Genomic DNA, 144,179 nt, shown 5'->3' with positions numbered 1-144,179 from the left:
ACATCCCCAGTGACACCAATACAGTGATCAGTTCTAATAGAAAGAACTGACACTTTACTAATGGCACTCGGCAGGAAGGGGTTAACATGTGGGGCGATCAAGCGGTTAGCTGTTTTACTGTAAGCACACTGCTTTGCAGGGCTCTGCTATGCAAAGCCATACATAGCAGTATGCAGGAGCTGACAAGGGAGAGAAATGTATTGTTCACTTACAGTTCTCTTCCTCCATCGGTAACGCTCCTCAATCACAGGGTGCCGGCAAGTAATCACCGGCCGGGACCTGGTGATTGACAGCCAAGGCCGCAAATACCTGCATGGGTAGGGCACGCGTGCATCTCACGCGCGTGCCCTACCTGGAAATGCAAAATCAAATAAATATATATATATATATATATATATATATATATATGATTTTGCGCACCCCTGCCGCCCTGTAGCAGTATATCTGCTATAGGGAGGTGGGAAAGTGGTTCGCAAAAAATAAAAATCCCAGTGGTGATTAAATATCACCAAGAGAAAGCTCTACCTGTCTAGAAAAAATTGTAAAAATTTTATTTGGGTACAGTGTTGCATGACTACGCAATTGTCATTCAAAGTGCGACAGCACTGAAAGCTGAAAATTGGCCTGGGCAGGAAGGGGGTAAAATTGTCCAGTTGGCAAGTGGTTAAGTAAATCAACCCCAATGATTCTGTGTGTTTTCATGTTTAAGTTTTGATGCATTACTGTTGAGAGAACTGATCCAAAAAGATAGAGAGTACTCAAAACTGGCTAATATACTTTTACATTCCTTAAAATTCTGCCTGCCTGGACCACTACTTATTTAACTTATGCATTTATTTATTTATTTCCTTTAGTGAATTGACACTGTTTTATGAGGTATGTATTTACCAAGCGTTTTTGCTTTTTGAGGTAAATACCACATAAGGGGATAGTGAACTAAACATTTTCAGCAGCACGTGATATTTGGGAAAAAGGTGCCAGAGCACCTAAATACCACGTGCGATCTGCTTTAGTGAATGGAGCCCGGTATGTAAAAAAAAAAAAAAAAAAAAGAAAAAATATGCTTAAAAAAACTGAATTAAAAAAAATTTACTTTTTTTTTTTTTTAAAAGTCACCAGTTAGTATCCCTGATCACCTCCATGCCAGTCATTTGATAAGACTATTCTACATTGGTGACAGCTTGTTAAAAGAAAATTGTGTAAAAAAAAAACAAAAAAAAAACATTTTATTTAATTTCTTCATTTTACAAAAAAAGTGACAAAAAAATGTAAGAAAAAATTGCCAAGCCTTTTACCCTGGACTGTCTTCTTTTCAAAAAGGGGTCATTAGGGGGGTATTTGTACTGCCCTTGCATTTTAGGGCCTCAAGAAATGAGAAATGCCATCAGTACATCAGGACTGATCAATTTTCAAATATATACAGTTAGGTCCATATACAGTTGTGCTCAAAAGTTTGCATACGCTGGCAGAAATTGTGAAATTTTGGCATTGATATTGGAAATATGATTGATCAATAAAAGATAATTTTTTGGCATGAAGGATGATGATCATATGAAGCCATTTATTATCAAATAGTTGTTTGGCTCCTTTTGAAATCATAATAATCACCCAAATGGCCATGATCAAAAGTTTACATACCCTGGAATGTTTGGCCTTGGTGACACACACAAGTCACAAGGTGACACACACTGGTTAAAATGCCAATTAGAGGTTAATGTCCCACATCTGTGGCTTTTTAAATTGCAATTAGTGTCAATGTATAAATAGTAAATGAGTTTGTTAGTTCTTACGTGGAAGCACTGACTAGGCTAGACACTGAGCCATGGGGATCAGAAAAAAAATGTCAAAAGTCCTGTGTAACAAGGTAATGGAACTTTATAAAGATGGAAACGGACATAAAAAGATGTCCAAAGCCTTGAATATGCCAATCAGTACTGTTAAATCACCTATTAAGAAGTGGAAAGTTCAGGGATCTCTTCATACCAAGCCAAGGTAAGGTAGACCAAGAAAGATTGCAGCCACAACTGACAGAAGAATTGGCATGCCCATGCCATCACACTGCTTCCACCATGATTTACAGATATCATTGTGTGCTTTGGATCATGAGTTGTTCCAAGCCTTCGCCACACTTTTTTCTTCCTGTCATTCTGGTACAGATTAATCTTACTTTCATTCATCCAAAGAATGCTTTTCAGATGTTTTTTGGCAAAGTCTAATCTGGCTTTTCTATTCTTCAGGCTTATGAATGGTTTACACCTTGTGGTGAACTCTCTGTATTTGCTCTTGTAAAGTCTTCTCTTGATTGTAGACTTTGACAATGATACTCCCACTTTCAGGAGAGTGTCCTTCACTTGTCTGGATGTTGTGAATGGGGTTTTCTTTATCATAGAGTGGATCCTGCAATCCATCACTGTTGTCTTCCGTGGATGTCCATGCCTTTTTATGTTGCTAAGCTCACCAGTGCGTTCTTCTTTTCTCAGAATGTACCAAACTGTTGATTTGGCCATTCCTAATGTTGCTGCTATCTGATAGATTTGTTTCATTTTTGAAGCCTTACAGTGGCCTGTTTCACTTGCATGGACAGCTCCTTTGAACGCATGATGTAGGGTTCACAGCAATAGATTCCAAATGCAAATACCACACTTAGAATCAACTCCAGACCTTTTATCTGCTTAATTGATGAAGAAATAATGAAGTAGCACACACCTTGCCAAGAAACAGCTTTTGATTCAATTGTCCAATTACTTTTGGTCCTTTGAGAAAGGGGGGATGGCTACTCTAAGAGCAGTAATTCCTAAACCCTTCCTCCAATTTTGATGTACATTCCCTCACATTAAACCTGAGAGTGTGCACTTTCAGCCCATATCCATTATATAACTATAGCTTGAATATGTTTTGGTCAATACCTGAAAAAACTGAAATTGTGCCTGTGTCCAAATATATATGGACCTAACTGAATATATACCATAGTTTGTAGACTCTATAACTTTCAAATGGACTAAGTATTATACACTGATTTGGGTTATTTTTACCAAAGAAATGTAGGAGACTACATTTTTTCCATTTATAAAGAAAGAATATTTGTTTACAAAATGTTATGTCATGGCTGATTCTAAGAATCTCTGAATAGTCTTAAATATATTTGTCACCACAGTATCCCTCATTAACATATAATGCAGGAGGACAGAGAGTGTTCAAATCTAGTACACAGTTGTTAATAAATAATTGTGAACACAATACAGATAGAGTTAAAGGAATTGTAAAGCCTACTTTAAGATAAAGTAAAAAAAGAGGTTTATACGCACCTGCTTGTGCACTGGTATTGCATAAGGCAGTCCTGAACTTCCTCTTCTGGGGCCCCCCACTGGTGCTCTCCACTCCTCTTCTGTGCCTGCCCCATAGCAAGCTGCTTGCTATGGAGGCAGACGTATAGGCTCACTCTCGAGCCACACTGTGTGTGCCCATAAACACACATAGCAAAGCTCGGCCCTGCCCCCCCTCCTCATTGGACTTGCCTGACAGCAGCAGGAGCCACTGTGAGACTGTGTGAACTGTGAGACCACAGAGAAAGTGCAATGCTGCAGATAAGCACAACTCTGGCTCCATACAAGACTTACAAGATACAAGGTTTACAAGAAGGTAAATATTTGAGAAGGGGGGGAGGGACCAGCTACTAAAAGGTTTTTTTTTCCCTTGAAGGAGAGTACAGCTCGCTTTGCTGTACTCCTCCTGTGGATCACAGGACTGCAGCTCAGTTTGCACTCCTGTGATCCATTTTCAGCCAACATCACAGAGCCCCTAAGAGCCTGAGCCAGTCACTCCCACCCCCTCCACAGCCAGTGCTCTAGTGAGCGCTGGGGAAGGGGGGGGGCAAAGCAGACAGCAGTGACTGATCGCTCAGTTCTCAGCTGCAGCGGATCGTAGGTGGAGTTTTCTTTCTGCCCTAGGAGGATGCAGAACCCATGACCTCTGTCTGGACAGTGCTGATTGGCCCTGTGCTGATCAGCCTTGTGCTGATCACATGCACTCTCCCAAGAAAAAAAAAAAACTTCTCTACCAAACTGAGCATGTGCATAGTGTCTCCACACGATATGTCTTATCAGGAGATAAGAGGGGGGCACTGGAAGAAGGGTAGGACTAAAGAAGTCAGGATCAAACAGTAATTTTACATAATGCAGAGGATTAACCCCTTAGGTTCCACAGTGAGTATAACAAACATGTTTTACTGCATATACAGACTGATTTTACTGTTGTGGGTTTAGTAACACTTTAAATCTCTTTTCCTCCCGCCGTAAAGAGTGCCCCTTGTCCTCGGTGATGACCTGAAAGTACAGTTCAATATATTACATAGACCAAAAATATGGATGTGTTTGCAATATTTACAGATGCAGATGTCCAATTTCAAATGAACTGCTGACACTGCTGAAACTGAAGTTTTGTTTAATAAAAAATTGGCTGCACAGGGTTGTAAACTACCATGCAATGCTGCCAGTAAACATGTTGAAGGTAGTGATTTCTCAGAAAATGTCAACAGAACTGTTTATCACTGTGACTATCCATAACCTCATTCTTGGAAGCTGGGAAGAGGTGGTTAATGGTGTGAGTACTGACAAGTCCTTGCCTCACCCCCCAATATCTGGCTAACAGCGTGTTGCCTTGTCTGTGAACAGCTCAGATACAGTCAGGTCCATAAATATTGGGACATCGACACAATTCTAACATTTTTGGCTCTATACACCACCACAGTGGATTTGAAATGAAATGAACAAGATGTGCTTTAACTGCAGACTGTCAGCTTTAATTTGAGGGTATTTACATCCAAATCAGGTGAATGGTGTAGGAATTACAACAGTTTGCATATGTGCCTCCCACTTGTTAAGGGACCAAAAGTAATGGGACAATTGGCTTCTCAGCTTTTCCATGGCCAGGTGTGTGTTATTCCCTCATTATCCCAATTACAATGAGCAGATAAAAGGTCCAGAGTTCATTTCAAATGTGCTATTTGCATTTGGAATCTGTTGCTGTCAACTCTCAAGATGAGATCCAAAGAGCTGTCACTATCAGTGAAGCAAGCCATCATTAGGCTGAAAAAAACAAAACAAACCCATCAGAGAGATAGCAAAAACATTAGGCATGACCAAAACAACTGTTTGGAACATTCTTAAAAAGAAGGAACGCACCGGTGAGCTCAGCAACACCAAAAGACCAGGAAGACCACTGTGGTGGATGACCGAAGAATTCTTTCCCTGGTGAAGAAAACACCCTTCACAACAGTTGGCCAGATCAAGAACACTCTCCAGGAGGTAGGTGTATGTGTGTCAAAGTCACCAATCAAGAGAAGACTTCACCAGAGTGAATACAGAGGGTTCACCACAAGATGGAAACCATTGGTGAGCCTCAAAAACAGGAAGGCCAGATTAGAGTTTGCCAAACGACATGTAAAAAAGCCTTCACAGTTCTGGAACAACATCCTATGGACAGAGGAGACCGAGATCAACTTGTACCAGAGTGATGGGAAGAGAAGAGTATGGAGAAGGAAAGGAACTGCTCATGATCCTAAGCATACCACCTCATCAGTGAAGCATGGTGGTGGTAGTGTCATGGCGTGGGCATGTATGGCTGCCAATGGAACTGCTTCTCTTGTATTTATTGATGATGTGACTGCTGACAAAAGCAGCAGGATGAATTCTGAAGTGTTTCGGGAATATTATCGGCTCATATTCAGCCAAATGCTTCACAACTCATTGGACGCTTCACAGTGCAGATGGACAATGACCCAAAGCAGACTGCAAAAGCAACCAAAGAGTTTTTTAAGGGAAAGAAGTGGAATGTTATGCAATGGCCAAGTCAATCACCTGACCTGAATCCGATTGAGCATTTCACTTGCTGAAGACAAAACTGAAGGGAAAATGCCCCAAGAACAAGCAGGAACTGAAGACAGTTGCAGTAGAGGCCTGGCAGAGCATCATCAGGAATGAAACCCAGCGTCTGATGATGTCTATGCATTCCAGACTTCAGGCTGTAGTTGACTGCAAAGGATTTGCAGCCAAGTATTAAAATGTGAAAGTTTGATTTATGATTATTATTCTGTCCCATTACTTTTGGTCCCTTAACAAGTGGGAGGCACATATGCAAACTGTTGTAATTCCTACACCGTTCACCTGATTTGGATGTAAATACCCTCAAATTAAAGCTGACAGTCTGCAGTTAAAGCACATCTCGTTCGTTTCATTTCAAATCTATTGTGGTGGTGTATAGAGCCAAAAATGTTAGAATTGTGTCGATGTCCCAATATTTATGGACCTGACTGTATATTCTGGGAGAGCGGACTCTGGTAAGGATTCATTTCTTCAGCGCAGTCAACAATTTTGTGAGCTGTATTTATACGGTGATGTCACAATAGCAGATGCAGTGACCGCTCTGTTTTTTCAGTTCCTGCACCTGTGTGCTTGGTTTTTTTGGACATAATCCCAGCTGTTCTATATCAGAAGCAGAGGGAACTGTTTGCTCATCATGCCAGCTCCAAGGTTTATATTGTGAAATCACATTTTTTCCCACAAAAGAATTTGAATTGTTCTGCAATAGCGAGCTATGCACCAATCAGCCATAACTTTAAGCTCACTGACAGGTAAGGTGAATAACATTAATTATCTTGTTAAAATGGCATCTGAAAGTTCGTGGGATAAATTTGGCAGCAAGTAAACATGTTGTCCATGATTGAAAGAAGAAAAGATGGGCATCACCATTTGTTGTGTATGGGGCTGCGTAGCCACAGACTGGCCAGGGTGCCATGCACCTACAATGGGCACATGACATCAGAAATGGACCACAGGGCAATGGTGGAAGGTGACCTGGTCTGGTGAATTAGGTTTTCTTTTATATCTTTTACATGGGGGTGGCTAGCTATGTGTACATCGCTTACCTGGGGAAAAGATGGCACTAAGAGGCAGTATAGGAAGCAAAAAAGGCAGAGAAGGCAGTGTGATGCTTTGGACAATGTTTTGCAGGGAAACCTTTGATCCTGCCATCAATGTGGATGTCACTTGATTTGTACCACCTACCTAAACATTGTTGCTGACCAAGTACACCCCTTCATGGAAATTATATTCCCTGATGGCAGTGTCCTCTTTCAGCAGGATAATGCACCCTGCCACACTGCAAAAATGGTTCAAGAATAGTTTGGGGAACATAAGTTCAAAGTGTTGACATGGCCTCTAAATTCTCCAGATCTCAGTCCAATCAAGCATCTGTGGGATGTGCTGGAAAAACAAATCCTGTCCATGAAAGCCCCACCTTGCAACTTACAGAACTTAAAGTATCTACTACTGACGGCTTGGTGCCAGATACCACAGCATACCTTTAGAGGTGTAGTGACATCCATACCTTGACCAGTCAGAGCTGTTTTGGCAGCACAATGGAGACCTACTCAATATTAGGTGGGTAGTCAAAGTTATGGCTGATTGGTGTACATTACAATTAATGGATGTGGGTTTGTCATGACCAGGGGCTGTGCAGTTGTACCTTCGAACAGTAAATTGTCACCAGCTCATTCTGTACAGTACACAGGGGAGGATACATAATCAGGAACCATTACTCCTTATGGAGAAAACTGGCACCTGGTCACAAAATATGAAGGAAAAAAAGATACGAGGCATAAGGGTTCAGCTTTAGCTCTATTCTTGAAACTGAAGAAAAACCCACCAATATGTTTATCGACCTGAACAAGGCTTGCACTCATAATAATGGAGGTTGCATTCCTATTGAGTGCAAATTGCTACAATAATGATGGTGCCGCTTCTCCTGGCACAATAGGAAAGAAGATCAGCTTTCTTGAACAACTGGACAAATTGCCAAATCAAAAAATAGAAATTAAAATGTGTGGTGAGCTGTAAACACAAATGCTTACTATGAACCATGACGGATAGTATAAATATTTGGGTACATGATCTATGCAGAAATTCAAAATTAAACTATCATTAGAGCTAGTAAAATGGCTTTAAATCAAAATTTTAACCTGTTGTCTTAGTGTCAGTTCACACTAGGAATCGCACAGGAAAGCGTTCCTGTGCAAGTCAGTGTGATGCGATTTCAGCCCATTCATTTGAAAGAGCTGAAACCACATTGCGTCACACCAAAAGTAGTGCATGCACTATTTTTAAATATGCACTACAACCAGATTGCATGGTACTGCGGTACCATGTGATCTGGCACAGGCAAAACATACTGCACAATTCGCACACCCAGTGTATTTAGAAGGCATTCCATTGTGAACAAGCACTTATACCTGTTTTTGTTACTATTAAAAAATATATGCGTGTGTGCATGTATGCATATACTGTATACCAGCAAAAGAAAGATTTGCCCAGAGATGGGTTTTAATGGCCCCAACAAGTCTCTTTATAGACAGAAGCAAACACCTTTTCATCTCTACCTCAGCATTAAGTTACCTGGATTTTAATTAGGCAATAGTGGCTTTCTCCACAATGCTAGACCTGGAATGGACTGGTTAATGCAATTATAAGTGAACCCAACCACTCTTTCCCTGGCCAGTCTTCAAAGCATAGGAATCGGGTGGGTGCTCGTGAGCAGCAGAATGGATGGCCGCATTTTAGGCCTGCTCCTCGGTCGCCGAACACATCGCCCAATTTTCCAGCCCTCAGGGGGGTTACTTGTCCTCCCTCCAGCCCCTCCCATTGACCGGCTCTAATTTGACCGCATACACGTGCATTGGGCCCTAAACAACCGTATGGGCCCCCAAGGGACATTATCATCAAGTTCACTTACTATCTCACTAAGGAATCTATCCTCTTGGTGGCCAGAAACAACCTAGACCTCAGATTCTAGGGGCATCGCTACCAGCTCTTCGCAGACCTTTCCCAGACCACTCTTCAGAAGCACCGCCAGTTGAAGCCCTTCACTTCGGTCCTGGTGAACCACAGAATTAAATGTGCTTGGGGCTTTCCGTTCCGCCTCACCATCAACTACCAGGGCCGCAGTCACTCTGTTGCCACGCAGGAGGAGGCCCACTCTCTCCTGGAATCTTTACACCTTCTTTCACCAGGAGGCTCTACTCAGAGCCCAACTCATTCATCTGGATCCCCGGTGAGGCCGCTTCCTCTGGGCCACCTCTGGGAGTGGTCATCCAACAGGAAGAGAGCACTCCCTCAGACCCCTCTACGATCAAGTTCGTCCTGCTCTTCTCCGGGCTGAAGATGTATCTTGGACCTCCCACGTTGTGTTTCACCATTGGACTCACCTGACGAGACCATGAGTTTGTCCCTTAGGGCATTCCCAGTTTGTTCGTGTTCCAGTTTGGGCCTGATCCAGCCTGTTCCCTTGGGTTTCATCCTTGAGTGAGGGGGTCTCATCCTGGACTTGAGGATTATGACTTTGCTGCTGCGGCCTACCACGGGTCCAGGTGACGTTGATCGGGTTCCGTTGGTGGAATGGGCTGATGGTTCCCTCGGGCTCCGGGGTGGGAGGTTGGCCCGGGTAGGCCTGGGTTGGGTGTCGATCCTACTGGGAGGTTAGTGGGGGATTGCTTGGGCAGTGTTGTGGGGTACCACAGTGGCCTGTAGTCGTCCTCCTGGAGGGGTTGGCCCACAAGTTTAGCTGGGTTTCCATGGGGAGGTCACCGCGGATGTTCTCACTTCTGGGAGTTATTTTTATTACTTTGGTACCCAGTTATATTGTATTTATTGCCTTTTTGCCCCCTGAGGGCTTATGTTTTTGATGTTTTCATTTGCAGCCATGTGTCCAGTGGTAGAGCCACCCCCAACTGGTATCCTTTAAGTGTAGGATGCACGTCACCATTGGCGTGATACGATTGTACAGTTATACATACTTCTTGTGTCATTTTCTTCTTTTCTTTTCTTTTCTTCTCTGGCTCTTCTGTTTTTGTTTTATGCAGGGTTTCGGGATGCCATGGTCCGATCGCCATTGGGAGTGGAAATTGTTGGCTGACTTATGCTTTTTCTGCTGAGTACGCTGTGCTGATGCTGCCATGGCCCCACCCCTTTTGAAAGTACATTCACAAAATGTTCAAGGCTTCAATTCGCCTCAAAAGCGGGCAAAAAGTTTTCATCACCTCAAATCGCTACGTGGTATGTTTACAGGAGACCAGGTTTTCTCAGTCCTCCGCCCCACGGTATCTTTCGCCTCATTATCTCATTTTTTACATGGCCTCGGTTCCTGAGAAACGCAGGGGTGTACTGATAGCTTTCAAATGCAATCTCCCCTTTGTCTGTGCTCGGAATATAGCGGAACCCACAGGCGGGTATTTGCTCCTGCAGGGCACCCTCTGGGACCAGAGGTTACTTTTGTCTCTTATCGCTTTCAACATAAATTCTTTTCTCATCTTTGCACCATCGTTTACAGACACTCCAAAGGTCTTCTTCTTCTTTTGTGAGATTCAAATGTTACCATGGATTCCACATTGGATAAGCGCTATGCCCAGGGGGCGACCCCTTCCCACGATTTCATGCTAGAGCAGCAGTGGGCAAACTACGGCCCGCGGGCCGTATACAGCCCGACGGACCTTTTAATCCGGCCCGCGGAGCTAGGCTCCTCTCACAGTCCGCCCTGAAGACCGGTGTAGCATGAAAATCTGTCTCCTATGAGGATCTGTCCCCCTCGACGTATCTGCGCATGTGCCAGAGATCGCTGATCGGCTGCTAATACCTGAAACTGGCACATGCGCAGATACGTCGAGGGGGACAGATCCTCACAGGAGACAGATTTTCATGCTACACCGGAACGGCGCGGGAACACGGCGAGAGGAACGCGCGGAGCAAAGGTAAGTGAATTGACACAGGGGGGACTTGGGGACTTAATATGGGGAATGAATTAACATGGGGGATGAATTAATATGGGGAATGAATTACTATAGGGGGGATGAATTACTATAGGGGGGATGAATTACTATATGGGATGAATTACTATATGGGGAATGAATTACTATGGGGGATGAATTACTATATGGGGGATGAATTACTATGGGGGATGAATTACTATGGGGGATGAATTACTATATGGGGGATGAATTACTATGGGGGATGAATTACTATGGGGGATGAATTACTATATGGGGGATGAATTACTATGGGGGATGAATTACTATATGGGGGATGAATTACTATGGGGGATGAATTACTATATGGGGGATGAATTACTATATGGGGGATGAATTACTATGGGGGATGAATTACTATATGGGGGATGAATTACTATGCTTACTATGGATGACACATACACATCATTCATCTACTCTTGGTCCAGCCCCCGGGTCCAATATATGAACCCATTGTGGCCCTCAAGTCAAAAAGTTTGCCCACCCCTGTGCTAGAGGAACATATGTGCTCTCTTTTGCAGACAGCGGGGCTGGCGGACATCTGGAGGGAACTTCACCCAACTGAGCACCACTTTACATTCTATTCCAATCCTCATGATAATTTTTGTAGAATTTACCTTATATTCATGCATGTCCAGCAGCTTCCCTTTGTCAGGCGATATCTATTCCCTCCTCACCCTGATCGGACCATGATCCCCTGGTACTCCCCCTTGCCCTCTCTGGGTCGGTATGGCACCCCTTTCACTGGTACAATAATTATTCTCTATTGACCACTCAGGCTACCTGCCAACAAATAGAATCTTTCTTATGCACATACTTTACAGAAAACTCAGGATCTGTCTCTTCGGCAGTGAACCTGTGGGAGGCGCATAAAGCCACGGTGCGGGGTCATGTTATACAGCTGGGGGCGGTTCTGAAGTGGGAGCGGGAGTGCCAACTTTTGGAGCTTCATTCTCTACTGGCACCTGCGGATGCTCGTTGGAAGTCATTTCCATCTGCGGCCCATAAACGCGCATGGGACACTCTGGCTGTAGAGTTGGACCAACTTGCTTCTTCGGAGGCAGAACGGGCCCTGCGTTGGGTCAAATGCAAATTTTATTCCTGTGCTAATAAACCAGGTTCGATGCGGACTTCCTTTCGCGCCTTTACGATAAACCAGATCCCTTCTCTGTGACTCAGGCAGAGGCATTCTTCCAAGATCTCCTACTTCCAGGATTATCCGAGGCAGCGCAGATAGTCCTCAACGCCGGTGTCACCGTATCAGAAGTGCTCCAAGCTATCAAATCTCTAGGGTCCACCGCGGCCCCAGGTCCCGACGGCATCTCCAGTCTCTATTATAAGAAATTTGCAACCCTGTTGGCGCCCTTCTTGGCTGACTATTTCAATGAGTTATGACAGGGCTCTTTGCCCTCTCCGGACATGCTTAGAGCTCATATCTCCATGATTCCTAAAACGACCGATGATGTGCAGGAACCACAAGCCTTCTGGCCCATTTCTCTTCTTAATGAAGACCTGAAGATATTGGGCAAGATCCTTAGTCTTCGTATTAATAAATATTTGCATAGCCTGGTCCACAGGGACCAAGTAGGTTTCCTCCCTGGGAGGCAGGCGGGTGAGAATGTTCGTAAGGTGGTCCATCTTATACATTTTCTACAACAGCGGAAAATCCCGGGATTCTTACTGTCCTTAGACATATATAAAGCCTTTGATTCTCTATCCGGGAATATCTGCGGTTTGTGCTGTCTCCTTGGGGTTTTGGAGATTCTATTCTTTCTTGGATTCAAGCCTTGTATTCTTCCCCTTCGGCTTCCGTTAAATACGTTGGGTATTTCTCAGATCTCTTTCCTATTTGGCGTGGGACGAGACAGGGCTGTCCCCTGTCTCCGCTGCTCTTTGTCCTGGTGCTTGAGCCGCGGGCTTTAGAGCTCTAGACCGATTGTAATGTATTGGGTGTTCCATACACGGGACAGGAGTTCAAGTTGAACCTTTTTGCAGACAATGTCCTTTTGACTCTCACTAATCCCTTGACGATGCTTCCAAATTTACAACAGGTTCTTGTGCGCTTCTCCTTGATTTCGGGTATCCGTATTAATTTGGATAAGACTGTTGCTCTCAATATTACTTTGGCCTCAGATTTGGTTTTGCGCCTACAGTCCCACTTCCCTTACAAATGGGCTTACTCTTCTCTTGAATACCTAGGCATTCACTTAACCCCTACTTATGGCTCCTTGTTTGCTGCAAATTATTATCCATTGCTTTGTTTTGTGTCCTCTCTTATGCACTCTTTGCAATTTCCGCACCTGTCTTGGATAGGATGGGTTAATCTCTGGGTCCTGCTGGAACTACCTAATTGTGCCCCTACTGCGACATCGAGGCTTCTATGGCTTCCCCTTGCCCTACACCCTATAGCACTGAGTCCAATTTTGCTCCATGGCTTACAAGTGTGGGACCTGGTACGTTACTTCAGTGGCCTGATGTCATCTTTCCTACCTTTGCTTCCAATTATTAACAACCCTCTCTTCCCACCGGGTTTAGATCAACCAAAGGCGTTTTCTTGGTGGGTGGCCAATGGTTTTTCGCAGGCGTGACACTTTTTGACTTCTCGGTCCTTCCCCACTTGGAATTCTCTTCAGGAGTCACGGGATGTCCCTCCGGAATTTTTTTGTTGCCTTCAATTGCGGCATTGCCTGCGGGGCGCTTCCGTTTTCCCATACCAGAAATCTGCCTTTGAACTGCTTTGCCAACAGCCTCCAGGTGCCCCAGGCCTTTTTTCCCTTCTTTATGCAGCTTTGCACAGATGCTCAACGCATACTTCTCTCTCATATGTCACTCAGTGGGTGTGCGACCTGGGGACAGTCATGGATCTGGAGGACTGGAATAGGGCCTGGTCACTTATAGCTAAATGTTCATTTAATACGACCACGCTGGAGGTGGCATACAAGGTATTGTTTCGTTGGTATTGGGTTCCGGCTCGTTTGGCCCAGGCGAACCCTGCCTGCAGTGATCGATGCTTTCGGGGTTGTGGCTATCATGGTGATGTATTGCATATCTGGTGGTCATGCCCGAGACTGTTTCATTTTTCGTCTCGTGTGTTTGGCCTCCTTTTCACCTTGTTCCATCTCTCCATACGCTGGGATGGTCTGTATGCTTTGCTTCATTGTCCCACACCGGGCCTCTTGGCTGACCAGTAGAAGTTGGCTTCCTATTTGTTTTTGTCGACCACTAGAACATTTTCTCAGGCCTGGAAGAGCCCGTTTGTCCCTCTTCAGGGGGTGCGGGACCGTATGACCACTATGATGCTCAATGAAAAGATGTTGAGTATCTGTAACGACTCCCAACGGAAATTCTTGAAAATAGGGGAGCCATGGTTGCAATATGCCTTTCCCACGCTCCCCCCGGCTAGTCTGGGGTTGTGATGTTGCTTGGTATTGGTGTTCTCGGACCCCAGCTCTTTGTCTTATCTTTTTCCTTTTGTACTCCTCTTTTATTTTTCTGTTTGTTTTTGGTGTGGCAGTGGATAGCTGCCTTTAGTTTGAGTTACTGTCGGTGTTATACTAATGTTTTTGTCATTTATGTGCCATTGATAGCCCCTGCATGGGCGCACTTTTTGCTCTGTTGGTGTTAGAGCACTGTTTTTGTATTTTTTTTTATGTGCAATTGATAGTCCCTGCATGGGCGTGTTTTGTTGCTCCTGTCTTAAACTGTTTATAAATGAATAAAAACATTGAAATACAAAGCATAGGAATCTGTATTCCTGACCAACGCTTTATACATCTGGAACGATTTTACAAAACAGACCTAGGCACCAAGTTTCTACCATCACAAACCAGTAGTATTGGCTCACTTGAAAGCATCATTTCCTTTATTGCTGTCTCTGTCTTTCGATGCATGTCACAATCTCAGTTGCAATGTCACATAAGTCCTCTTTATCCTCTTTGTCCTTAGGTTTTTCTTTTAAGGACAACTCTAAAGCTCAAATTTACCTGCACCACCTCAAAAACTATTAGCATGAAATTTAAAGAGTTCTGTTTAGAGACTTCACACCATTGCTTACTGAATTCACATTTATACAATCTGATAAATGGCTGATTTTATTTATGCAGAAGTCTCTAGGAATCTTCTGGACCTGTAGCACTCAGAAAGAATCTATCCTGGAAATTCCAAGGCTCTTGATTTTTCTGAAAAGGTCAGTAGTCGTTTGCTGTGTCAGAAGAAAATAGTATAGCTTCTATTCCCTGAGTGTTAAAGAGGCAGCCAAGGAAGATAGCATAGTGAGGATTCCTTTAGTAGTAGTGTTTTACAGCATGCATCAAATCACAAAGTTGTCTTTTCCCAATAGCAGACAGACCTCTAATGAAACACTCCCATGGTTTGGGGGGGGGGGGGATTGCTGGACAAACTATCCAGCTGTACAAGAAAGCTAACTCTGATGAATGTATACTATATTTTCATCGCACATTGTACTGGAATACTTGTGGTAGGTTCTGTGATAACCATCATTTGGCATTGTCAGTAGAATGGACACTCTATAGTGACTAGTTTAAATTTTTGCACTGTTTTAACATTACACATGCTTTAATGAAGTGGGTCCTGCAAGGCCCCAAAATATTATTCACTGTATTGTGTGATTATTATTGAATAAGATCTTTTTCAACTGTTATTCTGGTGTGCTGATCAGTGGCGGCAGGAGAATTGTGGAGTGAGAAACTGAGCAGAGGGAGGTGGTTGAATATTGTAGCATGGTGCAGATTTGGGGAGTTGAGTAAATGGTGGTGCAGTTGAGGTTAGCAATGGTTAAAGGTGGAATTTGAAGCTGATAAGGAAAACTGGAAAAATGGTAGAGGGTTGGAGTGAATAATGGAATTGTGAACTGATCTGGGCAGTGAGCGGTGTTTTCAATTTGTAATGGAGATAGAGACATAATATTAAAGGTGTCTCTATTTCCATTTCCATGCTTTTCTTTTGTTACAAATAAACATTTAATACAGCATAATAAACATGCAGCATTTTTATTTTTTCTGTCGAACACCTTAAGTGTAAGTGTACTCTGTGTGTGTGTGTGTGTGTGTGTGTGTTTGCTGTAAGGTGCATGTTTCCACAGCATGCTGCTGCAATATGGCACACTTCAGCACTGGCAGATCCTTGCTGTCACCGCTCCATCCCCTTCTACCACCTTTTTCTCAGTCATGCTTCTAGGTTTGTCTTCCCTCCTGAACGACCACAGGGCATACACACAGGAATAACATCATCCTGGCACCAAGCTTCATTTTTGGCATCTTACAGATGGCTAGAGTGTTCCTTGGGCATACATTGCACTGTGCATGTGCCAAAAGGGGGTGTATACAAAAGAAAAAATTACTAGGGGGAAGAGAGAAGATATTTGGCAGAGGAACATTTGCATGTCTCCCCTGCCAAAAAATAAAAAAAATTTATGTCTCCTAATGTTTTTTTATTTGCAGACTTTTTCTCTAATGTTTCTCAACATCTCATGCTATTTTATTGTATAGTAAAGCCTACTACCAAGTAATTTAAGGAATTAAAAAATTTTATATTTATGATCACATTCTAAAAAGATATTATTCAAATTTAACTTTAACTTTTCAATAGATTCAGATTTTTTCCAATTATAATGGATTGGGAAGTAAAAAAATTATGTAATCAAAGTGTGGAAGCTCCGCTTATCTGCCCCCTCCCCCCTTCTCCCCCCCCCCATTTCAAATTTAACAGGTCCCAGAGGAATGCGGCCTATTCACGAAGCGCAGCACAATTCACGCATGAGCAGTAGGAAAACGGCTGTGAAGCCACAAGGCTTCACTGCCAGATTCCTTTAGTCAAGATGTCAGTGCCAACACCCAACAGCCGACTAAAGAATTGGCACGGGGTGAGGACACCACTGGATCCCCGGACAGGAGGAAAGTGCCCTAATATTAAAAGTCAGCATTTGTAGCTGCTGACTTTTAATTTTTGGAAGGGGGGGGGGATGGAACTCCTCTTTAAGTATGTCAGCGCTATTGATACTGAACTTATACAAATAATGAGCTTGTTTTAGGATTTCACCTTTAAATAAATTTGCTCTTTTATCTTTTCAGCTATGTCAAGTCTCAGAGCGTCCCCTAACTAGGTACTTTTGGGATTCTAATAAATATGTGTGGCTTAACTCTGACAAGGTCTCCTGCACATCCAATGTACAGTGCAGCTTAGTGGTGAAAGCATCACAGAATACCGCATGAATGAAAACTGCAGATTTGTTTATGGTTGTAATGAACTCACAGTTCTTCTGTTTTAGCATGGGTTTCTGGTAAGTTGGTCAGAGTTTGAGAACAAAAAGCTAAAGAAAAACCCAGCCAGTTACAAATACAACAAGTATAGTTAACTACACATAGCTCATAAACAAAAAAACAGGTTTGGTGAATCTTTTGTACAACTGTATTTAGATCTCTGCTCTGGGGGGATCGTTCACCAAGAACTAAACTTAAACATTTACAATGCACTAAAGAGGGGGGGGGGAGGTGTTGCATAATAAGGGGGATGGCCAGGTCTGAACCTGACCATCTGGAGAGTCTGACCTTCAGGATATCCCACATTTTACTAAAGCTCTTTATCTAAAACTTTTGAATCTCAGTTATTGTATAACCCCACATAAAGAAATCTGGGCCAAGACCAAGAAATTACAAATAGTTACAGGATTTACAAATTATAGTTCCACATGGCTTAACTCTACCTACCCTGAACTCGCCAAACTCCAGCATGCTGTTAAATGGCAAGCCTATGGCATAACATATCTACGCCAAATATTTGATAATGGTCAACTTCTCCCCTTTACTGCCTTGCAATTCCATTATAATTTGCTGGACACTATGTCTTTTTACTACAGTCAACTTAAACATGCGGTAAAGGCCCAAGGACCACCTGACTTATGGCACCTTTTCTTTACTTCCATATTTAACTACAGTGAAGGAAATAAGTATTTGATCTCCTGCTGATTTTGAATGTTTGCCTACTTACAAAGAAATGATCAGTCTAAAAATCGAATGGTAGGTGTACTGTAACACTGAGAGACAGAATAGCAACAAAAAATTCAAAAGAAATGCATGTCTAACAAATTATGCACTGCTTTGCATGTTCATGAGGGAAAGAAGTATTTGATCCCCTATCATTCAGCAGGATTTCTGGCTACTAGGTGTTTTTCATACAGCTAACAAGCTGAGATTAGAAGCAGTCTCTTAAAGGAAGTGTTGTTAATCTCATTTTGTTACCTGTATAAAAGACACCTGTCCACAGGAGCAATCAGACAATCAGATTCCAAACTCTCCACCATGGCAAAGACCAAAGAGCTGTCCAAGGATGGCAGGGATAAGATTTTAGACCTACACAAGGCTGGACTGGGCTACCAAACTATCTCCAAGCAGCTTGGTGAGAAGGTGACAACAGTTGGTGCAATCATTCACAAATGGAAAAAACACAAAACTACTGTCAGTCTCCCTAGGTCTGGTGCACCATGCAAGATCTCACCTCGTGGAGTGTCAATGATCATGAGAACAGTGAGGAATCATCCCAGAACTACACGTGAGGATCTTGTCAATGATCTCCAGGCAGCTGGGACCACAGTCACCAGGAAAACAATTGGTAACACACTAAGCCAACAAGGACTGAAATCCTGCAGTGCCTGCAAGGTCCCTCTGTTCAATAAAGCACATGTCCAGGCCCATCTGAAGTTTGCCACTGAACATCTGAATGATGCGGAGGAGGACTGGTTGAAAGTGTTACGGTCAGATGAGACCAAAATCGAGCTCTTTGGCATCAGCTCAACTCGCCGTGTTTGGAGGAGGAGGAATGCTGCCTATGACCCCAAGAACACCATCCCAACTGTCAAAAATGGTGGTGGAAACATTCTGCTTTGGGGGTGTTTTTCTGCTAAGGGGACAGGACAACTGCACTGCATCAAAAGGGACGATGGACGCTGCAACGTACCGTCAAATCTTGGATGAGAACCTTCTTCCCACAGCCAGGGCATTGAAATGGGTTGTGGATGGGTGTTCCAGCATGACAATGACCCAAAACACACGGCCAAGGCAACAAAGGAGTGGCTCCAGAAGATGCATATTAAGGTCCTGGAGCGGCTTAGCCAATCTCTAGACCTTAATCCGATTGAAAATCTGTGGAGGGAGCTGAAAGTTTGAGTTGCCAAACGTCAGCCACCAAACCTTTATGACTTGGAGAGGATCTGACAAGAGGAGTGGGCCAAAATCCCTCCTGAGATGTGTGCAAATCTGGTGGCCAACTACAGGAAACGTCTGACCTCTGTGATTGACAATAAGGGATTTGCAACCAAGTACTAAGTCATGTTTTGTGGAGGGGATCAAATACTTATTTCCCTCATGAACATGCAAATCAGTGCATAATTTGTTAGATATGCATTTCTTTTGAATTTTTGTTGCTCTTCTGTCTCTCAGTGTTACAATACATCTACCATTCGATTTTACACTGATCATTTCTTTGTGAGCGGGCAAACATTCAAAATTAGCAGGGGATCAAATTTCCTTCACTGTACATACAATGTCACATCTCTCACTGTTATGTAATGCTCTTAAACAGCTACCTCAAGGGCTACCCGAGTAGGGTTAGTAAAAGATGTGGGCACAATCGAGGATGACCAGTAGAAAAACACACTGCAATCCATGCAGCTTAGTTCCTTGAATGTGTTCCACCTCTCAACTCTATATGCTTTTAAGAGTTCATTATACTCCTGTTAAAACGCATGCTATGAGTCTAAGACAGGACCCTATATTTAGGAAATGTAAAAGGTGCCATGTGGATCTCATTAATATGTTATGGCCATGTCCTAAGTTGCACTGTTATTGGGTGTCGGCGGTAGATACTCTTAATTCTGTTTTTCAAACTACCATACAGCTTGACTCGAAACAATGTCTGTTAGGCATACCTGACAATGTCACACAGCAGTCACTTCTGATAGAGACAATCTCTAAGGAGCTGTTTCATGCCCCCAAACTGCTTCTCCAATACTGGAAATCGGAAGCTCTGGATACGTAACATGGAGGATTACCTTAAGATATAAATGACTAATATATCCCTACCATGAATGTCTTTCCTCCATGGGTGGAAGAAAAGAAAATCACTTGATTCCCCCATCAACACAGTAAGTGTTGATCAGAAAATCCCTCCTGCAGCGCCAATATGTTCTGCCAGCATGATTACTGCTAGCGGCTATAGCCACTGACAGTAATTGCATGTAAAAAAATTCCACAGGCTGCCCATAGATGGATCGAATCTCGGCCGGTTCCTGTTGAACTGGCTGAGATTCAATCCATCTATGGCTGGCTTAACTCATCTTGCCTCCACCTTTTTATGTTGTAGTATTCAGATAAGATATAGTACACTCCGGGTAGCTCTGTTGTCTCTTTTTCCAGTATCAAAAAACTCTATTTACACTAAATCAGAGTTTGTCTGTTATCTTCTACCATATTGTACACTGTATTTGCTAAGCAGGTGGCTGTGCACACTGGAATCTTTTCAGTCTATGTTCTGCACTGTATGTTTATATGTTCAATAAACATTACTTTCTGATGTAAAAAAAAAAAAAAGAGATTTCAGATTCAGGGTTTACCCTTTAAAAAACACTATTAAAGCAGATAGTGGATTTTAACAAGCTTGCAGCTGACAAAATGCCCCATGATACAAGTTTCAGTGTCTGAATTAGAGTCGTTCTAGACCGCAAGTGCACCCTATGCAAATGGCTAAGCTTTAATTCACTGCTGTAAAACAGACAGACTGTTATAAGCAAGCGTAATAGAAAACTGTAAGCCCTCCAGCCATGTGCTTGGAGAATGATCTCTTCATGGTCCCTTCCTGCCCTGCTGTGTAAGAGGGCTGACTTCAAGCATGTCAAGGTTAGCACAAGGCAGCGCGTTCTGAAAGAAGAACAGTTTCAAACAGCCCAGGATCCTGGCTTTTATCCATGCGGCAGGATCAGCCAAAGGGCAGCTCTTCTCACTCAGTGCAGGATTTACCATCACAGACTGATCTCTCCTTCTAGCGATACTCTCAGCGAACAGTCATTATATTACTGGGGAACAACACTCCCTTGTGTTATCCAGACACATAAGGCAGATAAAAGGCAGCATATTCTAGGGTCTAACCAGCATGAAATAAAACTCAAAATGTTACTGTTTCAATGGAAATGATTAATTTAGAAATAAATCAGCTGGAGTAAAAAAAATTAATCTTTAAGACATGAATGTGGAGACATGGATGCAGTATTGACTTTGTTTTTTTAAATAGGCCGACTGGAAAAAAAAAAACTCTAGTACACTGGAAGAAGTTAATTGATTTTATAGTTTCTAAAAAGTGCCTAATATTTTTAAGTTTATGTTGCCTTGTAGTTGCACTGTAAGACTACAGGGAAGCTGGATACAGGAAACATCCAGTACCATGGTTGTTTCAGGTTCTCTCTAGAGCTGCTATGCCTTTCCGGAGGGGAGTCCACTGAGTGGAACCACCAAAGCGAGTGGCTTACAGTGGCCAGAGAGATGCACCCAATGTTCAGAACAGTATGACAGTATAGGATGCAAATGCATAAAACACCTTATAGGCACCCATCTCCCTGTTAAAGCCTACTAACCCTTACTGTAATTGTCACTTTGTCCAATCAAGGAGCATACAGGCATACCTCGGTTTACGATCGGCTTGGTTAACGTAATTTTCAGTTTACAAATGAAAATCTATTTGAAAATATAGCCTCGGTTTACAAATTTTTTCGCAATACGAACAAATTAATTAGTTTTCAATGCATTTACAATTTTTTTTTAATCATGTCCCTGTACAGTATTTATGCCTTTAAAGTGCACTTTATAAAGAGTTTTGAACAGATAAAAGACTTTTTTTTACTTTTTTTTTACCTCCGGATCAGATTAATTAGTTTTCAATGCATTCCTGTGGGAAACCGCGTTTCGGTTTACGAATGTTTCGCAATACGAAAAGTCCCACAGAGCGCATTAAATTCGTAAACTGAGGTACACTTGTAAAGTAAACCTAAAGGCAAAGCTTTGTCTTCATCTTGGATAGAGTAAGGAAGGGGTTATAATTCCTGTCAGGATTTTTTTTTCCATCTGTGTTCCATTGAGGGATTCTGTTCATTTCCTGTCCCATAGCCAAAAAATAAAGTAAGAGGAAATCCCTGGTTGTCACCAGAACTAGTGTCCCCATTGGAAGATTTACCCTTTATTACTGTTTGTAGGGAGAGCCCAACATTTAGGATTTTCTTTCACTTTCTGTGAACATGAAAAATAGAGAGGGTGAAATTGGGGCCCAATAGTAATAAATACCTAACAGATATTCTAAACCATCTCCATTCTATCCCAAAACTAAATTTCATTATATTTTAATGATAAAAATAATGATAATAACTATAACCATTTTCAGTACAGTTTATATATGGCTCTATAGGTATGCTGCTTTTTGTACTAACACATTAACTACAGACATATTTTGTAATTTTGACTTCAAGAATAAAAGGCTTTTGTAAAATAGGTCCTGTACATACATGCTAATTAGCCCAAATGCCTAAAAAGATTGAATATTCTGGGATATCTGATTAGAACCTATGGTATACCAATATTAGAAAAAATATTATTATTATATGAACCATATAGTGAACAGATACATTTTTCACAATATTTAACCCCTTCCTGCATGCAATATTAATAATAATGTTCCCAGAATGATGTTCCATGCTGGGGTTTAATGTTTTAAGCATCCCTTCTCTGACAGCCCCAAACCAATACTTTGCATGGCTGGTGGCTCTTAATCCAAGCTTGCACTGGCAGGTATTAAAGTGTTACTTAAACCAGGACCCTGCATTCACTACATCTGGTCTCTCAGAGTACATAGAACATGGAAATGCAATTGTTTTAGTAAATATAAACTACTCAATACCTGTTCTCATCAGCATTATATTTCAGTCTTGTGACTTCTATCATTGCCCAGCTGAGCACTGGTTAAAGCTTGTAGAAGGAGTTTTCATTCAGATGGATTGGGGACAGTAGAAAAAGAAGAGGATCAAAGAAGACAGGATCAAACAGCCTTTTTATACTATGCAGAAGATTAATCCCTTAGGTTCCACAGTGAGTGTAACAAGCATGCTTTACTACATATATATACAGATTTGACTTTTGTGGGATTAATAACACTTTAAGGCATGAAAATGAGTCAAAGTTATTGTCATGTTAACCAACACATGCTGATACTCCTACGTTTGGCCTAGACATCACTGACTTTTGGTCATAAAAGGGTTAAGTTAAAAAATCTTAACATGAAGGTTGCAGGAGCTAAATATTCTGGGTATAAATAAGGCATGATTAAAGCTGGCCATTTATGAAAATGCAAACTCTAAAAAAGAAAAACACCTTTATACCCTGGCTTCCAGCCCCTTCCTGTAAGACAAGGTCACACCACTGGTGCTTCTTCCATGAACCTGGATTTCTGAGAAGCCCAGATTTGAAGTTTTCCACTTTTGCAAAATCCAAGAAAGCCCAGTTATCACTCACCCACCTATGGAAACTAAACAAAAGCCAGCATGTAAGGTAAGTAAGAAGGTATTTTTATATTATTCATTCACTGTTTATCTCTTTTTCTTTCAGCTAGCATGTTTTATTGGGGGGTGGGAACTACAAAACATCAAATATCGCATTTTCATGTAAGGTCAACTTTAAAACTCCACGTATCAGACATAGAGTTTACAAGTATAAGATTGTTAGTTACCTTGTGATGTCTCTTTTAGCCTCAAGTATCAAACTAGCAGAATAAAGAAAAGCACTCCTCACTATCATACTGAAACTTCTAAATGAACCTGTACATGAAACAAAATGACTAAAGCTCTTGCAAGTGCCAACAGCTGACCGTAGAAGGTGCCATCCTGTATATGTAGCAGAAATGATCAACTCACCAAGGCCCAGTGGCTCACAACTTGACTCACATTGCAGTCTGTATAAAAATAGGCAACTCTCACCCCCCCCCCCCCCCCCACACACACACACACACACACACACACACACAAGCGCAACCCCTATATAACATTGCCACCCTGCTGGTAACTAGCTCAAACACAGGGTATTTATTGTCGGATGGGGAAGAGCTGGGGTCTGATTACCTTACATTGGTGTTGAATGGGTATAATGCCTTTCATATTGGTGGTTGGTGTAGTGCCCCTTTTACGCTCATGTTCAGAGGATAGAATGCCCTGATACTTTCATGGGTTCAGTGGGGAGAACTGCCCTGAGAGATAGGGTTTATTTGGGAGAAGCCCTTTACATTGCTAGTCAGTGTACTGTCCACTTACATGGTAGGCTAGTACAGAGCTACATTGGTGGTTCATGGGTTAGGGGCCCCGACATTGGTGGTCAATAGAAAAAATGCCCCTTAACTTGGTCTTCATTGAGGAGAATTGCCCTTATGCTGACTCCTGACCAAGTTTTTCAAGGAAGCCAAAAAAGTAAGATACATTTATATTTTTTACTGTGATACTTGTATTATTATACTTTTGTAAGTTTTCTTTACAACTTTCTTAGTTTTTGATTTGCTTTGCTAGGTTATCTCGTTTAAAAAAGTGCACTGTGCCCTGGTGATCTTTGATCTCCTACATTTTATTTAGGTAGATCTCCACCCCTATAGAGTTGAACACTAGGGTTCCACAGATTCTAGTTGTAAAAAGCCTGGCTTATACTGCTGTTAGCTTGGTCAATTTTGTATTTACACACAATTTGTTTTCAAGTCCAGTGATCTCTTTTAATTCTAATCTTGGATCTAACTATAACTAACTACATTAGTTCTTTGTATTGATTCATAAGGATGTACGCGTATATCTGCCTGTGTCTGTCTGTCACCTAAGGGCTGGTTCACACCAATGCGTTTTTTAGTGCTTTTTGCACAAATGCACTACAGTCTATTTAACATGGTTTCCCTTGGGGCACGCTCACATCTATGCTTTTTTGAGCAGCTGCATTTATGGAAGGGTCAGGGATTTTTTTTAACACAAAAAGCAGAATATTTACTATAATAGAGTTCAAAGGAGAGGCTGCTGAAATGTATGTAGTGCTTTTTTTGTCACGTTTTTGTGTTTTTATTCTGTCCAACATCAAATACATTTCCTCTTTAACAAAAAACAAACAAAAAAAGCCGCTGGAAAAATGCTAAACATGGTAAAAATGCAGTAAAAACGTGGCTAAAACGCGTGTGTAAAAACGCAAAGCGAAATGCGAAAATGATTGCTAAAATGGATCAAAAGCAAACTGCATTGGTGTGAACCAGGCCTAACACCAGAGATTTAACTCTGGTGTTAAGTTACAGACAGACTGGCTCATGCTGCTGGTCCTGAGACTTAAGAAACTCAGAAATAGATTGGCTCTGCAGCATGCATTTATAAAATTAGTGAATGCAGATAAATATATTGTGCACTATATTTTCAGATGTGTAGGGCTGGAAACAGGACCCTTTGTACTGCACTACCACAGGCCTGAACCTAGGACAGTTTTCATCAACAATAGAGAGTTGCAGAACAGAGCAGTCTGATGAACAGAATCACTGCCAAGATAATTGTAGAAAATAAAAAAAGGTTGCATACAAAATTTTGCAGTCAAAATTGAAAAGTATTACAAAGCTACACAGTTAGTCCGGTTGAAAAATATAGTATTATATTAGTATTAAATAGTAATACTAAATGTTGATGTTTGATATGTATTTTTACAAATAGGCAGATTTTGGCACTTGGACTTGAAGGGACAAGGGATTCGTTTACATAGTGATGTTTAAGTGAGAGGTTACAATGATGTTAGTGTAAGGCTCGATTCAAACTAGTGCAACTCCATAGTTGCGCTAATTGCGGTGCAACTTTAATGTAACATTTATGCCACTTTAATGCGACTTTACGCTCTATGGCATTCAAGTCGCAAAGAAGTCACATCAAAGTAGTGCAGGAACCTTCTTTAAAGTTGCTGCAACTTTATTCACAAAGATTAAAATGAGTGCCATTAAAATAAATGGGCTACAATCTGTAATGCAACTTCAAATGGCCAAAGTCACATGGCACGTTGCACTAGTGTGAATGGAGCCTAAGGGTTAGTGTTACAGTGGGTTAGTGTGAAGGAGCTTTCCTCTCTGTGGTGGGATCTCTATAACAAAAACTGCTAGCATGATCTTGTGGTGCTCAAAGCTAATGTATGAGTTTCTTAAAATGATATCACGCAAACCCTTTGGTTTATTAAGATAGCACCATACACAAGATGAGAGTTCTGACTTGTAGAGCAGACAATGTAAATATGCTGTTGTAAGGTAAACTGTTGTTGCATAACAAGATTTTTTTATAAATTATTTTTGCAATCTTTTGATATGGTCATATAGAGCTAAATTCTTCTTGGGGTGATCATTCTGGTAAAAAACAAATGAGTGTTAAAAGTAATGTTCAGGCAAATCCTAGCTTCAAGATGCATTGTTGTGCTACTGTAGGGAATTCGCCCCCACTGCATTTATTAGCTTGGATTAGCACACTGTCCATCACTAGACTAATAGGTAGTTAGCTAAAGCATCCGCCAGAGGCATGTTGGAGGCAATTTTCACAATGTGCTAGCGGAATGTAAGCACACACAGAAAACTGAATGTAGCCAGACAAGGCTTCTTCCAAGAGGCTTCTTCATACCTACCCTGAATCCTTAACAGTTCTTTAAGGAGAATCTGTATGAACACAATTAAGAGAGCTGCCACTGTTGACTTGTTTTTAAGGATACAAGCTTATGAAACATGTTTATGTACAAATATTTGTTTTACCGTTTCATTAAAGTTTGTCCGTGGATAGAAAAAAAAAAAGAGAAAAGAACTACTCATAGGTTTTAACAGGTACCTTGAGCCTGCCTACAGTGTTCATCTACTTAACGTATGTGGGTTGGAATCACAGTCTTTTCTGTGTTCACTTATAGAACTAAGTTGTTAATCACTAATCTTTATTGTACCTCTAACCAACACACAGTAACTCAATATTGATGGTTCCTATATGTGACAATTTAAAGTTCATGATCAAGCTAACTAAGCTTAAATCTACTTCTACCACCATCTAAATCTTATACAAAACACCCTGTAGAAGGAAGGTGCTTATACTTACCTATTCTGAGGCACTCTGGTCTGGTCACATGATCGGTTCTCAGTGGCTGGCATCAGGAGAGAGGAAGGGCAGCCGACAACAGATGCTCCATAATTAGCCTATGGGTGACATCACTGCCCAGGTATTTCAGCTGTTGTTGACAATCTGTCCCCTGAAGCTGGCTGCTGGATAGATGAGGAGACTGGACCAGAGTACCCTGAGAATAGGTAAGTATAAGCATTTTCCTTTTACAGCGTAGTGAGTATAAGATTCAGAAGGGGGGTGGAAGCAGATGTAAGCTTAGTTAGATCATTTCTGGATTTCCACTGGCCAAACACTGCTTTAATTATTAATTAATAATGAAAAAAAAAACCCTAGCATTTCTCCTTAATACAATATTCAGACAATGCTATATCTATTATACGAGGGATGTTCAAATCGTTCACGTCAAGCTGGGACTTTAATTTTACAGGTATAAAATGGGGTACTAGAGTGGCGGTACTACATGCAGTAGTAAGTGGCAAGTGTGTCCTATTACTGATAGGCAGCGCACATGTCATGGGTTAGTCCAGAGATTGTTAATCAAGATGGTAGACAACACTATTAGTGTGCACATGGAACAGCGTGTGGTGATGAAGTTTCTTGTGACCAAAAGGTAAAACCCGTGGATATCTACAGAAGACTTCAAGCACAGTACGGTAATGAGACAATCAGCCGCAGTAAGACATTTGAATGGTATAAATGTTTCCCGGCCTTGGTGGTTCTCAGCCCACAGCAGTCATTCCAGTGAACATTCAGCACGTGGAACACCTGACCCTGATCAACGCATAACCTGAAATTGCACAAGAGATGAATCTTTCTGTGGGAACAGTGAACACAATGATGACGAAGTGCTGTCTTTGGATGGTTCAGGCGTTCTGACAAATCATTCTATGCCAAAGCTTTCCAGGCAATAGTTAAATGGCTGTGTATAAATGTAGCAGGGGAGAATGTCGAAGAATAAATGCAGTTTCCACTGCTCCACTAATTTCCACAATTATGCGATTGTGGAAAACAAAAATCCAAACCAACAAATACCAAATATGAGAGCTGCCAACACACTATGAGATGTTTATTACAGCAAAATGTAAGTAAAATGTGCTGCGCTGCAATATCACCAAACAAAACATAAAATAATTTAAATGTCCCAATATAAGAGTCTCTTGTGATAAAGTTGAAAAAAGAGAAGAAAAATGATTTAAAGACACCTCATCTGTAGTGCTCCACCACCAGAAAGAGACTTAAAGAGATACTAAAGGTTCCTTAAAAAAACACAAAAAAAACACAAAAACCATAAGCATGATATACTTATCTGCTCTCTGCAGTGGTTTTTCATGCAGCAGCCCCAATCCTCCTTTTTTTGGGTCCACCGCCGGTGCTCCTGTCCCCTCCCCCCCGCTGAGTGACTCCAGGGCAAGCTGCTTGCTCTGGGGCACTTGTGTGTGCTCGCTCCCGCGCCACCTCTGTAAGTCTATAAGACACACAGAGCATGGCTCAGCTCTGCTGCATCCTCACTGGCTGTGAGTGGCAGCAATAGGAGGCAATGGCTCCTACTTCTGTATCTCAGCCAATGAAAAGGGAGAGACCTGGGAGAGCTGCTTCTCTTGTGCACAGTGCTGGATTGAGTTCGGGGTCAGGTATTTATTAGGGGGCTGAGGGGGAATCTTCACACAGAATGTTTTTTACCTTTGTGCATAGAATGCACGAAGGTAAAAAACCTTAAGCTTTTAGAACCATTTTAAATATGCTTACCAAACAGATATGACTCTCATACCATCAAGAGTCAAACTGCACTTTGATTGCACTCCATACTGGCCATCCTCATCATTCTCCTGGCATCTCATTGTCCGTAAAAAAAGCTTCTCTCTATCAGGGAATACTTCCACAGCACCTGCTACGTAAGGGATCCATTCATGCAGGTAAGTACCCAGAAAAAGTAGATCACATGCTCCCCATAGTGTGAAAACCATAAGATTTTAGTTAAAATACCTAAAATTGCAATCACAAATGAAAAGTACTGCTTAAAATCAACAAACTCCCACAAACATTGCAATTCCAGCTCACTTCCGGGAAACATGATGATGTAACAACAGGCTCCTTCCAGCATGTTTCATCATAACTGACATCTTCCAGAGCATGGAAGCCATGTTGGGTCACCATGTCCTATAGACTTTGTCACTACCTGAGGAAATTGAATCAGCCAAGCCTCATTTTGAAATTCACCAAACCTCGTTATGGATTAGCAGCCATCTTAATCACTGTTGACTAAAAGCTTCATTTCGACTCTTAGATATGTGATGTAATTTTTCTGTTTAGGTTTGAGCAGTTTCATTTAAAGCTCAGCATACAGTAAATCCCAGGTTCAAAAAGAATTATAAGTTATTTAAGGACTATCCAGGACACATACCAAGAATGTGTCCTGGACAGCAGGTAAGTTTTCCTGATATTTAAGGTCTGGTCCCTTTAAGGGGGACAGTTTGAAGGCATGGTTGAGTATTCAGGGGTTCTCATGCAAGGTGAGGGGTTCTGGTGCAGTCCAAATGAAGAAGAAAGAACTGATTGTCAGTACTCTCTAAGTTGGTAATGTTCTTATTAGGGGCCTGGAACTTCAAAGAGTTTTGGGAGGAAAGAACCTCCAAACCCTGACTACAAGGACGCTGGTCTTGAAGGGGATAAGTATCAACCAGGGGAGTCTTGAAAGGCATCAAGAAGGAAACAGCACCTGTGTCAGTGAGGTAGAGTGGGGAGAGGTTTCCAAGCTGTGAGCAAGTGATGAGCTCTCTGGCAAACTGAGATGCTGGATGCTGAACTCCTGAGGCCTGTCTGGACCTCTTACCCCAGTGTGGGATCAAGAGGTTTGGCATATGACATATATTTGTATATACAGTATATATAATTTAATACTTGCTAAAACATTGCTAAAACACAATGGTGTTGATTTTCTAAATATGGATAGAGCTGTGCATGGTAGCCAATAAGCTTCTAACTTCAGCTTGTTCAAAAAAGGTTTGTCAATAAAACCTGGAAGCTGATTGGTTTCTATGACAAGTTGCACCAGATCTTGCACTCTCCAGTTTTAGTAAATTAACCCCAATGGGTTTAGCTAAAGAGGAAGCACTAAAAATGAAGCTTGCTTTGCAGCTCTTTTTGTCTGAATAAAATCTTTTACATGGCTGTATGATAAAGGATAAGCCACCGCTGTGATTTCTCATACTGTAAAAGAATTACTGATACTGCTTCCTATATGAAAAGAAGACTATCGTTCCATCTGCTGGATAGCTGGAAGACCACATCATAATAATATTCATATTGATCACTTTATTGAGATTGATTCAGGGACAATGGACTCTAGATTTCAACCTGGAAAAAATTATCTTCACTTTGCTGACTTGAAAGTTAGATCATATATGTTGGTGCCCTCATCCACTGTTGACACAGGATCTTGATTTGTGCAAATATTATTTATTTCAGGTACTTATATAGCGCTGTCATTTTACACAGCGTTTTACATATATACATATTGTACATTCACATCAGTCCCTAACCCTCAAGGGGTGTACAATCTAAGGTCCCTAACTTACATTCATACATACACATAGTAGGGACAATTTAGACAGGATCCAATGAACCTACCAGCATGTCTTTGGAGTGTAGGAGGAAACTGGAGTACCCAGGGGAAACCCACACAGGCACAGGAAGAACATGCAAACTCCAGGCAGGTGGAGCCATGGCTAGGATTCGAACCAGCGACCCTAGTACTGCCAGGCAGAAGTGCTAACCATTTAGCCACTGTGCCGCCAAATACAGGCCAATACTTTCACTGGTGCCAGCACAGCATTCTCTCAGAGCCTAGTGCAATCTTTCCCACATTCATTGAAGCACACACATCATGCTACATGACACAGAATCATAGGACTAGAGGCATCATATCTTTCTTATGCTGCATAATAACAGTAAACTGAGTGGATCTGTTTCATTAGCATAGTTGCAGTGATTGCTAAAACGTGTTACAGAGACCACTGATTTAAATTGTATCTCAGTACATAGTATTAATGCTGCAGGCCTGCCTCTTTGGATTACCTCTTCTACGGACAAAGTACAGAAGAACATGTGAGAGGAGTACAGGTCTAGGTTCTTTTTTCTTCATGAGTTGCATTTCGTGAGAAATACAGTTTTCTTCTAGGGTTTACTGTCCAGCAGAAGATCCAATCTGAGGAGTGGGACATGTGCTTGGAGTAAGAGTTCAGGGATGCTGGCAGCATTTCTAGCAGCGACAGCTGCTAAACAGCATTCACTGATCACTGGGAATATGGTCAGGCTGTCAAAAAAAAAAGAAAACCTGCCAGAGTCTGCAAAAGACTTCAGACTGGGGCGGAGGTTCACCTTCCAGCAGGACAACGACCCTAAACATACAGCCAGAGCTACAATGGAATGGTTTAGTTAAAAGCATATTCATGTGTTAGAATGGCCCAGTCAAAGTCCAGACCTAAATCCAATTGAGAATCTGTGGCAAAACTTGAAAATTGCTGTTCACAGACACTCTCCATCCAATCTGACAGAGCTTGAGCTATTTTGCAAAGAAGAATGGGCAAACATTTCACTCTCTAGATGTGCAGAGATGGTAGAGACATACCCAAAAAGACTTACAGCTGTAATTGCAGCGAAAGGTGGCTCTACAAAGTATTGACTTTTGGGTATTGGGTGGCTGAATACAAATGCACACCACACTTTTCAGATAATTATTTGTAAAACATTTTGAAAACCATATCATTTTCCTTCCACTTTACAATTATGTGGCACTTTGCGGTGGTCTATCATATAAAATCCCAATAAAATATTTACACTTTTGATTGTAACATGACAAAATGTGGAAAATTTCAAGGGGCATGAACACTTTTTCAAGGCACTGTAAATGCAATGTGCAGGTGCCCCCACCATGCCACATGTTGGTTATATGAAGACTATTGGCGTCACTATTGAGGACCTAGGAGATGCAGAAATATATAAAAGAGTAACGCAGAAATAAGGGAAATAACAAACATACACAAAATGTTATTTCAGGGTATGACTTCATGTTAGGCCACGTGCACACTGGACATTCAGCCCATGTGTATCCAATCCTGATATTTTCTTGTGCTCAGGAGGCACAGATGCAGCGTCCATCCCCATAGCTTGCCACGTATGCTGAATAACCTGTATACAAAAAATCATATACTTGGACAAAACCCCCAAAAATATACAGATTACATCTGTATCATAAGTAATTGTTAGAGATTCTGTATATAGCCCTACAGAACAGACAGTGCTTAGTCCACATGTGTTTATCTGCTGCTTCTCCGCAAAAAGGAAACAGGAACTTTTTTTTTTTATAGAGAAAAGACAGAGTTTAATCATAGATGCAGCTACAAACTTATAAACACTGCCATCTACTGGTTGAAGAATATAACTCTACAAATACTTTTACTGATACAGTTGTACAAAAATACTTGAACATTGTATTCCAACAGTAATGACAAAATTATTGAAAAATCAAGTCCATAATATTATTGTGCTGCTCTGATCCAAAACTCAAAAATACAAAATTCAGTGTAGTGTACAATAATCTATTCTATCTATCCATTCAGTCGTAACTGACCCTTGGCTATTGCATGGAACGTCACTCGTAAGCGACTTTTTCCATGAATTACCTTAGCAATTATTTTACAGGGTAGGTTGCCAGGTTGTTCCCCAACCCCTACCATGCAGGAGATCCCGCATGGCCAGGGATGAAACTAGGATAATTTAGACAGAAGACAATTAATCTACCAGCATGCCTTTGGAGTGTGGGAGCAAACCGGAGTACCCCGAGGAAACCCATGCGAACACAGGGAGAACATGCAAACTCCATGCAGGAGGCGCCATGGTCGGGAATCGAACCCATGTCCTATTTACTGCAAGGCAGACGTGCTAACCACTAAGCCACTGTGCCACCCCAGAGTAATCTATTAGGCAATCAGATTTAATTTTTTCTATAGTCAGATGAGCAAGGCTGATTGGTTGCTATAGGTGGCTATACATTCTATTCTACTTCACTATTCCTTTTTTCTGCCTTGCTGAATACACCGAATATTCTTAAAAAAAACAAGCCTGAAAAGGCAGACAAAGGCCCTTAAATGGTCTTGACAGATCTGATCATCCCCCATATTAGCAGTGTTTGTAAGGTTGCTAGAACAATTATCACCATTTTCTCGACTCTCATTAGCCTGTTCGCTGCAGTGGTGTGCGTTTCCTGAAAAGACATCCTGAAGAAATACTGTAACAGAGTAGGTGGAAGGAGTTAACATAAAGCACAGGAGCCTACGCTTGTTAAAACATGTTCTTAGAGACGGATGTCGAGGTTAGCATTAGCAGCTGGATTCGTGTCTGGCACCAGCAGACCGTCCTGCTCCTTTCTACTTGTCAGCTTGGAAGAAAATCATATTCTCTCAGCGGCTGCTGCTCTGGGCCACAGGCAGATGAGAAGCCAATCAAGTTCTATTTCATCAGTCTTACCGTTTCAATCACCCAGCTGACAATGCACAAGCCTTTTTTCTCATTCCACTTCTCTAATAACAGGGATTTGCTGTGATTGTGCATATCTGGCTTATCAGCTCAAGATATTACAAATGTTGTTGCAAGAGAAAAAGAGACAGCACACTTCCTGGTGTTACATGAGATAACCTGACATGAACTCCCTTGTGTGTGTATAAAAGCAGAGAAGGGGCTCGCGGGTGTCAGTCTTTTCAAATTAAAATATGCAATTATTCCAACATGTGCGATTAATGGTGAGACGCTATACGAATAGTGAAGCAAGTTATACATTTTGGTTCATTTATGTACAAACATTTCAGAAATGTGGCTGTTACATTTTTAACTGTCTTTACACATAAAGTGCAACTAGTAATTTTTTTTTACTTATCAACCCCCCTCCCTCATCCAGAATTTTTTTTTACTATTGTCCTGGGTTACTGTTAATTTATTTCAGAACTCCTGAATGCTATTTTGAGCACTGTAGCTAGGAGGAATTTCAGAGGAATCAGCACTGTCACTTTAGGCACGTACCAGGTCCTTACCATGTTTAAAAAAATAACCCCTGAGGTAGGAGGTGGGGTGGAGTTAGGAATTTTACCTAGAGACTGGCTTTAAAGCTGTTTAGCCAAAAAAAAAATGCTCCCCTATAACTGCAGTCACATCACTTACCTGTAATAAAGTGTGTCTCGTGTCATGCATGCTGCTTCTTCCGGTAGGGTGCCTGGTCCTCTTCCTGGTGGATAGGGCATGGCAGGGGTTCAAGCCGAACTACATTCAAGCTGATCCAGCAGGGCCCCACCCCCTCTTCCCTTATCCATTGAGAACAGCCATCTCTGCATGGGGAAAAGTCAGCTGAATTTATATTCTGTCATAGATGTGGAAAGGATTCAGGTGGCTATAAGGCCACCCTATAACTTCTTCATGACAGCAAAAGTAACCCTCCTTCCTATTTCCAGTACCTCCACTCCAGATCCTTCAGTTCCGCTGGACCCTCTGGAATCCTAGTGCTACTGGGGAGGAGAATTCGGGAAGGAGTTTAGTGAACTTCCATTCATTGATCTCAGCAGGACTGAGATTGGGAGAGGTCATGGAAGAAATGTACTCTACTACATTGCAGAGAGATGTTCATTTACAGAAAACCTTTCCTGAGAAAAACATGGTGTCTGCCATTACTGACTTTTCATTCTGCAAATGCTAGTTGCCTTATAGTTACGCTTCACCCATGAAATCACTGATCCAAAACAAATATGCAGATAAAAACTTCAGATTTTCTCTAAATGTCTTGATCAGGTTTTTTTTTCTGGGCTCAGCCAGTATAATAAATAAAACTAATATTTTTAGAAATGGTTCAGCAATGACACCCCCCATTTTTCTCTGATGAAAGTTTAATATAGAGAGCTTTCTAGGAAGGAGAGAGCACAACGATTATCTCATTAGTGTTGTTGCTCCTTTTTTATCCAGTCATAGGTTGAGAAGGGGGAAAGTGTGTGTTCTAGACCAGGCTGCACATGTACAGGCATATGTACATGTGAGTTTCAGTCAATGCAAAGTCCAGTTCTCGGATAAGGCAGTGCTAGCATTGATTTGTTAAGAATGGACGCTCCCAGTAACTTAACACTGGTAAAAACAACTATGGCCCTGAGTGGCCAGTAAAATTATTTCAGAGCAGAAGAGAGCGTGTAAAGGATATTTGAACCTAATTGTGTATCATCCAAATAACCAGATTATTTTTTTCATTCATTATACACGAGATTTTGCTTTGTCTCTCCTTTGCTGCATTTCTTGTGGAATAGCAAGAAAAAAAAATGATAGAGAGGCAGAGGATGTAATACAAATTGCACAGACAGTGCACTCCTTGTCCCCAGAACTGAAAGGCAAACGCAGATAACAGGGAACAGATGGAAATACATAGCACATTTGTTATCCTGGTCTGTTCTTCAATATACATTTGTGGCTGCAAGGGACAAGGAAAATTCTCCTCTGTTATTTTATCTTTAGAGGATAAATTGGGCAAAGGTGCAGTTATTCTCTCCACTGCTGCCCCATCACCTAGCCTAGTCCTGTCAATCTTGACACAATGGCAGCAGCAGGAAATGGTAATTTGGGGTCTGGGAACAAGGTGAGAACTATGGCTTACTTTAGGTCACTAGAATCTATCATCCTAAAAAAATTAAAATATAGCAAGCACTTCACACATCTGATATGCATCAAGCTATTACATTGTTTGAAAAGCTTAGGTTAGTTCTTAGATGCAATGTAGCACACCATTATATATACCCTGGATCACTTTCACTCGCAGTTAAATTCACTTTTATCCAGACTTTTGCATCGTGATGATACTTGTATAACTTTTGAGATTTCCAGTTATCTGTGACCACTGATTGCCCTGTCTTTGAAAGGTAGCTTCAGTTAAATCTGTTAATTACTGATATTACACTTGTTAACAAAGAAAAGATGAGCAAAGTTAGCTTGCCAGAATATGCCATGAAAAGCAATGCTGCTAATTATCAGATTTTTTTTTTTAATCACCACTATTAAAAGGAATAATTAGATAAACACAATCTACATAATAGACACAGCTTCTATCCATACAGTTATGCAGGCCATAGACGGGGAGAAAAACGGCAGATTTTTCATTTAAAAAATGAAAAATCGGTCGTTCAAGCGGCCGATGTTACCATCAATGGTAAAAAAATTCGGCATTTTCATCCCGTCTAGAGCCGGCAAAAAGTGTCCCTGCAGAGAGCTCTGCTATTTCTTTGACAGTTCCTTGACATTTACAGAGGTTGCAACATTGTATCTATTTGTTTCCATTTAGGATACAGATGTTTTTATTCGGAAACAAATAGATACATTGTTGCAACCGCTGTAAATGTCAAAGAACTGTCAAAGAACTGTCAAGAAATAGCGGAGCTCTCTGCAGGGACACTGGAATTGCTGGACTGGAATTCTTCTTACTTTTCATCCTACTTCTTCTTCTTCTTCATCCTCATCCTCTTCTTCATCCTCATCTTCTTCATCCTCATCCTCTTCTTCATCCCCATCCTCTTCATCATCCTCATCCTCCTCCTCATCCTCCTCATCCTCCTCTTCTTTATCATCCTCATCCTCTTCATCCTCATCCTCTTCTTCATCCTCTTCTTCATCATCCTCACCCTCTTCTTCTTCTTCATCCTCATCCTCTTCTTCATCCTCATCCTCTTCTTCTTCTTCTTCTTCTTCCTCTTCTTCTTCCTCTTCTTCTTCATCCTCTTCTTCTTTTTGTCTTCCTCTTGCAGGTGACTGCTCATGCGCAGATTTTTTATCGGTAAAAAATTGGCCGATTTGCCCATCATTGCCGCGAAAATCGGCCGATCAGCAAAAGCGGCCGATTTTTTTTCCAACTTTACCGAAAAAAAAAATCTGCCAAAATACCGAAAAACGGCCGACCAAATCGCCCACTAACGATCCGAAAATCGGCCGATTTTATTTTCGGACGAAAAATCGGCCGATTTTCGACCCATCTATGGCCTGCATTAGACATTTATTTATTTGTTCTGCTGATATAAAGATCAGACTATCTGACAAAGCAGAGCTCCAGTTAGCAAATATTGATAACCCTTGTTACCACCGCTACCTCAATCAATGTCCACAACATTCTTGACAAAAAAAAAAATTAAAGTACCCTCCATTCTGGAGTCGCAGTCACATGACTGTTCAGCTCTCTTTCTTCCCCTCATAGTGAGCAAAGTGAGGGCAGGGAGCAGAAGAGCTCAACATTCTGACATTAATGAATTATATACCATTATAGGGACTGCATGTCCCAGAAGATGTAGCAACTCATGCTGCAAGAGGTGTGAGCCTGTGATGTGTTTGGGTGTGACAATGGGTGTCAGCCACTGGATGTGGGCATTACTTTGCATTAACGCCTGCTGACACAATAGGATAGTAAATATGTCTCCCATGTAGTTTGAAGAACTAAAAGAGGATGTAATAAGGACAAAGGCAAGGACATGAAACGCCTCTGTGATGCTATCACACAAATCGGTTTAAACAAAGCCAGAGCCAGACAGGGGTATTCTGCAGATGTCTGCAGGCAGGCACTACATAGAGCTGTTATATGCAGACAAAATGAGTTATAGGAGTTAATAAGCTCTAAGTTAGACCAGGTAAGTGAAACTGAAGATAAAGTTCTACTTTAATGCTGAAATCAGTCGTTTATGGGAGATGGAGCACTCTCACTATCAAAGGCACTTGTTTTGGACAACATATTTTTCCAACTTGCTGGAAACTCTGTGACTGAGCTCTCACTTACTTCTTCCTATTAATGAGACAAAAGGTTGATTGTGCACTGGATGGTGCTATAATGGAGCAGAGAAGGCCAAATCATTATAGTTAAAGCCACTAGCAAAAAGATACCAAAAACGTAGGAAAGGTTTTTAGAACTCTCCATCAGCTTCCTTCTCAAATGTGCCATTTTCCTCCTCGTCCTATTGATCTGGTTCCTCCATTCTGGCTGCCACTGACAAAATTTGGTGCAGCTCTGCAAAGAAAACAATCAGCTTCCAGGTTTTGTCAAAGCTTAATTGAGCAAGCTGAAGTTAGAAGCTGATTGGCTATCATGTACAGCTGCTGCATTTTGCCCATGTTTTAACCACATTTTTACTACGTTTACAGTGTGTTTTTTTACAGGACATGCAACTTAAAAAATTGCACCCAAAACCCAACATGGGTGTATTTTTTATGCACTTTTGCCAAGTTTTCCACTGATTTCAATGGGGAAGGGCATTATATATACAGTTTTTTACCACACCAAACCTGCACCAAAAATGCAGGAAGCAGGATTTAAAAAATGCATCAGACCTGCAACAGATCAGTGTGAAGAGTTCCATAGTAATACATGGTCACACGTTTTTCTTTTGCTTTTTTTAATGCAAAAGTAGAAGAATAATGAATCTGTGTGAAAGCGCCTTATCCCCACCAAATACTGATGGAGATGTCTCATCAAAAGCAGGGCCTGTGGCTACTTTCCCACCTTCACATGGATGAAGAAATTAGTTTAGCAGTGTCAGTTCCACTTGAAAACCTAGACTGTGTCTACAGACAAGAGACAAAGCAAGCCAACCGGTATACAGGAACAGATGCATACTCAGGCATACTGTGAGTTCCAGTAATTTGTAATCATGTATGCGATGATGACCGAGTCACGTGCTCTACAATCCTAAATAGTTTGATTAGAAACATGGTTCTCTTGGAAGCTTGTAAAAATAGTGAGAGCACTGCCTGTACGTTGCTGCTGCTGATTTTCACAACATCCCACCTACCCTGACGCACCACACCCTTTACAAACACCCTTTCTTAACTTTGACATCTTGAAATTTAATGCATTGTGTCACAGATAAACACATTTTTATTTAGCCTAGGAAAAAGTTCCAAATACTAAGTCATATAGGTTGGCATCTTGAAATTCCTGTGTGCATATGGTTTCTTTTATCTTAAATTTGGGGAATCGGTGCCCTGATCACCATCACTCCGCAACCTGTAATAAGTATTCAATATACTATAATCCTGAAATATGAAAGTCCACAAACTGTATACATTTTTTGCACATGCCACAAGCTTAAAATATAACTCTGCACTCACAAATTAGTACCATACTTTCTATGACGTTGCATCACCTTCACCCAAACTTATGATCCCTTAAAGGAGGATTGCTGGTTCTCAAAAAGCTGCTGCTTCCCAATTGATCCTTCCTCTAGCTTCTACCAGTACTAGCCTCATATCACATTTAAAACACTTCTCCAGGCAACATAATCTATATGAGTGGAGTTCTGTATATTTTCAGTGGCAAAAGCAGCCAATCAAGTTGCAGTTGAATCACAGATCCTTATTTACAATTACATTTAGAATGGTGCCTTTTGCTACATAGGACAGAGGTTAGCACTCCCCTGGTCAGCTAAGAATTTCTGGATCACACTTTCTGTCTTGGTTACAATGGTCACCAGGAGAGTTAGAGGGGTGAATCTCCATAGCAGGAACACAACAGCAACAGAAACTGTAACGTTTCATCACAGGAAGTAATAAGTAAAGATTATCTCTGTTAACCTTGTCTAAGTGTTTGCACAACTCACCCAACTGAAACTGGATTCTGACATGGATAATGCCATGAAAAATAGACTTCCCTTCTCCCAAAGCTGTGAAAACTGTTTGGAAATCCTACTATTTATCCCAAAATAATGTATGTCCCACTTCTATAGCCCTTTGTAGGTTGTTAAGCACTTCATGCAATGTAACGTCAATGTGAGCTGCATTCAAACAAAACAGCATTTTTCTTTTCTATAACCCCCCCCCACACACACACACACACACTTTCCTCAGCTTCATGTTTTTCACTTGTAGCCCCTTAAAATATGGCATTCACGCCAGTGGCATCCCTTATTAATAATCATCATTTTCCCCCCAGGGCAAAATCTCTAGCAGTTTACCTGGTGGGTTAACAAGGGTCTCTATAGGATATCGTACTTTATAGACCATAGAGGGATCAGACAGTTGTCCTATTTTTTAGAAACGTTACATATGCCCCCCACCGAAACTTTCCGCTTGTGTCAAATTATTAATTTCCTAAAGGCACTATGTAGGAACCAGGTGGATATATCCACCAGGATTTTATTTGAAAACAAATGTCTGCCTGGTCCCGGGGACACACGGAGGGATCTCAGAGTTATATATCCTATTTACAAGCCAAAGCAACAAACTTTCCTATCAAACGGCATGGGAGTCGGACCTGGGTGAGGCTTTAGAGGAGGAAGTGTGGGTACAATAGTCAACCATTGTGCACAGGCGAATGCTCAATACCTCGAGGAAGCGAATTACAAGGTATTGTCTCATTAGTATCTTGTCCTAGCGCAGCAAAATGCTACCCTGGCACCTCGCCCCTCTGCTTTCGAGGATGGGGGCAAGAGGGCAATTTGTTTCGTGTCTGGTGGTATTGTTCAAAGGTCCAGTAATTCTGGATAAGAATAATCAATCTTATCTATTCTAATCTTATCTATTCGGTGATGGGGAGGAATATACCCAAAAATGCCAAAACAGTGTTGTTCACCAATCTATCAAATGAGATCCCCAGACAACTCCGAACCATCATCTTCTTCATTTTCCTAGCATCTAAAATTACCATAGTACAAGCATGGAAATCACTCGTGGTTAATGTTGCGTTGGTCAAACACAAAATATCCTGGAATATGATTAATGAAAAATTGACATGTATCCTCAAGGACAAACAAGCAAGGTTTGAAAAAGTATAGAATTCCTGGATCAAATACCTTATAGCTCCCTAGCAGCTGGGACGCCCTGAGGGTTGTATGTCTGGTTTGAGGGGACCTGTCTCCATCCTTCTATCTCTCTTTTTCCTTTCTACTCTCTACTTTCCTTTTTTCTTTATGCCTTTGACAATTTTAATATGGATGTCAACTGGGGGCGCATAGCGCCTTTCCCAACCTAACATATATTTGGATGCAAGGCACTGTGACCTGGAGGCTGACAGGGGGGAGCTTGTCTTTTTCCCTTTCAAGACTAGGCTGTGGCCCCATCATCCAGTGCAGTAAACCTGCTCGGCAGTGCAGCATCACCCAGCACTACAGGACAACTCTCAATGATCCAGGGACCGCAGTACACTCAGGGAATTGGGTCGGCTGCTGCTGAGCACTTTACAAGCATCACTACCCACTGTCTTGATCAGTTGTTAGGAGGCAATCTGGAGCCACTCTACTCTGACAGAGGCCTGACCTTCCACTGTGGATTTTGGTTTTGTCATCTCCCAGGGGTCTGGTGAGCGGATGTAAGCCCAGCATTCTCCCTAACACAGTTGTGACAGGAAGAGACTCTGTCACTGTGAAATTTGTCAGTTAAAGGACACAGGGTGTGCACATTGGCTGAGTGCAGGACTACAGAGTATAGCTGTTGAGTGGAGAAAACTGCTTTTGCAGCTTTCTCCAGGTTTTGGTATTCCTGGAAGGGGCTCCATAGTTTGGAGATTCCATAGTGTCTTGGAAGGGATGGAATCTCCAACCCAGTGTCTGGGTTTTGTGGAGAAACATCAGGGTGTGTGCCCAGGTGCACACAGACCTTATAATGTATATAGAGAGTAAAAAGCGCCTTAGTGTAAATAAACAAGCTGCTATGCACAGAATTAGGTACCAATAACCTATGAAAGAGACAATGTATATGACAAGTGCAGCGCTCGTCGCTAATAGAGTGAATGGATGAAATACAGTATCATAAGTCAAATTGAAATCCAATAAATGTAAGGAGTAGTCCCATAAATATAAATAAATCAGGATAATAAAAGAGGATAATGAAAAGTGACTTCATTGTCCGGGTAGTAGTGGAAATGAAATGCGCACTCACCGGACGCGCATATTAAATGCGCCTTGTATGTAAGAATCCTGATCCTAGATGGTAGGAGGTCTTCCTTCAGTTGGAACCCAGATGAACTATCCTTCTCACTCAGATATGCCTGTGTGGTCCTGGTGGGTGCTGTCACTCCCAAGGGACTGGGTGGTAAGTGGTGATCCACCTTAGCAATGGACCTGTAGGCAGCTGGTAATTTGTAATGGCCGCCGGAGCTCCACGATGCTCCGGCGGCGTGACATCACCAGCTGCCTACAGGTCCATTGCTAAGGCGGATCACCACTTACCACCCAGTCCCTTGGGAGTGACAGCACCCACCAGGACCACACAGGCATATCTGAGTGAGGAGGATAGTTCATCTGGGTTCCAACTGAAGGAAGACCTCCTACCATCTAGGATCAGGATTGTTACATACAAGGCGCATTTAATATGCGCGTCCGGTGAGTGCGCATTTCATTTCCACTACTACCCGGACAACGAAGTCACCTTTCATTATCCTGTTGTATTATCCTGATTTATTTATATTTATGGGACTACTCCTTACATTTATTGGAATTCAATTTGACTTATGATACTGTATTTCATCCATTCACTCTATTAGCGACGAGCGCTGCACTTGTCATATACATAGACCTTATAATGGAGGTGTAGGAATACCTCAGGGCTCCACCCAAGAGAGACAGAAGGTCTCCTACAGGAGTCAGAGAGGCTGCATGTGACAGCAAGAGTATGATTGTCTGCAAGAGACGATTAACAGCCTGAGGACTAGGGGAGCTGTGTGTGTATTCGGGAAGCTCTAAGCTATGTGCCTGGAAGAGCTGGTGATCAGAGGGACAAGGAACTATAGCAGCAGTGCTGCTGATGAGTAGCCAGGTGGGCTAGCATTCTCATTTTGATTGTGCATATCTTACTGGACAAGAACGTGGGAAACCTTATGTTGGACTTTTGTTTTGCCTTTCCTTTTAATAAAAGTGGGCAAGCAAGCCCTGAAAATAGTTCCTGACTGGCGTGACCTCACTTGCAAATGCATTTACCACTGAGCTAAACATCCCCAAATGTTATACAGTATAGACACTGCATGCAGACACCATTATCCCCCCCCTTCCCCCCCCCCCATTACCCATTTAAAAGCTTCTGTTAGGGCTCGTTCACACTAGGCTGTTTTGCCAACGCTTGCCAAACGCCCCTATAGCGTTTGGCAAGCGTTGGTCCGGCGTTTGCGGAGCGTTTTTTAACGCTCCGCAAACGCTCCGCAAACGCCGCATGCGCGGTTTAGCGGCGGTTGCTAGGCGTTTTCCGAGCGTTAATAACGCCCCACAAACGCCTATAATGCAGTTTGAGTTGTGTTACCGCTCCGCAAACGCCCCGCAACCGCGTTGCAACCGCACCGCAAACGCCGGCCGGGCGTTTGCGGAGCGGCACCATAGACGAGAATAGGAGGCTTCAAAGCCTCCTGACTCGTCCAGAGGCGTCCGTTTTGCCGCAACGCAAACGCTCCCGTTAGAACAGCACCATGTGCTGTAATGTGCAGAATTGGCAGAGGCGTTTGGGAAGCGGTAAAAACGCTTCCCAAATGCCTCTCTGCCGCCTGCACACAAGGCTAGTGTGAACGTAGCCTTAGGGAATATCTCTGCTATCACATTTACTCTGCTAGTTGCTATTACACAGTGATACCTTTGGGCCCCACCATAAGCTATCTGAAGACCAAGGATACATTTACTTCCAGGTTTTATCCATTTAAAGGATTCAGTCTACAGAGTTTGTCACTTGTATAATTACTTATCTTCTGATGCCACCAGTAATTATATATTTTGCCTTGTCTCAACTCCTTCAGTACCAGTCAGAGCAAGAGCAATGATTCTAGCGCCAGCCCTACAGTTTAATAAACTGGTAAACTGTAAAGGTTTTTAAAATATTGCCTATGGAGATTTTGTACGTACAGTAGTTTCTTGCCGTTCCACGAACATACGCAATTTTAAAGCATGACATGTTAGGTAACTATTTACTCAGCGTAATATCTTTAATATTGTACCAAAAATTGGGTATTTTATTGTATTTGTGTGGACTAAAACTCATTAAAGTTTATTTTTTCCTGAAACTTTTTTAAAAAATGGCTGTACAAATGTTGTGTGACATAAAAAGTTGCAACAACTCCCATTTTATTCTCCAAGGTCTCGGCTTTAAAAAAAAAAATATAATATTTGGAGGTTCTAAGTAAATTTCTAGCAAAATAAATGCTGATTTTAAATGTATGAGAGAAATGTTATAATTGGCCTGGGGGTTAAGTGGTTAAAAGTCAAATACGTACATCCAGTACACATTTTGTTCAGCAGTACCCACGTGTCAACTAAAGTATTCACTCCACACAAAAAATCTACTTTTTACAGTGCTCCACCTATATATTCAGTACATACCTTATACTTTCTGCTGCTACACTAAATATTGCATTGTTATAGATATAACTGTGTTTTGCTTATAACTCATATGTACACGATTTTCTGTCTGCTGTTACCTTTTAAATTCGATCTAGATCTATACTGTCTGTTTGTTTTCTGTTTAGAATTAGCTTTATTTTATATATAATTTAAATAACTTTATTTTATATATAATTTAAATAGCTTTATTTTATATATAATTTTTCTATATTTCCTGTCAGTACTTGACTAATAGTGTATGGTACCAAAACTCCCTACGCATTTACAATTTATATTCTATATCCCTTATACACCAGTCAATACTATATACTAATCAAAGTATTTATGTGTCGTTTTTACCCTGATGAAGGTGGACTCCTAAAACATGTTGGTTTTTATGATGTAAGAATCTAAAAAAACAAAACAAAACATTTTACGTTCTGCTTTTGGCACTTTGTTGACAAAATATTTTGGATGACTTTTGGATAAATGTCAGATAAATTGACCATCAAAATGTTTTTAAATAGACTCCAAAGTCTCTCTTAGGAAAGAAAAGGATTAAAATTTACCTAAACTCACACTGGGGTCATGTTATATGGCTTTTTCAAACATAAAAGATATTTAGCGAGGTATTTGAAGCAGAACTGAAGTCTCAATGTAAAAAAAACTGCAAGCAGGCAGGCTTTTATGGCAGAATAGACATGCACTGTTTCTTCTGCAATTAACAACCTGCCTGCTCGCCGTCTTCTCCAGCACTGTAAACTGAGCTGCCCATGCAGGCTGGTGTGAGTACCGGGATGAAAGGCTCCTACGCATGCGCAGGAATTACATCATCTCCCGCCGGCCAAAGAAGTGTTCCAAAGACAGGTGCTTAGAAGAAGATGCCAGTGCAGGACTGTTGGAGGTAAGTATTGAGACTTTAGTTCCGCTTTAAGACCAGGTGCACTGGGACTGTGGCAGCCATCCTCAGTGCAGTCCCACTTCATTGCAGTTGTGTGAGCTGAAAAGAAGTAAACAGTGTAATGTGCTGGGATTGGTACACTGGCACTTCATACTTCTTACTCCAGCAGCCATGCAATTCATGTCAATTGCTAGAGTGAACAAGCCCAAAGGCTCCTTCATAATGCATTTTTAATTAAATTTAATGCATTTAACGAGTTAATATATAAGGCAACACAAAATGCTTTTTAATTTGCATACATTTGACGTGTTTACTTCCTGCAGGCATACAGAAAATATGGATATGACTTGAGAAGTGTAAGATTTAAAACGCAAATAGTTTTCGTGCATTTTCCGTGCAATGCCATTGACTGTAATGTAAATCGGGTTTTTGATAAAATACAGTACATAAAAGATGCAGCAAGCAGGATGTTTTTTAAAATGCAAGACACTGTCTCTAACGCAATGCACTGGCATGAAGATCTTTAAAGATTATAATAATTAGTATTAGCTTTCAAGCGCTTTGGCCACAGTGTGAACATGCCCTTAGACTTTACAGAAATCAGTATTTGCTGGCAAACATACTTCCATTTCAACAACTTACTCAGCTGTTTCAGTAAAATCCTGGATTATTCATAAAGCCGCAGTGGACTGAACACAAAATGGAACATGGGAACAGTGAAAATGTCCATGTGCATATACCCTCAATTAATTTTAATGGGCCTTATGATTTCTAGCAAGTTTTCCCAGGTGGCACTTGAGTTGAAAATGATCCTTTAATATGTAGTGTGTTTCCTGATCATTGAGAAAGTCACCTCATTCTTGTCTCTACAGACTGCATAGTTTCCAGATACGTTGTGTTTTATGAGTGCCCATTTCCCCTTTATCTATTAGCAGCTGAAAAAGCAGTTTTTCTTAAGATATAAAATGATCCTATCAATTGCTTACGGCAACCTACTATAGATTGTTAACACTTATTAAAGTGCTTATAAAATATCACTTTGGAAAGAGGAATATAGCTAGATTTATAATTAAGCATTGTATTCTACAACCTTAGGATAGCTAGTGAACTTATGGTAAGGTGTGCCAAAACTAACATAAAGCACTATAAAATATAGCATTGTTGTCTTAAAATAGACGGCATTTACATTTTATCACCAATATAAACAGGTGTATGCTAGTGAGAAAATGTGACTAAATTAAGCTGTGTCTGTGCTATACAAAGTTCTGGATAGTTGACCCATAGGCATAAAACAATGATTTATATGGCTCCATTATACAAAAACAAGGAAGCTATTAATGCTCATCCCTCAGAAAAAGTTTAAACCCTCCTACCCTCCTTCCAATACTGTTACCCACCCTCCTCGACTGATTACCAAAATGTAAAAAATACTTTTTCTGGAGTTATGAGAGGTGATCCATCACTGCAGTCCAGGCCTGCTGCTGACTGGTCTTGTCACCATCCCTCATTGTGATGTCAATTCATCATCGCTGGAGTTTTAAGATCACGGAGAGGATCCCACCAATGGACCCAATAGGAAGTGTCCATGTTACCAGACAGTGACTGTACATCAGAAGAAGGACCCTCCCACCCTGTAGTCCAAAAGAAAGAAGACTTGAGCCACATCTTGTGACCATGGATTCAGGTAAATATTTGAGGTGAACGGTGAGATCTCTACATATTTCAATATTCAGGCATGTCAAGGTAATATGGTTAGGATCAGATGATCTCACACTCCCTGTTGGATTTTTTTATATCATATTTTGAAAAATGCAACAGAAAAACTTAATTACCTTCAACTGCAGCAGAAGGAGTAACGGCCGGTTCATACCATGAATCGCACAGGAATGCACAGTGTGTTCCTGTGTGATTCATATGTGATCTGGGTGCAGTGGGATTTCAGCTCCTTCATTTAAATGGGCTGAAATCACACTGGACCGCACCAAAAGTAGTGTATGCACTACTTTAAAAAATGCACAGCAACCTGATCGCATGGTGCTACTGTACCATGCGATCTGATGCACGCAAACACACTGTGTTTACAGCCTGCATTTGAAGTAACTTGCATGTTGCAAATGCAGTGTGTTTTGAATGTATAGGGAGGATGGTACCTCCTTCACAAGTTCCTCTATTTTTAAGGAAACTTGAACAATTACCTGCAGACAAGATAAGGCTCCGAATTATATTTATTGTTGCATATACGTATATGGGAAGTGAAGTCCGCGCTCACTGTATTCCACCTGCCAAAGAGATTTTCTCCACTTATATATCCTTTCTTATCAAATAAAATGTGACACAGGGTAGAGAATGGCGTACACTCCCCATAAAACGTTACACAATCCTGCTGGCTAAGTTGCAATTTAGATATGTGTTTGTGTCATTTGTAATAAACAATTAGAAGCATTACTGATGAGACAAAATGGAGTATACATAGCCATCCTATAATATTCTATGTATGTGACTCAGTAAGAATCATAGTTATCCCTATACAGAAAAAGCACGAAACGTGGGTTTCGGCATCGTGTTTTGGTGTGAACAGGCCCTAAGACTCCTGGTTCAAGGAAAAGAGCCAAAAACAATGGCAGGATACTTCATTGCTGGACCCTCTGACACATACAGTGCATTCATAAAGTTTTCAGACCCCCTTTACTTTTTTCAATGTTGTTATGTTGCAGCCTGATACTACAGTTACTTAAATTCAATGTTTTTTTTTCTCATAAATCACACTCAGTACCCCATAATGACAAAGTGAAAATAAAATTTTAGAAATGCCTGTGAATTTAATAAAAAGAAAAAACTGAAATATCACATGTACTTAAGTATTCAGACCCTTTATCAGTACTTTGTTGAAGCACCTTTGGCAGTATTTACAGCTTCCAGTCTTTTTGGTGTGAAAAGCTTTGCACACCTGGATTGGGGGATTTTCTGCCATTCTTCTTTGCAAATCATCTCAAGCTCAGTCAGGTTGGATGGGAACTGTCGGTGGACAGCCGTTTTCAGGTCTCTCTAGAGATATTCAATAGGATTCAAGTCAGGGCTCTGGCTAGGCCACTCTAGAACGTTTACAAAGTTGTCCCTGAAAAGTTTGTTGTCTGCAGAGTGGATCTGACATGGAGTAATGTTTTCCATTATTAATCAGCTGATGCACTTGCAGTGCTCTAGTGAGGAAAATGCAGTTTATGCATCCCTTTGGATGTGATTAACTGAGTGGAGTACCAATGAAATTTCTGTGGAAGAGGATGCCTAAAATTTGACTTATATCTTAGTGCAAACTTCTGGGAAAAATAGGTGAACCAATTACACAAGAAGGAAATGACATTTCTGGGGGTGTTCCAAACTCCAATGATGTGCAGAACACCTCCAGATGGCCATATTGAATTGAATTTTACAGAAAATTTTAGCACTGCAGATTGAAAAGAAAATGTATCTTTTAATAGTATTTAATTGCAATATACATTGTTTATTTCTTATTTTTTCACAAAAAAGTGGAGTTACCCTTTAAAGTGGCAGTTCACCTTCAAAATAATACATGTATGTGGGTAGGTGAAGCTTGGTGTGGTGGCAGTAAATACACAAAGTCCAATTGTAAATAACAAGGCTTGTATTAACGAAGCAACCAAAGTAAACAAACTACCCAGCAGCAGAGCATCTCGCTGGGGAACACTCAAAGTTCTGTGCAGTTTGCAGAATACAGAGGGTAACCAACAGCTTCTGTCTCTGAGGGCGAAATCTGGTTTGACCTGTCTAAGCCCAAAGGGGGAGGATTCCAATGCAGAATGGTGTGTCCCTACTTGTCCGGAAACTTTCGCTGCCGCTAATCGCTTTCCCTGAAAGATGGATTCTCTTTCTTAAAAAGGCTCTGCTGACGGTTACCGGGGTTACCTGGATGCAGTGTAGCCAACTGGCATGCTGCCTCCAGTGGCCAGGAGGCCATAGAGAAACCAGGTTTCTCCTGACTTCCTCTCCAGCTGCAGCACCGCTCCGGCTGAGCACCATTTACAGTAGAGAAAGCAGACTGCACCTTCCTAAATGTCCTTGTAACATAAATATACCATAGGTACCTGCATAAATGTGTTGTGGCCAGATTCTGGCCATGATCGTCTTTCCCTGCATTTGACCTGTGAATGTGCTGGCAAATATAAGTGATACCATGCAATTCACTGTGTCACTTAGCCCCGCTCTGACATTAAAAATCCTAAGATTGACAGCATCAGTGTGCATAAGAAGAACTGTGTACTTACAAAGCACGGAAGTGGACTTTGTCATGTATGTCTGTAGTTGTGGGAATTCTTTAAATGGAGAGCCTTTGACGTCAGGTCTCTCTCTACTGCTCCCCAAGAGCAAATAATTGCATTTTGCAGACTGAAATTCCAAACACTGACAAACCAAGATGACTGAAAACTGTATGTAGGAAATACTGTATATGTTTAAGTTAATTTAAGTACTGTGAATAACATGAAGCTTGTTACTTGCTTTATTTAATACTGACATTTATTTTTACTTCAAGCAGTTTTAAAAACTGCCCACGTGCTTTATTCTCATTGTACACACTCCTTTTACACACAGTGTCTGGGTAACATAATGTAGCACCTACCTAGGTAGGTGCTAGAGTTAGATAAGATAGAATTAGTTGTGTTTTTGATAGGTAAATTTAGTTGTTTCCTTCTCCCATGCTCGTCTCCAGGACTTCTCCAGAGCTTCTCCCATCTTCTGGTACTCTCTACTCCAATCTATCAGACTATCACCTACTGTGCCCACTTTTAGGCAATCTCTGAAAATATCTCTCTTCAGGGAAGCCTATCCTGCCTTCAGCTAATACCGGAACCTTCTATTCCTTCTACCAGTCCATCCCCCACAGTTATTACCTTTTGTACCACCAGCCCCTTCCTCTTAGATTGTAAGCTCCAAGGAGCAGGTCCCTCCTAACCCTCTTGTATTGAACTGTATTGTTGCTGTATTGTCTCCCTTTATTTTGTAAAGCGCTGAGCAAACTGTTGGCACTATATAAATCCTGTATAATAATAAATTTGTCACTCTGTAGTCAGAGTGGCTGTAAATATTTAGGAAAAACCATAGTTATCTCACTGTACTTAGCAAGCTGTGATAATTTAGTTTGGTCTGCTCAGATGCTGCAAATCCTAGCTTCCCCTGTATCAAGGAAACTTTAGAAGTTTCTGGATGATAGGTGTGGAGGTATGCAGATGGCAGCATAAATATTGATACAACCTAAGCCTATACCAGAGAGAGGGGCTCTAAGGCATGCTGGGTAAGTGTATATATTCAGTAAGCACACGGGGCTCAAGGTTCTTTCCTGTCCTGGACTTATTCAGCCTGGCAGAGGGCACGTTGCCCTTCCAGGCCACTGCTGCCATACAGCCTCAGGCAGGCAACTTGAGGGCCTGAATGCTTAGACCTAGGTTCTGCTATGTTGACTCAGGGGCTGTCTACTGAAAATCTGGTCTGGTATCATGGAGGAAGGCATCCAGCTGCTCTTGGGCATTGTGAATACAGACATCCCTAAAGGATCTTACAGACTGAGTACTGTATAACCCCCTCTGGTGCTAGAAAGTCAGCTGCGGGTCTAGGCTACAGGGAACCACGGCTGGTGTGCCTTACAGCTTTGTCCACCTTGCCTACTTTTAAAGGGACACTGCTCTGGGTCTTTAAAGAAGTTACTACTAGTAGTACTATTACTACTGCTACTACCTTGACCTTAAGCTGAAGCCCACTGATAGATTCAAGCAAGGACTCCAACATAGCTTATCCTGAAGATTAGATAAAGTCCACAATGTATTTTTGGAGTATTCCACTCATCTCTCTCATCCCTTTCCAAGTTGTCCAAAAATAAAAACAAAGACAACACCCCTAGACTGGTTATTGGAGAAACCTGTGAATGAGCCTATGTGCCTGGCTGCAGGGCAAAATAACTGAGGAGGACCTGGACAGTATTCCTGCAGCTCCTATGGTAGTAGAACTACAATAATAACAGTATAAGCATACCCATGCGCAGGAGTTAACCTTTACAGAAAATAAGTGGGATACACATAAACAGTTTGAGTGGCAAAGCACAAGTTTAGGCAATCAGATACTGTACATAAGTTTAAAAGCTTTATGTTTCCTTTTTGAATTTAAGTAGGCATACAGTGAAAAATGTAGAGATATCTAATTAAAAAAAAAACAAGAACAAGAACACTGAGCACCTGCTTGCTGCCATAGTAACCTATGAGATGCCAACAAAAATTAGCCAACGTTCATCCAGAACGTCTGTCTAAATCCCAGGAAATCAACACACAATAGAATCAGCCTTCAAAGAAGAACTATAAAATTCTAGAGCAGACATTAAGGGTAAAATGTCTTGAGTAGAAGAAAAAATATCATGACTTGGTAAAGGCTTAATGAATTGAAAGATTATCTGACCTGTACAGAATGCCAAAATGCCTGCACAAAAGAAAAGAGGTGTGCATAATAGAGATGTATGAGACTCTGTGTGTGATACAGAAGTATGAGCTACTATGTGTAATACAGAGGTATGAGAAAGTGTATCTTATACAGAAGTATGCACCACTGCTTTCAATATAGAGATATAAGCCAGTGTTTCTCAACCAGGGTGCTGCGAGCATGGGACCCAGTTTGACCTGGATCATCATAAACTGCCATGGTGGCAGGTGTGCCGGCAGCCAGTACCATAACAACCAATGACGCTGCAGGGCTAAGACACACAGCATTATTTGTTGCTATGGAATGGTGCACTGCATGTCATAGAGAGGCATGAGACACTACATGCAATAAAGGTGTATGTGGCACTGTGTGTAATTAACCCAAGGGGTCAGAGGTTTATTACCCAAGTTGAGAAGTCAGGATTTCCAAAGCAAAGTGAAAATAATTTCAGATAAAACACACAGGTGACTTTTCTGAAAAATAAACAACAGCAGACACAAGGGGGGAGGTTTACAAAAACTACAACTGGAGAGTGCAAAATCTGGTGCAGCTCTACGTACAAACCAAACGGCTTCCAGTTGTTTGTCAAAGCTTAATTGAACAAGCTGAAGTTAGAAGCTGATTGACTATCATGCACAGCTGCACCAGATTTTGCACTCTCCAGTTTTAGTAATTCAACCCCATAGTGATGCTACCTATTATGCCCCATTCACACCTGAGCACTTTTCTGCTTGAAGCTTGTAGCTTTAACAAACCAAATCCCATTCATTCCAATGGCACCTGTGCATATCTATTTATTTCAGGTACTTATATAGAGCTGTCAATTTACACAGCACTTTACATATATATTGTACATTCACATCAGTCCCTAACCCTCAAGGAGTGTACAATCTACAGTCCCTAACTCACATTCATACATATACATACTAGGGCCAATTTAGACAGGAGCCAATTAACCTACCAGCATGTCTTTTTGAGTGTGGGAGGAAACTGGAGTACCCAGAGGAAACCCATGCAGTCACAGGGAGAACATGCAAACTCCAGGCAGGTGGTGCTGTGGCTGGGATTTGAACCAGTGACCCTAGTACTGCCAGGTGGAAGTGCTAACCATTTAGGCCCCTGTGTGGCCCTAAATATCTGAGTGTTTTGTCGTCTGTAGCAAAATGCCTGTAAGGAGAAAAGTACATGAGCTTATTTTAGGCAGATTTGCTCCATAGACTTCAATTGGAACACCTGAAAAATGCATGACATGAGCATTTTACAAGTGTTTTGTTGCATGTTTTCCAGCAAAACAGCAGCTCTCCACCCCTAATCTCCTCCCCCTAGTGCTTTCTATTGGCTATTATAAAAACAGCTAAAAAATATAAAAACAAATTTGAATACATGTAAAACACTTGCAATATGCATCTAAAATGCTTGTAATATGCTTGCAAAACATTCAAATAAGAAACACCTGAAAATTGTTCTGCTCAGGTGTGAATACAGTGTTAGGCAGCTAGCTTCTCTCTAGATAGTCAGCATGAAGCAAATATTCACTGTAAAGTATCTTAAGATTTTGGGAATTGCCAGTTGGACATGAACACCCATAAACTCTATGATATCACCATGATATCTGATGTATGATGTCAACAAAACAACTTCTTTCTTCAACAGCAGACATTGCTATACCTTATTATTATTATTATTATTATTATACAGTATTTATAAAGCGCCAATAGTTCACTCAGCGCTGTACATTACAAAGGGGGACAGAACATGTGACAGAACAATACCAATACAATGCAAAACATGAGGGGATCGAGGGCCCTGCTCTTTCGAGCTTACAATCTAGAAGGGATGGGATAGTGGTACAGGAGGAGATAGCTGTGGGGGATGGAGTGGTAGGAAGAGTGGAGGAGGTCAGCAAGTTAGCAGGGGGTGAGGTAGGCTTCCCTGAAGAGATGGGTTTTCAGGGTGCGCCTAAAGGAGAGGAGAGTAGGTGATAATCTGATGGGTTGGGGCAGGGAGTTCCAGAGGATGGGTGACACCCTGGAGAAGTCCTGGAGGCGGGCATGGGAGGAGGAGACCAGGGAACTAGAGAGAAGGAGGTCTGCACGAGTTTGTTAAAGATTGGACTTGGGGCTGGAAGGATAGGTTGGAGTCCAGAATGACACCAAGTACTCTGGCCTGCAGAGCGGGTTTGATATTGGCGTTGTTGGATGTGATGTAGAAGTCAATGGGGGGTGGGGTTCGGGCTGGGGGGAAGACAAGGAGCTCGGTTTTGGAGAGATTCAGTTTAAGGAAGTGGAGCGACATCCAATCTGATATGTCGCTCAGTAGGTGTGTGATTTGGGCAGAGACCGAGGGGGTGAGGTGGGGGGTTGAGAGATAGATTTGTGTGTCGTCGGCATAGAGGTGGTAGTTGAAGCCGTGAGAGTGTATGAGTTGGCCAAGGGAGGAGGTGTAGATGGAGAAGAGAAGGGGCCCAAGGACAGAGCCTTGAGGGACCCCAACAGAGAGGGGGAGTGAGGGGGAGGTGGTAGCATTATAGGTAACGCTGAAAGAGCGTTGTGACAGGTAGGATGAGAGCCAGGAGAGAGCAGAATCTCTGAGGCCGAGGGAGTGTAGTATTTTGAGGAGGAGGGGGTGGTCAACTGTGTCGAAGGCCGCAGAGAGGTCAAGGAGTAGGAGCACTGAATAGTGGCCATTAGCTTTGGAGGTTAGAAGGTCGTTGGAGAGTTTGAGTAAGGCGGTTTCGGTGGAGTGTAGGGGGCGGAAGCCAGACTGTAGGGGATCGAGGAGGTTGTTGTCGTTGAGGTGAGAGCATAGGCGGGTGTAGACGAGGCGCTCGAGGAGTTTAGATGTAAGTGGGAGCAGGGAGATGGGTCTGAGGTTGTTCGGGTCATTGGGGTCCAGGGAGGGCTTTTTAAGTATGGGGGTGATGTGTGCATGCTTCAGTGGGGAGGGGAAAATGCCGGAGGAGAGGGAGAGATTAAAGATGTGGGTGAGGGAGCGTAGGATGGAGGGGGAGGGAGGTCGTAGGAATTGTGAGGGGATAGGGTCGAGGGGGCAGGTGGTGAGGCGGGCATCAGAGAGGATCTTGGAGACTTCCTCGATGGTAGTAAGGTCAAAGGTGCGGAGTGTTGGGGGAGCTTCAGTATGAGGAATGTAGGGTGGGGTGGGAGAGGAGGTCAGAGCAGTGGTGAGGCCGTGGGAGAGGGGTGAAGAGGGGGTAGCTAAGTGAGGGGGAAGGGGGTTGGAGGGAGTTTGAGCAGCGACGAAGTCCCTGCGGGTAATGTCGAGGGGGAGGGGGGATGATGGGGTAGCTGTGTGAGAGGGGACGGGTTGAGAGGGCGTGTGAGTTGCGGCAATGTCCTTGCGAATTGTGTCAATCTTGTTTTTGAAGTGATTGGCAATCTCAAGGGCGGTGAGTGAGGTGCTGGGTGGAGGTGGGGGTGGAGAGAGTAGAGAGTTGAAGGTGGAGAAGAGTCGGCGAGGATTGGAGGAGAGGGCCTTGATGAGGGTCAGGAAGTAGGCTTGTTTGGCTGCGTGGAGGGAGGAGGTGTAGGTGCGGAAGGCAGATTTGTAGCAGGTGAAAGCTTGTTGGGATTTGGTTTTGCGCCATAGTCGCTCCAGGGCACGACTGCGTTGTTTGAGGATTTTGGTGTGATCAGTCTGCCAGGGCTGGAGCGGTCGGAGTCTGATGTTGCGTGTGGTTAAAGGCGCTAGTGAGTCAAGGGCTGCTGACAGCGCGTTGTTGTAGGCAGTCATAGCCAAGTCGGGGCAGGACAGGGGGAGGATGCGGTCGTGGAGTTGATCAGCTGCAGAGTGGAGGGGGGCAGGGTTAAGGTTGCGGAGGTTACGGCTGGTAGTAGTGTGACATTTGGAGGGGTAGGCGTTGGAGGACGAGGAGATAGAGAAGGTGATCAGGTTGTGGTCAGAGAGAGGGAAGGGGGTGTTAGTGAGGTTGTGGGGAGCGCAGCGGTTGGAGAAGACAAGATCAAGGATATTACCGTCGGAGTGGGTGGTGGATTGTATGCACTGTGCAAGTGCAAAGGAGGAGGTTAAGTGGAGGAGACGGGCTGTGTCCGGGTTGTCAAGGTTGACAGGGATGTTGAAATCCCCAAGAATGATGGTGGGTAGCTCAGAGGAGAGGAAGAAGGGTAGCCAGGAGGAGAAGTCTTCCAGGAAGCGGGGTATGGATCCAGGAGGCCGGTATATCACAGCAATCTTCAGGGGGGTTGGGGAGAATAGTCGGACGCAGTGGGCCTCGAAGGAGGAGAAGGATAGGGAGGGGGGGTTTGGGAGGACTCGGAAGGTGCTCTGCGGTGACAGGAGCAGACCAACCCCACCACCTTTACGACCGTTAGGTCTGGGTGAGTGGGTCCAGGTGAGACCTCCATAGGAGAGTGCAGAAGGGGAGGTAGAGTCAGTGGGCTGGATCCAGGTTTCCGTGATCGCCAGGAGGTTGAGGGAGCGGGAAACAAAGAGGTCGTGGATGGCGGTAAGCTTGTTGCACACCGATCGGGCGTTCAGGAGTGCACATGAAAACGGGGGGGAGATTTTAGGGAGCAGGGGGACAGATACTAGGTTGCGGTAGGACATGGAGGCGGGAGGGTGTTGTGCGGGTGAGGGAGGTGGTGGAGGGCCAGGATTCGGGGAGATGTCTCCCGCGGCTAGGAGGAGGAGAAGGGTGAGAAAGGTGGCATGGGAGCGGGATGTGCAGGAGCGTGAGAAACTCCTAGTGGAGGTGTTCGGGTCAGTGGGAGAGTGGAATAATAGGAGGAGGTGGTGGGTGCCATAGAGGGGCGAAGGAAGCAGTGAGGACACAATATACAAATGTTTAGGAGGAGCAGAGGGATATAGTGAATGGATTTTGGGAATGGAGGAGAGGAAAATGAGGAGTAGAAGAGGCATTTTGGGGGTGATGAGAGCAGTAGTAGGGAGATGATAGCAATGAGGGGGAGATGTGCAAGTTTTGGGGTGGAGCAGAGGGGTAAAGAAATGGGATTTGGGAACAGAGGATAGTAGTATGAAGAGGAGTGTATTATATAAAGGTACACAGAGTGGGACTCAGGCATGTAAGAGATGTTTCCCCGGGTGTTTGCTTGCAGTCTGTCCAGCATGCAGTAGAGTTTCTTGCTGTTGTGTCTTTCTCCTGCTTTAGTTCAACTGCTGTGTTTAACTGCTTCGCACTCTTTCGAAGCCACACTCCGTCAGAAGCAGCACCCCCATCAGAGACTGTGCCCCCCATCAGAGATCTCCCCCATGAGCTGATCTGAATTTATAGGGAGATGCTCAAATGAGCATTCAACTCCACCCCAATTATCCTGGTACAGACGGAGTCAAATCTTTCTACTTAGTCTAATCTTTGCACTAATGAAGCCAGCTATCCAAACCAGCAAGCAAAGTCCATTTCAAATGATCTTTTGCATTCATGTATAAGTAAACTATAGATTTTTGACAAGGTTATAGTGTATAGAGGTCTAAAAATAATATCACTATATATCCTATAGCTAAGACTTATACTTTCTACATTTTTAGCTGAGTTGAAACATTTGTGGGAAAAAATGTTAATAAAATCTGGAATCAGATTTGACTGGAGTCAGAAGAGAACAATAATCTAGAAGAAGGCACTGTACCTTTAACTATATACCCTCAGAAAATGTGATTTGCTGTCAGAGAACACTGTCACCACAATATATCAGAGGGCTGTCTGTTGTCAGTTTAATAGCTTTTTCTAAGAGAAAATCATGAATCTTGCAACTTTTATCATATCAAGAGCAACCCCTTGTATGCCAGAAATATTCTAATACAGCTAGCATTAACACGATTGCATTATATCCTACAACACAGAAAATAACTCAAATAAGAATGTTTAAAGCTGAACTCCAAACAAACCACTAAAATACATATATGGGAGCTGATTTACTGGGCAACATTTACTATTGATGGCTATCCAGTGCTAAGATTTACCATGTCACACAACACGATCTTGTCTGGCAGGACATGTGGGGGTTTATTTACTAAAGCTGGAGAGCTTATTTACTAAATCAGACTCACTCCTGCAAGGAAACCAATCAGCTTCCAGGTTTTATTGCCAGAGGTTAGTAGCCGATTGGTTTCTATGCAGAAGTAAGACAAATTTTGCACTCTGCAGCTTTAGTTAATAAACCATTTGTTTTTGCAGTCAACCTCACTGGCGGTATTCCCAAGTGTAGTTCGGGGTAAAGTTTCAGCACCACAAGTGGTAACCCCGAGCTACACTCGGGAATACCCTGTAACGCTGCTCCGGGACCTGTTCTTCTCTTACCTTGTCCTGCGCTCCCGCAATGTCCCTCCTGCAGTGTCCCCGGAAATGTAATCCGGCGGATGCCGGCATCTGTCTTCCGGGTTCCGTTCCCTGCAACGTCGGGACGCATGGGGGACGGAACTGGTGGGAAATTTGTAAAAGTGACATTCACTAAATACACTAAAATAACATAGTAAAACATTACTGTATCAAACCATTTCACATACATTTTGTACCTAGTGCTTTGTCCTGTGCCCTGCCTGCATTTTTACTGTTCTGCCTGGAAACTGAGAAACGTCCAAAAAGCATCCCTTTAGGTCAAAATCAGTTTTAGACCAGCTAGACAACAGCGATAGTAAATCAGAACTACTTGCAGAATTGAGTGATAATGATTCGTGGGGAAATTCGTCATCAGACACTGAAAATGATTTTGCGACTTTGCTCAGCGATGTGCAAACTTGGCTCTATATTTAAAATTTCAGTGTTTTTGGTTTGATTATATTATTGAATTAAATTTATTATTATATTATTATTTTTTATGATTATTTATTAAATTATAATTTATGATTTCGTGTTTCACATTTTAACATACCCGGGATGTTTACTAGACTCTTGCTCGGACAGATGTCAGTGAGTTATTCCTAAAAATTACAGGCCTACAATAAAAAAATACATATTTCCATGAAAAAAAATGTACCGTTTTGAGCACAGAAATATGGACATAATCAGACCGATAGGGAGGCTACGTTACACTTACAGGTTTTGTCTCTTCCCAAGCCTGGAATAGACAGTGAATGGAGACTCAGAAGATTGATTAGACCATCCTTCTTTCAATCTGCTCTCTCTTACTATCAGGATGTTCCCTGTTAGCACATGAGCACTGCAGTCCAACCACTTGGCTCTTGCTCAGCTTGAGTTCTGTTTTACAAGGGAAAGAAGTTGATACCAACAAAACATGTAGGTGCTTACCTTGCTACCACTAAAAAACACATTGTGATGGCATATTTATAAAGCAGGTAATCTGACATTCATCAATGATTCACTGCAAGTGAAGCCTCATGAGGCATGTGTTTTACATGACAGAAATGTATTCACCACCAGTGAATGTTTGGTGATAGTCACATTTACCGCTTTATAAATATGCCCATTAGTAATGTATCAATGAATACAGAGCTACAATAATTTGTGTATTTTATATCAGCCTGGATGTTAGCATTATAAAAGAAAAACATTAATACAAAAACTGCCCTGGAACTAATTAGGCTATACTGTACTTTTTAAAGAAAAGCATAATGCACATAAATGCAGTTCGCATCAAAACCTGGAGCTATAGCTACATTGCATTGCATTGGCATAGCATTGTGACCAGGTTCTTTATGAGAGACAATATACAATAAGTGATGTTTTTGCCAAAACCCCTTGTGGCTGTAGTTTTTTTTTCTAGCAACACAGCAATGGGGAAAATGGCTAGATGACACAGGAAGTCCAATCTGGGGGTCAGGGGGAAATTTTCCTAAGGGGTATCCAAAGACTGTATAACCCTGGTAGAAAATCTGATCCTTGCATGGGTTCACCCCACAGTTGCCAACCCCCTGGACTTATTTTACTGACAAAATATGACAAATTTACTGACAGAGAACATTTTTACTGACAACCTCAAGTTTGACAGAAACTTCTATTATAAGCTAAGAAAATAAATATTTAATAGCTTCCCGACTTCCCTATAGCAGATATACTGCTACAGGGCGGCACGGGTGCGCAAAATTATGTTTATATGTGAGCATGACTAGAATAATGAAAGATCTAGGGCACCCTGGGTTACAGCAGGAAAATAAATTCTGTACTACACGTAGCCCGCCATGGGGAAATATGGGCTTGGCCAGATTTTGCCTAACAGTGGGAGGGGCTTAACCACTTGCCTTCCAGGGCAATTTTGACATTTTTCACATAGAGTACATGATAGAATCAGCATCCTTTTTTTTCCTAGAAAATCACCTAGAACTCATACTAACATATGTGCCAGATTGAAGGAATGTTTTACTACTGCCACTTTTAGAATCTGTCACTATGACAGTGGCAGATTCTAAAAGAATTATTGCCAGTTCACTGATAAGCAACTTCCAGGTTTTTTTTTTTGGCTACCTTGCAGAGCTGCACCAGATTTTGCACGCTCCAGTTTTAGTAAACCACCCCAAAGTGTTTTGTTGATTATCAATATTATTTCAGATGGCTGTACTATGCATTTAATTGTGAAGTGCTTTTTAGCATATTAGTCTTTTCACGTGATTTGCACAATAAACTAATGTGATTTTCAATGTGTAGTTTATCCCTTTCTGAGAGGTTCAGCATGTATAAAGCCCCACATTGTTTCCTCTTTATTTCTTGGTCTACCTTTATATTAGGGATATGGATCTATCTGCACTCACCAACACCACTTTCAATTTAATAGGGTCACACTAAACTGACAATGAGCGTGCCTGATAGGGTATTCGGAGAATCTAGTTCCGCATCAGATCCGCCTTGCCTGTAATTGACAGAGCACAGTAGCAGGCAGATCAACAGCTGCTATTCAGTCCAAAAGAGGCTTAGAAATCCCCATCATCTGGTGTCAATCACAACCAAAGCGGGCCTGATGGGGAACTATCAAAAAAGGGGGGATGTGAAAAGATATTCACAAAAAAGCGGTTACATTATGAACAGAAAGCGATACTCAGAAAAAACAAATATGCTTTATTACGCAATTGCATGTATAGACATTCCAGGTAAAGAAGAAGGCGGGCTCCGCTTCCATTCTAGTACTCATACAGCCTGGTGAACACCGAATGTCGGCGTGTGTTACCGCATCCCCTGCAGGACTACGTGTATGGCACCAATGCGTCTGACCGGTAGTGACGTAACTGACGTATGACGTCAACGCGTTTCGCCAATGGGCGTATCTTACTCAGCTTCGTCAGGACCAATTTTTTGAAACACCCCCTACATGGTGGTGTAACCTATGTGTCAGTGCCACATATATACTAGACCATGTGTCATTATATTTATAGCACTTTATTATCTATGACCGGTCATGACGTCTGTTTTTAATTAATTTTAGGTCACATTTTTTGTATTGTCTCATCTTATGGTGATGGCTAACTGTGGTATTTACCTGGAATGTCTATACATGCAATTGTGTAATAAAGCATAATTTTTTGAGTATTTCTGAGTATCGCTTTCTGTTCGTAATGTTTTTTTGTGAATCTCTTTTCACATCCCCCCTTTTTTGATGTTTGGTTTTTGGTTGCTGGGCAGATACTGTACGTTTAGCAATACATCCAATCTATGAGCCTCTTTTTTCCCCTATTTTATTACTGATGGGGAACTAGTCTTAGAGTTCCCCATACCTCCCAACTTTTCAACTTCAGAATGAGGGACAATTGAGGGAGGAAGTGACCTGCGGAGTGCATAGCGGCAAAAATGGGTGTGACAAAATGCTTAACAGTGGGAGGGGCCTAAGGGGTGTGATTAAACAAAACCCGGGCTTCCTTGTGCCTATAAAATATGCTTTGATTGCTGTGCCACAAGCTAGAGTCTCACGGACACATCACAATCATTTAAAAATAAAAAGAATATAAAGCTTCCATTACAAATGGTTTTGCAAAAAACTGTGAAAGAGTGTGTTACCCAAAGTGTGGAAGGATTCAGGAATGCATTATGCACAGAGTGCAGGATTCAGGAGTGTGTTTCATAAAGAGTGCAGGATTCAGGGATACGTTACGGACAGAGAGCAAGGTTCAGAAGTTAAACCACAAAGACACCAATTAAACATACACTTATGTTTTAAAATCCTGATTAACAGCATACAGGAGCCGAGGCAAAAATGCAGGCATCAGATGGATAACAAATAAGTGCAGCCGAGGACCTGCAGCAGCGTTAACATCTACCACTGCCAGTGTTTGGCGAACAAGCCGGCGGGGGTACGGCTACAATGAGAGAGAGTGCAGCTGTCAAGTCCAACCTGTAATGTCAGGAATGGGCAAGGCCAATATGCGTTTCAGGGGCTCTACCCCTTTTTAAAAACAACCCGTTCATAGGGAAACAGCCGGCATTTATACAGTGCCAACAGGGAAAAAGGTGGCAAGGGGCAGGACCAAGTGACAGGCACAGTATCGACACTCCTTCCTCAGTGGCAGCCAAATCACCAGATTTACTGTATGTACCCGATTGTGACAAGTACACAAATCAGGAAGAAACACTGTCAATTTTGGAGCTGTACCCTTATGGAGTTCTAAAGGGTGTCTATGACACAGTTTATGAATTTCCAGATTTTGTCTAAATGGGACATAGGCTTACCCAAAATGGTCACCAAGGTCCCAACTGATGAAGAGCTGTGTCTATCAGCTGCACGTGTCACTGGGTGAACAAAGTAATTAGTCTATAGAGTGTGGGGAAGCCACGTAAAGAAAAATATCTAGGGTCCACAAGAGTGTAACAATAACACTGAGATATAAAAAGAGTTAGCACTGGGAGTCATTCTACTGCACTGCACAGTGATGATAATCCTGTCAAGTGAGAAAGTGCCCCAGGAAGTAGAACTTCACAAACTCTAATTTACTAAGTCACCAGACAAATGACAGAGGAGGTCCACTATACACATGAAGGACACATGCTGCTACAACATACAGTATATGTATGATACAATACTGAGTTCCAATTTATGTTTTTCTTTCTGTGTGCATATCTACTAAAGATAATTTTTGTTATGATGTAATAAACAAGAAAGAGAAAAAAGGAAAACATGGAAAAAGCACCGAGTAAACACACAACTGTCTGCATTATCTGGTTTACAAGAGAATTGGGGTAATGCAAAAAGGCAAGGCATTTTTACGGCAAACTGCATTCTGAAGAATGTCACATTTTATGTTTAGCTACTTTTTAAAGCAATATTTGCATATACATCAAGGCTAAACGTGCCAAATCACCATCACAAATGCAAAACCTTCTGTCACAGCATATGTGTAATGGGCAGGACATACAAAGGCAATATATTTTAGCTTTTATTGCTGCTCATCAATCTACATGAAATGAGCTGATTTCTAAAAAGTCAGGTAGGGAAACTGCATCAGATGTCCCTGTCATTAACACTCCCACAACCGATTTAAAATGGGTGTCTGAAGTCTTCCACATGTTGTGTTGGATGAATATTATATATATATATATATATATATATATATATATATACACACACACACACACATACACATGAGGGGCGTTCAAGTCAATCCAGGACTTTTAATTTTACAGGTATAAAAAGGGATGCTAGCGTGGCGGTTCTCCAAGCAGTAGTAAGTGGCAAGTGTGTCTTATTACCGATAGGTGGTGCACATGTCGCAGACCAGTCCTGAGACCTTTAATCAAGGTGGCTGACAACAGTGTTAGTGCATTGAACAGCATGTGGTGATGACGTTTCTTGTGAATGAAGGCGTAAAACCAGTGGATATCTACAGAAGACTTCAAGCACAGTATGGTGATGAGAAGCTCAGCCGCAGTAAGGCATTTGAATGGTGCAAGCGTTTCAAACATGGCCATACGTCCGTCAGTGATGATCCAGGCAGTGATGGTTCCCAACCCACAGTAGTCATTCCTGTGAAAATTCAGCGTGTGGAAAGCCTGATCTTGGATAATTTATACATAACCTGTCATGGAATTGCACAAGAATTGCACAAGAGACAAATCTTTCTGTGGGAACGGTGAACACAATCATTATAACATGAAGCAGACTGTCCTAGAGACAAATGTTTCTATGCCAAAGCTGGGATAAGTGTACAAATGTAGCAGGGGAATATGTCAAAAAACACAGTTTCCACTACTTTAAATTTGTTCTTTTATCACATAAGTCCCAGTTTGACTTGAACGGTGTGTGTGTCATCTATTTATCAAGATAACATTACTGATTTTTCTATTTCAACATATCATTAGTGATTTTTCCACTAAAGGCCTCCAGGCAAAACCTATTGTATTTATAATTAAACATTAACTAAACAAGCATGGATGCCCATTCAATAGCTTCAGTGACACAAATTGAGCAAATGGAGCAAACCGGACCCTACACTCAGGATCCTGCAGACTATCAGTTTAGCATTCTGCCCATGCCTCGCCACTGAATGACAGGAAGAGTCTATTAACTACTGGAAAACTCACCAGCCCCCTGGTAGTTCATTGAGAACTTCAAGCCGTCAGCTGCACTGGCTGATGGTAAGTGTAGTTCTCTCATTCACAGAACTCTGGTGGGAGGAGCCACGCACAGCCGCGGGGTTTTTTAAGATGTGACAGTGGGTGTGGGGAGAAGATCCCTGGCCCACTGTCACAATGGGAGTTTGGGAGAGTGCGGTGACTGCTCATTTAGTAACATTTTACACCCTGGATACAAGTGTAACATGTAACATGTTATGAAAGATGAACTTATCCTTTAAAGGATGGGAGATATTCACCAGCGACCAGTGGGGAAGCAGAGTAGCTGGCGGGAGCACTGTAGAGAGGCGCTCATAAGAGTTTTGAAAATGGAGCATACTAGGAATAGCTGTGCTCAGTTGCAAGAGCTTTGGAGGAGCAGGGTTTGGTAGATGGAGCATACCAGGAGTAGTAGAGCCCAGCAGCAAGGGCTTAGAGGAGAAGATTTGGGAACAAAGCATACCAGGAGTGCCAGTGCCTGGCTGCAGGGCCTCACAGAAGCAAAGTTTGGCTAATAGAGCGTACCAGAAACAGTGCCAGCATTCACAAGTGAGAGGTGGAACATACCAGAAATAGTACCTGCAGACAGGAAAGACAGGTGGAGAAAAGTGCCAGCGGCCAGGAGTGAAAGGTGCAGTGTACCTGGAAAAGTGCCAGAGGCCAGAACTACAATTTTAATGTACCAGGAACAAAGCCAGCAGCCAAGAGGAACACATGCAGTGTACCAGGAACAATACCATCTGCATTTTGGATATGGACTGTGTGGACCAGGCAATGGTAGCAGGTGCACAGAGATGCTCAGTTAAAGCAGAGGTACACCAGAACAGGTTCGGAAAACAGGTGGGGGCTCAGCATCATATGATCAATTGTTACTGGCCACATAAGGTTGATGACTGGCTGCAGCTGTGGAACCCAGAACTGTGCATAGGTTTGTGTTTAGGAGACGTATTGCTGGAACAAGGAAGGTAAGGTACATTCACTCACTGACCCAAACAAGCATGTAGATACCATGTCAGCCAGAGACATAACAGAAATAATTGAACCTACAGGCTGATATGTGTTTTCAGAGCTAGGTCTGTAATGTGAACTGGTTTATCTAGCAAAATACTTCAAATTCTGTTCAGCCAGCTTTGTGATTCTGGCACCTATTCCAAACAGCACATCTTAGTCCTATACCACTCTGAGATCTCTCTGTAGATTACATTATTGCAGAGTACTAAATCATGGTCTCTAGGATCTGCCCTAGCCTCTGGATGGAAATTAATCAAAACCAGCACATTAATAGCCCATCACTTTGTTATTTTCTCTCCATATTAGGTGAACACCTGGTCAATGCAGTACAGCTTGAATAACATACAGTGTTACCCCTCCCTCTTAATCTGAGTGCTGCAATGTAACAGATTAGATGATCCCCCCAGCAGAGTTAATGCCTGTTTGTACCAAGGGTACCAGTAAATATGTCTTTAAAAGATAAGTTCGGGAATGCAAGAAACAAACATTCGACTTCACCTAGGTAGATGCAGCATCGGTCCAATGCTGCATCTGTCCCCTGCCACTTCTAACACTGACAACTAAGTGATCAAAGACTGCTCAGAGCTTTAGCTCTACTTTCCCTTTAGCTAACCTTATTCCTTGCTTCCCAGCAGCTGATGGTCTCCATTTCTCCCTGACACTCTGGGTTGTGGACACTATACTCAATGACATCACAGTGCTTGAAACCACCGGAGTGCCTTAGAGAAGAAGCTGTAGGGGCTAGTCACATAGCATTGAGGGAACCTATGGGAGCTAGGGATTAGATGAGGAAAAGCCTTTTCTACTGGTTCCCTAGACGTAAACAACCATTTAACCCTTGCAGTGCGGATGAAACTCCACTACAAAGGATTTTTCTTGTTTTTTGAACTCAGCTTTATTTTATTAAAATATTTTTTTAATTAACACATAACTTGGCTTTTATGGTATTTTATAATACTATATGTCTGGAGTTGAGTTTTCTGGCTTACGTTATCCAGTATGAAGGATAAATGTCTATATTAACTAACAAGTACCACCCTCCAGACAATGGGAAAGTCACCATGCACATTCACTGGAGCCTTCTCCGATTAATCAAGTCTACTTTAAGGCCTCATGGTTTTAGAAAAAAAACTTTTATTTTTGATTTTCTCAGATTTGATTTTAGGTTTGATAAATTAACTGATTAAAGTGGGCCTGTCATAAAAATTAAAGTTGTTGTAAAGGCTCAAAGATTTTTATCTTCATGCATTCTAAGCATGAAGATAAAAAACTTTTGTGTGCAGCAGTCCCTCCAGGCACCCTGATACTTACCTGAGCCCCATTGCAATCCAGCGATACGCATGAGAGTCTTGACTCTCAGGGGAATATCCCTCCTTCTTGACTGAGTCATTGGTTCCAGGTTCTGTCAATCACAGCCAGTGAGCCACAGAGGAGAGGGGGTGGGGGGCGGGGCTGAGCCTCAGCTCTGTGTGTGAATGGACATGCAAAGCAGCAGCTCAGGAGCAAAGCTGCTTGGGTGCCGTCATACCAAGCTGCTTGCTCTGGGTGCACTAGGCAGAAGGGAGGAGCGCAGGTAGGGACCTGAGAAGAGGAGGATTGGGGCTGCCCTGTGCAAAACGATTGCCCAGAGCAGGTAAGCATGACATGTTTGTTGTTGTTGTTTGTTTTATTTTTAAATTGCCTTCAATATCACTTTAAAGTAGTATTAGTAAAAACCACATTACCTGGAGACTTCTATGTCGCTGCTGTGTTTTGTACTGATGTGAAGTAGCTGGGAGGAAACCATGAGCTCTCCAGAGAACCAGGAGGTAAATATTCCCAGAAGTGTTGGTTTCAGAAGACTTTGGTGGATAAATACACTTGAACAAGGCAGGGTTTGGCAGTGTGGGCAGCAGAAAAAGTGAGTATTTGGACCATCTCTCAGTCCCCAGCAGCACTCATTGGTTCCTCTTGGTGACCTCCACTTAATTACAGAACGCAGTATTAATGTAGAGGTTGCTGAGAGGAACTGGTGAGCAAGGTTTTCGCTATTTAATGTTCGTGACAGACAGTTTATATAACTAGTACACCTGCGATCCATTCCTTCAGGTAGTGTTCCAAAGCTTTTCCCCACACTTCTAAGGTATGAACAACTAAACAGAGTGGGGCTTCCTGACTTAAATTTCCTCTCTCTTCTGGTTTTGTCTGACATCTGTAAAATAGACAAGAAAAGGAAGTATCTCCTTCAGACCTGTCAGAATATCTGCTTGCTATACGAGTTATACGAGCAAGCAGATATTCTGACAGCAAGCTACAATGAACGACCACGACGCTCCACAGCGCCATGGTAGTTCATTAAGTACAAGCCGACAGCCACTAAGGCTGTCGGGACTTGCAGTTCATTCATTCACGGAATTCCATGGGCAGAGAACTACACGGGCGTGCTATCTTCAAATTTGATAAATAGTACAGGGAGACTTCCCCCCATACTATCTGTCAGAGGGAGGGGGGGCAACAAGCAGCAGTTGCGGCTATGGGAACATGTTACAAGTTCCACCCTAAAAACAGGTGGAACATGTAACATGTTCTCAAAGGTGAACTTATCCATTAACAGAGGCCTTTCCCTGCTCTATCCAAAGCTGAAAAAGGAACTTAGCCTTTGTTTTAATAAAGTGTTACAGCTCTGCCCTACGGATGGTTTAAAGTAGAGAAAGCTCTGCTTTAAATCTAATGAGTTTATCAGAGATGTATCTACTGCAACTTTAGTCCAAATTAGTTTAACATAAAGATGTGTCTACTGCAACTGTCAGAAATAGCCTAGGCAGCACATGAACCTCTGGACTAAGTAAATGTATTTTCTGAAACCACAGTGTTGACAGGGGAATCCCTCCCATGAAGCCATTGTGTTCTTCTGCCGGTGGGGGTGGGGGGTGGGGGGGGTAGAGAGCTGTCCCAGCCAGGCTATACTAGCCGCTTGCAATAATCGCATGTGAAATCCAGCAGGCTGGTTGTACCCAAGTTGATTGAGCGACCAACGTGGGTACATTCAGCCTGCTCATACATGGTTCGAAACTCAGCCAGTTCCTGCTGAACTGGCTGAGATTCGAACTGTCAATGGCTGGCTAAGTCTCATTCAGTTACCTATGTTGTCAGACACAAGCTTTTCTGCCAACAACTGGTATATGAGCTCCCCCTTCTAAAAGATATCCATACAGCTATCATTTGGATGGGATGGAAGTTGTTGTTGCTGTTAAAAAGGTGCAGCATTGTCTGTACATGTCCTTGTAATTACCATTTCCTTTTCCCCCTAAAATATATGTATGGTCGGGATCTGAAAGGACCACATAATTCTGTATAGGATTGACAAACCTTGGACTTTTACATTTATATTGGGGCATTTACTACAAAATAGGTTATGTCTGAGTTTTATGAGGCGATCAAGCAAAGAAAGTAAAGGTGCCCTGTCAGATCTTTAATTGCCTCAGCCGAGGATGCCATCCAGCTCTGCTGGTTACCAAAGCCTAAAGTGACATTAGTTCTGATGCTGTGTGCCCATGTAGCCTCACCACAGTTTGATATATCTATCCTGAAATTAGCACTGAAACCTGGATTAGAAGATGACAGCACTCATAAACAATTCCCTGACAATTCCCTTTGAAAGTATACCCTATACCTATTTTCTCTCTGTGCTCTAAAAAGAGCATTTTAATATAAAAATAGATTGTTTTGGCATGTGGGATGTCCACTGCAAAAATAATAATTGATGTTCAAATGGTTAAACCATGTAATTACTTGTTGTGAAGGAAATTAGATTACATAGTTAGTCTGGCTGAAAAAAGACAAAAGTCCATCCAGTTCAACCATTAAAAATAGAAAAAGTTATAATCCTATACCCACAGTTGATCCAAAGGAAGGCAAAAAAACCCAGCAAAGCATGATCCAATTTGCTCCTGCAGGGGAAAAAATTCCTTACTGATCCCCCGAGAGGCAATCGGATATTCCCTGGATCAACTTTACCTATAAATGTTAGTATCCAGTTATATTCTGTGTATCTAAGAAAGAATCCAGGCCTTTTTTACAGCAATCCACTGAGCTGGTCAGAACCAACTCTTGAGGGAATCTATTCCACATTTTCACAGCTCTTACTGTGAAGAAACCTTTCTGTATTTGGAGATTAAATTTCTTTTTCTCCGGCCGTAAAGAGTGCCCTCTTGTCCTCTGTGATGACCTCAGGGTGAATAACTCTACACCGAGTTCACTATATGAACCACTGATGTATTTATACATGTTGATCATGTCCCCCTTTAATCTCCTCTTCTCAAGAGAGAATTCAGTTCCTCTAATCTTTCCTCATAGCTGAGCTCCTCCATGCCTCTTATTAGTGAGTGAAGGACTTGTGATGACTTTGTATTCACCACTTCTTTCACTAAGGTCTATTTCCCTGTCTCTATTTTAAGTACATACCCCAGCTGGTTCGCCAGAAGGTTCTTTTCAAACCTTATGTGACATCGACCTGACTGACTTTAAAGTTGTTCCAGTAGTTTTGACTCACTCAGCCAGCATGTTGATGATGAGGAAACCAAGGTATTGCAGCATGTCCAGTCTTGGAATCTATTCCTTTACCCTAGGTTTCAGGCTCAATTACTTTTTTAGCTCACAGGCTAAATAACATAATATTTGGGAGTCAAAGGCATTTAGATAGCTAAGATGATGATACAACTTCTGAAATCACTGTAATCCTAATATGTGTGTGTGCTACATCACAGTGACCATGACACTTTAATACTGAGTGAATATATATTCTTTTCACCTTGAGATTTCCTTCGAAGTAAGAGCATAAATATACTGTAGCTAGAGCAATCTATGCAACTGCTATAGGGTCTATCAGGATGGGGAGACTGGAGCCCTGAGGAAAGTATGCCTCTGTGGGATCACTCACTCAACCTCCATATTGATTTATGGACATGTCCACATTGCAGTAGTGGTCTATTTATGGAAATCAAAACTCAAACACGCTATGTTCTTAGAAGTGTTTGTGATGGATATACATTTTTTTTTCTTTACAGCCACACCTACTGCAGCCACACTGCAACAAAATGTGTTGATTTTTTTTTTAACTGGAGTAAAAATTAAACAATAGCCCAGAGCTCCCAGTTGGACATCATCTTTCCTTGTCTGGGGAAAAAGAAAGTGGTTGCTACAGACAACAGCACTTTTTGTTTCAGTCTTAATAATGTTTGTATTTTTAGTTAGGATAGACTAGGGAAGTTCTGAACCTCTGTCATTTTTTTTATAGACACCATTCCATCCAGTTCAACTTGTGTGGGTGTATGCGGGTGTGTCAATAATAATTCCCATATCCCTGTATATTGCATTCGCTAAGATGCCCATTTAAATGTTTTTCTGAACCTATCTACACTTCCCGCTGACACCACCGATTGCAGAAAGGAGTTTCACATCCTTACCACTGTGACAATAAAGAACCCTCTACGCAGTTTACGGTTATACCGTTTCTCCTCCAATTCAATGAGTGGCAGCGTATCTTTCTAAGCTCCTTAAAACTGAATAATTTCCTCCTTATGCTAGAATCACCACTGAGGTATTTGTATATCGCTATCATATCTCCTCTAAATCATTTCTTCTCCTGGCAGAATAAGTGTAATGCTTGCCGTTTTTTCTCGTAACGGAGATCCTCCAGTCCACTTATTAGTTTTCTTGCCCTTCTGTGGACTTTTCCAGTTCCAGAACATTCTTCCTGAGGATTGGTAACCAGAACTGAGTGGCATACTCATAATGTGGCCAGACCACAGTCTTTGAAAGTGACAGAATTATAGCTTTATCACTTGATTAAATCCCCTTTCCAATGCATGCCAATATTCTGCTTGCTTTGCTTGTGACAGCTTAGCATTGCTTGCTATTGCTGAGCCTGTGATCTACTAGGACACCTGGACTTTTTCCATCCTGGATTTCCCAAAGGTTTTCCCCCTAGCAAGTAACCTGCACTCATATTTTTAGCCCCCAAATGCATTTTACATTTCTCATCAATAAACCTCATTTTCCATGTAGTTGCCCATTCCTTTATTTTACTGAGGTCTTCTTGTAAAGTTTCTATATCCTGCTGTTAAGTCATTGCTCTGTTCAACTTCGTGTCATCAGCAAACACTGAGATTGAACTATTTACACCAACCTGTATATAATTTATAAAGTCAACAGGATTAGTCCCAGGACAGAGCCTTGGGGTACCCCACTTACCACTTCAGACTAGTCTGAGTACTTGCTATTTATCACCAGCCTTTGTACACGCCCCTGTAACCAGTTTTCTATTCAGGTACATAATCTAAGACCTATGCTAACTGACCTCAAATTGTAAATTAAGCGTTTATGGTGAACTGTATTGAATGCTTTTGCAAAATCCAGATACACCACATCCACAGGCCTTTCATTATCTAGATGGCAGCTCACTTCCTTATTGAATGTTAATAGCTTGGCCTGGCAGGAGCTATCTTTCATAAATTCATGCTGATTACTACTAATGATACTGATTTCATCAGCAAATTCTTGGATATAGTCCCTTATCATCCCCTCTAATAGTTTGCATACTATGGATGTTAGAATGACTGGTCTGTTGTTTCCAGGAATATATATCTGCCCTTTTTTAAATGTTGGTACCATGCTGGCTTTATGTTAATCATCTGGTACCATTCCAGTCATTAAGCTGTCCATAAAAATTAGGAATAACTGTCTGGCTATTACCTGTATAAGTTCTTTAACTGCTCCAATATAGGGCACTTTCACCCCCTTCCTGCCCAAGCCAATTTTCAGGTTTCAGCGCTCTCACACTTTGAATGACAATTGCACAGTGATACAACAGACTAAAATGTTATAATTTTCTTCACACAACTAGAGCTTTTTTTTGGTGGTATTTAATCACCACTGTGGTTTTTATTTTTTGCTAAATTAACAAAAAATTTTGAAAAAAAAAAAACACGTTTTTCTTTGTTTCTGTTATAAAAGTTTGCAAATAAATAATTGTTCTTCATAAATTTAGGCCAAGATGTATTTTGCTACATGTCTTTGGTGAAAATAACCCAAATTAGGATGTATTATTTAGTCTGTAGGAAAGTTATAGAGTTCACAAACTATGGTATATATCTGAAAATTGATCAGTCCTGAAGTACTGACAGCCAATCTAATTTCTTGAGGTCCAAGAATGACAGTACAGATATCCCCCAAATGACCACTTTTTGCAAAGTAGACAGTGTGACGTATTTCATAAGAGGCATGGAGAGTTTTTTGAAGTTGTAATTTTTTTGCCCAAATTTTTCGGAAAATGAAAAATTTAATAAAATGGTTTTCACTATTTTTCATACTGTCACCTGTGCAGTACAGCGTCATCTTATAACTCGCATGGCGGTGATCAGGGACACTGACTGGTGACAGTACAAAAAAAAAAAATTTGATAATTTTTTTTAATTATTATTTTTAATTATTTATTACATTTGTTTCTCTTTTTTAAGATATTTTTTTTCATATTTCACTATGACCAAAGTAGTATGATGTTACCATAGTAACATTGTACTACTTTGGGGAAGTGATCAGTATTTTTTTTTTTTTTTTTTTTACACAATTTGCTTATAGCAAAGAATTACTTTGCTATAAGCAAGCATTTACCTGAATGACACTGATTCATTCAGGGTTTTTTTTTTGTGCTTAGCTGTGATTTGGCCACGATTAATCACATGACACAACTGGTCTGTGATTAGCCCAGCTTGTGCATGTGATCGCAGTGACCATTCACAGCTAGACACACTAGTATACAATGGATGGCATGAAAGGAAGCCATCCATTGTATACAACTGTCATGTGACCTGCTGTGATTGGTCACAGCAGGTCACATGGTACTGGAAACGGGGCCGGTACACAGATCTGTCATTGGCCGTGTCCGAGGTACATGGCCGGTGACAGATCGCACCACAGAGCGGCCCTGCGGGCAGGTGCACTGCGCATGCCTGAAAGGACGCCATATGGCATCCACCCGTAGGGACGAGGTGTTTTGCCGGCCGCCTTTGTGCTATTCACCAGGTGGGAACTGGTTAAGGACTCTTGGGTGTAAGCCATCTGGTCCTGATTTATTTGCGGTAATCTTTTCAAATCTTTTTCTCACACTGGCTTCTGTTAGCCACAAGGGTACATTCTGCGACGTGTTACTAATTATACACAGTCTTCACTATTATACCCCTCCTTTTCCTTTGTAAAAACTGAGGAAAAGCATGCACTTAGCACAGCTGTCTTCTTTTCATTTGTAACCAACTTACTTTATGCTACGTGGATTCCTGTTGGTAAGATGTCCCCCGCTCTTCCCGTCCCAGAGACCTGTGCAATCAGTACAGCACTGGACACTGCCTCTGCTGCACTGAATTTGAAGCATTCTGTCAACCCTACCTGAGTTCTCCCCTTTTGTACTGCAGAACACCTTCTCCTCATCTCTATAACATGCGGGGAGGTATTCTTTAGTACATTAGGTGAGAAAAACAACATTGCTTGTGATGTCAGTGCAAGAGGAGAAATGTTGTCAGCTCACTGTCAGGGGAAAAGACGAGGAAGCCCTGGCAAATGAGCCAATACCCAATATGACCGCACTAATTCACGCAAATGTGCAAATGTGCATAGGCACATGGCACGTAATCGCGCATCTTTGTGCACAAAAGCTCACCGGCACACGCAGGACGCAATAATGCGATAATGCTGACACTCAGTGGCCTTTATAAGGATGCTCTGTGTATGATCCTGGCTTGATCCTGACCTTGCTCCTGTCTGATATTCCGTGTTTGACCCTGGCTCTGGCTGCTGACCTTGCTTCCTGCTCTGCCCATCCACCTGGATTCACTAGTCCTTTGGAGGACCTCCTCCTGTATCTGGTCCACCCACAGGTTTCAACTCATCAGGCATCACCAAGCATCCATACCACTGGCAACCCGTGCTTCTTTGGGCATTGTACCTTTTATTATCACCTTCAGGGGTGCCCTCTCTTCACCTCAGCCTCCAGTCAGGTACGTGACACTCACTTTGGAAAGTTAGGAGCACAGGGATGATAAATCCCTTATCAGATATCTTAAAGCTCTAATCAGACAAACGGTGCCTCAACACAAGTTGTGGTTGCTGTGATTTCTCTTTAATTAACTTATAGTGCTTAAGGATCCTTTGCAATATATTAGGTGTTTATAAGTTAACAAAATGTACTGCACATTTAGTGTATAGTAAAAAAACAGATACAAAACACAAAGTAAAAGCACACCCAAAGGGAAGGGGCTCTAGGGGGTGATATGCTGACGGGGGCTAACCCTGGGGCTGGGCTTTAATCTGAATTTTGAACTATCATTCATTATTAGGCAGGGTTTTGCAAAAGGCTTTTGAGTGGTCCTGCAACCTCCAGCCATACAAATCTGTACAAAAGCATGTCCTTCTCATGCTAATGTGCATATACTGTATATAGTATATTGTTTCGATGTTGTTGATCGAAAGCCACCTCCCCATGTGTGGCATAGTGATCGCCTGGGTTGTCAACTACAGACTGATTATTCCAAAAGAGATTGTTCGGACAAATAAACAGTCATTTGTCGAAGTGTATAGCCACCATTAATATGACCAATGCTTTGTCTTCCTAAATGGGAATTCCTTAGAAGTTATACCTTTATAAATTATTTATATTAATATGAGTTCTTCCTCTTTTTAAATAAACCTTTTAGTAATGTGTCAGTTGTCTACTATTTCTTTTTCATCATTTAGTATCAATCAAGGGACCGTTCTTACCCTGATTATGTGCACTACATTTAATTAGCTCATTCAACCACAAACGTTGCCTTCTCAAGCAAAACTAGCTATTTCCAGTCATAGTTACAGTATTTGAGACAAAAGATCCCAAGTCTCCATCTGTCTCTTTCAGATAGCCTGGATCTAAATATTGAAAACTGAGACCATCAACATTCAGTCTCTGAAGGGTATAATTCTTACTTTTCTGTCACAGATAATGGCTTGGTGGCTGGTATAATATGTATCTCTAATTTTTTTTGTTCAATGTTTAGACTTTTTCTTTAAAGCTGAATTCAGGGTATGGCTTTTTATTTGGTTGCATAGTTATATCACTCCAGCTGGCATACCTGGCTGATCCCAGTGGAAGTGGAGAATTGCTGTAGTTTCTGCCACTACTACAGAGATCTTCTTCGCTACCTTCCAGGTCTTTTGACGACCTACTGCATAGTAGCCACAGGGGATTGTCTACTTGGCATGAGCGCCATTCAGAGGATGCCTTGGTTTTTTTCCCAGTGAATACAAGGCATTCTCTCATTGGAGAAGATTGAGATCATTACATCACCTTTCTGCCTCTCCGCCTCGTCCAATCAGAGAACACTTTGCATCCATTGAAAAAATGCAAACTATTCTCAGAATGGCGCCCATGGTGAGTGAGCAACCTCGTGTGGTTACTATACAGCAGGGCAGCCACACAGCAAGGGTCACTGTAGTAGCGGTGGGTAGTACAGTGAATCTCTATCTCCACAGAGATCTGCCAGGTATGGAATATGCATACTTACACTGTGTCCAAGGTGGACCAATGTACCTATGCAAAAAAAAAAAACAAAAAAACTTTAAAATACTGGCAGCAGACTATGAGGTTAATACAAAATCTGGTGCAGCTGTGCATGGTAGCCAATCAGCTTCTAACTTCTGCTTGTTCAATTAAGCTTCCATGAAAAAAACTGGAAGCTTGATTGGTTTCTATGCAGAGCTGCACAAGATTTTGCACTCTCCAGTTCTAGTAAATCAACCCCTTTCTATCCCTCTTCCCAATTCTAATTGACCTGTATCCCCCAAAGCTGCATTACAGACTTGATTTTGAATGGACATCTCTATCATGGTCCATCGGTCTTCCTTATCCTTGCTTTAATGTTTGACAAGTCCCTAAAATGACAACAGCATGGACTGTACATAACAGGTGTCTACAAATCAGCAATGCCTTTTTCCATATTTAAACCTGAGTCCTGCCTGAAATCTGTAGACTACCTTGTCTCTGTGTGATGAAGGAACATAACGCAGAAATCTAGCCACATGCAACTGTCCCCCCCAGGATCTTTTTTTTTTAAACTATACCTATCTTTTTTCTTAATGCCAGTCTAGTGGGAGTCCTTTCTCCTGAACTGAGCAGCAGTCGCATAATGACCTGTCAGTGCCATTCAGTCCAAGAGTGCTGTGAACCCAGGTTGCTTGATGACACACATTCTGTGGGTGTGTCCATGACAGCCTGGGCTCACAGGAAATGGATTGAATTATGACAGGAATCACTTAGATTCAGAGACTAGCAACACTGGATGCAAGTAAAAATGGAGGACAGCACTGGATTACAAAGAGGGTGGCTATTGTTTGCCCATATTTATCAGGGTCCAGAATAGTACCTTCAACATACTGTGGTTTTCACATTTTATTGTCACGCTTACCCCAACGCAGATGATCAGACAGTACAGCTGGCTTCTGTGTTCTTCACCTACAGCAGCCCCTTGCTTGCTGGTACTCTGTTGCCCCCAGGACTTATACACAATGCTATAGTACCTGGCTACCATGCTGGGGCAGGCAAGAACTGAGCACAATAAACCGGTACGGTTGGCAGACAGGCAGAGTAGCTCAATGACAGTCCAGGTACAAGGCAGGCAAAGTTCAGAGTAGTCAGGGTCAAATCCGTAGTCAAAAGGCAGGAAACGTTCAGGAGAATAGTCGATATCGGATCCAAGGTCATAAACAGGTTGAATCAATACAGCAGACCAGGCAGACAGACAGGGAGCTTGAGCGAGTGTTACACACGCTATCACAAGCATGAGACTGCAGGCTTGGCTGGCTTAAATCAGGTATGGTCTCCACCCAGAGACTGGCAACATTAACTCCTTCCCCTTGGCTGCACACATATATACGGGCTCTCGGCGGGCAGGCCTTAATGTCAAGAGTACGCATATATGTGTACTAAAAAAAAAATGAACTCTATTTGTGATCAGGAGCTTTCCGATCATGTGACAGCCAATCACAGTGGTCACATGATTACAAAAACCCGCCTTGCCTCCCAACATCTAAAACCCCATAAAGGGCTGGGAGGCGCCAGCGTCAAAGGGTTAATCAACTTGCAGGTGGACAGACAGAATGTATCACAACCAAAACCAGGATCCTGGAATGAGACCAGCAGCAGTGATGGAGCAGGAGCACTATACACTCCTGACATTTACTATATTAAATTCCTAAAAATGCAGGTTCCGATCTGCTCATTCATTTGGTTTACTTTCAAATTCTAAGGATTACGTACCCTATGGTACCTTTCTGACTGTGAGCACCGCTTCCTGTACTGCCTCCTGGTACTCCTCCTCTCGGCACCTCTGTAGTTCAAAAGGCAGGCTCTGTGAAATCTTATATTGTACAATAATACAATATGGAAATTAATATATGACTTTACATTTTGACCATAGATGCACTTTATCTTACAATCTCCTTTTTGAAAGATAGTAGCCGACACGGTGCATGGCTACTAGCGGTCAGGCCTAGCAGTTCCAGGCAGATCTGGTCACTAATCATGCATATTCTTGTAAAAATGAATCATAGAATTATTGCGCTGTTAAGCTACACATACTGGCACTGCTAAGTTTGCCCTGGACACCAAGCGTTTAATGGCTACTGAGCATGAAATGGTTACAGAAAAAAAAGGCAGATTAAACAAAAATGTTTTTATATATATGTTTCTCAGTAAATATATTTCTAAAGGTGCTGTTGACATGAAATTTTAACAACCCATGCAATCCATACATACAGGGAAACCAAAACAAACAAGTTCAGAAATTAAGTTATGTGTAATAAAATGGCACAGGGACAAAGTATTGAACATGCTAATTGAAATTTATTTAATACTTCATACATACAGTTTCAGCATACTTTTTCTTCAGCAATGGAGTCTTGCGTGGTAAGCGTGCATACAGGCCACGTTGGTTGAGTGCATTACTTATTGTTTTCTTTGAAACAATTGTACTTGCTAATTCCAGGTCTTTCTGAAGCTCTCCACAAGTGGTTCTTGGCTCTTGGACAACTCTTCTGATAATTCTTTTCACTCCTTTGTCAAAAATCTTGCGAGGAGCTCCTGATCGTGGCCAGTTTAAGGTGAAATTATATTGTTTCCACTTCCGGTGTGTGGCTCCATCAGTGCATACTGGAACATTCAGAAGTTTGGAAATCCTTCTGTAACCAATGCCATCAGTATGTTTTGCAACAATAAGGCTGCAAAGGTCTTGAGAGAGCTCTTTGCTTTAACCCATCATGAGATGTTTCTTGTGTGACACCTTGGTAATGAGACATCTTTTATAGGCCATCAGTTGAACCTGAATCAGCTCATATTATTTGGCAGCGACAAGAGGCAGGATTGCTTTCTAATTACTGATAGATTTCAGCTGGTGTCTTGGCTTTCCATGCCTTTTTGCACCTCCCTTTCTTCATGTGTTCAATATTTTTTCTGTGTCATTCCATTTTATTACACATAACTTAATCTCTGAATTTATTTGTTTTGGTTTCTTTGTATGTATGGATTACATGGGTTGTCACTTTCATGTGGTGAAAATTTAATGTAAATAATGGTGATGTGTTTATTTTACCTGCTGTGTGTGTGTCTGTGTATATGTATATATTGTGGGAACTAGCATCAAAGGTAGAGCTTTTAACCGCTTGTCGCCCTGCCACAGTATATATACACGTGTGCAGGGCGGCACTGGGGCGCACAACCACGTTTTAAAACGGGTTCCGTGCCCCTGACGTTTTCACCGGCAGGGGGCGCGCATGCGCGCTCCCGCCGACCCGCGGGTGACACCATTCGATCCCGGAGGGATCAATCATTAGATTTCAGCCAGTGATGTCTGGCTGAAATCAGATAATCAGTCCCTGTCCTATCCTGTCCTGTGTTGACATTTACACAGGACAGGATATGATGTCATTCTTCTCTGCCTGGACACATTCTGTTCCAGACAGAGAAGAAGACACAGAAAACGTGAGTACAAAGCACTACACTAACAGTTAGAACACACCTAGGTCACATTTAACCCCCTGATCGCCCCCCCCCCAGTTAACCCCTTCACTGCCCTGTTACCAGTGTCACTGATCAGTGAACCGATTTTTACTGATCACTGTATCAGTGTCGCTGGCGACTTCTGATAGTGTTAGCGCCCCTCCCAGATAGCGTCAGTTTGCCCGCCAGTACACCAGTAATCCCATTTAACCCCTTAACCCCCCCAGTTAACCCCTTCACTGCCCTGTCACCAATCAGTGAATCGATTTTTACTGATCACTGTATCAGTGTCACTGGCGACTTCCGATAGTGTTAGCGCCCCTCCCAGATAGCGCCAGTTTGCCCGCTAGTACACCAGTAATCCCATTTAACCCCTTAATCTCCCCCCCCCGTTAACCCCTTCACTGCCCTGTCACCAGTGTCACTGATCAGTGAACCGATTTTTACTGATCACTGTATCAGTGTCGCTGGCGACTTCCGATAGTGTTAGCGCCCCTCCCAGATAGCACTAGATTTCCCGCTAATACACCAGTAATCCCGTCTAATCCCTTGATCGCCCCCCCCTCCCCCGAGTTAACCCCTTCACTGCCCTGTCACCAGTGTCATTGATCAGTGAACAGATTTTTACTGATCACTGTATCAGTTTCGCTGGCGACTTCCAATAGTGTTAGCGCCCCTCCCAGATAGCGCCAGTTTGCCCGCCAGTACACCAGTAATCCTGTTTAACCCCTTAATCCCCCCCCAGTTAACCCCTTCACTGCCCTGTCACCTGTGTCATTGATTACAGTGAACAGATTTTTACTGATCACTGTATTAGTGTCACTGGTGACTTCCGATAGTGTTAGCGCCCCTCCCATATAGTGCCAGTTTGCCCGCTAATGCACAGGATTTTTTTTACCAAAAACATGTAGCAGAATACATTTTGGCTTAAATGTATGACTAACTTTGAGTTTACGATATATTTTTTATAGCTGAAAGTAGAAAATAGTTTTTTTTTCAAAATTTGTGTTTTTTTTGTTTATAGCACAAAAAAAAAAAAGCGCATAGGTGATAAAATACCACCAAAAGAAAGCTCTATTTGTGTGAAAAAAAGGACGTAAATTTTGTTTGGGTACAGCATTGCATGACCGCGCAATTATCATTTGAATTAGTGCAGCGCTGTATAGCAAAAAAAGGCATAAATTACAGTATCTATACCATGGTTTGTAGACGCTATAACTTTCACACAAAGCAATCAATATACACTTATTGGGATTTTTTTACCAAAAACATGTAGCAGAATACATTTTGGCTTACATTTATGACTAACTTTGAGTTTATGATGTATTTTTTATAGTTGAAAGTAGAAAATATTGTTTTTTTTTTAAATTTTTGTGTTTTTTTTGTTTATAGCACAAAAAATAAAAAGCGCACAGATGATGATAAAATATCATCAAAAGAAAGCTCTATTTGTGTGAAAAAAAGGACGTACATTTCATTTGGGTACAGCATTGCATGACCGCGCAATTATCATTTGAATTAGTGCAGCGCCAAACAGCAACAAAATGCCATGTCATTAAGGGGGGTAAATCCTCAGGAGCTCAAGTGGTTAAAGCACACAACCACTTGCTTTCTTCTTTTTAATGGGCCATTTTTTGCCCAATTTTATTTAAAAGAAAGTTGCATACAATATAGGTTTCCTATGCAGGGGTATCCACCATCAATGCCAAACAAAAAAGATTCAGCTTCCTGGCTCTCTGTACCATTACCGCTGCTCAGGTTTTATGCCTCGGTCCTCTTGACAATTCACATACAAAACGCTGCACCTTGGTTAGCGCCCTTTCACAGCATTCTTGCTTCTCCAGCCCACAGGCTTGGGCCCTGTCTGCTCTGTCAGATTACTCTGTAATGCACATTTGTGGCTGCTCGCTTGCATCCACATGGACTCCTCAGGAAGGTGGAGCCAAAAACCATGGTTAGTCCTCTACAAAAAGGCCAGCACCCACCTGTCCAATTAGTGTGCTGTGGGTTCTGAAAACATGGACCCAGGATTGGAGATTTCATCCCACCCAAATCACTTCGAAATCTCTATGCCCCAGGTCCCAAAACGGACTTTACAAACCAACGAGGAAACTGAAAAACCAGTTCCCTCTGCGTTAATCAAACCGCCTGGAGCCCCTCACCCTATTTAGTTGAGAATCCTGTGTTATAACCTTGATTTATCTGATCTTCTAAAAAGATATATGTAATATGCAAATTAGCTAATTTCCTAAACAAGACAATCAGAACAATAGAGAATAGGCCCACCTTGCTTAAGTATATTTGGGAGGTATGCTGTTTTTGTGCCCAACTCAATTACTGACACCTATGGCATACAGAGAAAGAAAGACAACAGACACGGATACTATAAAATGACAGGTGGATTTGTCAAGAAAAAGCCCCCTCCTTCTCAAAATTGTATAGTAGAATCCTTTTGAGTAATCAGCGGGCCTGGTGCTACTTACCTGTTTCCACAGCCACCATACAAATCAGACAGGGGTCTTTAGGATACAGGCACATGAAAGTACATCTGTCTCAAATTCTGCTACATGTTTAAAACTGAGCAAGAATCTTTTTAACACCAAGCTCCTTGAAAAAATGTTTTTCTGTAAGGGTGGGGTGTTTTTTTTGTGGTCAAAGTACCTTGAAATGATTAGTGGAGTTTTTCTTTAATGTTCAGGTTCTGAGCACCATCAGACTGAGTTTTTCTAACCTCAGAATCTCTTGTAACACTGCCATCAGAGACCTTTAGAGTACTACAATCACTTCTACAATCAGAGACATTCACATGAACTCATAATGCCTTTCACTTCCACTTTCTGATCTGGCTTCCATTAATGTAAAGAAAAGGGCAGAACATTGTAAGAGCAGGTAGCCATACTCCAGCCCCGCAGGTTCCACTGGAGCTCGCTGCTGGTGTAAAAGCTATCAATCTTGTACACAATATGCATGCACATTTCCTGTACCAGTATGAGTCATTTGGCACTGTTGTATGTCTTTTTTTGTTCAGTAGTTGTTAAAGATCTCTAATATAAAATATAGATCAGCACAAGTTTGGTGAGCACTGACTTCTGATAGTCAAAGTCTAACTCTACTGTGTTCCATGTCAGGTCTTAAACGTGTCTTTACCAGGACCCCATCTGACTGGTTTTCTATCATACTGTACCACTATCCCCTTAGGACTCTCTGAAGATTTAGGTCCCCCTATAGTCCTGCACAGCCAGACAACACGCATTTCCTTAAAGGCAACTTCTTGGAACTATGTATAAATCCTCAGAAGGGTTGTTCTTCTTTGGAGAGCTATCTAGCCGCTCCCGATGTACCAACTCAGACCCAAGATGAAATCTCCTCTTCACCCAGCTGCCCGAGGGAATCCCTGAGCAAGGGGACCCCCCACAAGCTGCCACTTTAAGATCAGCAGTTCCAGATGTGGGCTAGTCAGATTTCCTACCAGAATGCCCTCTCCCCTTATCTGGCCCAGGGGGTGTGGGATTACTCACTCTCTCCTGCAAGCATGTAGGTTGGTGGCTGCCTTCAGGCCTTATGCTGGGCTGGCTCCTTCCCCGCTTCTGAGGTTGTCCTCTGTTCAGGGACGGTTCAGGCCAAGATATCCTCCCTTCCAGCTCCTCTGCCTGTAGATAGGCCCCTCTCATGGACCCCCTCCAAGGCTCCAGACACCATCCTGCTCACTCCATCTTCCACCCAAATTCTCCTGCTACTGAGCAGGTTCAATTTCTCTTTACCGAGTCTCTAGATCAGGGAACCTATCTGCAGAGCCTCTCAGTCCTGACCCAAATTTGACCTCTCTATATCCCTGGCTGGTACTCAGCCTTCTAACTAAAAAAGAATTAGCTAGCTCCCCCTGGATAACTAGGAGGGCACTACACTGCCATTCCACAGACCTCCATAGGTAAAAAATTTCTATATTCTTACATAAGCTATTATAGCACTATCATTGTGGTTTTATACAAAACTAACTAAGATACACTAAGAGAGAAAACTTTAAAAAAGCAATTAGACATAAAGGCCAGTTTTAAAATTGTAGAGTAGACCTCAATCATGCAATTGAGTTCCAGCCAAAATAGCGGAGGACAGTATTTGGTCCAGGACCAATTTGTCAACAATGTACCCTAGCTCCTCCTCGCTTTGTTTCCGAGGATGTGTGCAAGTGGGAACGATGGTCCATGAATGGTGGACGTGCCCTAAAGTTAAAAGGTACTGGATACGAGTTAATTCCCCGATCTTCACGGTGACTATGATTAATGACATTAAAAACCCCAGAAATGCGCTGCTCAACAAACCCACTGATGGAGTTTACAGATCCGCTCAGACCCTAATCTATTTCATGTTCCTGGCAGCCAAAATTGCAATCGCAACTGCCTGGAAGAGCCCGGTGGTGGACTTAGTATTATTGAAACATAAATTTCATGGATCACGATCAACAAGAAAATGGTCAGCATCCTGCATGATAACTCTACCAAGTTTGAGTGAGTTTGGAACCCATGGATTAGCTACCTACCAACTACATTTTAATATCACCTCCTCTTTGTTGGAATGGGCAAGCTTGTCGCGTGGGTGGATTCTGTCTCTTCCCTTGTTCTCTCTTACTCCCTTTTAATTTTTTCTATCTTTTTTTGCACAGTTTGTCCTTTGATGGCTTGACGTCATATTATGATTCAAAGACAAATTGTGTAGCACTCTATTCTTCTTGTGCCTGATATATAGGAAAACAGACCTTAGGCTTTGGCACATTTGGATTGCTCCCATAGATTCAGCATCTCCATTCCTCTGTGCCTGCTGTTGACCTATCCTAGTACTTTCTGCTTCAGGGTGGATTGGGATATCTGGACTTGCTACACTTAATCTATATGTCGCTGATGTATATTACTTTTATGTCATTTCTGTGTCTTGCCTGTGCTGCAAGATCCTTTTGTGTGGCCATCAGGGGCCTATAGCTGTACAGTTATTTAATTGTATGTTAATTTGCAATAAAAATATTGAAACAGAAAATAGTGGAGGAGTCATTTAGGAGCAGAAAAAAAGAAGAGGGTAAGTATTTCAATTTGATAAAAACAGCTACACAAAATTTCAGCCTATTAATTTGAATGCACTAGTACTTGCATAAAGTAGTGCAAGATCTACTTTTTAAAATCACACTGCACCAAGCCACATGTTACTGTGGTACCATGCAGCTTGGTGGTCACATGTGCTGAGTTTGCAAGATGCATGTGGGGTTCCATTAACATTTGGCACCTGAGCATGTCTCGCAAGGGCAGTGTGATCATGTGTGCTGTGGGGGAGCGTGCACAGATAGTGTCTTTCTCGCACTGCTTTCCAGTGTGAACAGGCCTTAAAAGCAAATAAATAGTTTCTATGGCTACTGGGGAAAATTTTCAGATCAAACAATATGTCAATTACAATACATGTAATGTAGTTTATGTGAATGCATGTGGAAAATGTTCTAGGTGTAGCATTTGTCCATTTGTGTGGTTGTTCTGTATGTTGTTTTGTAGCCTTTTTGATTACAATTTAATACAGCTGGTGCTATGTAACCCCTCCCCTTGTTGTACAAGGGGTTGTTTGTATTTATTTGTGACTAATGCAGGCCATAGATGGGTCAAAAATCGGCCGATTTTTCGGCCGAAAATAAAATCGGACGATTTTCGGATCGTTAGTGGGCTAATTGTTCGGCCGTTTTTTGGTATTTTGGCAAAAAAATTTTATCGGTAAAGTTGGAAAAAAAATCGGCCGATTTTTGCGGCAATGATGGGCAAATCGGCCGATCTTTTTACCGATAAAAAAAATCTGCGCATGAGCAGTGACCTGCAAGAGGAAGACAAAAAGAGAAGGAAAAAAGAAGAAGAGGATGAAGAAGAAGAAGAGGATGAAGAAGAAGAAGAGGATGAAGAAGAAGAGGATGAAGAAGAGGATGAAGAAGAGGATGAAGAAGAGGAAGAAGAAGAAGAGGATGAAGAAGAAGGAGAGGATGAAGGAGAAGAAGAAGAGGATGAAGAAGAGGAAGAAGAAGAGGAGGAAGAAGAAGAAGAAGAAGTAGAGGATGAAGAAGAAGATGAAGAAGAAGTAGAGGATGAAGAAGAAGAAGAGGATGAAGAAAAGGAGGATGAAGAAGAAGAGGATGAAGAAGAATAGGAAGAAGAAGAGGATGATGAAGAAGCAGGGGATGAAGAAGAGGAAGAGGAAGAAGAAGAAGAGGAAGAAGAAGAAGATGAAGAAGAAGAGGATGAAGAAGAAGAAGATGAAGAAGAAGGGGATGAAGAAGAAGAGGATGATGAAGAAGAAGAGGATGAAGAAGAGGATGATGAAGAGGATGATGAAGAAGAAGAGCAAGAAGAAGAGGAAAAAGAAGAAGAAGAGGATGAAGAAGATGAAGAAGAGGATGAAGAAGAAGAAGAAGAGGATGAAGAAAAGGATGAAGAAGAAGAGGATGATGAAGAAGAAGAAGAGGATGAAGAAGAAGAAGAGGATGAAGAAGAGGATGAAGAAGAGGATGAAGAAGAAGAGGATGAAGAAGAAGAAGAAGAGGATGAAGAAGAAGAAGAAGAGGATGAAGAAGAAGAAGAGGATGAAGATGAAGAAGAGGATGAAGAAGAAGTAGAAGAAGCAGAAGAAGAAGAAGAAGAGGATGAAGAAGAGGAAGATGAAGAAGAAGAGGAAGATGAAGAGGATGAAGAAGAGGAAGAAGAGGATGAAGAAGAAGAGGAATTCCAGTCCGGCAAAAAGTGTCCCTGCAAAGAGCTCCGCTATTTCTTTGACAGTTCCTTGACATTTATAGCGGCTGCAACAATGTATCTATTTGTTTCCGAATAAAAACATCTGTATCCTAAATGGATAGAAATAGATACATTGTTGCAGCCGCTATAAATGTCAAGGAGCTGTCAAAGAAATAGCGGAGCTCTCTGCAGGGACACTTTTTGCCAGCTGTAGATGGGATGAAAATCGGCCGATTTTTTTTTTACCGTTGCTGGTTACGTCGGTCGCTTGAACGACCGATTTTTCGTTTTTTTAAAGAAAAATCAGCCGATTTTCGACCCATCTATGGCTTGCATTAGAGGGTCTGACAGACAAATATGATTAGTAAGGCTTCAGTGGCCAAAATACGTTAGCATGTCTGTCATGACTTGATTTTAGCCTTGTTGATAATAAACTGCTTTTAACCACTTGACCTTCGAAAGGTTTTACCCACTTCATGACCATGACATTTTTTGCTATTTGGCAACACTGTACCTAAATTACATTTTTATAATTTTTTTCACACAAATAGAGCTTTCTTTTGGTGGTGTTTGGTCACCACTGGGTTTTTTATTTGTTATTATATAAACAAAAATTAAAAAATAAAAACAAAAACAAAATAAAATAGCTTCATAAATGTATTCTAAAATGTATAATGGTAAAAGAAAATCCCAATAAGTGTATACAAATTTTTTTTGTGAAAGTTATAGTGTCTACAAACTATAGTATATATACTGGAATTTACACAGCTATGACACTATTCTGGTAATGGCGGTGATCAACGACTTAGAGAAGAACTGTGAAAGTGTGGAAAGCAATCTGGCACTAACAAACCCTTGCTGGGAGGTACACTAACTGACAGTGACATCACCAGTGACACTAATACAGTGATCATTGCTAATACAGTACACTGTCACTGTACTAATGACAGTGATCTGGAAGGGTTTAACATCAAGGGGCAATTAAAGGGTTAACTGTGTGCCTAACAAGTGTAATGTGTGTAATATGTGCTGCTTTCACTAAAGATCTGGCTGTTTTTTCTCCATGCTTTTCAGGGAGAATAAACAGCTAGATCACTGCTCTATGTACAGAATCCTGTGTGTTTGTAAATACAGAGCTCTGTGCTGTGACTGGCCACAGCAGATCAGCAGGTCTAAGCCATAAAACATTGGCTGAAACCTGCTGACAAAATCATGCTGTGTCCAATCACAGCACAGGTCAGTGAGGGGAGCGCATGCAGGATCAAACCTGGTAGCAAGCAATGAATGGATTTTTATGTTAGCCAAGTCTGCACCTGCCGTCTGTTCCCAGTACATTTACTGTGAGTGGGCGGCAAGTGGTTAAGGATTAGCATGCTTTGGAAGAAGGAACTAACATTGTATGGCCAGCTTTTCTTTCTGTCCCTGTAACAATGATCATTGAGAAGAATACAAGTGGATAAATTACTAGTTGGGATACAGACAGCAGTAAAAACCCGACAGAGGGGATTTTAGTGAAGTAAAGCATGGTATACAGGTATCCCTTGCTTAACGACCGAGTTACGTTCTGGGAGACTGGCTGTTAAGCAAGTTTGGTAGTTAACGCTAGCCTACCGGGCACTTATACCCCCTTCCTGCTCAGGCCAATTTCCAGCTTTCAGCGCTGTTGCACTTTGAATGACAATTGCGCGGTCATGCAACACTGTACTCATATTAAATTTTTATCATTTTTTTGTGACAGATAGAGCTTTATTTTGGTGGTATTTAATCTATTTATTAAATTTATTCTACTAAATTTATTTTTATTTTTTCTTAAACAAACCAAAAACCACTGCAAATTTTGAAAAAAAAAAGTTTTTTCCTAGTTTTTGTTATAAAATTTAGTAAATAAGTGATTTTTCTCCGTCAATGATATGCGTTAATGAGGCTGCAGTGATGGGCACTGATAGGCTGCACTGATTGACACTGATAGGTGCCACTGATGAGGAAGCACTGGTAGGTGGCACTGATGGGCATTGACAGGCATCACGGATGGGCACTGAACGGCAGCACTGATACATGGCACTGATAGGCAGCACTGATAGGCGGCACTGACTGGCGCTGTTAGGCGGCGCTGACTGGCGCTGTTAGGCAGCACTATTGCGCACTGATAGGAGGCACTGATGCACACTGATAGGTGGCACTGATAGGTGACACTGATTGGCATTGATAGGTGGCACTGACTGGCACTGATGGGTGACACTGAAAGGCAGCTCAGATGGGCACTGATATGTGGCATTGATGTGCACTGGTAGGCACTGATATGTGGCATTGATGTGGCACTGATGGGCACTGGCATGAGGCACTGATGGACACTGACAGGTGGCGCTGCTGGGGCTACACTGATCATCAGGGCACACTGATCATCAGTGCCCCGATGATCTGTGCACATGTCCCCTCCGAGGAATACCGATTACCGGCTCTCCTCTCGAGCTGTCACGTGAGAGAGGAGAGAAATGCCGATAACCGGCATTTCCCTGTTTACATGTGATCAGCTGTGATTGGACACAGCTGATCACATGACCGAGCCGACATCTTCGGCTCTTTCCGTGATCGGTGATCCGGACACAGTGTACCGCCGATCGCCGCACTGTGCGCTCCCTGAGCCGCGCATGCGCGGTGAGAATGGGAGGAAGACGTATGACGTCCTCCCAGAACAAGAGAACTACCTTGCGTTCGTCATATTACTATATGGCAGGCGGGAGGTGGTTAAACTAGCAATTGTATTTAGTATGTACATTACAATATTCAGAACAAAGAAATGGACAAAGGAAACTCCAACTTGATGAATTTGCTTTTATTTGCATAACTCTTACACAGTATAAAGTACTGTACTGTAATGTATAACAGAACTTAAAACAACTGTGCAGTACCTGTACTATACAACAATAAAAAATTGGGTGCACTGTCCAAAAAGAAAAAACAAAAAACAGTAAAGCTCTGTAAACAAGATGTACAGAATGGGAAAAAAAAACAAAAGACATTGAAGATAACATTTTAGTCGTCAAATCCTTCAAAGTCCTCATCAGTGTCATCAGTGGACATATGATTAGGAGATGTAGAAGGCTGGGGTAAGACTGGCCATATATTATACAATCTTCTTACAATTTTCTGTCCAATTTCTGCTCAATTTCCTTTAGATTTACCTTCAACTATGTAATGCAAGGGCCTGCCTAATTGGATACAATTAAAAGTGTTGTTTTAGGTTTGACCTCATATTATATGGTTTTTGGTAAATCTAAAGCAAAATTCTCAAGAAAATTGTATAATGTATGGCCAGCCTTAGGGAGATGACAAAGTAGAAGTAAGGGTCCTGGGTGTAGCTTGTGAGAACAATCCTGTTATAGTGCTGTTTTGTAATTTTCTTTTCTTCTTCATAAATTTCATGATAGCATCATAAAACTTTGCTCATTTGCCGTTCAACTTTTGTGAACTGTTCAACATCTGGATCCATAGCCTCTAGTTCTAACATAGCTGCATAGACTTTTGAGAACACACCTGCTAATCCCTTTGCAGTGAACCTCTTTGGTACTTCATAAATTCTGTCTTCTTCTAAGTGTTCCTGTCCTTCCAACTCTATTCAATCTTCTGCACTCAGCTCTTCCTCAGTATATTCCACTAATTCTTCGATATCTTGCACATCAACCTCCATATTAAGCTCCACAGTTGCTTCGTTTATGAGATTCACATATCCAAATATTTGTCAAATGCTTCCATATTATGCACAAAATTTTTTAGGCATTTTTTCCAAACGCCTTGCATACAGTTTTTTGTCACTCCTTCCCAAGTTGCTTCAATGTTTTTAATGCAGTCTAAAATGTCATATGATTTCCAGAAATCAAGAAGGGTTACTTCATTGTTTTCTGTTGCTGCTATAGCTTTGGAAAAAGTTGTGCAGAAATAGTGTGCTTTGAAGGTAACTATAGCCCCCTGATCCATGGGCTGTAAGATAGCAGCTGTATTTTTTGGTAAATACACTACCTTTATCGCTCGGTGTAGATCATCAAGATGCTGTAGGTGGCATTATCAAGCAGGAGTAGAATTTTAAAAGAAACACTCTATTCTTCACAGTAACACTTCACTGAGGGTATAAAGCAGTTGCTGAACCAATCTTCAAATAAAGCTTGCGTCATTCAGGCCTTGTTATTAGCTCTATAGTAAACGGGCAGTGTGCGCTTACTAATATGCTTTAATGCAGGAGTGTTCTCAGAGCCATAGATGTGGAAAGGCTTTAATTTGAATTCACTAACATTTCCTCCCAACAACAATGTGACTCTATCTTTAAAAGCCATAAAGCCAGGCATTGTTTTAGCTTCTTTGTATATGTAGGGCCTTTCAGGAATTTTCTTCTAAAAAAGGCCGGTTTCATCCACATTGAAGATTTGTTCTAGAAAGTAGCCGCCTTCCTCTATGATTTTATCAAACTGGTCAAGAAAACGTTGTGCTGCTTCTACATCTGCAGCTTGAACCTGTGACAAAACCACTGAAACCATCCATGACTTGCTGTTAAGGTTTCCATTGATGTTTCACCTTCACGTGCCTTCAAAGTCTGGAAAAAACGGAGTGCCTTGGCTTGAATGATTGCAAAACTCATTGGCATTCTTTTTTGTATCTGGTGATAAAACCACATTGGCAATAATTTTTCCATTTCATGAATGAGGCCTTTCCGCTGGCTAGTTATTATGGTTTTCAAACCTGTATATGCTTTCACTGCCTCTCTCACTTTGTCTTTATCCTTCAGGATTGTTGAAATGGTTGAATGCACCAGATTTAAGTCCTCTGTTACGGCTTTAACTTTTTCACCAGCTTCATAGTCTTTTATGATCTTCATTTTTAGTACAAGATCAACAGACTTCCTTTTTGTCTTGCTGCTCTCTCCTGCAGAATTCCTGTTTTTGTGTTTGGATGACATCTTGTGCCAAGGGGTACATAATAAAGTACATACAGAATAAGGTACCCAGATCTCAAAATACTACTGTACTGTTCAAAAAAAAAAGTACATGTGCTGTACTGTACATTGTCACACTACTGTACAGGTACCACATAGTCACCAACATTTCAAAAATAATTTTCAGGGACTTTTTTTCTGCTCTGCATCCAGCAAGCCATGGTAGGAAGAGAATGTATGTTAATTAGGGGTGGGAATTAATTTAAATGGGTGTGGTTCTACGAGATGTATATCATCAAACAATGTAAGGGGGAATATTACACTGAAATCGTAATGCACTACCTGAATTACTTATGAATGGTCTTGAATACTGTACTCTAACAGAGCATTGCTGGGTAGAAGTGACAGTTTCAAACAGTTTCAGGGACACAGAGCCTGCCAGGGAGAGATGAGTAAAAAGTGTGACTGTCCCTGAAAATAAGGGACAGTTGGCAAGTATGGTACCACCTGGGCTGAGCATCAGAGAAACAGCAATGACCAGGGTGGCTAAGAATGGCAGGCAACACCATGCACATACTGTACAGTACTGTCCATACAGTACAGTACATACTGAAGACATTACAGTACTCACCGAGAAATCTGTGGAATTTGTGGAGTAGAAAAAGCCACTAAAGAAGCCACCATAGACTGCACAGAAGCCACCATAGGCCGGAAAAGACACCCTAGGCCACAAACAAGCCACCATAGGCCATACTGCCGCTTCACAAGAAGATCCACCATAGGCTGCAGTGCCACTTAGTTTATCGTCATATGTCCCCCCGCAGGGTTGCAAGTCCAAACAGTGGGTCGTAAGTCTGAGGGCGGGTCGTAAGTCCGAGCCGAAAAAAGCTGTTGTAAGTGCGAAAATACATTAACCAGGTAGGTCGTTAAGCGAGGGATATCTGTACATGTGATCACACATGTGATATCGATGCACAGATCTCTCTCACTGTGTCTTTGTATTCTGACAGTGGGACTCCCCCCTTCGTCAGGATACACTGATCAGCACTTGCAGCTATTGGCTGCAAGGCTGATCAAATGCTGGTTTTCCAGCATGACTGGCTTCTGTTGAACAGACAATATACACATACTGAAAGTTGGCTGCTTCCTGCTGAACCAGGTGACTTTTGGTACATACCCAGCTTGAGTCAGCTAGCTGTCCTTACAGTGGGCAAATGTCAAGTCCTTAGCTTGTTTCCTGTGCACACTTTGTATGGAAAACACAGTGAGGGGGAATTTATAAAAATTCAGACAGAATCTGGAGCAGCTGTGTAAAGTAACCAATCAGCTGTTAGCTTCAGCTTATTTAGTTAAGCCTTGAAAATACGGCTACTTTCACACTGATCCGCCGCAAAAAAAAAAAAAACACATGTGTTTTTATCTCACTTTCGGTGCGCTTTTTAAAGGACATGTGACTTAAAAAATTATCCAAAAACGCTTCTCAGTGTGTTTTTGACATGCTTTCCATTGATTTCAAAGGGAAGAGGCGTTTCGATGTATTTTTTTTAACTGAATAAACATGCTCTAAAAATGCTGCAAGCAGGATTTTTTACACTGCAATGAAAGCACAATGCCCAAGTGTAAAAACATTTCTTTACACCGCAATGGTGTAGACATACACAGGGAAGCATTTTTCATGAGCTTTTCTTGTGCTTTTTTTAACACAAAAACTCCCCAGTGTGACAGCAGCCTTAACCACTTGCCTATTGGACACTTTTACCCCCTTCCTGCCCAGGCCAATTTTCAGCTTTCAGTGCTGTAACACTTTGAATGACAATTGCACCATCATGCAACATTGTACCCATATGAAATTTTTATACTTTTTTCACACAAATAGAGCTTTCTTTTGTGGTATTTAACTGCTTCTATACCGGGCACTTTTACCCCCTTCCTGCCCAGGCCATTTTTCAGACTTCAGCGCTCTCACACTTTGAATGACAATTGCACGGTCATACAACATTGTACCCAAACTAAAATTTTATCATTTTCTTCACACAACTAGAGCTTTCTTTTGGTGGTATTTAATCACTGCTGGGGTATTTAATTTTTGCTAAATTAACAAAAAAAGCCTGAACATTTTGAAAAAAAAACACATTTTTCTTTGTTTCTGTTATAAAAGTTTGCAAATAAATAATTGTTCTTCATAAATTTAGGCCGAGATGTATTCTGCTACATGTCTTTGGTGAAAATAACCCAAATTAGGATGTATTATTTAGTTTGTAGGAAAGTTATAGAGTTCACAAACTATGGTATAGATCTGAATATTGATCAATCCTGAAGTACTGACAGCCAATCTAATTTATTGAGGTCCAAGAATGTCAGAACAGTACAGATATCCCCCAAATTACCCCTTTTTGCAAAGTAGACAGTCCGACGTACTTCATAAGAGGCATGGAGAGTTTTTTGAAGTTGTATTTTTTTTGTCATAATTTTTCAGAAAATGAAAAAATGTAAAAAATTATTTTCACTATTTTTTTTTTTACATACTGTCACCAGTGCAGTACAGCATCATCATATAACTGGCATGGCGGTGATCAGGGACACTGACTAGTGACAGCATGAAAAAAAATATATATAATTTTTTTTATTTTTTTATTATTTTTCATTTTTTATTACATTCTTTTTCTTTAGATTTTTTTTCATATTTCACTATGACCAAAGTAGTACAATGTTACCATAGTAACATTGTACTACTTTGGGGAAGTGATCAGTATTTTTTTTTTAACACAATTTGCTTATAGCAAAGAATTACTTTGCTACAAGCAAGCATTTACCTAAATGACATCGATTCATTCAGGGTTTTTTTTTTTTTTTGTGCTTAGCTGTGCTTAGATTTGGCCATGGCTAATCACATGACACAGCTGGGCTGTGATTGGCCCAGCTTGTGCATGTGATCGCTGTGACCATTCACAGCTAGGCACACTAGTATACAATGGATGGCATGAATGAAGCTCTCCATTGTATACAACTGTCATGTGACCTGCTGTGATTGGTCATGGACCAATGAGGATGTGTACATCTTCCTCATTTATGTGGATAGGGATTCGTTTTTTTTTTTTTTTTTGATCAGCCAAAAAACACCCATATATGGCCAACCTTAGGGATTTAGACTTTAAAAATCTTGAGGGCTGATGGGAATGTACAATATAAATATGTAAAGCACTGTGTAAATTGTTGGCATTATATAAATACCTACAATCATATGTAGGTACTCTGCTGGTCACTTATTGTACTAACCATCTCCCTACCATATTGTAAAAAAATATATAAACGTACCTGGCCAATACAAAGAGAGAGGGAACAACTTACAGCTGACCAACCTGCTCTCATGCATGTGTCGCTGCTTCCCTAAGGGATCACAGAGTTCCTCTGGATCAGCACCTGAAGCCCCACAACCCAAGACTCTTGGCTTAGTTCTTTTTTCTGTGCCTTCCAAGATGATGCTGCCTGAACATGGCTTTTCTGCCCACTGGAGCTCTTGTGCTAAAACAACAGCTTCTCATCACAGTGGTGATTTTTCTCAGTTTCCCTTTTCAGAGCAGAATCAGACATGGAAATCCCCCACTAATTCAATTGAGTAACTACAAGGGTTCTTCAAAAATTTTCTGCACTTTTTTAAACTCTATTCTATATATGTGTGAGGAAACATTTGGAAGACCCCTTACATATTGTACATCCTTCATATACCTACATGTTTTATAACATGGAGGACACCCATGCTAAGGGCATTAAAGATTCCCCTAAGTAATTTCCAACACGTCTTTGACAAAATAGAGGACATTGCAAAGGTACATTCAGAGTTAAGCCTCATCCATATAAGTGGTTCATAACACTTACGCTATTCAACAACAGAGCTTGAGCTATCTGTGGTAACAACTAGAGGACTGTGAAAATAGACATTACAGGAACAATATTTGCATGCCGGGCATACAAGAAGCAGCTATACCTAATGATTTGGGGGCTACTGTTCTGGAATATCTGCCCTCGATTTATCCATTACTATATATGCTCCAACTTAGAGGCTTTCAACGTATAGAGTTAGCATCGTAAAAAACAGAGGAGCCTTGACGAGACAGTGTGGTTTCCAAATATATATGCAAATGTGTGGAACCAAAACCTATGTTTTTAATGTGAATTTTTAGACAGGGCAAATTTTTTTTCTTTATTGCAGGTTAGCTGGAAGTTGTTTGTTTGTAATGTGCAAAGCCCTTCCATGCCTGTGCACATTACTGCCAAAGCTAGTTATAAGTTGGGGCGATTGCCATCTTTTTGGATTTGGCATACCATTGCATTCTTGCTGGGATTCAATTGTGTCCCTGCACCTTTAGGGAGGGGTAGGCTCCTTCCAGGCGCTTTGGCAAGGCAGTGCAGCTTTCACTTTGCAAATGTGTGCAACTAAACCCTTTGTTTTTAACGTGAATTGTTTTTAACGTGAGTTTTTTTTTGCAGGCTATCTGGTAAGTGTGCTTGGAAATTTCTTGTTTCTTTGTAACATACAGAATTAAAGACTCATCCATACAAATAGATCAACTGTGTTGGGAAAGTTACTTCATCTTCCCGCGCTGGAAATATAATCTGTGACGGGTTCAGGTGGATATGGATTCTCAGTAAAAACACAGAGATCACCTCTGTAAATGAAGAAAATCAATCCACATGGAACCGATTAGATGAACAATCTTCACCTCCATCACATGAATTCCAGGTCAAGTTTATGGGAATGCAGAACCTCCATGAAGGTCATGTAAGTGAATTCTCAATGATCGCAGAGGAGTCTCAAACTGATACCATTGACACAAGACTAAAGCCTATCCACACAGACCCTAATACCAGATGCTGGCTGGCTAGATCAGAATCATCTGCTGCATATTTCTACTGTGGTTAGAGGATCCCATGACGATTGGCATTTTCTAAAGGAAGTCAGCAATGGCAGCCAACATGTTTCCCTAATGACAAGTTTCCTTTAAGCTAGCTTCTCACCTATGTACATGAGTATCATGCACATTTAAGCACACTAATTCAACTGATAATTGCGCGGTCATGCAATGCTGCACCAAAAGGAAATTTACGCCCTTTTTTCACACAAATAGAGCTTTCTTTCTGTGGTATTTGATCACCTGTGCTCTTTTTATTTTTCACGCTATAAACAAAAAAAGGCCAAAAATTTTGAAGTATAAATATATGGTAAACTCAAAGTTGGTTATAAAATTAGGCCAAAATGTATTCTGCTACATGTTTTTGGTAAAAAAAAATCCCAATGAGTGTATATTGATTGCTTTGTGTGGAAGTTATAGCGTCTACAAACTATGGTATAAATACTGCAACTTACGCCATTTTTCTGCTATACAGCGCTACGCTAGTTTAACGGACAATTGCGCGGTCATGCAATATGGTACATAAATGAAATTTAAATTCTTTTTTTCCCCACAAATTGAGCTTTCTTTTGGTGGTATTTATTTGATCGCCTGTGGGGTTTTTATTTTTTGCGCTATAAAAAAAAAAGTCTGACAATTTTGAGGAAAAAAAAAATAATATTTTGGACTTTTTGCTATAAAACATGTCCAGTAAAAAAAAATGCAAAAATAAAATTTAGTCATAAATTTCTGCCAAAATGCATTCTGCGACATGTCTTTTCTAAAAAAAAAAACAATACGTGTAAATTAATTGGTTTACGTGAAAGTTATAGCGCTTACAAATGGCGGAAAAGATACTGGGATTTTTAGGGTTTTTTGTATACTAATAATGGCAGCAATCAGTGACTTATGGCAGCGACCAGCGACTTATGGCGGGACTTGGGGTCACTGACATCCCCAAAAACACTAATACAGTGATCAGTGCAAAAAGAAAAACACTGACACTGTACTAATAGCACTGGGGAGGAAGGGGTTAACTTTATTTTGCAGGGAAGGGTTATCTGAGTGAGGGGAGTGTTTTACTAGGGGGCGGGGGTGTGTGCTGGACGGGACAAGGCTGATCGAGAGAGAGAAACTCTTCTGTCTCGATCAGCTCGTTCTCGAACTGACAAGGAAGTGACAGACAGCACAGCTACTGCAGCTGTGCTCTCTGTCACTGTTTACCACCGATCGCCGGGAAACAGCCGCTAAGGACTGGCTGTGACCCGGTGACTGACATCCGCGGCAGTGATCAGCGGGACAGATAGGGCAGCGGCGCGCCTCGTGCACGCCCCCTATTTGTTTACAAAACACACGTTTTAAAACGTGGTTTTGCCTGCCTGCCGCCGTATTTCTACAGTGGCTGGGCGGCAAGTGGTTAATGTAGAATATATGTTCCTTGCGAAAGAATATTATTTTTATCACAATTATAAATATAAGCTGTTATGCTTAAAGTTCCACTTTAAAATTTCATGAAAGTTTCCAGATTTTTAACAAATGTAAGAATTCTGAAAATTACAATTAAAAAAAAAAAAAGCAACTGCAAGCATAAGCAAATTTCGATATTCTCACATGGACTATAATTTGTGAACACTGCCAATTTTATAATAAATACAGCATACTTAAAGTGGTTGTAAACAAACATGTTATACTTACCTGCTCTGTGCAATGGTATTTTATACAGCAGCCCCAATCCTCCTCTTCTCTGGTCCCCTGCCGAGTGCCCCCACAGCAAGCCAAGTGGCAAGTAGCAAGTGCTATGGGGGCACTCGTGCATGCTTGCTTCTGAGCCTTGTTCTGTGTGTTCATACCCTCATCACTGGCTCTGATTGACAGCAGCAGTTACCAATGAGGAGCAAGTGAGATAAGAAAGCACTGAGATTGCGTAAAATGCATTGACTTTTCCTTCAGCTCACAAGGTCTTGCTTTTACTATTGAAGATGTTATCATTACAATAAAGCAGATTATTGTTTTCAGAGTGCAGCCATCCAAGTCGCCAGCGTTTATCTACCTGCACAGTTCAATGATCTAGGCTAGCACCTGTTTCTAGCGAGTGGTGTGGAGGATTGTTAATGGCAAGCTTCCCCCTTGCAAACCACACCCAGGTGACACCCACCAAAGGGGTGACACCAGGCCCGGAGTGGCCATAGGGCACACCGGGCCGTATGTTGTAAGAGCTGGCTCATGTGAGAGAGAGCTCCAGAGAGTTTAATCCTCTTCTCTCTGGGCTCTTGTATTTGCTCCCGTTCACTCACTAAACTGACAGACCGTTTGAGAAATGGTTATTGGGAGGAGGCGTAGCTGGGCACTCTGTGATTAGCCGCTCCCTGTTCCCGATCTGCATGTCCCCACCCCACTAGCAGCAGTGATTAATGCAGTTCACCAGGAGAATGAGCGGCTAATTCTCAACATGAGCCCTGCTAAGGGTTCCAGCTGCTGCCGCTTCTAGATTGTGCTTTTGGGCTGCAGCACTCTGGCAGGAACCCTCTGCCACCACTCCATCTCTATCTACCAAACACCGGGTGCCCTGGGAGGAAGACACGGTGAGTATGGCAATGGACAGATGAGAGTAGACAGGGGGGTGTCAAGGAGACAGGTGAAGGGAGACAGTAGGATATAAGAAAGGGACAGATGCCGCCTACCTCCTTCTTACCAGTCTACAGGGCTGTTGCCATGCTACTGGAGTGCACACTCTAGATGTCTCGCTGTCACCAGTGTGTATGCTGCCTACCCTCTTCTTAACCAGTCTACAGGGCCTCACTGTGTTTTTGGCATGCACACTCCTGATGTCTTTCTATCACCAGTGTGCATGCCGCCTAACCCCTTGTTACCGGTTTACAGGGCTATCGCTGTGTTCCTGATGCATGCACCCCAATCGTCTCTCTGTCACCAGTGTGCATGTTGCCTACCGCCTTGTCACTGGTCAACAGGGCTGTCATTGCTGTCCCTGTGGCACTGTGCACACTCCAGCTCTGTTATCCACTCTGTTGCCAGTGTGCACGCCACCTACCCCTTTGCCACCGGTCTATGTTGCTGTTTCTGGCGTGCATGCTTCAATCAACCCTCTGGTGCCATTGCACATGCCACCTACACCGTTGTCACCAGTGCACAGGGCTATTACTGTTGTCCCTCTGTTCCTTGTGCATTCGTCACCTGTCCCTCTGTCACCGGTGTGCAAACTCCAATTGTCCCTCTGTTGCTGGTGCACACACTGCCTGCCCCCATCACCCATACCCCACTGTTGCTACTGTGCATACTATACTTGTCCTAATTTTGCTGGAGTACCCACCACCCATCACCAGTGTACAGAACTGTCCCTCTGTTGGTGGTGTGCACATACTTCACTTCTTCCTCTACCACTAGTGTGCACAGTCCAATTGTCATTGAACACCGTAGTCGATAAGGGCAAGCATTTGAGAAACCGGTAGCTGTCATTATTTGTAATTTGGTTTAACAAACAAAAAGGGCTGCTCAGACTAAAATGCCTGGGGGTTTCTTTTTGTCCCAGTCCGGCCCTGGTTGACACCATCCAGGGCTGCCATCAAGGGGAGTTAAGCCCAGAGGAGGCAGTGAACCATGGCATAGAGGCCAGCAGTTGATGCAGTGCTGGGAGAGGACTCAGATGGTGGCCAGGATGAGAGAGGGATAGTAGACCCACAAGGACAAGGGCAGTGGCAGCTTCTCCGGGCACCAACCACATAATTTACCTGTGCCGGTTTGGGGTGCGCACCATGACCATGCGCTGCTGGCCCAAAACTACAAAACTAACCTGCCCAGCGCCCTGCAAGGCACTGTGGCAGGCTAGACAGTAGGGAGCCCGGGGGGGGGGGGTGACACCATGGTTTACCACACCAGGTGACACCAACCCTAGTGACACCATTATTCAGGTATGTATTTAGGTGGACTGTAGGGGAAGCTGAATGTAGAAAGTTTTTTACCTTACTGCATAGAATGCAGTAAGGTAGAAAACCTTCTGCCTTTACAACCACTTTAATACCTCTTTGGCTTGCAGACAAATTCTGAACTGTAATATTTTTCTTTAACTTCACATCCATTTTTGCCTTAGGGCTGAAAAGATGTTATCATCTTGATATAGACATCTTCCGAAAGGGACTGATTCTTCACACCTATTTAGTTTGAAGGTAAACAACACTGCCTCTTGCTTCCATAACATATGACATGCCGTTACCTTTCTGTATTTCCCCATTTGCAGTACTTGGTGGTGCTGAAATTCTACACTAAACACTGCAGCCGCTCAGCAAGGGACCCGGAAGCAAGATCACTGTAGTAGTGGTATCTACTGATTTCCAGCATCCAGGGTCTTCGGCCAGGTATAGTATATATACACTGCTCAAAAAAATTAAAGGAACACTTTGAAAACACATCAGATCTCAATGGGGAAAAATATCATGCTGGATATCTATACTGATATGGACTGGGTAATGTGTTAGAAACGTAAGGATGCCCCATCGTTGGATGGAAATGAAAATTATCAACCTACAGAGGACTGAATTCAAAGACACCCCGTAAATCAAAGTGAAAAAATTATGCAGCAGGCTAGTCCATTTTGCTGAAATTTCATTGTAGCAACTCAAAATGGTACTCAGTAGTTTGTATGACCCCCACGTGCTTGTATGCATGCCTGACAACATCGGGGCATGCTTCTAATGAGATGATGTATGGTGTCCTGGGGTATTTCCTCCCAGATCTGGTCCAGGGCATCACTAAGCTCCTGGAAAGTCTGAGGTGCAACCTGGTGGCGTTGGAAGGAACGAAACATGATATACCAGAGGTGTTCTATTGGATTTAGGTCAGGCGAGCATGGGGGCCATTCAATCGTATTAATTCCTTCATCCTCCAGGAACTGCCTGCATACTCTCACCACGAGGCAGGGCATTGTCATGCACCAGGAGGAACCCAGGACCCACTGCACCAGCAAAGGGTCTGACAATGGGTCCACGAATTTCATCCTGATACCTAATGGCAGTCAGGGTGCCATTGTCTAGCCTGAAAAGGTCTGTGAGTCCCACGATGGATATGCTTCCCCAGACCATCACTGACCCACCACGAAAACGATCATACTGAACAATGTTACAGGCAGCATAACGCTCTCCACGGCTTCTCCAGACCCTTTCATGTCTGTCACATGTGCTCAGGGTGAACCTGCTCTAATCTGTGAAAAGCACAGGGCGCCAGTGGCGGACCTGCCAATTCTGGTGTTCAATGGCAAATGCTAATCAAGCTCTATGGTGCTGGGCAGTGAGCACAGGGCCCACTAGAAGATGTCAGGCCCTCAGGCCACCCTCATGAAGACTGTTTCTGATTGTTTGGTCAGAGACATTCACACCAGTGGCCTGCTGGAGGCCATTTTGTAGGGCTCTGGCAGAGCTCATTCATTCTGCTCCTCCTTGCACAAAGAAGCAGATACCAGTCTTGCTGATGGGTTAAGGACCTTCTACAGCCCTGTGCAGCTCTCCTAGAGTAACTGCCTGTCTCCTAGAATATCCTCCATGCTCCTGAGACCTTCTGGCATTTGCACAAATTGATGTGCTATCCTGGAGGAGTTGGACTGTCTGTGCAACCTCTGTAGGGTCCAGGTATCGCCCCATGCTACCAGTAGTGACACTGACCCTAGCCAAATGCAAAACTAGTGAAAAACAGTCAGAAAAGATTAGTAGGGGAAAAAATGTCAGTGGTTTCCACCTGTAAAATCTTTCCTGTTTTGGGGGTCATCTCATTGTTACCCATTCAGTGTACCTGTTATTTCATTAACACCAAAGAAGCTGAATCTGATCAAAAACCCTCTCTGCTACTTAACTGACCAGATCAATATACCCAGGAGTTTAATTGACTTTATGCTATACTCTGATTAAAAAGTGTTCCTTTAATTTTTTTGAGCAGTGTATATACATATATAAACATATACGAGGTGTAACACTTTAATATATACATATAGTTACATTGGTCCAGGCTGCAACTTTGTATAAAATATCCATACCTGGAATTCTTCTTTAACTTAAAGATATGTTTAGCTGGTGGAGCAAAGTTTTCTTTTTTTAAATTATAGTATTACATGAGGGAATGTCACCCCTAAAAGTGTCAGATGATTAAAATAATTTATAACTAGCTGGAGGAAAATACAGCTGGGGAAATACAGTGTTGCTGAGACCCCTGCACTCAATCCACTCCTAACAGAAAAGTGTGGTCCATACTCTAATTTATGAGAGAACCTAAACTACAATATATATAGGACAATTAATACATTGCTTTACTATAACCATGTCCCAGTGCAGGTATTAACATAGATCATGGTTAAGAACTAGATACTGCAGACCACACTTTGCAAAGGTCCTTGAAACCATCTGGTGTTACGTTGTTTAAAAACTGTTTATGGTTAGCATCTCTGTGCTGGCTAGTAGAATTGAGTGCCAGTTAATGCTTGCAATGTTTAATATAAATATAGGGTATATTAAAGTAGTTGAATATTAAGCTCATGCGTCACAGTAATCTGCTGCTGGATATATATCGCCACCTAGTGATCTTCTGCAAAATTATTTGTAACCTTTTGGGAACGTTCCAGAAAAAAAAACACCGAACAGTAATGCATATAGAACCAAACAACAGTGACATGCTTGGGATTTTGTAGCGATTTACTAGCGCATGTGTATACACATATACATACACAGACACAATATATATACTGTACTGTATTCTCACTCTCTCATTCATATATACATACATATATATTGTGACAGGATGAACGGCGAGGTGATAGAGGGACGCTATGTGTCACCTCGCATATGCTCATACCTGACAGTTTAGGTGGAGTCCACTCCGGGTTTTCGGGGCCACAGTTAAACAGGTGGGTCCGGACCAGAGTTTGGGCTCCACTGATGACCACCAACAGGTGGTATAAAAAGGGCAGGGCTGGAGCAAGGAGTCGCTCGTGGCCTGGGACTCAGAGAGGTGTTCTGAGAGAGCTGTGTGTGTACTATACCTACAAGAAAAGGTTTGCGTTTGTTTTGTTTTTGGTGACAGGGAGAAGCCCTTCACCTCTGAGAGAGGAACATCTTCTGTTTAGTTAGTGCCTGGATGGCCAGGGTTTATTTTCATGTTTTGTTTATTTTGATATTTTCTGCAAACCTTTTTAAATAAAACTGACAACCAGTCAGATTTTGACGAAAGCCTGCTGTGCGGTCTACCTTTTTCCCAGGGAAGGAGATCCCCCACCTGAGCTAACCCCACAATATATATATATATATATATATATTTGTTATTATTTTTTTTTGTTTTATTGCAGCCAATATACTATGGCGCAAAGCTGTACACATTGGCTAAGTCTACAAATACTCCAAATGTAACAATTATGTCAATTGCAGCTGACAGTGTAGTTCACATGGCCGCGTTTGAGGTGCTTCATGTTGGTTCGTGCCAAAATTAACAGCTGATTTTACCACTCCCTGCCTATTGCGTTTACATAGCGGTTGAGATGTGCTTAGAAAGCATTACTAGCCAAGATGATATTACAAGGATGCATGCAACAGAAAACCAATACAGAGGAGGCATCTTGTAGGAATTATTTAACACAACTCAAATGCATGGAACACAATTTAACTAATAAAAAACTGCGCACAAGCAGCTCTTTATTGCAGAAGAGGCATGCTATGTCTTTTCTGCAATAACAAACACTTACCTGGCTGCTAGCAGTCTTCTACTGAATGCACACTGAGTTGTGCCAAAATGTTGGACTCTTATTCGCATGTGAATGAGGATGTGAGTATTTCTGGGAATTTAGTTCCGCTTTAACCCATTAGGAGCGTTAATGGGCATTCATGATATCTATATTTTTAAAGTACATTTAAATGAGCTCATGCAGTCCATTAGGGCAACAAATCTGCTATACCTAAATACAAACAGAAAATAGGAATAATAATTGTTAAATGGCCATTTAGGTGTTGGTTATCCTAATTTATACCTGCTTTACATTGCACTTGTATTATGTTTGTAATTGGATTATGCTATACTATATACAGTGGATATAAAAAGTCTACACACCCCTGTTAAAATGTCAGGTTTCTGTGATGTAATGAAATGAGACAAGGATAAATCATTTCATAACTTTTTCCACCTTTAAGCTGTGTTTCAGAAATAAGCAATCACATTCAAAATCATGTTATATAGGAGTCAATACACACCTGCCATCATTTAAAGTGCCTCTGATTAACCTCAAATAAAGTTCAGCTGTTCTAGTAGGTCTTTCCTGACATTTTCTTAGTCGCATCCTACAGCAAGAGTCATGGTCCACAGACAGCTTCTAAAGCATCAGAGGGATCTCATTGTTAATAGGTATCAGTCAGGAGAAGGGTACAAAAGAATTAGATAGATCATGGAACACAGTGAAGACAATCATCATCAAGTGAAGAAAATATGGCAGAACAGTGTGATTACCAAGAACTGGACGTCCTTCCAAAACTGATGAAAAGACGAGAAGAAAACTGGTCTTTGAGGCTGCCAAGAGTCCTACAGCAACATTAAAGGAGCTGCAGGAATATCTGGCAAGTGCTGGCTGTGTGGTGCATGTGACAACAATCTCCCATATTTTTCATATGTCTGGGCTATGGGGTAGAGTGGCAAGACAGAAGCCTTTACTTACGAAGAAAAACATCCAAGCCCGGATAAATTTTGCAAAAAGACAACTGAAGTCCCCCAAAAGCATTTGGGAAAATGTGTTATGGTCTGATGAAGCCAAGGTTAAACTTTTTTGGCCATAATTCCAAAAGATATGTTTGGCGTAAAAAAAACTGCACATCACCAAAAGAACACCATACCCACAGTGAAGCATGGTGATGGCAGCATCATGCTTTGGGGCTGCTTTTCTTCAGCTGGAACTGAGGCCTTAGTCAAGGTAGAGGGAATTATAAACCGTTCCAAATACCAGTCAATATTGGCACAAAACCTTCAGGCTTCTGCTAGAAGGCTGAACAAGAAGAGGAACTCCATCTTTCAGCATGACAACGACCCAAAGCATACATCCAAATCAACAAAGGAATGGCTTCACCAGAAGAAGTTTAAAGTTTTGGAATGGACCAGCCAGAGCCCGGACCTGAATCTGATCGAAAATCTGTGTGGTGATCTGAAGAGGGTTGTGCACAGGAGATTGCTCTTGCAATCTGACAGATTTGTAGTGTTTTTGCAAGGAAGAGTGGAAAAATATTGCCAACTCAAGATGTGCCATGCTGACAGACTCATACCCAAAAAGATTGAGTGCTGTAATAACATCAAAAGGTGCTTCAAGTATTCGTTTAAGGGTGTGCACACCTATGCAATCATAATATTTTAGCTTTTTAATTTTACTTCCCTCCACCTAAAATATTTCAGATTGTTGTTCAACTGAGTTGTACAGTTTATAGGTTACATTAAAGGTGGAAACAGTTCTGAAATTATAGATCTTTGTCTAATTTTTTTACATCCTAGAAACCTGACATTCTAACAGGGGTGTGCAGACGTTTTGTATCTACTGTACTTCATTAGTACAGCTAGAAGGATAGGTTTATACAGTGGCCAAACAAACATAAATAATGCATTTCATCATGGAGGACTCTAATAATTCACTTGAAGTCGCACAGTTTCAGGTGCAACTTGGTTGACATCTGCGCAACTTCATGCACAAATGCAAGTTGCACCTGGAATAGCAAAAAATTGTACAGGAACCATTTTTTTTTCCTTTTGCAGCACCGCAAAGTTGGAATTGCACTGATTTCAACGGTTCCATTGCTGACAATAGGGTGCAACTTGTCATGTGATTTGAAACTGTCAAATCACATGACAAGTCGCACCATGTGTACCAGATCTTACAGTTAAACCTAATTTAGATGCAGTAGACCCCATGGATACCACTGGGGTACTACAGATAAGTGGAAAATATTTCATATGATTAACACCATACAATTTTTCGATTCTAATATAAGGTCACCTCTTCTGCACTACTGTTTGCGCTGTACCACTGACAGCAGGCGAATGGGATTTTAGTAGAGTACTGATTAAAGGAATATTTTTTGAGCTCTACAAGGAATGTTTTGGGCATTGTAAACTTTTATTTGGTAACAGCAATCACAATGAACATCCCCATGCATGGCTTGATGTGTTCCCTACTGTATTCAATAAAGTGTTCTTTTAGCACTCACAAATCTGCATAAATGGAACATCTGAAAATTCATAACGAAGTTAAAAGTGTTACTAAACCCTCCTTGAAAAAAAAAAATATATTTATTAACAAACCTCAAACCGTTTTGTTGCTGCATTTCCATTTTTAATTTTTTTGCCTCTTGCGGGAAAAATCAAGACTGCATTGATTTCCCCTAGAGGGTGGCTCTGTTGCTTTGCAGGGAACTCACTGGAGCCACCCTTACATGACCTTCTAGTTGGAAATGTGTGCTACCACACACTGCACCATGAAGAAACCAGAGGGGGAATTGTAAAAGGCACGTAAGCCCGAAGGTGGCAGTGGTGCAAGGAATCAAGGGCCGTGTAGTACCAATGCACCAGAGCAACAGACTGTTGTTTGACATGAGCAATGCACATTTCCCGGCTAGAAGTTTTGGGTAGCGTTGCAATGATAGTTGGACCTACAGAAACAGGAATGTGAGTCTTTGGGACTAAATAGGATTTAAAAAACTAGCAATAATAAATAGTAACATGCTGCTAATGGAGAAATGTTTTTAATGACTAGGGTTTAATGCTAATAAGCTGAAATACGCCTGTATTTAGAGTAGGAAATGTGTTAATCAGTACTAGAAAGCATCAATTTTACTTTTCAAATCATAGTTCTTCATCCAGATAGAACGCTCCACCTCATCAATGCCACAGTTGTTCACGCTACATTAACGGCTAGGACAATTAGTGACACTCAGGTGCTTAAGCTTACAAACCCAGCTCTAGGCCAACCTGCACATTTTAATTTACAGCAATACAACCTTTGCCTTGGCACCTTAACCTTTTATTGAATTTTGCATTACGTAGTAAAGTATGTCTTGGCAATGCTGGTGAGCTTCTTGATATATTAATGCTTAGAGAAGCATATTCCAAATGCTTTCATAAACATCAATTAGGTAGCTTACTCAATTACAGTCAGTGGGTGTAACTCATTTAGCCTTGATCGAGACTGTTGACAGTCACTTACCAATAAATAACTCAATGAAGTAAATCATTTCTCCAATGAGGTTGTTATTTGTGTATCTAATGTACTGCATCTGGGTGGACTTAGAAGGATTCCGTATATAAAATGTAGCTTAATAGCAAAAAAAAATTATATATTTATATATATATATATATATATATATATATGGATTTAGGCATATTAGGCATCACTGAAAGATGCATTTGGAGCTGTAGTTGAATGTTTGAATCTAATGGGTTATCAATACACCATAGCTAGATGGCTAGAAGATGACTTTACCCATGGGGCCTGATTCATCAAGCTGCAGCATTATAAACTACGTGTGCAAAGTGACAAAGCATTATTATCACACATCAGAATAATGATTCATCAATAAATGGAGGTTACAAATGGTAGACATTTTTTGGTGGGATTGTTCCAGGTATTATTAACGTCTTTTATTGCTATATACAGTATATTAAGATACCCCTGTAGCAGGGGCGGACTGACCATTTGGAAACTCAGGCACTGCCCGAGGACCTGGGGTCAGTAGGGGGCCCCATGAGATGCCCCTGGTACCTTTTTCATAGGGTTTTATGAGTTTGGGCAAGGACACAGGTGCCCCATGATCCCCTATTGCCCGGGGGCCCTATGAGTTGTCAGTCCGCCCCTGCCCTGTACACAATGCCATAAGTACTATGGACAGTGCTGGACATGTCACGTATTATGGCTTTACCTTATAGTCTGGGACAAACAAGTATTGTCTAAATATGATGAGTTATATTCAAATCTTTTTCTGTCCCAAAACCAAATTCCCATTACCAAATCTTCCCAAATCAAAATAGCCCCAGCCACAATTTCCCCATCTTCCTCCTTGACACACCAGACCTCAGACATCAGCATCAAGCTTAGTGAGGGGGAAGTCTTCCCAGGATCCCCCTTGGCTGTAACCCAATAGAGCTGTGGAGGAGCCTACAAAGTTTCCCACAGCTCTGCTATATGTCACTGTGTAGGAGGTCTGACAGTCAGCGCTGCTGTGGTGAGTAGTCACAGCGTCAGGACCTGGAGTACTCTGCAAGAGATGCAGGGCATGTGCTCTAGGTGCCTGTGCTTTAACTCCACTGACATGTAACTCACCTGAGTACCTTCCTCCAATACAGTATTAAACATTACTTATGTGGGGCAATATGCAGTAAATTCATCATATTTCAGTTTACTTAGGTGATATCAGTAAAAACAACTTATAACAGATTGCTGTGAGTTGCTGCACTTAGTACATTTGTATTTTCTTTTTTTGCTTTTTTTCAATGAACTTTTCAGTACAGTGTTTTTCTGATGAGGTTTTTACTGAGAGCTCTTCCATACTGTACCAGAAGTCACTCGGCTGCTGCAGTAGCACTGTGACAGCAAGTAAATCGTTTCTTAGCACTCTGGTGGTGTCAGGGTATCTACAACTATTCCAGACAAAGTATCCTGGTTAACACCATGGAAACAGTTTCTAACTGCGAAAGCACTGCTGATACCTATGGTACATATGATGGCTAGGCCACCATCTTTCACATCTTCATTGTTGTTTTCTAGCTTCCCAAGCCCAGTTTATTGCCGCAATCCACACATATGTAAGATAGGCAAAGCACAATAAAAGTAGTGTTGCACCAATACCGATAGCGGTATTGGTGCCGAGTACTCGTGCAAATGCTTTGATACCTGAAACCAGTACCTTTGCAAAATGAATGGGCGCAAATCACACTGCAAAGAATTGCATGTAATTTGAACTAAAATTGTGCTACTTCAGCTGAAGTAGCAGTGCGATTCCCGTCTGAATCACATGTGGTTTTCCCTGCAGCTCAAATTGCACCACACCCACAAGGAAACAGTATGTGATTCAGATAGGAATCGCACTGCATTCCTGTTCAAATTACATGTGATTCTTTGCAGTGCGATTTGAGCCCATTCATTTTGTATGGGCTCAAATCACACCGCAAAGGTATCAGTAAATGGTATTGGCAAGTACTTGAGCAGAAGTATCAGTACTTGTACTCAGCGATAAAAAAATAGTATCGGTGCAACCCTAAATAAAAGTACTACACAATGTGGGGAATTTATAAAACCTGGAGAAGACCAAATCTGGAGCAGCTGTGCATGGAAACCAGTCAACTTCTATCCTCAGCTTCTTCAGCTAGGGCTCGTTCACACTTATTTCTAACTCTTGCCAAAAGCCTCTATAGTGTTTGACAGGCGGTAGACAGGTGTTTGGGAAGCGTTTTTAACGCTCCTCAAACGCTCCCCAAACACCCTATGCACGGTTTTGAGGTGTTTGCCAAGCGTTAAAACCGCACCACAAATGCCTAAAATGAAGTTAAATGGTATTAACACTCCGCAACCACCTCGAAAACCTCTGCCAGGCGTTTGAGGAGCGGCACCATAGACTTGAACGGGAGGCTTCAACTCCTCCTGACTGGACATGAGGTGTCAATTTTGCCGCGACGCAACGCAGCACTAATGCTTCAGTGTGAACAGCACTGTGTGCTGCCATGTGCAGAATTTTCACAGGCATTTGAGAAGCGTTAAAAACGCTTCCCAAATGCCTGTCTGACGCCTGCTGACAAAGCTAGTGTGAACGTAGCCTTAAAAGAGAAGTAGAGGTTTCGTTTTTTTGCCCAGCCACAGTTATAGTTACCTAGGTGGATCCAGCATTGGTGTGATGCTGAATCTGTCTCCCGCCGGCTCTGCCACCCCCCCCCCCCCTCCACTCACTGGAGCGCTGAGCTGTGGAGGGGGAAGGAGCAGCTGGCTCAGGCTCACAGAAGATCACTGAGAGGCTGAGCCAGGTGCTGCTCCAGGCTCTGTGGTGGATCCCGACTTTAAAGTCAGGATCTTTCCCCAGCCTGGACTGGCTGAGTGACATCAGCAGACAGCAGGCTTGAAAATGCTGTCAGCTGAAAACAGGTCACAGGAGTGCAGAACGAACTGCACTCCTGTGATCCACAGGAGAAGTACAGCCAAAGAGCTATGGGCTGTACTTCTCCTTTAAGCTCTGGAAATCATAAATAGAAGCTGTGTGATTCACAGCTGCTTCAGATTGTGGATGCTCCCATTTTGATAAGTCCCCTCAATGTATTTGCTGATTGCCTACATAAGGTATTTTCTGAAATAAAAAACTGAACCTAGACTTTAACTATTGCTGTGAAATGTCACAATTACTTCTGTGCAGGTACATTCAATCACTTGGTTTAGAACACTGCATAGTCTTCATATTGTGAACAGTTGGTTTGAATTCTGTGCCTGGTATGTATAGCTCAAGGAAACTACATCCTTTGCAGCTTCACAGCAGGGCACATGTAGGCCTGCTGGTGTTATGGCACCTGTGAAAGTCTATTTGTCATGCTCCTTCTGCATGCTATCAGAGATCATGCCAAATATCTAGCTGTACTGCCAACAAACAAGAAAATGGTGTAAAATTGTGATTTGCTACTGGCACAGAGCCATAATATAAAATTTAAGGATCCATGAAGGGCATATAAAATTTTCCTGAAACAAAAATGTAGAAAGGTTTCCAGACATTGCTGAAATTGTAAAAGTAGAATAATTTCATTAACATGGTTTGCATAGGGAATTGATTTGTACCTCTCACTTCATAGTCTCTGGAATGCAGACCTGGAAGTATTTGCAGACTGCCAGTTATGTTTGCAATTAGGTTAGAAAACACCCAGATGATCCTTTCTCACACTGTATTACTGATAAGATGTACTTCAATAAGGCATCATGGAAAAAGAGTACAGCATAAGAGCTATATATTACATAAGTGTTACATACGTTATGCTAACCACAAAAATAGCATCAAATCACAAGGCATTATAATCACTACATCACATACTGACATTATCAGGTCCTTGCTGACATTTCTGAGCTTTTCTACAATGTAGTTGGAAATAAGAAAATGCCTATGGTTTTCGCATACATTAAATTTCCACGTCCGAGAAATACAGTGGGGATCGAAAGTTTGGGCACCCCAGCTAAAAATTTGTATTAATGTGCATAAAGAAGCCAAGGAAAGATGGAAAAATCTCCAAAAGGCATCAAATTACAGATTAGACATTCTTATAATATGTCAACAAAAGTTAGATTTTATTTCCATCATTTACACTTTCAAGATAACAGAAAACAAAAAAATGGCATCTGCAAAAGTTTGGGCACCTTGCAGAATTTATAGCATGCACTGCCCCCTTTGCAAAGCTGAGACCTGCCAGTGTCATGGATTGTTCTCAATCATCGTATGGGAAGACCAGATGATGTCAATCTCAAAGGTTTTAAATGCCCAGACTCATCTGACCTTGCCCCAACAATCAGCACCATGGGTTCTTCTAAGCAGTTGTCTAGAAAACTGAAACTGAAAATAGTTGGCGCTCACAAAGCTGGAGAAGGCTATAAGAAGATAGCAAAGCGTTTTCAGATGTCAATATCCTCTGTTTGGAATGTAATTAAGAAATGGCAGTCATCAGGAACAGTGGAAGTTAAAGCAAGATCTGGAAGACCAAGAAAAATATCAGACAGAACAGCTTGCAGGATTGTGAGAAAAACAATTCAAAACCCACATTTGACTGCACGATACCTCCAGAAAGATCTGGCAGACACTGGAGTTGTGGTACACTATTCCACTATAAAGAGATACTTGTACAAATATGGTCTTCATGGAAGAGTCATCAGAAGAAAACCTCTTCTACGTCCTCTCCACAAAAATCATCGTTTGAACTTTGCAAATGAACATATAGACAAGCCTGATGCATTTTGGAAACAAGTTCTGTGGACCGATGAGGTTAAAATTGAACTTTGTGGCCGGAATGAGCAAAGGTACGTTTGGAGAAGAAGGGGCACAGAATTTAATGAAAAGAACTTCTGTCCAACTGTTAAGCATGGGGTTGGATCAATCATGCTTTGGGGTTGTGTTGCAGCCAGTGGCACAGAGAACATCTCACGAGTAGAAGGAAAAATGGATTCAATAAAATTTAAGCAAATTTTGGATGGTAACTTGATGCCATCTGTGAAAAAGCTGAAGTTAAAGAGAGGATGGCTTCTACAAATGGAATATGATCCTAAAAACACCTCGAAATCCACGGGGGATTACATCAAGAGGCATAAACTGAAGGTTTTGCCATGGCCTTCACAATCTCCTGACCTCAACATAATTGAAAATCTATGGATAGACCTTAAAAGAGCAGTGCGTGACAGACAGCCCAGAAATCTCAAAGAACTGGAAGACTTTTGTAAGGAAGAATGGGCAAAGATACCTCAAACAAGAATTGAAAGACTCTTGGCTGGCTACAAAAAGCATTTACAAACTGTGATACTTGCCAAAGGGGGCAGTACAAGATATTAACTCTGCAGGGTGCCCAAACTTTTGCAGACGCCATTTTTTTGTCTTCGGTTATTTTGAAAGTGTAAATGATGGAAATAAAATCTAACTTTTGTTGACATATTATAAGAATGTCTAATCTGTAATTTGATGCCTTTTGGAGATTTTTCCATCTTTCCTTGGCTTCTTTATGCAAATTAATACAAATTTTTAGCTCGGGTGCCCAAACTTTCGATCCCCACTGTATATCATAAACGAATCATAAAAATGCATCATGATACGAAATAAAAAAACTCATAAATCTTTAAAGTGCCTAAGTGAATATCATTTCATAAATAAAAAAAAATAAAAACAAAACATTTCAAATCAAAGTCCTAAATGCAGTAGGTACCATCCCACATAAGATATACCCAGGTTGTACGTTCGTGAGCGTGTTTATGCAAGTTCCTGCATTTACCTGCTTACAGCTGCATCCTTCAAATGGAAGACTGTCCACAGCAGTTGGGGCTCCCTGGGAAGATTTTCCACAGGTTCTGCAAGCTCTTGTATGCTGTATGGCCCCCTTGTAGCTGTGTGCATGAGCTCTACTATAGATCTACCACCAGCTATGTAATATAAAGACCTGCACAAGGAATACAAACTGAATACATTGCCTATATTGGTCCTCATATTACATAGTTTGAGTAAATTAAATGCAGATTGAACAGACTGTAAGGTGTATGGTTACTCTAATGGTCCTACTTCAATCCTAAACAGGCACCCACCAGAGGGACAATATGGCTTAAAACTGTTGACCCAACATTCTGTTCTTGGGATTTTATGATATCAGGGCACATGACACCCACAAAATTATTGCTTTTGCTTCATAACTGCTTCTCAAAGGTATACTGTACATTCTGATTTGTCACAAAAGAGTGGTCTTTCCTCCGATGACTTTATTCTAGCAACAGACACTAAAAACAGTTATTAAACTGCAATCCTTTGGATATCAAATAAATAATAAAACATTGAGAAAGGTCTCACAATCTAAAATTAAAAAAGGCCAAGTTCTATCGGTGACAGTGCACTATGGCCAAACAGAATTTGTCTGCCAATCCCCTTACAGCCAAGGTTACACAATGTGGACAAACTACAAGACTATAAATGAAACAAATAATGGTCTCTTCTTGTGGCCAAAATATTCATGTGAAAGATCACTTGGGACCACTTTTCTCCTGAATGTAGTCCTTAAAGCAAAACATCACTCTCTCAGTCAACACTGAATATTTTTAATGCTTATGCTGCTAGCATTAGTAAATAGAAAGGAAAGTATACCATATGTACTTGTTTTAAACTTTTCTTTAGTTATAACATAAATGATGCCACACATCCCAGCAGTCTTGAGAAGGGGTTTTCTCAGCTAAGCACACCTTCCTGCCTGCCTGAGATAGGGGCAGAAGGATTCCATTAAGTAAATCCTACATGAATCATCTGCCCTTACTCAAAAAGGCCAGAAATGCTGGGGGGTGTTTTTCAAAATGATTTCTCAGCAAAATAAACAGAGAGACATGGATGAGTTTGCTTTGAATATTAAAAAGTGAATTATATAGCTTTTTTCATTTGTGGTGCTCATACGTAGTGTAGCTCCACTTTAAAGCAGAGCTTTACTCTCCAAATCAGGGGTGTCAAGCTCAGTTTCATCGTGGGCTGCATTAACATTATGTTGCCCTCAAAGGGCTGGTGGGTGTCTGTAAGACTAGATGTTCAGAACACCACGCCCCTCCTTACATCAGAAGTCAAGAGTCCCCTACCCTCTCTTACATCAAAGTGCACATCACTTACCTTGTGCTGCTGCTGGGAAGCAGCTGGGGGTGGAGTTAGGAAGCAGAAAGTGCAGGGTCTGGAGGAGGACCAGAGGAGGGCTAGAGTCAGCTGCCAGAGTCTGCTGAATGTTAAGACCAGGGGAGGTAGATAAGAGAGGTGCTGCAGCTGCACAGAGAGGTGCATGATCTGTAGGAGGAGTTCTGTCCTCCTCTCTGCTGCCGACTGCTGAGACAAGGTGGGGTTGGAGATGAGGTAGGTGCAACATCTGCAGGAAATGTGCGAGGGCCACATGAAACGGTCTGGTGGGCTGGATTCGGCCCGCAGGCCTTGTGTGCTCTAAATCAACATGAACTATTTTTAAACCTTATGCTGCTACCATAAGTAAATAAATAGGAAGGTATATTATATTCATGGTTTCTGGTATAGGCCAAAATGATATCATACATCCTAGGAATCTGCATGGGCATTTATTTTCTTCCATCTGGAGGAGGGGCTTTCTTAGCTAAGCACAACCTCCTGTCTGCATGCTTGAGTTAAGGGCAGATGAATTTCAGGAAGTAAATGCTACATGAATCATCTGCCCTTACTAAAGATGGCAGTAGCTACAAAATGTTAGGGGGTGTTTTTCAAAGTGATTTATCAACAAAATAAAGCATGGAGATATAGATGAATGGGTGAATTTACTTTGAATATTAAAAATGAAATAAATAGCATTATTGGTTTGTGGTGTTCAGATGCAGCGTGGTTCCGTTTTAAAGGAAGCCTGTACTTCAGAATTATGCAGACTACCATTCCTCTGCTGCTAAATTTCCTAGTTGCATGGCTGTCTTGCTGATTCAGTAGTTGTATTACTTTCTGAGGCACAGACCTGCACCAGTATGCAGTTCAGGAGTTTTGACTTCACACTGACTTACTAATATGTATAAACCATTTATTCACTGCGCAAATGAGATGTAAAAATATATAAAAAAAAGAAAAAAAACACCTGAAAAAATGCATAATAAATCACTCACTTACGTCAATAAATGAGTGCATAAAATGTGTAAGCATGCAGCTGCCCTAATAGTGAATAATGCAATAATCACCTCATGAACCAATGATGAATAAAAGCAGTGCAAAAAAAAATTATATATAAAAAACATTAGCAGAGTGAAAATATGACACAAAATATAACACTGTAAATATACACAAATATTTAAATAATTTGACATAAGTCCATCAACTGAAAGATGAAAATTGTGATGAAGTGCAAAGTCCTTATTGACCCACCGAAATCACCACGTGAGCAACATAACGATAATTGATTGAGTAAAGTGCACTCAGATATCACCATGTGCTCCAGAGGAAAACATCCCTCAATTCAGTAGCACTCACCAGATATCATGGCCCATCCAACCTGATAGGCAATAGAGCTTATGGTGAGTGTCAGCGTAGTGCAGATCATCAATCAACAAGCCCTTCATCAACTAGAGACTGATGTGATGGTGGGACATCCTCCAAACTATTACACTCCATAATCAAGAAAAGATGTAAAAGGAAACTCATAGTGTGAATCCATTAAAATCCATTTATTGGGTAGAAAGTATTGCACTCACATGAAATAAATGAAAGCATGGCCAAATATCCACAATAAACGTTACGGGTATCTGTATATCACATGAACCAAGCGTCTCACCCGATCCTCCTCGCTGCACATGAGCAATACGACACCTCCAGCAGAGGATGTAAGGTGGATGCTTCATTACAGAATACTTCATGCGGCCTGACCCTGACACGTGTTTCGTCACCTGACTTTATCAAGTCAGTCAGTTACCCTTAACGGTTATTGTGGATATTTTGGCATGCTTTCATTTATTTCATGTGAGTGCAATACTTTCTACCCAATAAATGTTGTGCAGTATACATAGCCTGTGTGAGGATATGCACTATGTAGAGGCTGTGCAAGTGTGTGCAATATACACAGGCTGTGTGAGTGTGTGCAGTGTGTAGAGGCTGTGTGAGTGTGTGCAGTGTGTGCAGTGTACATACACTGTGTGAGTGTGTGCAGTGTGTAGAGGCTGTGTGAGTGTGTGCAGTGTGTGCAGTGTACATACACTGTGTGAGTGTGTGCAGTGTGTAGAGGCTGTGTGAGTGTGTGCAGTGTACATACACTGTGTGAGTGTGTGCAGTGTGTAGAGGCTGTGTGAGTGTGTGCAGTGTGTGCAGTGTACATACACTGTGTGAGTGTGTGCAGTGTGTAGAGGCTGTGTGAGTGTGTGCAGTGTGTAGAGGCTGTGTGAGTGTGTGCAGTGTGTAGAGGCTGTGTGAGTGTGTGCAGTGTACATAGGCTGTGTGAGTGTGTGCAGTGTGTAGAGGCTGTGTGAGTGTGTGCAGTGTACATAGGCTGTGTGAGTGTGTGTAGAGGCTGTGTGAGTGTGTGCAGTGTACATAGGCTGTGTGAGTGTGTGCAGTGTGCAGAGGATGTGTGAGTGTGTGCAGTGTACATAGGCTGTGTGAGTGTGTGCAGTGTGTAGAGGCTGTGTGAGTGTGTGCAGTATGCAGAAGTTTTTTTTAATATTTAATCTGTAATTGAGGCAACACCCAGAGTGCAGCCTACAGGAGGGTACATGATTTTATTAGAAGACTTACTGTGAGGGGTATAATTCTAATGCAGACTAAAGAATACCATTTTGTCGCAAATACTGACCTTTAGAAAGTCAGTATTTGCATGTAAATTTAGGGGCGCTCTGTGGTGTCTGTCTGGCAGTAACTTTACTTTCTATGTATTTTATTGACTATATGTTTACTTGATTTACATGATTATGTCTGTTTTTTACTGCTGTCAGTTATGTTTTTACATTTTTACAACTGTTCATGTGTGAGATGGGGAAACAGCTCTCATTGTTTGAACACTGTTTGTGTGGAAGTAAGTTAATGTTTTGACTGACATTCTGCGGTTTAGCCACAAGATGTCACTGTTTTTCTAACACAGCCTCAGACTGCATAGATATTTGTATATTCATGGAGAGGTGGGGTTTTGCACACAGAGTTGGAGAGAACAGGAAGGAGAGAGAGAAGCCATGTTTTGGAGCATGGTGAATAAGGGGCCGTGTGAGCTGAAAATCTGATGAGATTGCTCCCAGGAAGCTGATGAGATTGCTGCCAGAAATGCTGATGAGATTGCTGCCAGAAATGCTGATGAGAGCAGAGGAACTAAACAACATATACAGTGAGACCGCATGCTTGTTGGAGAGACATTTGTTCTGTTCAGAGTCACCAGCATATGCAAAGCAGACCCAGGTTGTTAAGATCGTGCATGCACCTCATTTCAGTGTTGGCGCCTAGAGACTGAGGCCAGGCCTATAGTTAGTTAGTTAGGGTCTCTGTTTGTGTCAGGCCACAAGTGTTGTTACTGAATATTGGAAGGACTCCACAACTTAAAGTGATATTTCACATTGGAAAGCTGATAAAATCCTACAAACTCAAGCCAGACTGGCGTTTTGCTCAGAAGGAATACTCAGGCACGTGCTACAGGACCAGTTATGGGAGGGGGAATACTGTAGATTTGTGTAAGATTGTAAGCTGTTGTGCTGCACCGCAGGCTAGCCCATACCGTACACCCATACACTGATTCCTGCTCTTTTAGGGTAATAACGGGTAAGGTGTGGCAGCTTAGTTGTGCCCGCCAGTAGGTAAATTACTACTCTTTCTACCTTCATCCATCAGAAGGCGCCGTGCTGTGCAGCACAAGGGTCTCAGCCTTTGGGCTGGGTGTATGTAAATTTATTGTATGTTCCCAGCATTTGTGGTTGTGTTTATTTGCCACAACTAAGTAAAATTCTGTTGTGGCAAAAGCTGGTGTTGGGGTTGCTTTCCTCGTTCGTGACTTCACTGTATCCTGGGGAGCCCACCCTGGTACACGGATTACAACTGTACAACAAAAAAAATTAAAGCTTATTTCTATACCTTTTACCTGTGTAATCAGAGTTGTTGTGTGTGAACATAACCCCATCATTAACAGTTATATTGGGCTGAGGAGGTTTTGCTCCTAATGTTTTCACTCTATATTTGTATGATAGAATGCATTTCACAGTAATGGTTGTTGCTTTTTTTTGGCTTTTGCTTTCATTACATTCATCAAATCATTATTTATTTTAGGTGCTTATATAGCGCCATCAATTTAATCATCACTTCACATATATATTGTACATTCACATCAGTCCCTAACCCTCAAGGGGTGTACAATCTAAGATCCCTAACTGACATTCATACATACACATACTAGGGCCAGTTTAGACAGGATTAACCTACCAGCATTTTATTATTATTATTATTATTATTATTAATATATTATTATACTACAGTATTTATATAGCGCCAACAGTTTGCTCAGCACTGTACATGAATTTTTTAGCATTTTTTTGTGACAGATAAAGCTTCATTTTGGTGGAATTTATTCACCACTGGGATTTTTATTTTTTTTTTGCTATATAAATGAAAAAGTCAAAAAATTTTGAAAAAAGTGTTTTTCTTATAAAATTTTGCAATTAAATAATATTTCATCATAAATCTTGGCCAACATTTATTGTTATCTTTTTAGTAAAAAAAACCAAATTAGTTTATAACCAAAAATTATAATTTTTAAACATTTTGTTTTACATTTTTATTTTATTTTTTTTATATTATTATTTATGGGTTTTTTTTTGGGGGGGGGGGTTACATACTGTCACCCTAGCAGTACAGTATCACCATGGTGACACTGTACTACTTGTGGGGGGTGATGAAGATTTCTTTTTTTTTTTACACCGATTGCTTTTACACCCATAAAGGCTGTAAAAGCAATCATTTCTCCTCTCTGGCTGCATTCTTGAGAAATACTGTGTGAGCTGTGATTGGTCACAGCTTGTCACATGGTACAAGGCTATTGTGAATAGCCTTGTACCATGTGACCTCTGTGATCATTCACAGATTTCACACGTAGTAAGCAATGATGTCAGAAGTGACATCTTGCTTACTACTCTGCACATGATCACTGATTGGCCAGTCAGTGATCACATGATCCGGACCTCGCACAGAGGTCCCGTACGACGATCGGTGTTCCACTGTGTCCGGAGGGAGTGCACACAAGCAGGGGGCGGGGAGGCCCCTGCACTGCCACCGTCCGGCCGTTTATATACAACGGCCGGCCGGTGGTTAAAGTGGTTGCAATGCGTGAAGGTAAAAAAAAATCCTTCAGTGTGCAGCTCCCCTTGAAGGCCCCCCTAACACTTACCTGAGCCTAATCTCGATCCAACGATGTGCACAAGAGCAGCAGCTCTCCCAGGTCTCTCTCTCCTCATTGGCTGAGGCACAGCAGTGGGAGCCAAAAGCTGTCAATCACAGCCAGTAAGTAAGCAAGGAACGGGGGGGGGCGGTTTGGGACTGAGCCATGCTCTAGGCAGCTTGCTCTTGGGGTACTCAGTAAGGGGAAGGGGCCAGAAGCTCCGGAGGGGACCCAAATAGAGGAGTATCGGGGCTGCCATTGCCATTACACAGAGCAGGGAAGTATAATGTGTTTATTCATAGCTCCAAACTGTCCCTGATTTCGAGGGACTGTCTCTCACTCAAACTCCCTCTGTCCCTCTTTCCTCCACATTTGTCCCACATTTTAGTCCGATCTATATAATTGTGTATAAAATGCACTACCTATCTATATTTACAGAGCAAAACCTTTGATACGATTTCTAAATTGCATTTGTAAATTCCACAAGCCAATACAAAGGAATAGCAGTGGTAAAAAAGCACTTGTGAATTTAACCAATATTTGTTTTGCACAATTCTACTTTAAGGGAGTGTGGAAGGGGTGTGTCCTATGCCTACATACATTTGCTGATAGGTGTCCCTCATTCCCATCTCAGAAAAGAGAGGTATAGTTTAAAAAAAACAAACCTTTAGAATAACTTTAAGGATCCATTTTTCTTTTTTTGAAATTACACTGGGGTTATGTTATGCTGGAGGCAGTGTAATGGCTGAGTGGTCATTACATGTGGGTTCTAGAGCTAGGATCTGATCCCAATTGACGGCATGTTCTTTATGGAGTTTGTATGGAGTACAAAGAGTTTGCATTTCTGCCTACATAGTTTGTCTACTACAGCCCAAAAACATAGTGGTAGGTTAACTGACTGAATTTTCTACTTTTCCAAAGAAAGTCCCAAGCAGAGAAGCATAGCCCAAGCATGTTGGCATAGCCAACATCGGCTGTGGTGTAGGGAGCTACCCTAGGCCGTCTGAGGGCAGTGCCCAGCTGCTGACTTTCCTGAATGTGCCCAGAAGCATTGAACAAAACTCAGAAGTTTATGTTGTCAGTTTTGTTGTTTCTTTTGTGCAGCACTGGACATCAACAGTATAAACCATTTTTTTAAATCATGTGTTTAAACAAAGCAAATCACTCTATAATGTATACTTGTCTCAATTAAGGATAAGTCCACCTTTCGTAACATGCTACATCTATATGCAGGGTGTAACAAGTAACATATTACACAAGGACAGGTCCCCACTCCCCCGTTGTGACAGCTAGCAGGGATCTTCTCCCCTTACTAACGGTTACAATTTTAAAAAATGTGGCCGTGTGGGGATCATTCATAGTATTCTGAGAATGGAAAAACTACAGATTACAAAAGCCTTTGCAGCTATCGGCTTGTAGTTCTCAGTGAACTACCACGGAGCTGTAGAGCACTGTAGTTGTTCATTAATTCTTCCTGTCAGTGTGTATCTGATTGCCTGTATGAGGTACGAGCAGAATGATAAACTGACAGGACTACAGGAGTCCTGCATCGCACCAGAACTCTGTTGGTCGCTGGTGCAATGCTTTCCAGGCTCCAAAAAAAAAAAAAAACAGTAAATGCACATTTTTTACCTTAAAAAAAGTGAATTTATTATATTTTGTTAAAAGGTGAACTTATCAATTAAGAGCACTATGGGGGGATTTACTAGTTCAATCAGAATATGGGGCAGCTGTGCCTGTAGCCAGTCAGCTTCTAACCTCAGCTTGTTCACTTAAAGCTTAGCAATAAAACCTGAAAGCTGATTGGTTTCCATGCAGAAGTTCACAAGATTCTGAGTGAACCAGTTTTATTAAATAAACCCCTAAGTGTTATTTCTACCTGCTGCTTTGTTCTTCTGCCATCAGCTTGAGTCAATTCCGACAAGTTTTCCTGACACCAAGAGAAAAAAGGTGACAGAGGAGGGAGCTCCAGCACTCAGCCTGTGATTGACAGTCTCAGCTCTGTTCATGCGTGCTGTGAGAAGGGGGGGGCTCCCTCCCCTCCAATCAGCTCTCAGAGCTCTCCCCACTGAGCTCTGCAGCGTGTAAATTCAGCTCTTTGCCCCGTTTTCTGAAAGCTCAGACACGCTGTATAAATTCTGAACTTTAAACTGATGTAGAGAAAAGAAGACTGCAGATAAACAGGTACAACTTATGTGGGATGATTTGTTTTATCTCTGTGCATCACCTGAGGCTAGTCACTTCACTGGGTATATGTAAGGATTTACAACCACTCTATGCACACTGGCTTAAAAATGCTGCTTCTACAGGAGTTTTGTGTTTTACCTGTAGAAGCAGCTCCATGTTATCCTATGTGTCCAAGCACATTAGGATGTTTAGAGGTATAGTTTAAGCTCAGCATTTAGAGGCAGGAAAAAAACCTTTTGGTTTGGATTTTCTGGCAGAAAAAGTGTTAAACACTCCTAAACCAGCATAAATCTGTACAAAAATGCTCTATATAAAGGATGTAAAGGCTCCCAAGTTCTTTTACCTTCATGCATTCTATGCATGAAAGTAAAAAACCTTCTGTGTGCAGCATCCCCCCCCTAAATACTCACCTAAGCCCCCTCATGATCCAGCGATGTGCACTGGAGTCTTGGCTAGTCTGGGACTCCCGCTCCTCATTGGCTGAGACTGAAGTGGGAGACAATGAGAAGAGATAGGGGCAGAGCCGCAGCTCCATGTGTGAATGGACACACGTAGCAGCAGGTGCCCCCATAGTAAGCTACTTGCTGTGGGGGCACCCGACATGAATGGAGGGGCCAGGAGCACCTGCCAGAGGAGGAAGATCAGGGCTGCTCTTTGCAAAACCACTGCACACAACAGGTAAGTATAGACATGTTTGTTACTTTTTCTAAAAAAACAAAAAAAACAAAAAATAAGCCTTTAGAATCACTTTAAAGCAGAGTTCCACCCACTCTGTAAACAAATAAAAGTCAGCAGCTACAAAAACTGTAACTGCTAACTTTTAAAAAACAGCCATTCACCTGTCCCACGATCCCGCGTTTCCCCCCCGCCGCATCCCGTTTCACTGGCCGTCCTGTATTCCAGGCGCCAGCATCTTCAGTGTGGGCACCCGGCTGAGACAGCTTGTGGCTTCACAGCCGGGTGCCCATTGCGCATATGCGAGTAGCGCTGCGCTTCCTGAATGGCCCTGTCATCTTGTGGGACCTGTCATGTGTCCCACAAGACTTTGGGGAGAGAGGGTAGGAGGACAACTTCCGCTTCCGATCACCTAGGTTATCGCAGCGGAAGTGGGAGCGGGTACCTATCAAATTCGGGTACCTGTTCCCCCCCACTCCCCAAAGGTGCCAATCCTTAATGGGGAGCGGGGGACCAATCTTTAAAGCGGAACTTCCCCTTTTGGGTGGAACTCTGCTTTAAGCACAGTGTGCATGGAGCCTAGGGCAAACCAAAAAAAAACCAAATGGTTCACACATTCCTTACATGCCTTCTACTTTTTTATCCACTACTGTAAAGCAAAATTGTTTATAGTGTTCCAGAGGTAAATATATTGTATGTATATACATATAATATTAGCATGCATTTAGGAAAATAGACATTTTTTTATATTTGCAGTATGTTGAGTCAGCATTATGAACATAGAAAATCTGGCTACATAACAATGCCATGCAATAAATACCCTGTACAGAACGTGCCATGGAGTGGCTTACACTGTCTGGCTGGGGTAACAGTTATACTAATGCACTGTAAGCCAATGACATCTAAAAGCTTTGAGATGCTGAATTAACGGAATTAAAATAAAGCATGCATATTACAGGTTACCATTTGGCAGGATACTGAAATAACAGCCTAGGAAAATAATAACAGGGACATCAGCAAGCCCGCAGTAAGTGTTAAGCCGGATTTCACAGCACATTGTTCATTGTTTTCCTGCTGAATGGAGCCGGCAGTCAGATGAGGTTATTCGTCTGTTATTGTGTTCCGCCAATCTAGAGCTGCATGATTTCCACAGAAGATAATAGCATATGTCAGGACATATCCCGTCTACTTCCCTAAGCCAAAACTAATGACTGGTGAAGAAAATGTCATTTGACCCCTCTCTCTCATTATTATTACAAAACACACCAGCCACTTCTCTTCCTTCTGCCCCTGCAGGGAGCAAGAGCTGTGGATTTTAAACACCCTGCCCAGGACTATGCTACCACAGCTAGGATACAAGGAGGGCCTAGAGCACATCTGGGCTACAAATGCATTCAGTTCTCATTTAGTAATGGCAACAGTCCACCCTACTTGTCACATGACAGTGTGAAAGTTCCAGGAGCCCATATTGAGAGACACTGATGTTACCTGGCCTGTATAATTAAATTGGTCAACAAAAGATTATTAAAATGACCACTGTCCTGTTCCTATCTATTCTGATAATTGGATGTGGTAATAAAGGTGAGTTTATTTATATACAGTATATATACACAGTGGGTAAAAATAAGTATTGAACACGTCACCCTTTTTCTTAGTAAATGTGTTTCTGAAGATGTTATTGACATGAAAGTTTCACCACACGTCGGTAACAATCCATGCAATCCATACATATAAAGAAACCAAAACAAATAGGTTCAGAAATTAAGTTGTAATGTGTAATAAAATGGAATGACACAGGTCAAAAAATATTGGACACATTAAGAAAGGGAGGTGCAAAAAAGGCATGAAAAGCCAAGACACCAGCTGAAATCCTGCCCCTTGTCAGTGCAAATTAATATCAGCTGGTTCAGTCTCAATTTGATGGCCTATAAAAAGGTGTTTCATTACCAAGGTGTCACACAAGAAACATCTCATGATGGGTAAAAGCAAAGAGCTCTCTCAAGACCTTTGCGACCTTATTGTTGCAAAACATGCTGATGGCATTGGTTACAGAAGGATTTCTAAACCTCTGAATGTTACAGTGAACACTGTTGGGGCCATACTCTGGAAGTGGAAAGAACATTATTTAATTTGCAGAGAGCTTCAGATAGACCTGGAATTAGCAGGTACAATTGTTTCAAAGAAAACAATAAGTAATGCACTCAACCGCCATGGCCTGTATGCACTCTCACCATGCAAGACTCCATTGCTGAAGAAAAAGAATGTTGACACTTGTTTAAAGTTTGCTGCACAACATTTAGACAAGACTGTGAAATACTGGAAGAATATAGTCTGGTCAGATGAGACCAAAATTGAACTCTTTGGATGCCATAATACACACCATGCTTGGAGGTCAAATGGCACTGCACATCCAAAAACACCATACCAACAGTGAAGTTTGGAGGTGAGAACATCATGGTGTGGGGCTGTATTTCAGCATACACTACTGCCAAATTTCAGGTCATTGAAGGAAGGATGAATGGAAAAATGTACCAAGACATTCTTGATAAAAATCTGCTGCCATCTATCAGGATGTTGAACATGAAGGGGTGGACTTTTCAGCAAGACAATGACTCCAAACAAAAAGACGTGGAAAATCTCAATTGGTTTTAAAGAAAGTAAATAAATCTGCTAGAATGGTCTAGCCAATCACCTGACTGGAATCCAATAGAAAATCTATGGAAAGAACTAAAGATCAGAGTTTATAGAAGAGGCCCACAGAACCTTCAAGATTTGAGGACTGTGTGGAAGAATGGGCCATAATCACACCTGAGCAATGCATGCGACTAGTTCCTCCATACAGGAGGCTTCTTGAAGCTGTCATTACCAACAAAGGATTTTGCACACAGCAATTCCGCTTTAATGCTTTGTCCCCCGCTCCCCATTAAGGATTGGCACCTTTGGGGAGGCAATTGGAAGCGGAAGTTGTCCTCCCCCCCTCCCTCCTTAACTGTAGTCTTCTGGGACACGTGAAAGGTCCCAGAAGACTACAGGGCCATTCACAAAGCGCCGCACTTCTCGCGCATGCGCAGTGGGCACCCAGCTGTGAAGCCACAAGCTGTCACAGCTGAGTGCCCACACTAAAGATGCCGGTGCCAGGGAGAGAAGACGGCCGGTGAAACCAGTGGTGCTGAGGACACCACTGGGCCGAGGAACAGGTAAGTGGCTGTATTTTAAAAGTCAACAGCTACAGTGGCACATAATTGTGAAGTGGAAGGAAAATGATAAATGGTTTTCAAAATTTTTTACAAATAAATATCTACTGAATACTCTGATAACGAACTAAAATCTAGTCGAACCAATAGCCTTCAGAAGTCACCTAACTAGTAAATAGAGTTCACCTGTGTGTAATTTAATCTCAGTATAAATACAGCTGTTCTGTGAAGCCCTCAAAGGTTTGTTAGAGAACTTTAGTGAACAAACAGCATCATGAAGGCCAAGGGACACACCAGACAGGTCAGGGATAAAGTTATGGAGAAGTTTACAGCAGGGTTGGGTTATAAAAAAATATCCCAAGCTTTGAACATCTCACAGAGCACTGTTCAATCCATCATCTGAAAAAGGAAAGAATATGGCACAACTGCAAATCTATCAAGACATGGTCGTCCACCTAAACTGACAGGCCAGGCAAGGAGAGCATTAATCTGAGAAGCAGCCAAGAGGCCTATGGTAACTTTGGAGGAGCTGCAGAGATCCACAGCTCAGGTTGGAGAATCTGCCCACAAGACAACTATTAGTCATGCACTCCACAAATCTGGCCTTTATGGAAGAGTGGCAAGAAGAAAGCCATTGTTGAAAAAAAGCCATAAGAAGTCCTATTTGCAGTTTGCGAGAAGCCATATGGGGGACACAGCATGTGGAAGAAGGTGCTCCGGTCAGATGAGACCAAAATTGAGCTTTTTGACCTAAAAGCAAAACCCTATGTGTGGCGGAAAAACTAACACTGCACATCACCCTGAACACACCATCTCTACAGTGAAACATGGTGGTGGCAGCATCATGTTGTGGGTATGCTCTTCTTCAGCAGGGACAGGGAAGCTGGTTAGAGTTGATGGGAAAATGGATGGATCAAAACACAGGGCAACCTTAAAAGAAAACCTGTTAAGAGCCTGCAAAAGATTTGAGACTGGGGCGGAGGTTCACCTTTCAGCAGTACAATGACCCAAAACATACAGCCAGAGCTACAATGGAATGGTTTAGATCAAAGCAAATTCATGTGTTAGAATGGCCCAGTCAAGGTCCAGACCTAAATCCAATTGAAAATCTGTGGCAAGACTTGAAAATTGTTGTTCACAGGTGCTCTTCATCCAATCTGATAGAGCTTGAGCTATTTTGCAAAGAACAATGGGCAAAAAATGTCACTCTCTAGATGTTCAAAGCTAGTAGAGACATACCCAAAAAAGACTTGCCAGTGTAGCTCGGGGTTACCGCTTGTGGTACTGAAATTTTACCCCAAGCTACACTCGGGAATACTGCCAGGGAGGCTATAGCTGAACCTTTGGCCAAAAACAATATTGAAGCATTGGCTAAGTACCAATAACGCACCTCTAACTATGTGTGGAGGGGCGTTGCCAGCGGTAATGTGAATAGCGTCTTATCCGAGCTACAGCAGCACGCCTCGATCCTTCACTAGATCCTGAGGCACAGCATGTCAAATCTTTTATTGTGGACCCTGCACCCTATCATCCAGCTGTATGGAGTGATATGGTCAAAATTGGACAACATGCCCCCAGTCCGCCAGGGAACAAGCTCTCCAAGACACCCCCAGGAGGCTTCCAAGATGGAGGCAGCTCCTCTACAAAATGTGCTTCTCCTGCTGTGAGAGAGCACATTTTGTACCCAAGTTTCTCTTCCCCCCTCAGTGTAACACAGCATTGTAATACTAATGATGACATTCCAGGAGCGATTAAAGTGGTTGTAAAACAGGAGGTTTGTTTATCTTTATGCATTCTATGCATGAAGGTAAAAAACCTTCTGCATGCAGCTCCCCCTTTCTCAGCCCCCCTCCCAATACTTACCTGAGCCCGATCTTCATTCAGCAACATGCATAACAACAGAAGCTCTCTTGCCTCTCTCCCGCCTCATTGGCTCAGACACAGCAGTGGGAGCCATTGGTTCTTTTGGCAGTTAGTTTGAGCCTGAGCCAGCCGCTCCCTCCCCCTCTACAGCCCAGTGCTCCAGTGAGTGCGGGGGGGGGGGGTTCGAGCAAAGAGTGGCGGTGAGAACTCAGTGATAAGCAGTCATGTGATCACTGAGTTTTCGCATTAAGAGCCTGTATCAGACCGATGCTGCATCCACCTAGATAAGTATGAATGGGGGGGAGGGGGGGGGGATATCCACACCTCTCTTTTAAGCATGTTGTGGAGGCTATACATAATTATTAACATAATTGTCAAGCTGCATTCACTGCCCAGCCAGACTCATCTTTTATGAAACTTCATATGCAGAAAATCCGAAATGTTCGAATGTCTATCACGAAACAATGAATCAATGACATGGAAGATACGGTTAACCCCTTAAATTCAGAGGTCCGTACTTTACAAGATCTCACAGACCATTCTTCCAAATTCAGCGACTTTGTCACAATAATCTATTATTCATTGCTTTCCTTGAAGTTGTAGATGGCTGGGAGCTTGAGTTGTTTATGGAGAACTGGCTTAAGTCTATCATGAATCCTGATACAATTTCCTCATTTGAGACAGTGTCCATTACTTCCTGGGGTAACAATACCTCCTAGGTCCATTGGTGTTGAAAAGGTTGCAATATTTAAAATTTCTCTCATTTTTCTGTGACCACCCAGAAGCAGAGAGCTGTGTTCTTAGCAGTTAAATGCAGGCTCCAGGACAAGAACTTACCCTACAGTATGCTGTACCCTGTGAAATTATGAGTCATCTGTAATGGCAAGACAATTTTTTACATCCGGTGAAGCCATGGCTGAATAGCTTGGGCTAAGTTATCTCTTAAGACTCCTTGTTCTAAGTAGCACATCACTCAATGTCCTAATAATTCCCTATGTTGGCTTTTACCTCCCTCTGGAGATACTCTCCTAGACGGTTTCTTACAGCCCTGCTACTCCTATCTGGCTATCCCGGACTTAAGCATCAATAGTCTGTCTCTTTGCGATTCTAGACACCATTTATAAATACCAAATTCATACCCTGGCTCCTACGAGTGCAAGGTCTGCCTTCACTAGGAACTCTTTCTACAGATTTACTGTTGCTGTGCCACTTAAAATTCAGCTACTTGGTGCTGTTGCTGCCTACAGATGTAACTGTGACCCACCCCTTTGTACATATACCCACTAGGTTGAGAATGCGTACGATTCTTGATTTTTCTCTTTCTATGAAGGTTTTTTAGGGGCCTACAAGGACACACCCCTTGACAGTTTTGATTGCTTTGGAAAAAAGCCTGTTGAGGCAATGGGCTGGGAGGGGGGGATTGTGATTTTGCGCTGCTTTACGTATATATGTATAATATATATATATATATATATATATATATATATATATATATATATATATTATGCACCTATGATGTTCTGCATACCATCCCATTGTTTTGTGGTAACAGTAATGTACTGTATTTTCTCTGACATCCGTAACTCTCTTTCCATATCCTTATTAATATATATTATGCCGCGGGTTTTAGCATATTATTTTGGAATATCAGAGGCTTAAATTCTAAAGTTAAAAGATCCCTTATCTTTGAACAACTTAAACTTGCCCATTCTCAAATTATATTTCTTCAAGAGACACACTAGATAGGTTCTAGCTTAATGGCGTTGAAGCACCCCAATATTTCACATACCTTCCATACCACTTACTCATCCTGTTCCATATACTGTATATTCTACTGTATATTGATTACTAAATCCCTTAATGTTCAAATAGAGGAGTTCTCTATAGAGCCACAGAGGTGTTATACTACTTCTTTAATGATGTGTGTCCTTGCTCAAGGCTACCGTTTCTTTCCTGGAACTGTTAGATATATGCACCCCCTGACAGTAATGATCTTCTGCTGCTGAAACTGACAGACAGGGCCGGAGAACACTGATCATAGCAAGTCACTCGCTCTGCAGCTCCTCCATTCATAAAACTTCTCATATTATTTTCAGAAAATATAACATGATTCACTGTGATTGATGTGCTCTGCACTGACTCAGTTTCAGAGATGAAAAGTTATCGCTTACATCACTTTCAGTGGACACAAAGACTCAACAGTTTTCAGGAATAAAGCAGCAGGCACCAGTGGGGCACATATTAATAGAGGTAAATTATTAGTACTCAGCTAATGCCTCAAAATTGTTTTTGGCCAGAGTTCAGCTTTATACTTTTGTATTATTACTCTAATGCAGACCATAGACGGGTCGTTTATCGGATGAATTTTCGTCCGCACGAAAAATCGTCCAATATTCACGCGTTAGTGGGGCCAGCCTGTCGTCCGTTTTTCGCGGATCTTCTCGATTATTTTTATCAGTCATGCTGGAAAATCCACAAAAAACGGCCGTTTTTCGTGGACATTGGTGGCAGCATCGGCAACGACCGATTTTTCGTTTATTGGCTGAAAATTTGACCGATTTTTCATTTTTCGGCCGAAAATTGGACCGATTTTTCATTTATCGCCCGAAACTTCGGCCAATAAACAGCCCGTCTATGGCCTGCATAATGCCAGCACTTGCAGATGTACAAACTTAATTGCCACTTGATCATTCATTGCTCATACATGAAGGGGAAAAAGGGTGGGTTTGTGAGAGCTAGGGGTTGAAGATAACTGTAGAGAGTGTTTTTTTTTTATTTTTCACTGTGATGAATAGGTTCTAATCACACAAAAACAAATTATTCAAAGGGCTCACCCACAATAACATAATTCATTACTTCATGTGCAAAGCCCATGTCACACTAGCAATTCTGTCCCTGATAAAAACTTGCCACTTTCAGAATCATGAAGGCCCCATTTACATCTGTGTGATGTGGTTAACGCACACGTGTTGACTCACATATGTTGTTCACTTGAACAGGCTGCCTAATGTACAAAATTAAGTGCATTCCCTATTTCTAATAAAGCAGCATGCCACAGCGCACAGTAGTCTGTTATCGTGAAATATGGTGCAATGCAATGGAGGTGCGTCGGGAATTGTTTGTTGTAATTATAAATAGCGCCACAGATTACAAAGCACGGTACTGCAATGTACAGTAATTGTATGAATTTAGCCTGAGAGTCAACTTACCTCCCTTGGCACTTGCTGTCCAAACAAGGTGTCATTCCTCAGCTCTCCCCTCACTACAAATCAAAATACTGCATCTAGACAAGCAAGGGAATGACACCCTTTGGATAGTGTCCATTAGATTTAGGTGATTCACCAGCGTGGCATGGCCGCAACAGCTGCCCAGCAATGTTTTATTGCAGATCGTTAACAGAATCATGCTTGCTGCATCTTTAATGCAGTTTCAACAAAATACACTTACATAGGAATAAATAGTGACACTTTTTTAAAAAGTTGTGATAGACCATGTAAATGCTGTATAATGTACAATGTATCAGTGTCACTGCTGTCTCTTTCCTGCATTGTTCGGAAATCCCAAATGCAAATAAAAACACAATTTAATTAGATGTGTCCAAGATGCACTGCATTAAAATCACAGAGATACGAAGCCTTACTTTCACAAGCAAATGCCAAACAGTGACAACTATTATAAACTTTCCAAACAGTTGCTGTGAATCTGCTGGCAACCAGCATATTTAGCATCGCACATAAAATTAATCTGCTTGTGTTATTCAGGATAGTGGCTCATGAGCAAGTACTCTGATGTCTGTTGTTCCACTATAAATACCAATCCAAAAATTCAGCCTTGATGGTGAACGTGATGTGTTATAATTGTCAGTGTGTTTAGAGCAAATCATAGAAGCAACCAGGCCCCTGATCCGTCAAACCCCTAACTAAAAACATGGAAAGAACTGGCCTAAAACACAAGTCTGCAAGCAAATACAGATTTCTTAACACACAGCCACAATTTTGTGCTGCAGAATGCAGTATTAAAGTGAACCTACCCTCCCACCAAAACACAAACTCACTTTTATTAGATCAAAAAACGCTGGAAAAAAATGCTGGATGAAAAACGCTGATAATAGCATTTTTGTGCTGGCTTGTAGTAGCGTTTTAGTAGTGTTTAGAAGCATTTAGGAGCATTAGTGTTTTAATAGCGTTTTTACATTACATGAAGAAAAAAACTGTTCAAATAAAGCCGTAGGGAACATTTTAGTAGTGTTTGGAGTGTTTTTTCTGCCGGGAGAACACTCCCAAAAACTCTACAAAAAGTTTTTTTTTCTGCTCCTAAATGCTGAAGCATGAAAAACGCTTCTAGCATAAAATAGTGTGCATGGACACATAGGATAACACTATTAGTTTCTAGGAGCAGAAACAAATGCTCAAAATAGCTTCTAGTGACTTAAAAAATGCTAGTGTGCATAGAGCCTTAATTACCAGCCTGCATCCATTAGCTTTATCTAGGAAACACATACATTTGGACTATTACTTGTCTCATTAATGTGTATTTTCCCAAATCCCATGGCTCTGTCCACCCCATGCTGGAAATCTTTTGTTGCCATTTTAAAATCTACATCATCAGTGGCTTCTTCTTCCATGTTCTCTGGACTGATCACCAATGACATCCATGCTAGATCTCACACACGTGCTTTATGAGATCTAGTGTGGTTTGTATTTGTTTAACTGTTGTCATGGTTTATTTAACCACTTGCCCTACTGAAGATGTACCCCCCTTCCTGACCACGCCTTTTTTTTGCTATTCGGCGCTGCACTATTGCAAACTGCTAATTGCGTGGTCAGGCAACGCTGTACCCAAACAAAATCGATGTCCTCTTTTTCACACAAATAGAGCTTTCTTTTGGTGGTATTTGATCACCTGTGCGCTTTTTATTTTTCGTGCTATAAACAAATAAAGACTGAAAATTTTGAAGAAAAACAATATTTTTTACTTTCGTCTATAAAAAATATATAGTAAACTCAAAGTTAGTCATACATTTAGGTCAAAATGTATTCTGCTACATGTTTTGGTAAAAAAAAATCCCAATAAGTGTATACTGATTGCTTTGTGTTAAAGTTATAGCGTCTACAAACTATGGTATAGATACTGCAATTTACGCCATTTTTTGCTATACAGCACTGCACTAGTTTAACTGACATTTGCACGGTCAAGCAATACTGTACATAAATGAAATTTATGTCCTTTTTCACACAAATAGAGCTTTATTTTGGTGGTATTTGATCACATGTGCGCTTTTTATTTTTTAAACAAAAAAGGACCGAAAAGTTTGAAAAAAAACCACGATATTTTCTCATTTCTGTCATAAAAAAAAACATCCAAAAAATCAAATTGTGCCATAAATGTAGGCCAAAATGTATTCTTCTACATGTTTTTGGTAAAACAAAATCCCAATAAGTGTATATTTATTGCTTTGTGTGAAAGGTATAGCATCTACAAACTATGGTATAGATAATGGAATTTACACAGCTTTTACTTTCTGACTGCCTATAACATTTCTTTAGGTGCTATCAGGACACCAGGACAGTACAAACACCTCCAAATGACCCCTTTTCGGAAGGTAGACACCTAAAGCTATCTGCTGAGAGGCATATTGAGTCCATGAAAGATTTATTTTTTCCACAGATTTTTTTTTTTTTTTTTTTACACACAGTTGTCACTTAAATGATACATTGCTTACACAAGCTATGGGTATATGTGGAATTACACCCCGATATACATTCTGCTACTTCTACCGAGTATGGGGATACCTCATGAGTGAGACTTTTTTCCACATACAGCAGTCTGAAATCAATTGACCACTTTGAAAACCTGAAGGTGTGTAACTTCCTCATTTCACTTCCTCACTACCTATCACAATTTCAGAGGCCCTGAAATGCCAGGATACCACCAACCCCCCTCCCCCCCCAAATGACCCCTTTTTGTAAAGTAGACATCCCAAGGAATTTAAAAAGTGGTATGTTGAATATTTTTCAGATCTCATTTTCTCTAACAAGGTTTTGAAATATAAAAAAAAAGAAAAATATGTCTTTGTTTTCTTTCTTCATTTTCCAAAAACTTGTGGCAACAAATGAGATGAGTGTTTACTTTCCCAAAAGGGGTGATTTGAGGAGGTTTGGTACTATCCTGGCATTTCGGGGCCTCCAAAACTAGGTGCTAGGTACTCAAGGGTCCAGTACTTGGCTAGACTGACAAAAAGTCTCTCGCATGTGGTACCCCCATAATCGAGAGAAGTAGCAGAATGTATTTTGGGGAGTAATTCCACATATATCCATGGCATGTGTAAGCAATAAATCATTTAATTGGCAATTTTGTGTAAAAAAAATTATTTATTTTTTTGTCATTTTCCAAAAACTTGAGGTAAAAAAATAAATTCTTCTATTGACTCAACATACCTCTCAGCAAATAGTTTGGGGTGTTTTCTTTCCAAAAAGGGGTCATTTTGGGGGGTGGGGGCATTTTATGCCTAGCATTAGAGTTTATGCAGCATGCCACTCCCTCTTCTAACCACCTGAAGACCAAGCCTTTTCTGACACTTTTTGTTCAGTATTTTTTATTAGGAAATTACTTTGAACCCCAAAACATTATATATTTTTTTAAAGCAGACACCCTAGTGAATAAAATGGTGGGTGCTGAAATTGTTTATGTCACATAGTACTCGTGTAGACTTTTTTTACTGCACAAAAATACAATATATTGGCCAATTATTCAGTAAAATATGAAATATGATGGTATACTGAGTAAATAGATACCAAACATGACATGCTTTAAACTGTGCATGCCCTGTGCAATGGCAACAAACTGCATACATTTTTAATATCCAGAGGCAACACTTTAAAAGCCTTTACAAGCTACCATTTTAGATTTACTGAGGAGGTCTAGTGCTAGAATTACTGCCCTTGATCTGACATTTGTGGCAATACCTCACATGCATGCTGCAACCGCTGTTTACATACTGGCACGGGGTCAACACTCGCACATGCAGCTGCGCGCACACACGCGCGGGGGTAGGGTGCTCTTTTTTTATTAAGTTATTTTGATTTTCTTTAATTATTTTTACACTCTCCCTTTAATTTTTTTTTTGATCACTTTTAATGCTATCAGAGGGAATGCAAATATCCCCTATAACAGTGGTTCTCAACCTGTGGGTCGCGACCCCTTTGGGGGTCGAACGACCCTTTCACAGGGGTCACCTAAGACCATCGGGAAAACACATATTTCCGATGTGTAAAGAGCAGCTACTGGGTAGAAAGCAGCTGCTGTGTTGAAAGCAGCTACTCTGTTAAAAGCAGCTACTGTGTTGAAAGCAGCAGTATTGGAGGTAAAACGACACTTCATGAATTATAATTACTGGGTAAATAATTTTATGGTTGGGGGTCACCACAACATGAGGAACTGTATTAAAGGGTCACGGCATTAGGAAGGTTGAGAATCACTGCCCTATAACTTCAATGGGCATTGTCATATATTCTTTTTTGAGAAATGTGACTCTTGATATCTCCTCTGCCCTTACATTATCTAATCTCACCAAGATCGGTGTGATCTGATGCTTCCCCAATTTACAAATGGCGTGGTTATATCCTGCAAAACTGAAGTTATGAAATGCTTGTAGCTTCTGATTTCTTAGTCTATAGAGATGACTGGCACCACTCTGGTCTCCAATCAGCTCTATGGTCAGCTGGCAGAAACACCAGCTGCATTCTCAGGCTCCCCCGATGGCAAGGGACTGCCCGAGAAAAACGATACCTGGATGATGCAGGCATCATCCTGGTATAACCACTCAAAGACCACTGATATACCAGTACGTCGCTGGTCCTTGTTGTGTATAGATGTGCACAGCCATCCAGAGCAGTGTGCCTGAGCTGACAGGAAGGAGGACTGTTAGTAAACAAAGCAGCCCTCCTCCCTGTCGGTGATCGTCGGTAATCACCGGTTGCCGGAAATGCAAAATCACGTATATATATGGGTGAATTTGCGCACCGTGCTGCCCTGTAGCAGTATTTCTGCTATAGGGCGGTTAGGAAGCGATTAGTGGACTATTTTCTGAGATCACACAATTTACATATGAGTGCTCTCAGAAAGGAATTGGCAATGTAGTCTCCCCAATGGATAGCTGTAAAGTACTAGCTACATCACCAGTGCCTTGGAAAAGTTGAATATAAAAAACTGTACGTTTGCTGAACAAATGTGAGTTTTATATATCATTGAGCATGCAGAGCTTTATACATCTATAATTTTAGTGTTTTGGTGGGAAAATGTTTCATTTAAAGATACACTGTGACCTTGCCCATTTAGAGATGATGTCTCTAAAAAGGCCTCTAAAACCGCTGACACTTACCTTGCCAACCCCCCATTGCCGGCATTAAAATCTATAGATGAGTTCATCTCTTGTCTTCTACTCTTGTAAGTATGTTCTTTGTCATCAAATGTGCATGCATTGGAACTTGAATGGTTAGCTCACCCTCTCCCAGTTTGTGGTGCACTTACAGTGAATTACAAAAGGCTGGTAAAAAGCCAGACGTGGGTACTTTTTCTACAATTTCTATGGAACTAGTTCAATAATGCACACAACTGCATTAGTGTTGTTTTTTTATATGCCAGCAGCTCGGCTTTAAACAAATTTAGGGGGGGCAGCTTGCTAATGGCCACAGCTCTGCTTTTCTCACCCGTGAAGTAGACATGAATGTTTGGCAGGCAGTAAATAATGTTATAGAAAAAAAGGCAATATCCTGGGTGTATTTGATGCCCCTCCTTCCTGTGATTGAGTGGCACATATATCAACAAATAAATAATAAATAATGCTGTAATTAACACTGATACAACTTGTTTGCCCCTTAGAGACTCACTCTATTAGCTGCTTCAATTGTACATGACATATAAATGACATTACTGAAAAGCTTCCTGACTAGAAGGACACAATCCAAAGTGACACTTCTTGCCACTCCTCATTATCCTGCTCTTGGTCACAAGGCTGCAGAAGTGCTGTTTCCCTGAGGTCTTTAGAAGTCTAATTGCTGTAGCACAGATTAGTTGCTTGTCTGTGCTGTAAGGAGACAGGGATGCAATCTATGCTAAAGACACAGTAGCGAGACCTGGGAATCAACAGAAAAATAATTTATTTGAAGAGATGGGCAGTTATAGGTTACTGTCATCACTGTATCTTCCATGTAATTAGAAAAAAAATCAACTAATCAGCAAGTTTCCCTCATTATTTAAATAAGATACAAAAACTGTATGTGATCTATGCACAGAAATATACTAGATATTACATAGCAGTCAAACTTCTTAAACCGATTGTAAATCCTCACCTTGTAAAAAAACAAACAAAAGAAATTCATGTTTAAATAGTAATAAAAGGCAAAACATTTGTGTATAGATATGAAAAACATTATATACTGATGTTTTCCCTTTTTTTATAAGTGATTCTGTTCTCAGTTGCATAAGAGCTAGGGAAGGAGAAACAGCAGTACACTGATCTTCTCAGCAGTGTGCAAATTTCAATTTAGTTTTAGTCATAGTCTTTTGACTAAAATGCCATTTTAGTTTTAGTCATATTTTAGTGGTATTTTAGTTTTCTAAAATTTCCAGTACCCTTTAGTTGACTACAATCTAATGGGGTTAGTTAAATTGTAATGTATTGAATTTCCAAACTCATCATATACTCCTGGAGTAAAAATTTAATAACATATTAATTATTGTATTAAGGTTTGAACATGCACTACAGATACAGATTTAGGCTGCAGTGGAGATGGGGAAGTAAATGGGAGTGAGGGAATGCACAGGGCCGAGAACTGGATGGTCTGGAGAGGCTGTTATTTTACACAGTGCTAAGCACTGCTACCTTGCTGGGAGGGGAAACCCTCACCACGTCACATCCAGACAGCCATGAATCTGACGGAGGAGTTCCTCATCTGTACTTTGCAGGTCATTGTTCCAGAACTCCCAAGCAGCAGGCAGGCAGACAGAGGGAGCCTGCGTCTCTCAGCCAATAAAGTTTGCAGATAGAGTCAGGGGGCTGGAGCATTAACAGACAGTACAGAGATCCTTTTCATCATAGTTTTCATCAATTGATAAAAATTGGGATTGATTTTCATTTAATTCTTGTCACTGAAAATACACAACTCCTGAAAATTATGAAAAAATATTTTTGGCAACACGATTAGCACTGCTTCCCAGAAAAAGGCTGTGCGGGGGGGATTGGTGGGAAGTCAGGAAAAGTACATAGCTAGAAACATACATCCCCTACAAGCAAGCAGATACTACTGACCAGAAGGCTCAATGAACTACCACGGCACTGTGGAGCGCTGTGGTAGTTAATTGAAAACTACATTAAAAATTGCGATAGCTAGCGGGGAGGAGAGGATCCCACACTAGCTGTCACAGCGGGGATCGAGGGCCCGTCACATCATAACCTGTAACATGCTACGAAAGGTGAACTTATCCTTTAAGAACTTCTTAAAGGACCAGCTTTGGCTGGCTACAAGGGGTTAAAGCAGAGATGTGTCCAGGCTATGGAAATAAGCCATGAAATAAGCCCACATTGACACATGTAGTTACATCCACTGTGTAGCAATTCATCTTTAAAGCGCTCAAATAAAGTAGTAATGTCCTTCAAGCAGGGTCTCAGCACTCTGCTTTCCCCTTACCTTGTGCATCTGCCCTGTTTAAATTACAGAATATAATTCTAGTAGGCTGCCAAGTCACTTCGGGGGAGGGCGGAGATAAAATAACTACCTAAAATATACATACAGCTGCAGAGGTCAGGGAGGACCTTTAAACCCATTCAGGCTAGTGCTTCTGCATAATCCCATCTTTTGGTGCATATTTGTATGTTCTGACACACATTTATGCATGTTTTTGATGCACTTTTCATGCTTCATCTGGTTTTGCCTTATCCAATGACAATCAAGAGACAGGTATAGCCTGGTTAGCATTTTGCAAACATAGCAACACTGATGGTATGCTGTCTTGGTTTAAAACATCAAATATGTCCATTGACCTTTACAATAAAATGGCAAAAGGGTTATGCTTACATATGTCTCATCAGTGATTTAAACAAAGGAGCATCCTTCAGTGCAATTTCAAGATCCACAATACTCCTAGCTCAAGGAGCCTCCGGTGTAAATCACCACCTCTGTCTGTCAGAAAGCATCTCTCCATGCCACAAAAAGGATGTTTCCTCCATGAATTTGTATGAAATGTATAGAGACATTAGAGGGTCGTTTGGCTTTAAGATTCATCCAGTCATAAAAGTGTTCACCCACCTGTACTCTTAAAGGATGCACTTTGGTGCCAATTAATTGTTAAATAGTTAAAAATAAAAAAGCCAGTATATAAAATGCCATGTGTAAACGCTATAATGTTCACGTAAACCAATTAATTTACAGGTATTGGGATTTCTTTTTAGCAAAGACATGTAGCAGAATACATTTTGGCCTAAATTTGTGACAAAATTAGATTTTTTAAAATTTTTTATTGAACATGTTGTTAATAGCAAAAAGTCAACATTTTTTAATCAAAATTGTCGGTCTTTTTTTGTTTATAGCGCAAAAAATAAAAAATGCACAGGCGATCAAATACCACTGAAAGAAAGCTCTATTTGTGGGGAAAAAGGACGTAATTTTCATTTGGGTGCAGCGTTGCATGACCGCGCAATTGTCAGTTAAATTAACGCAGAGCCAATAACACCTTGCTTATTGTCTGCACTCTGCTGGAACCAAGGACTTTTTTCCACCTCTTTGTCTTGCTGTTGTTTGTTCCCTTTGTTACCTTTAATACCTTTGTTTGTTTGGGGATATTTTTTATAGTTTTGTGCACCATTTTATGTTTTGTGAAAGTTTCCAACTCTTCAGTAAAAGTCAGTGGAGGCAGTTTAAAGAGTTAATTGCTTAGTTAACTAAACCCAGTAACAATCTTTGTGTAGTGTGAGGCTGAGAGTGCCATTGTTGCGTAAGTGACAGCATGGTGTGAGACTGACCAGTCTTTTCTCACAAGCCAGTGAAGAGGGCGGTGGTTGGACACCCATGTTCATCGCACAGCTGAATCAGAAATAGCGGGTAAACCTTCCTTCCTCTGGAAAGATCTCTTTTTACTTCTAGTTGTGTCTCGGGACAGAAAGAGAAGAAAAATCACAGAGAATTAAAAAATCCTGACAAGGGTCTTCACCATTGCATGCTCTATGCAAAAGTGAGAAAAACAGGATTTTTTTTTACTCACCATAAAATCCCTTACTGAGCTAAGTGGTGGATACAGCTCTTTCTCATTCTTGACCATAGGGTTATATTAACAACTACGGGAGTAGGATGCTAGGCCAAAAAAAAAGAACACAACACTGTCTATGGAAAGTCGTAGCTGGTAGTCAACTCTCTCTCTCTGCCATAAGCAGCTCAGTTTTGTGAAAAAGCAGTACAAGTAGAAAGCAACCAACAGAGGGGTTGGTGCTGTGTCCACTGATGAACTCAGAGAAAAGGATTTTATGGTGAGCAACAAAAAATCCAGTTTTATCTTATGTTCATTGACAGATGCAGCTCCCTCATTCTTCACTGTTGGGACATCCCAAAGCATTGCCACATTGAAGGGTGGGCAACCAGAGAAGGGAAATGCAACAACATTTGAGAATTCTCCAAAGAAGGACAGAGGAACCCCACTGACTCCAGCAAAAACTTGCAGGTGAACACACAGCCGAAGCTGTCAACACATCAAGTTTGTAAAACCTAGTAAAGGTGTGCGCAGACAACTGGGTAGCTGCCTTGCAGACATGAAACGCAGTCACCTGATGTCAGGAGGCCCAGGAAGAAGGGCTGACCAATCCAGGGAGGACTCGCAGCCTGCCATCACACCCAAAACAAACGGGAGTGGGGCTTCTACTTATCAGCCCAGCCAAGATAGAATGTAACACTCATGAAACAGAACCTTCTCTGAACCAAAGCAGAGGGACTCATGGTCAGGGTAACACTGTAACACAGACTCCAGTGCCCAGTCATATGTGTCTCCGCGAGACGTTTAATTCGCTGGCCACCCCAGTCCAGGATGCGACATGTCACGACAGACCCAGCACAGACCTAAATGTGTGTGCAGGTGCTCGTTGGCCAGACTGGGGTGACCACTGGGTCTAAATTATCTAGCCTGTGGCCCAGCCCGGCTGTTGATTAATGATCTCTGCAGGAAACATCCTAGGAAAAAAGAAAAAAAGGAAAAAGGCTATGGAACTACTGGTCCTGGCAGGGAGCTAGGTCCTTACTCCCTACTAGGTAGAAAAAAACCTGAGCTGCTTATGACAAAGTGGGAGTTAACTACCAGCTAGGACTGCCCATAGGCCTAGTGACTTACTCCTGCAAGTGGCGATACCCTACGATCAAGAAAGACCTGTGTCCGTAAGAGAAAACAAATTTTTGGCTTTGGTTATTAGTGTTAATTGACATTGCAGTGAGCTTAGTAGGTGATGGAACTATAATCTGAAAAAAACACTACTGTATGCAGCAGTTTAAGATTATTTTAGATTCAGAGAATAGCTGTGCTTAGCTATTGGGAATATTAAAAGTTCTGATCATATTTGTCCTGCATATATGAACAGAATAGATGGAAGTAATATTAATGTATATCAATGCACCTTCAGTGTTCCATGAATAGCTGTTAGGTGTTCAATGTGTATTATTCATCTAAATATAAGGACACGTTTTACGACACCTCTTATTCCTAAGGCCTCATGTACACTGCTGCTCCTAAATGTGAGTTTAGGAGCTTTTGACATTTTTTTGCCAAAGCCCCTGATCTTAACTCAATAAAAGCCTATGTGTCCATGTACACATAGACTTTTACCAGAGTTTAGGAGCAGCAGAGTTTAGGGACAGTTAGACGTTCCTCTTCTGAACACAGAATAATCGCTTCAGTAGAGGAACGTTTTGACCAAAGCGCTTGGGTGTTTATCCGTGTCAATGGAAAATACTCTGGCCAATCAAATGCATAAACGTCCAAGCACAAAATGCGGCTAAACGTGGGAAGACGCAGCTAAATGAGGTACTGCATTTACATGCGTATGTGCCACGTTTAATGTTTTTCTGTTGCCAGGAGAGTTTAATGACTAGGTGAGTTCATGTGTACTTGAGGCCTAAGACTTAAAGAGACTCTGTTGCTTTGGTCATTCAGTGCAAACTGACAGCTTCTTTTGGAAAAAAAACAAACAACCTGATAGTGACCTTTGCTGCACTCCCATATCACTCTGTTTTTCTGTCAGTTAGAAGTCCTAATTCTGTGTAAGCTCCCTGTTGGATGGTTCTCGAAGATAATAACTTCTTCACCTTTCTCACATGACAGTGTTTGGTCCAGCAATTGGCTGTTCAGGCCAAAGCACCACATACTGGGAAAAGGTCATATACTCCCCCAAGCCCAGAAGTACTATGTCTTTCTCCACAGATATGGAATATTGAGTGGTAGGCTAGTGTAGTGGAGGTGAGTATCAGTGGGTGGACAACTGTCCTTTGAAGAGAACCTTGACTTTACCCTAACTGGGCAAAGTGACAGTCTCTTTAAAATGAGATCTACTGCACATGGGCAAAAGATATGCATCTTTACTGATACATCTTCACTCCCAGAGCACACAGGCTATTTAAAATTCATACACAGAAATGCAGAGAGATGTATTAAAAAGCTTACAGCATGATAAGGCTGGTCATTGTTAGCAGACTTATGCAAAATAGGTTCAGGTGTGCAAAATGGTGTGATTTCAGGTGCAATTTAGGAATTGAAATTGCACCTAAAATCGCATCTAATGAATGTGAATGTCAGAGTGTTAACGTGCGATTTGCTGCAGCGCAATTTCTAAAGTAGTTCTTGCAGTTTTATGGCAATTTCAGATACATAGAATATAATAGAAATTGCACTGAAAATTGCAAGAAATCATTGAAAATCTTCACAAGTAGCAATAAAGACTTCAGAAAACTCACCTGAAATCGCGCTGAAATTGCACTCAAATCACACAATTTTAAATTGCAGCGGTGTCACCAGTGACTTAATGTGAAGGATAAGAAAGCAACATACTGATTTCACTATGCACAAGGATCCATTCCACATTTTTCAAATCCGTAAATACCATATACACACTGTAATAGGTTATGCACCGTCTTCTTCAGTGTTTAAAACTTCACAAGCTAAAAACTTCTTGGCCAGACCAAGTGAAAAAGTTTCTAAATCCTTCTTTTGGTGGGTAGGAGAGTTCACAGCTACATTTAGACCCAAAGGGGTTGCTTTACAAAAAGCAAATAGACTGTGCACATTGCAAGTGCAGTTGTACTCTGCAAGGGCATTTGCTCCAGAGCTTAGTGAAGGGAAAGCCAATCATGTGCAAGCAAAAATTCTCTTTTTTTTCCCCTTGCATGTGATTGGAAATTATTTACAAAGTGAAGCTTTACTTCATTTATTAAGCTAATTCCCTTGCAAAGTGCACAGTCTATTTTCTTTTAGTAAACCAACCACCATGTGAAGGCTGTGACTGTTATACACCAGTCAATATTCAGTGCACTTGACAGACAATGTTATTTTAATTCCACACTTGGTATTTCAGATGAGACCCCAGTGATAAACCCTTTCCAAAGAAATACCCTTCTTGCTGTTTTCCTTACCCCAGTCATGGAGTCTCACTCCTCCTGTTGCAAACAAGAAAATTCCCAATGCTGAAAACATGCCGCAATTTCCATTATGTGACATAAAGAAAAAAAAAGCACAAGTGATCACTGCTCGCCTTTGAAATTAAAAGGCCAGGCTACTGGACATGAAAATGTAGAATTCTCTAAAGCAGGGTCTGTGAAAAAAAAAATATATATATATATATATACAGTGAGGAACAGAAGTATTTGAACACCCTGTGATTTTGCAAGTTCTCCCACTTAGAAATCATGGAGGGGTCTGAAATTCACATTGAAGGTGCATTCCCACTCTGAGAGACTGAATTAAAAAAAAAATCAGGAAATCACATTGTATGATTTTTAAAGAATTTATTTGTCTTGCACTGCTGAACATAAGTATTTGAACACCTGAGAAACAGAAAGAATTCTGTCTCTCAAAGACCTGTTACTGTGCCTTTAAAAAGTCCACCTCTACTCCACTCATTAATCTAACTTAGTAGCACCTGTCTGAGCTCTTTAACCACTTGCCTACCAGGCACTTATACCCCCTTCCTTACCAGGCCAATTTTCAGCTTTCAGCGCTGCCGCACTTTGATTGACAATTGTGCGGTCATGCAACATTGTACCCATATGAAATTTTGATCATTTTTTTCTCGCAAATAGAGCTTTCTTTTGGTGGTATTTAATCGCCACTGGGCGCTTTACTTTTTTGCGCTATCAATTAAAAAAAGTGCAAAAAATTTGAAAAAAAAAAAAAAGTTTGTTTCTTTTATAAAATTTTTCAAACAGGTATTTTTTCTCCTTCACTGATTTGCGTTGATGAGGCGGCACTGATGGGCACTGATAGGCGGCACTGATGGTACTGATAGGCAGCACTAAAGGGCACTGATAGGCAGAACTAATGAGGTGGCACGGATAGGCGGCACTGATAGACAGCACTAATTAGGGGTCACGGATAGGCGGCACTGATATGCAGCACTGATAGGCGGCACTGATAGGTGACACTGATGATGGGTACTGATAGACGGCACTGACTGGCATCACTTCTGGGCACTGACTGGCGGCACTGACTGGCACAACCCCTGGGCACTGACTGGTGGCACTGACTGGCAGCACTGCTGGGCTGCACTGGTGG

This window comes from Staurois parvus, unplaced genomic scaffold (assembly GCF_062004578.1).
Source record: "Staurois parvus isolate SC_StPar_1 unplaced genomic scaffold, SC_StPar_1.0 ptg000145l, whole genome shotgun sequence".
NCBI classification, from domain to species: domain Eukaryota; kingdom Metazoa; phylum Chordata; class Amphibia; order Anura; family Ranidae; genus Staurois; species Staurois parvus.
The sequence above is the reverse complement of the archived record's forward strand: the minus strand, read 5'-3'. Positions refer to the sequence as shown.